General features: G+C 54.9%; 15 protein-coding genes across 15 annotated transcripts in view; 8 read left to right on the top strand and 7 right to left on the bottom strand.

The window, feature by feature from the left end:
* NCLIV_049580 (putative ATPase, AAA family domain-containing protein) overlaps positions 1-4631 on the top strand; it is a gene marked incomplete at both ends in the record, with an annotated part of 8517 nt that extends 3886 nt beyond the window's left edge. Inside the window, one exon of the mRNA XM_003884510.1 lies at positions 499-4631. Within this exon, the coding sequence (XP_003884559.1) occupies positions 499-4631 (4133 nt within the window). The remainder of the gene's footprint in view (positions 1-498) is intronic.
* Positions 4632-8350: 3719 nt separating this feature from the next.
* Positions 8351-14961, top strand: NCLIV_049570 (hypothetical protein; the record flags this gene model as incomplete). The annotated part of the gene is made up of 11 exons (XM_003884509.1): positions 8351-8456; positions 9212-9348; positions 9836-9963; positions 10608-10853; positions 11427-11550; positions 11837-11911; positions 12246-12302; positions 12677-12879; positions 13319-13616; positions 14048-14257; positions 14791-14961. 11 exons carry the CDS (start codon positions 8351-8353, stop codon positions 14959-14961), a joined length of 1755 nt encoding a protein of 584 aa, XP_003884558.1.
* Positions 14962-18046: 3085 nt separating this feature from the next.
* NCLIV_049560 (hypothetical protein) lies at positions 18047-31610 on the bottom strand (the record flags this gene model as incomplete). Its single annotated transcript, XM_003884508.1, has 17 exons — positions 18047-18780; positions 19375-19609; positions 19912-20139; positions 20701-20858; positions 21550-21703; positions 22282-22367; positions 22700-24032; positions 24540-24685; positions 25102-25641; positions 26323-26625; positions 27104-27270; positions 27602-27901; positions 28608-28872; positions 29222-29367; positions 29828-29931; positions 30548-30955; positions 31479-31610. The coding sequence occupies 17 exons, from the start codon at positions 31608-31610 to the stop codon at positions 18047-18049; spliced, it is 5439 nt and encodes a 1812-aa protein (XP_003884557.1).
* Positions 31611-34683: 3073 nt separating this feature from the next.
* On the bottom strand, positions 34684-37797 carry NCLIV_049550 (hypothetical protein; the record flags this gene model as incomplete). The annotated part of the gene is made up of 1 exon (XM_003884507.1): positions 34684-37797. One exon carries the CDS (start codon positions 37795-37797, stop codon positions 34684-34686), a length of 3114 nt encoding a protein of 1037 aa, XP_003884556.1.
* Positions 37798-42563: 4766 nt separating this feature from the next.
* NCLIV_049540 (conserved hypothetical protein) lies at positions 42564-43181 on the top strand (the record flags this gene model as incomplete). Its single annotated transcript, XM_003884506.1, has 1 exon — positions 42564-43181. One exon carries the CDS (start codon positions 42564-42566, stop codon positions 43179-43181), a length of 618 nt encoding a protein of 205 aa, XP_003884555.1.
* Positions 43182-44892: 1711 nt separating this feature from the next.
* Positions 44893-46886, bottom strand: NCLIV_049530 (conserved hypothetical protein; the record flags this gene model as incomplete). The annotated part of the gene is made up of 3 exons (XM_003884505.1): positions 44893-45331; positions 45703-45917; positions 46275-46886. The coding sequence occupies 3 exons, from the start codon at positions 46884-46886 to the stop codon at positions 44893-44895; spliced, it is 1266 nt and encodes a 421-aa protein (XP_003884554.1).
* Positions 46887-49793: 2907 nt separating this feature from the next.
* On the bottom strand, positions 49794-50864 carry NCLIV_049520 (conserved hypothetical protein; the record flags this gene model as incomplete). The annotated part of the gene is made up of 1 exon (XM_003884504.1): positions 49794-50864. One exon carries the CDS (start codon positions 50862-50864, stop codon positions 49794-49796), a length of 1071 nt encoding a protein of 356 aa, XP_003884553.1.
* Positions 50865-53186: 2322 nt separating this feature from the next.
* NCLIV_049510 (SRS domain-containing protein) lies at positions 53187-53714 on the top strand (the record flags this gene model as incomplete). The annotated part of the gene is made up of 1 exon (XM_003884503.1): positions 53187-53714. The coding sequence occupies one exon, from the start codon at positions 53187-53189 to the stop codon at positions 53712-53714; it is 528 nt and encodes a 175-aa protein (XP_003884552.1).
* A 4558-nt stretch (positions 53715-58272) lies between these two features.
* NCLIV_049500 (hypothetical protein) lies at positions 58273-67516 on the bottom strand (the record flags this gene model as incomplete). Its single annotated transcript, XM_003884502.1, has 16 exons — positions 58273-58329; positions 58684-58837; positions 59042-59124; positions 59687-59873; positions 60479-60843; positions 61269-61349; positions 61452-61579; positions 62039-62125; positions 62679-62724; positions 63030-63113; positions 63721-63870; positions 64237-64383; positions 64670-64922; positions 65598-65722; positions 66111-66836; positions 67493-67516. 16 exons carry the CDS (start codon positions 67514-67516, stop codon positions 58273-58275), a joined length of 2697 nt encoding a protein of 898 aa, XP_003884551.1.
* Positions 67517-73051: 5535 nt separating this feature from the next.
* Positions 73052-74656, top strand: NCLIV_049490 (conserved hypothetical protein; the record flags this gene model as incomplete). The annotated part of the gene is made up of 1 exon (XM_003884501.1): positions 73052-74656. One exon carries the CDS (start codon positions 73052-73054, stop codon positions 74654-74656), a length of 1605 nt encoding a protein of 534 aa, XP_003884550.1.
* A 2290-nt stretch (positions 74657-76946) lies between these two features.
* On the bottom strand, positions 76947-79643 carry NCLIV_049480 (conserved hypothetical protein; the record flags this gene model as incomplete). Its single annotated transcript, XM_003884500.1, has 5 exons — positions 76947-77013; positions 77446-77495; positions 77823-77954; positions 78746-78769; positions 79368-79643. 5 exons carry the CDS (start codon positions 79641-79643, stop codon positions 76947-76949), a joined length of 549 nt encoding a protein of 182 aa, XP_003884549.1.
* A 5013-nt stretch (positions 79644-84656) lies between these two features.
* On the top strand, positions 84657-91820 carry NCLIV_049470 (conserved hypothetical protein; the record flags this gene model as incomplete). The annotated part of the gene is made up of 1 exon (XM_003884499.1): positions 84657-91820. One exon carries the CDS (start codon positions 84657-84659, stop codon positions 91818-91820), a length of 7164 nt encoding a protein of 2387 aa, XP_003884548.1.
* A 3078-nt stretch (positions 91821-94898) lies between these two features.
* On the top strand, positions 94899-105312 carry NCLIV_049460 (putative adenosine monophosphate deaminase; the record flags this gene model as incomplete). The annotated part of the gene is made up of 15 exons (XM_003884498.1): positions 94899-95366; positions 95715-95972; positions 96561-96725; positions 97674-97806; positions 98325-98520; positions 99288-99532; positions 99881-100064; positions 100598-100730; positions 101617-101813; positions 102231-102409; positions 102721-102839; positions 103125-103186; positions 103277-103390; positions 103811-104475; positions 104711-105312. 15 exons carry the CDS (start codon positions 94899-94901, stop codon positions 105310-105312), a joined length of 3720 nt encoding a protein of 1239 aa, XP_003884547.1.
* A 2006-nt stretch (positions 105313-107318) lies between these two features.
* NCLIV_049450 (conserved hypothetical protein) lies at positions 107319-118802 on the bottom strand (the record flags this gene model as incomplete). Its single annotated transcript, XM_003884497.1, has 15 exons — positions 107319-107377; positions 108065-108882; positions 109237-109391; positions 109615-109770; positions 110057-110143; positions 110393-110474; positions 111023-111065; positions 111769-113148; positions 113559-113882; positions 114251-114320; positions 114614-115444; positions 115977-116660; positions 116875-117785; positions 118134-118208; positions 118772-118802. 15 exons carry the CDS (start codon positions 118800-118802, stop codon positions 107319-107321), a joined length of 5706 nt encoding a protein of 1901 aa, XP_003884546.1.
* Positions 118803-121802: 3000 nt separating this feature from the next.
* Positions 121803-135466, top strand: NCLIV_049440 (putative neurofilament triplet M protein; the record flags this gene model as incomplete). Its single annotated transcript, XM_003884496.1, has 19 exons — positions 121803-121857; positions 122144-123469; positions 123879-124578; positions 124693-124808; positions 125329-125430; positions 125676-126121; positions 126390-127736; positions 128294-128363; positions 129958-130751; positions 131076-131082; positions 131447-131495; positions 131969-132056; positions 132266-132358; positions 132839-132949; positions 133385-133448; positions 133876-133924; positions 134346-134380; positions 134772-135170; positions 135435-135466. 19 exons carry the CDS (start codon positions 121803-121805, stop codon positions 135464-135466), a joined length of 5883 nt encoding a protein of 1960 aa, XP_003884545.1.
* Between the last annotated feature and the right edge of the window lie 2403 nt (positions 135467-137869).

The raw sequence follows: 137869 nt of genomic DNA, 5'->3' as shown, positions 1-137869 counted from the left end.
TCCAGAACTCGCAAACCCCAATCAACAGAGAACGCCACTCTACAGCGCCTTCATCTGACACTCGATCCTCACTGCAGACTTCCTCTTCCTCTCCTTCCTCTTCCTCTCCTTCCTCTTGCCGTCCCTGTTCTTCATTTTTTTCCCTAGAGTTTCTGTGTGGAGTGTTGAAGCGTTGGATGGGAGGAGCGAAGAGCCCGGACCAACATACGAGGCACGGCGCAACCCGCAGGAAACGCCGAGTGTCTTGTTTTTCTCTTCTTCTTCTTGACTCCTTCACCGATCTGTCGTCTTGCGCAGTCCAGCAGTTTCTTCAACTGGTGGCGCCTTCTCTCTGTCACCTGATTCTGCGATTTCCGCCTTCCCGACCCGTTCCCCTCCTCGTTCCTCGAGAAGATATCTGTCTGCCCTCGTCACCTCTTTCTCCGTCGTCTGTCTCTCCTTCCTCTCCTTCCTCTCCTTCCTCTTCTTCTTTTTCGCGTTGGTCGTCTGCCTGTTTAGCGAGCCGGCAACATGACCTGGGGCAGGGAGAACACACCGTGTGCGCAGAGAGGAGAGGAGAGAAGAGAGGATGCGGGGCGTCTCCTGGGAGCTCGACCGCAGCGCAAAGCGGGAGGAGCGGTGGCCTCGCGAAGCATGCACAGTCGTCTCACTTTGCGTTTATGAGGCTCCGTTCGCTTCAAATCGTCGACTTCAATCCCCTCCTTCACCTGCTTCTCTCGGAGGCCGCGTTTGCGTGGCGAAACGAGATTTCACACGTCCCTTCTCGCTCGCCGTCTTCTCCCTCGCCTCACACGCAGCCTCCTGCTCCGTCCTCACTGGCGTTGAGTCTCGTGTGGGAGGGCGAAGGCGTAGAGGAGTGGAAAGGGGAGGAGGAAGAGGAAAATGAGACAGGAGAGAGCGACCGAGAGGACGATTCTTGTGTGTGGAGTAGCGCCTCGTCCTCTCGTGCATCTGCCTCTCGCGCCCGTGGCCGACTCCCCACAGCCCGCCAAGGAGAGAAAGAAGGCGAGGCGAAGAACTGGGAATACACAGAGGGGTTGCAGGAGTACCTAGATGTGTGTGACACACTGCGAAGACACAGACGGTTCGGTGCAGAGCTTATTCACGCGTTTCTCTCGAAACTGCCTCGCTTCTCTCTCGTTCTCCCGCCCTCGGGAGTACAGGCAGCTCGGACTCTCGCCCTTCTCTTCTCGCCGTCCACGTCTTCTCTGTTCTCCTCCGAGGTCGCTCGACGCCGAGCCATGGGCCTCGTGTTGCCGTTCTTTATGAATCCGGCGCTTTTCCCGCTGGCGGAGAAGCCGGGAAATCCATGTCTTTCCGCCTCCTCCCTGCGAGCTGTGGAAGGAGCTCGAGACTTCCCCGCGTTCGCTTCGAGCCCCAGAGAGCCTCCTCACGAGGCCTGTGCTGTCTCCACTGTCTCCGCTGTCTCCTGCGCCCTCTCGGCTTCTCGGCCTTTGCCGGACCCGGCACCGCGTCTCGGAAGAAAGAGTGAAGAAGGCCTTTCCTTCTCCGTTTCGCCTCCAGAACTGGATCGGTTCGTGGGGATCCTCAAGCTGCTGACGGCCACCGCGTTGCTCGAACACGGCTTCCTCTTTCCTCTAGAGTCTCCCGACTTTTTCCTCGAAAGAGAACGGAGGGTGCGCCTTCGAGGCACGAGAGACGAGAAAGATGGCGGGAAGGCGCCCCGCGAGAAGAGAAGAGGGCTCTGGGACTTCCTCTCTGCTCTCTCAACCTTCCCGTCCTCGTCTTCGATGCCGGCTACACGGGGACTCCGGAAGGACGAGCGAGCCTCAACCCGAGACGCGCCTTGCCCACGCACTCCCGCACGTTCTCTCTCTTCTCCACAGCCACGGAGACAGAGACGGAGCGTCCTGTGGTCTGCTCTCTGGCCTCGGGATCTAGAGGAGCCTACGCCATCTGCGCGGAAGCGCGAACGGAGAGCCTCCGCGAGGCATCGTCTCGGCAGCGCGTCACCCTGCGGAGACGAGACTGCGGGGAAGGAGGGCGCGGAGACGCGAGAGGCGCGCGAGGAGACAGACAGCCAGGACGACTCGTCAAGCTGGACGGAGAGAGAAGATGCGTCTCCGTCGAACTGTGACGCTCCCATTTCCAGATGGCCAGGTGCGCCGTCGCTCCTCTCCAGTGGGGAACACCCGTCTTGTGCGTCGCGGTCGTATGAGCGGGGGGAGAGAAGAAAAGTGTCGGGGTTCAGTGAACCAGAACAGCGGCAGTCAGCTCGTTTGCCTTCTCGGCTTCGATCGAACGTGTCCACTCACGCAGTCCATACCGCGTCTTCTTCAGCGACGTGGGCGCGACGGTTTGTCGTTCCCTTTTGCTTTTCTTCCTCGTCGTCTTCCCCGTTTTCTGGGGGGGTGTATGGAGAGGCGCGGAACGCGCGCAGAGGAGTGAGAACCGGGGACCGTCGAAGACTCGCTCGAGGCCTGTCGCGCGATGTGGAGTGCATGCGGCAGTTCAAGAAGCAAGAAATCGGACTGAAGCCGACGGAAGCCTCGCTCCGCTTTTTGCACCAGCAACTGAACGGGCTGGGCTGGGAGGGCCCGCGGCGCCTCCCTGATCCCGCCGCGGGAGAGACGCGCGGCACACAGGGAGAGAAAAGTGGAGACAAGAGCGGACTGGGACAAAGAGAGAAAGGCGCAGCGCTCGGACCACAGAGCGTCGCTGGCCCCCCAGTGAGGAGAAAGACGCTGCTCGAGCAACGCCTCGAAAAGGCAGAGCTGCTGCTCTGGCGAGAGCAGGGAGAAGAACGCGCGAAAGGAGAAGACGGACGGACAGGAGAAGGAAGAAAAGGAGAAGGAATAACAGGAGAAGGAAGAGAAGAGGAAGGGCGCTCCCGAGGGAAGAAGGGATGTGAACGCCGCACTGTTCAGTCGTATTCTGTGTCTTCTGATGGAAGAATTCCAGTTTTCGCGAAAGGGAGAACGAACCTGCCCCGCCATTTCCGCTACGTGGACCGCGTCGTCTCGTCTCTCTCGGGAGTCTTCTCAGACGTCCGGCGTTCAGCCTCGAGCTTCTTTCGCCAAAGCGAGGCCGGCGAGGGCGATCAGGAACGCGGGCAAAATCCGACAGAAGAGAGAGAAGCCAGTGAAATCCACGATGGGGAACCGCGACCGGATGCTGGTCGGTTCGTGAGCAAGTGGAAGTCCTTCTTTGTTTTCTCTGGAAGAAAAGACGGGGAAGAACGAACTCTTCGAACTCGGGAAACGGTTCGACCGAAGCCTGGAAAGGTGCCTGTGAAGAAACGAGGGCGTTTGCTGAACCATGTGCACCCCTACAGCTGCATCGAGACTCTGGAGCTTCTCTTCATTCCTCCTGCTTCGCGGTCCACTGCCATGCCTTCGAGCTCTGGTTCTTGTCTTTCTTGTTCACTTTCTTCCCTTTCTTGTTTTTCGTGTGTGTCTTGTTCGTGTTGTTCTTCGTCTCGCTCGTCTCTCGCTTCTGACCGGGAAGCGACGCGAGCTCTCTGCCGTCGTTTGTTTGCGTCGCACAGTCCCTATCGGACGGCACTGATTCAAATCTTCCGGTTTACGCTTCCGCGACTTCGGCTGTTTCGCCTCGCGTTCGCTTCCCACCGCCCCCACCCTTCTTCCGTTCCGGTCTTCCTGCCGCAAAAGGTGCGCGCTGGAGACCCAACCTTCAGCAACAGAAGCAGGCTCTTTGTCTCCTGTTCGAGCTCTCGCTCTCCGCCGTGTCTCTGTGGCGAGGAAGAGTCGCGGCGTCTGATGCGCGCTGAGAGAGACAGAACAGACGAGAGCCGCTTTCGGTCCCTGTTTCGGGCGCTGGGATTTGACGACGAAACCGGTGGAAAAAGTCGAGATGAAGCGTGCCTCGAGCTGCCGGCCACCCTTCGGGAGTTTGAGCCGGTGTCCCCTTGTCTCCGAGACGCGCCGGACGGCGCGTTTGGTTCAGCTTGTCTCTTTCTCCTTGACGTTCGCCCAGGCGGGCGAGACGGACGGATTTCCCCTCGCGCTCCAGCGCCTCTTCTCTTCTCCGTCACCTCTCTCGCGTGCTTCGCCCGCATGTCTTCCTCTGCTCTGTGCCGCGCTGCGTCTCTGGAGGAGGCGCCTCCGTCTCCGTCGTCTGTCCCCGAATCAGCTTCTACCCTGCCGACTTCCTCTCCTCGCCTGCTCTCCGCTTCTTCGGAGTCTTCCTGGAGCTCGCCCCGTTCCGCGCACTCCTCTCCGCGCCTCCTGCGTCTCTCTTCTTCGGCGTCTTTCCACCGTCTCGGGCGCCTGCCTGCCTCGGTATCTCTCGCCTACTTGGCGGTTGCCCCCGACCTGATTTCCTCAGCGATCGCGCGCTCCTCGCTGCTGCCTCGCCTCCTTTTCCCTCTCTTGCGGCGCGCGTCGTCCCTCTTCGCCGCATGCCAGCAAATCGAGAGGAACTACGCGCACTTTCTCCCCGCGCCTGTGCAGCTGCCCGAAGCCCCCACCAGGATGGCCGGTGAAGTGAGGACCGCCGTTCTCGCTGCCGTCGACGTTGTGCTCGAGGAGATCGAATTGCTACCCCCGCGAGAAGAAGAGGCGCGCAGGCGTGGGGAGGCAGCCTCTGAGGAGGGAGACCGGAGCGGGGAGACGCACCGCGCGAAAACGGTGGAGAGGACAGGCAGGTGAAAGGTGTGCATGAGGGAAGAAAGAAACGACGAGAAAAAAGAGGGGAAAAATGACGCGGGATTTGCGTTTGGGGTGAAGAGGACAGGAGCATTGGCGGGAGAGGGGGAGAGACAGTGAGAGGCAGGAGAGAAACCGAGCCTTTGGAGGACGATCTCGGGCAATGAAGAAGAACAACAGACGGCTGTGAGGGGCTGTGGAGGGACAAAACGAACAAAGAAGGCTCGACTCACAGGGCAAAGTGTCGATGCGCGGGAATGTGTGCGGGGGCCAGGCTCGCCCCACGTCTACGAGTCCCACAGCCAGGATCTCGACTTTTTCCTCGTGAACAACCACGCAGGTTTTTGGTTCGTCTCGCTCCCGCGGCAGATCCAGAGCTCCCTCGAGGGCGCCGTTGGGTGCGTGTGTGACGAGCTGCCTGTTTTAGGGAATGGCGGAATGCTTTTGTTCAGCCCTGCGCTCTCTTTGACGGGAAGCAGTCTGCGCTGGTGCATGTTTCAAACTGTGCTCTCGTGTCTCTGCTTTTTCCTCTCCCTGGGGAGAAAAGGTGCACGGTTTTTTTCGCCTGCGCCCACAGGCGTTTCTCGAGGGTCTTCGAAGGAAAGAGTTTTCGGCGATATCTCTCACCCGTTTTGCCTCTCTCCACGAACGCGGCTGAGCTTCTGCCCCTCTCGCCAAACTCGGCACGATCCGTTCGTCCTTTTTCTCGAACGGAAGGGATGCTCTCGTGCGCCAGGACACCGAGAGAGAAGCTTCATCGGCCACACCGTCGACGCGGCGACCTTTCGCACCGACTGTGCCTCGGTTTTCCCGCTCGTCCGTGCTTAGGTTTCCTGAAAGCAAGGAGTGCCGAGCCTGTTCTCCAGCTCGCTCTCCAGTGCACATATCTCTCTATCTATGCGTCAAGAGATACACTTGCACGCATGTTCGCGTACATATATATATATATATATATATATATATCTTTATAGATATATAGATATATTTATAGATATGTATTTGTGGGAGAGAGCTAACCTGTGTTTGCATGCAACGCGCCAAGAAAAGGGAAAGTGACAGGCACGTTGATCGGTGTAAGGTTGCTGACCTTGCCGAAGTTCCCGAGCGCAGTGCAGTCCACGGGAGCAACGCGCATTTTGTAACCATCCGCATATGCACACAAAAACTGTAGGCTTGCATATGCAGTAATATATATATATATATATATATATATATATATATATATAGGCAAACAGACAAAATTCGGATACTTACGTATAAGCGCATTTGCTTCCATACATATATATCTGTAGATATGCCTTGGTCATGGGTGTACCGGAGCAGCTGAAAAAGCATGATTTCGGAAACAGGTTGGAGTGTCTTTGTGAGGAGAGACTTTTCGTTTCGGCTTCGCTTCAGCGCAGGCGACGTGGGGATCGTGTCGTTCTCCCTGCGACGCATTCTTCCTCTCAAAAAAGCGCTTTTGCCTGAAAGGGTTCGACTTGTCCGAGAGTTTTATTCGACCGTAAACGGGCGTGGTGCACACGACTGTGGGAACAGGGGAGGCTGGACGGCAGGAAAGTGGCGAGAGACAAGGAAACCTGAAAGTCGACTCCAGCTTCGGCGAGCCTTCTAGGGGGGCGGTTTCTGGTGCATGCGTCGAATAAAATCGAGTGGATTTCGCAGAGCCGCACCGGCAGAGAAGTATTTTCTGCAGGCTCCATATTTGTGAGAGCACTTGCGGGTGTAGATACAGAGGTAGAGCTCACTGGACGTCTGGAGAAAGCTGCAAAAGCATGTGCGACGCCCGGTTGTCGCGTCACTCGACGCGTGTAGATAAGAAAACACAGCGACGAGACTTCGCGTTTGTCTCTGTTCACCGCGTGCTGGAAACGCCAGAGGTCAGTGGACGCGCTGCGAACAACTTCTCGGAGTTAAGTGGGCCCGATCGTGCGACTCGAGAAGCCGAATCTTTATTAAGGGACTTGGCGATCGCCTCTGGGATCTCTCAAGGTATCAACCTATATAGCCACTTTATAACTAGGTGAGGGAAATATATATATATATATATATATATATATATATATATATATATAGATGTGGGAAAGGTATTTTTTCTACCGTATTTGGCGGTGTCAGCAGTACGAGGTAAAGTATGAAACAGTGGAGTCTTTTGTTTGGATGCGAAAGGCGCCTTTTTTACCTACACCGTTGTGTCGGACCGCTAGGAAACGCTGGACACCGTTTTGAAAACGCTTTCAATCTCGACCCCCCGACGCAGAGCAGGAAGGAAAAGCACGGAGCCCAGTTTGCCAAGGAAGTGACTTTTTCGATCGAGAAAGAAGGGAGACGGGGGAAACGCGCGCTTTCGCGTTTTTGTTTTCCTGTCACCGACACAGCCCCCCGGAAAGAAAGAGGCGCCGTCTCGCTTGTGCGGAAGTGGACGAAAAAGAGGGAAGAAGGGGAGAGAAGAGAAACGGGGAGGAAGGACCAGAGAAAGCGAGAGAGAAAGACAGAGAAAGAAATACAAGAGGGCTAGAGAAAAAGAGGAAGAAACGGAGAGAGAGAGAAACGGAGAGAGGAGAGAGACACAGAGAGAAAACAGAGAAAGAGAGGCAAAGATAGAGAGAGAAAGAGAGGCCGACACGAACACGTTGAACGAGAAGACATATGGAGATGGAAAAAATGAGGAAAGAAGAAGAAGATGGTGAAAGAGAGAAAGAGTTCTGTCTGGTTTTTCTTGCCCGCATCGACTCCGTTCCGTTTTCTTGAGTCGCGCGGGCAGGGCTGTGTCACCTCGCTGGGCCTTGTTCTCCCAAAACGTTTTTGTTTCGGCAAAAGAAACCTCGTTTTCCTGAGGGAGATCTGCGTTTCTCTCTGCACGACGAAAAGAGATGAAACCGTTCTCGGTCTCGTGCGTCCCACCTATTTTTCTCTCTACATTCGCCTCTCGGCCGTTTTGTTCGTGTCTCCTAGCCCCACACATACACATTCTTCAGAGCGTTGCGGCGCTTCTCGCGATCGAGCCTCTCCATTTCCAAAGATGAGAAGGCGTCTCTTTCTATCTTTTCTGAGCTTTTCGCTTCTCCTCTCTGAAAACTGCATCTGTACGTTTTCGGCTTTTCACGGCTTCCTCTCGACCCTTCCAAGCGTCGTACCGGCATCTCGACCGCTGAGAGACAGCTTTTTTTCCTGGGGCTGCATGCGCGTCGCCTCCCCAAAGCGATTTTTCTGAGAAACGCGCTCTTCCGACAGCTGACTGCTTAGATCTCTGCGCTCTGTAGGTTTCCTTCTGCTTCGAGCGCGTCACGCTCTTCTCCTCCGCTCTCTCTTTTTATCCTCTCCAGTCTCTCTGTTGGGCCTTGCCGCTGAGACAGCTGTCTCCGGAGGTCGAGAAAGCGACTCTCTCTCTCGTCTTTCACAAGGCTCCTGCGTTTCTTCCTTTTGCTTCCCGTCCTCTCTCTTTTGGAAGAGGCAGTCGACGCTCTCTCCTGTCTTTGTATCACGCTCTTCGTCCTCTGTCTTCCCTTCCGTCTCTCCCCTCCTCTCTCCCCGTTCCGTTTTGCAGTGTTCCTCCGCGACATCTGACCTTTTTCTCTGTCTCCTCCACTTTCGCTTTTCTCTCTTCCTGTGTCTCTCCTCCGCCTTTTCGTCGCGGGGCCGCCTCGGTTGTTTTCCCCCGGCTGTGCCTCCTCCCACCGCCGTCTTTTTCTCCCGCTTTCGTTTCTTTCGGTTTTTCCAAAATGTTCTTCCCCAGCGTCGGGGGATCGAGCACGGGCGGAGCCGCGCCGAACATGGCGTCTCCGAAGCTTAACCTCCCTGGGAAAGATGACGACATCACCGGCAAATGTAAGTTTCTTCGTGTCGAATGCTTCGGTTCCCCTGTCGCCGCCACTGTGTTTTCTCGTCTCTGTGAATCTGTATCCATTTCCTGCTGCTCACTCCCTTTATACGCGTCTTTTCGTCTTTGTCTCCCCTCTTCTTCCTCGCCCATTTTTGCTTCATTTTTTTTCCCTCCCTCTCTCCGACTCGGGGAATCCTTCCTGGGCGTTGTTTCTCTCTCTTCTTTGTTCTGCATCCCTTCCCGCCTCTCTGTTGTCCTTTCACCTCGCTCTGCCAGTCTGTCTTCTTCTTCGATTCCCTTCCTCTCGCGCTCGTAGACGCTCAGTCTGTTCCCCACCTCCGGATTTCTTCTTAACGGTTAATCCTTTGTTTTAAGTGCTTCGCTGCTCACGAGGTCGCTCGTCCAGTGTAAAGGCTCTGAAGGGTTGCAGTGCTTCTTCCTCTCTTTCGGTCTTCTTCTCTTTCTTCCTTTGTTTCCCTGAATGTCTCTGTTTTCTTCTTCTGTCTCTCTGTTTCTTTTTCCCTGTGTCTCTCCGCCCCCCTTTCTATCTCTGTTTATCTCTCTGCCTCTCTCTTCTTCTCCCTTTTCTTTCTATCTCCCCCTTGATCTCTCCATCTCTGGTTTTTTCCCCTCTACTCTTCGCTTTCTCTCTCCCTTTCCCGCTTCCTCGCTTCCTCTCCTCCCGCCGTTCTTGTCCCCGTTTTTTTCAGTCCGTCTGAGCGTTGGTGCTTCGCTTTTTTGACTCTCTGTTTCCTCCCAGTCGACCCTACGGCTCTCGAGCGCGGAGCGAAGGCGCTGAAGGAGTTAGATTCTTCTCCCAACGCGGCCAAGGCCTTCGAGGTGACGAAACTCCAGGAGCAAACGAAGCAGAAACAGCTCCAGAAGGAGATGGAAGAGGTGCGCACACAGCCAGCTGAAAGCGGAAGAGAGAAAAGATTGACACGGGAAGGCAAGCGGAGACGGAGAGAGAGAGAGAGCCAGGCACCGGGAATAGGAACAAGGAAGAGGCAGAAACGAGAAGCTGGTGAACGAGGAAGAGAGTACGTGGCTGTAGCGCGAGAGGGAAGAGGGAGGCAAGGGAAAGCGAGGAAGAGAGAAACACATGTGGGAAGGACGGTCGGAAAGACGAGAGAAAGAGAGAACAAGAGAGACAGAGATGTAGAATAAAAGGGAGAGGGACAGAGAGACGGAGAGGAAGAGAGGACGAGACGAAAGAGTGAACGAACGAGAGGAGGAAAGAAAAGAAGCAAGATACGATAGGAGAGGCGCGAGGTTCTCCACTCGCACTGGAATGTCCAAAGAGAGATGGCAGCCTGGAGGGGCAAAACGTGGCAGCGGTGGAGGGAGGCAAAGCAATCAAGCGTTTTTTGTGTCTGTTGTTCAGCTGGCGACCGTACGCATGCGAGCGCAAGCAGATCACGCCCGCGCCGAGGCTGAAGAGCGGCGAAAGACGATCAACCACGCGCAGGAGCAGGAGCGAGTCACAGCGCAGTACCGCGCTCAGCTCGAGGCGTAAGCGAAGGAGAAGAAAGAGAAAGAAAGGAAAGATCCCCGAAAGGAGAAGGGAAGGCGAGGAGAGAGAGGAGAGGGAGGAGAGAGAAGACGTGCGCGAAAAGAAGACCGAGACCAGACACAGAGAAGAGAGAAGGGAAAGAGGAAGAGGAGAGAGACGAGGCAGGATACGCGCAGCTGTCAAGCGTGTGTTTTCTTCTTTTAGAGGTCTCGAGAACGCGGTGGTGGCGAGAAAGGCAGACGCACACGCTCGCGGGCCGCTTAGCAGTGTTTGCCGTTGGAATGCTCTCGCCCCTTTGGAAGCGTATCCGGGGCTGTTTTCTGGTTTTTTTCGCCTGACTGAGACCGCCAGACGCGCTGAATTTCACCCTCCTGCCAGTCTTCATGTCTGGAGCTGCAGGGATTGAAACTGTAGGTTTCCGTCTCTCGCCGTCTCCCGCCGTTCTGTGTCTAGGATCTGAGTGCACCGGAGAGCACGCCTCTGAACGGACTCGAGGAGCTTCGTGAGGGCGTGGCGCGCACGCGTGGCCGTCTTGATACAAACTGCGAGGCGCGTCTCGATGCTCTTCGACTTGAAGATCGGTGGTTCCGTTCTCTGTTGTCTTTCTTCCCTTTTTGTTCCCTTTCCGCTCGCCTTCTTGCAGCGAAGCGTACCAGAAGAAGCTCCAGGATCAACAGAAGCAAAACGAAGTGTGGCTGGAGCAACAACACCAGCAGTTTCTGCGGCAACAAGAACTGCGGAAGAGGCAAGAGCAGGAACTGTTGGAGATGCGGCGACAACAGATGCGCGAGGAGAAAGCGCTGGAGCGTGAGGTGATGAGGGAAAGGATTCAGGAGGAGACCAAAGGACGGATCAAGCAAGAGAGAGAAAATGTTGATATCCACCTCAGGTGAGGGACGCGCATAAACCGGTACCAGCACAAAGGCAGGGCAGACGGGAAAAGGCACCGGCAGATATTCTGAGGCATGTCCGCGGGCCGGAACCGGGTTCCTCTGCTTTCGGACATGTGCCTTTTCCTCTCTTTCTCTTCTCCCTCTCCTCACTCTTTTGTCGTCCTTTCGACACGTGCGTATACAAGGAGATGGAAACACACAAACAACTGTGTTGTTGCAGGAAACTTTATGTACATACACCTATGAGCGTCCATCTCTCCAATGCTGTATCAATATATATATATATATATATATATATATATATATATATATGGGACTGTAGGTGAGCAACGCTTGACGACACTGGAAGGACGTTTTTCGTGGTGTCAAAGTTTTTTCTCGCTCTGGTTTGTTTTGTCTACTCCGACTTCGTCGTTGTCGCCCTTTTATCTGTCCGTTTTTGCGTTTGTTTCATTTCCGAAACGAGAAGGCGCTGGCGGGCGAGACGGGAGGTTGGCGCGTCTTTCGAGTTTGGCTGGTTTTCCAGTTTCGTGCTTTTGTTTCTGCTTCCGCTCGTCTCTGCGTGTCAGGGAAATGCGTGCAAAGGCAGCTGAGTTCCGGAAAACTCGCATGGAGACTCTCCAGACGGTCTTCTCCGGCGTCGGAAACGCATTCAACGAGCTCATGAGCGATCGCTCTCGCCTCGCGACCCTGGTAAAAGGAAAACGCCGGGGGGCGCGTGCAACCGTTTTTCTGTTTTCTCTCCTCTTGCGAGCGGAGTGCTTGTTCTGCGGCGCTCCTCTCTGAGCGCCAAGCACCTGCCGATTCCGGGACCGTGCCCGCGGCGAACCACAGCCAGAGAGCGCGAGAGAAATCAGAGAGGGAAGGACCAGAGCGAGGCAAGAGAGGGAGAAGAGAAGGAAACGAGAAGGAAGAAGGACCGTAGGGCAATCTAAAGAGAAGGGAGAAAGGCTACCTTTTTCTTTGCTTTTTTCCTCAGGTGGGAAGTCTCACAATGTTGGCGTGCGGCGTCTATGGTGCACGCACAGGCGCGCATCTCGTAGGAAAGTACTGGGTAAGGATCTTTGTTGCGGGGCTGGTGAGAAAAACCATTTCGATTTTTTTTCCGCAGTCGTCTCGTGTTTACTTCGGGTGGTGTTCTCCGTCGCAGTGTCAGGCTTCGCTTTTGTCTCCGCCTCTCGTTTCCCTTCTTCTTTCCTTTTCTCTCCACGTCTTGCTTCTCTGTCTTGGAGAAACGCGCGCGGAGTCTGGTTCCAGGGAGAAATGGTCTGGCGAGGAGTGTGGATGTCTCTTCTACTTCTCTTCTCAAAGACAGTAGACCCGCACCGCAACGCCTGCGGGGCAGAAGGCGAGGGCGATTCCGGTTTTTCTCGGTTTTTTTTACTCAGGAGTCGCGTCTCGGAAAGCCGCCACTTGTGCGCGAAACTTCCCGCTGGGTCTTCTCTGTAAGTCAACTCGCGAGGCCCAGCCGCTCTCTTTCAGTCTCGCGCGAGTTTCAACGCTTTTCCAATCTCGTCTGTTTCCATGGAGAGGCATACTCACAACTCTATACATACCTGTATTTATGTTCTTATGCATATATATATATATATATATACATCTACACGCATTTATTTTTGTATCCCTCTCTGTCGAGTTATATATATATATATATATGCGTACATGCAGATGTGTGTATATTTACGTATCTGTGGGTGTGTGATGCGTCTGTTTTCTTGACGAGGTTCTTGCGATTTGTGGATGCGTCTCTCGGGGTCAAGCGCGCCTGAGCGCCGCCTCACAGCGTCGCTTTGTGCGGCGTCTCCTGCTTTTCGCGCAGAAGTCGTTCTTCAATCCCCTTCGCTTTATTCGGGGCAAACAGAAGAAGGATTTTCAGGAGAAAATTGTCCTCGAGGAGGAGCTCGCAGAGAGGCTTCAGTGGACGACGAATTCTCTCATCTCCAGCAAGGCGAATGGGACGCCTTTCCGCCACATGCTGCTATACGGTGCTCCTGGAACCGGAAAGACGCTCTTCGCCAGAACGTACGAAAACAGGCTCGCAGCGAGGTCGACAACGCCCTCGCCGTCAGACATGCCGTCAATCTGCACACCGCCTATCTCTAGAATCTTTGCCTAACCGTCTGCCTATATCTGCGTGTGTGCATATGTGTATCGCGTGCAATGCACATGCGTATGTGCCTCTCTCGCTATTTATGTCCAGACAGGTGCGTCTACGTCTCTCGTTACACATTTGTAGTCATCTGTACGAATCCTCATCTACATCTGTATACCTATGCATATATATATATATATATATATGTATACATATATACATATATATACATATATATACATAGATATGTACGTCTCTGTAGATATTTGTGTATTTGTCTCAGTGTGTAGGTCTGCTCTTTGAAGGGCGGCTGGAAAGAGAGTGCGTGTGAGAGTGGAGAGTGCGTGTTGGACTGTGTCGCGTTTTCAGTCTTGCTCGTGAATCGGGAATGGACTACGCGATCATGACGGGCGGCGACGTGAGCCCGCTGGGCATCGACGCTCCGAACGAAATCAACAAATTGTTTTCCTGGGCGAACAAGTCGCGCAGAGGTTTGCTTCTCTTCATCGACGAGGCCGACGCTTTCCTTCGCCAGGGTCGAGGAACGGCCAGCGGCATGTCCGAAGACATGCGCAACGCACTCTCCGCCTTCCTCCACCACACCGGCACGGAAAACGACAAATTCTGCGTGATTCTCGCAACCAACTGCCGCGAAATCCTCGACCAAGTAAGCACCGGAACACCGACGCCAAGATGCATCCGGCCGGGGGTTTTTATCTCCTTTCTGTAGATCTCGGTCTCTTCGCTTTCCTTCTCGGCCCTCTCTCCCTCTCCCGCTGTGTCCTGTTCTTCCTCTCGTTTCTCACACTTTTTTTTCTCTCCCTTGTACATCCCCGCGGGACGGTCCGTCCCTGCTTCGCACAAGGGGATAAGAAGGAAGAAGAATGGAGGGGAAGACATGCGAGGTGGTGTTTGCGAGAGACACGCGGCACAGACCGAGGGAGAGAGCGAATCACAAAGACGACGCCTCGCGTGATGGTTTTGCCTTTTAAGCCGAGCCATCGAGCGTCTCTGGCTGCGGAAAAACCTTCTGCGTCTCCTGACTGTTTTCCTTCTCACCGACCCCATCTGTGCTTTGTCGGACTCGTTCCTTTCCAGGCTGTACTCGATCGCGTCGACGAGCAGTTCGAGTTTCCGCTGCCTGCTGTGGAGGAGCGGAAACGCATGCTGAAGCAGTTCCTCGACGAGTACATTTACTGCACCACTCGCACAGGAAAAAAGATCGCAGTTGACGAGAAAATTGACGACGCTTTTGTCCAGGAGATGGCCGAGAAGACAGAAGGCTTCTCTGGACGACAACTGGCCAAGGTAAACGAAACGACGGGAGGCGCCTGTTGGAGAGCGGGAAGCGTTCGGACTTTTGACGCGCGTGTCCATCTCACGCAGGCATTATTCTTCTGGCGCGCGGCCTCGAGTCCTTTCTTCTCATCTGTATCTCTCTTTCTCTCCGTATTGTAAAATCGCCATTTGGAGAAATCAAAATCATAAAAAATTTATTTTGTAGTTAGGTCCATCCCCTCTCGATCCTTTTCTCCATTTGTATCTTTCTCTGTCGGTATCTTTCTCCTTCTGTGTGTACCTCTCTCTTTCTCTCTATCTCTTCATTTTCCTTCTCTCTATCTCCATCTTTCTTTTTCCCTCTTGCTCTATTCTGTTTTCTCCCTTTTGAGCTTTCCTGTGACGTTTTCTTGTCTTTCCTCGCGAGCGCATGCGCGCGCGTTTCTTCTCGCCACTCCCGCCTGCGCGGCTCCAGAGCGGGGTTGTCTGCCGAGATTCGAGGCCGTGTTCGCCCCCTTTCGCATTTGGTTCCTCGCGTCTCGACCTTTCTGTTTCCTTTGCAGCTGGCCATTGCTTTCCAAGCTGCAGTTTTCGGCTCTGGCACCAACACACTGACCCGCGGCATGGCCGAGACGGTCTTAGCCTGGAAGCTTGCGCACTTTGATCAGGACATCGACACAATTGAGCGCCGAGCTCGCGACCAGAAACTTTCTGACGCTCGCGCCGAAGCTTAGATTCATGTCGCCTCGACAAAGCCGAGCCAAACCGAAACATACAGGCATCTGATGCATCCATGTCTATACATGCACATCCATATATACGCGTAGAAACTTGCCCTGGAAACCAGCAAGTGAATGCCGACTTGAATTGTACTTGGTTAAGGGGGTCTACAGCTATAGCTGTATGGGGCTGCGACGGCGGTTGAAAGATGTCAGGTGTATCGATGGCACAGAGAACGAACAGCGCGCTCGCCTTTACAGAATTCACCGGAAGCGGTGGAAAGAAACTGAAACGCCGTGCGTGCATGGAGGTGGTTGTACAGCGACGCATCCTTTTATATATATATATATATATATATATGCACATATGTGTATGTTGTGCCTGGGTTTATACGGACAACACGGGGTGGGGATGCTGAGAGAGTGGGGCGTCTCTTCCACTCTGGCAAGGAGGCAGCCGGATTGAGAGGGAGAGGCGAGAGGGCTCCTCCCGCTTCCTCTTTGTCTCTTTGTGCGAGAGATTTCTTCACGTTGTTTTGCTTCCGTTCGAGGTCGTAAGTGTTTCCAGTTGCCCTTGTTTTGTTGCCTTCCCCGGTGCGTCAGCCCTTTCCGGCGGGGCGCCGCGCCGATGCTCTTCAGTGGTGCGAGCGTCTGCATGCAGCTCCACCGCAAGAGGAAAGATAACGAAAGACAAGAAGATAAGGAAGAGAAAAGACGAGGGACAGAGACTCCACACAGGACGCGAGAGGGGGCATAGGGCGCGTCTTAAAAGGAATTCCCTTCCGTTGTTGCTTGTCACGTCTCGTGGTGGGTTCTCTCTGCTTGGCTGAGCTTTAAGGCCGGCTGTCGTTTTTTGTCTCCTTTCGTTGTGAAGACTTCTGCCACAAGGTGCTTTCTTTGATGAGGTGTCGGGGGACACGGTCCTGTCGCTGGTCTCGCTCCGAGCCTCTCAAAAGAGCTCTTGACTGTCATTGTTTCCTGGATCCAGCTGCGTTCTTTTTCGTTTCTTCTTCCTCCTCCTTGATGGCCTTTTGGGGGGGCCTTTCTCTCGCGCTCTCGCGGCGATTTTCTCTTCCTCGACTCGCTCCCTTTTCTTCCGCACTCGGTTTCGACCTTTTCCTCTCTCCTCAGTGTTCGTCTTTTGCGCTGTTTCCCTTTTTTCCCCTTTTTCCCCTTTTTCCCCTTTTTCCTTCGCGCTTTCTCTGGCCTTCCTGCTCGTTCTCGGCAAAACTGTTGTAATGCTTCTGAGCAGTTTTCTTTTCGTCGCCGTCTTTCCTTTTCCTCAAGATCCACTTCCCCGTCTTTTTGCGTCATCTGGAAAACGCGGAGACGCAGCAGAATCTTCGTGCCTTCCCCTTGGCGTTGAAAACGAAACTGAGGGGGCCGCCTCCCTTCCTTGCCTGTGGATTACCTCCGAATTTCGCTTTTTCAGGGGAGCTAGACTATTGATTGTTATCACGCCGTAAGTAGGTATTGTCTCTGTATACAGGCGCCGCCATCCAGAACTGTTTCTTTGCCTGGCCTCGACGAGGCGTGCCGAGAAATATCTGTCTTCTCAGTCACATGGAATGCTTTATCCCTATGTACACACATACACATAGATATACAGCATTCATCTAAACTTACAAGTAACTGTACGTATGTAAACATTTAGGCGGCCGTTCAAATAACGTTGCGTCTGCTGGAGCTTCAGCGACATAAGTGGACTCAGTGGCTGGCGCCTGAAACAGGAGTCAACACATAGGCCGATTAATGAGCATGCATGCCTCCTGTCGTTTGCCTATCCCAAATGAAGCCCAAAGCAACCTAATTGTCCATATGTACACATGTACATATATATATATATATATATATATATATATATATATATACTTATATACATATATATACATACATATATACTTATATATACATAGATATATGTATGTAGATGTCGCTGAAAGGATGTGTCTATGGATAGTCCCTGAAGCGTCTGCAGCGTGAGAGGATACCCCGACGAGGTCTTTGCGAGCCGAGGGTTTTGCGGTTTTTCTTAGTCCTTTTTGTCAACGGCCTTTCTTTCAAAACTCTGCGAGACTGCAGGAACTGGTTATTTTAGCGCCGGGGACGGGCGTCCGGTCTGTGTCGGAAAATGCGGTATTCCGGTGATACAAAGAATCGGTTTTCCGGGGCCCGCGCGCGCGCGAGGGCCCGGTCCACGAAAACTTCACATGCAGACGGCCAATCCACGTGTATGGAGGCAGTCGATTCAGTGACGCCCGCGACTCTCCCTCACGCAAGAAGCCACCACTCAGAGACGCCCAACTTGCTGTTCGGGAGCAACCAGCACGCACGACCTGGCTCTGCCATCGAGTTTGCATAACAGTCACTCACGCATCGACGCAAAATACACATCTACATACATACATGCATACAGACATACATACATGCATACATCCATATGTACAAGTGTGTGTACAGAGGGACGCACAAACATGGGGCGTCCCCATGAATGGATTGACATACTCTCAGCTATGAACACGTAGGCAGTCACTTGACATGAGCAGGCACTCAGCAGTGCACACGTCACGGTGTGTGCAGTGTACGAACACGGAATGTGGACAAGGCTGTTAACGCATCGACGCTCTCCACCACATGTGTGTGTGTGTGTGTGTGTGTGGAGCACGAAACTCTTCCTTTCTCCGGGCTGGCCTGCACGTCGACAGGGACAACGACGCCCTATGTCGGCGGCAGACGGGGATACACCGCGAAAACCAAACTGGGGCGAAAAGACCCCAAAAAAGTCGCAAGACGCGCGGGTACACATACCGCGAGTCCGTGGTTCCAGCCTTCTCGCTCTCTTCGCTGTACCTGCTTGTTTCTTTCTCGCTGCGACTCGTCCACAAAAAAAGACCAAAACACACAAACGTCGCCCTCTGTATCCATCGCCGGCTGTTTCCTCCCCTGCGGGCGCGCTTCTCGATCCCGGAGCAAGCGGACCCGGCCTGGCGACTGGCCACCACCCTGGGACGTGTGAACAGGACCGTCAGCAGCGGCTTCGGCTCTTCTCCGCGTCTCGCCGTGTCCCTCGCTGTGTGGTCGGGGCGTCGTTTCGTCTGGCTCAAGGTAGGAGAGCTTGTCTCTCCCTTTTCCCCCAACCCAGTCGCGCCGGCGACTGGGAAGACGGCGAAGCAGCGCGAGATTCGCGTCCCTGCATAGGGCGCCTACGTCTCACTGTCTCCTTTTCTCTCGAGCGTCTCCCTCGCTGCAGTCCACTCACGCTCACACGCTGTCTGGAGACCGCAGGCAAGTCTTCGCGGTCTTCAAGGAGGCGGCTTTCTTCCTCGCTCGACGCAGAGCGAAGAGATGTCTCTGCCTTTTGGTCCTCTCGGAAGGTTCTCCTCTCTCTGAGCCGCGTGGATGCGCGTGCAGCCACCCACTTGGAACCCCACCGCCTCACCTCTCTATCGAGCGGGCCAGACTCGCGGCCTCTCTCTCGCCGCGCTCTCTCGCCCCAACTGTCTCCTCCGTCTCCACGGAGCCCAACGCAGCTCGCGGCCCGAGCCGCGGACGCGGTCGCGGAGGCGTAGACGCCCGATGCCAGCTCCCCAGCCCGTTCCCAGAGCCGCTGCCCCTTGCGTCGCGCGGCCTTCGCGTCGCCGCGGCACGGCGCAGGGTCGAGAGGAGAACTGACACGAATGCAGTCGACTCCGGGCCACGCTTCGACGGCAAACGGAGACGAGGAAAAAGGAGACACTTCGGGCTGGAGACAGCCATCACCCCACGCACTCGAGGCCAGGCAAAGCGGCAGTGACTTGCCGTGCGTGGGAGAGGTCTGGAACTGCTGGGTTGCCGCTGAAAAGAGACGCGTAAACGCAGAAGGGAAAAGAAACACGTGGGGAAAACACTCTCGTGTGCAGAGTGGAGCACAAAAGACAAGAGCACGCCCAAAGCTCCACCCTCCAGAGCCAATCCCCAACAGACACGGAAAGGAATCTACTCTCCATGTAGACACACACATATGCATGTATATACATATATACGAATATATATATATATATATATATATATATATATTACACCGTTTTCTCTAATTGCAAAGGAGCCGCTGCCCTACCTATCTATGTAGAGATTTAGGCGTATACATATATATATATATATATATATATAGGATCATAAACACATGTGCATACGAACATTAATATATATATATATATATATATATATGAGCATAATCCGTTCGCTCTGGCCAGCATTGCTGAGGACCTGTCGAAATCTCTGCTCGCGTCATGATCCCCTCTTCACCTACTCCCAAGGGTGTGCATATATCTCTATATGCTGACACACTCATGCATTCGCATCCCCACGACCCTTACATATACGTAAGTGAATCCATGTATGTCTATTTGGGCTATAAGAGAATCGCATCCGTTTGAGAGTGCCGCTTACCACCGGCGCTGACGACTTTTCTTTCCTGCGGTGTGGACGACGGCGCGAGTCGGCCCGGTGGATTTCCGCCCCCCTGGGAGGCGCTGGAGGGGAAGTGGATGGGTTGGAGCGGCAGCTGGAACGATATGTGGAGGCGCGCGAGTTGCTTCAGAAGGTAAAAGTAGACGTCTGTGCGAGTCCGCAAAACCTTCAGGAAGTTCCCCCACCCTTCGACGCACGTCATCCAAAACGCAATCTGCAGGCCGAGAAAGAGCCGAAAAACCAGCAAATGCCAGTAAAACTGAGGGCACTCTCTCTTTCAAGCAGACGTACCACAGGAACGGCTCTACAACGCATGCAGCCTGCCATACTGGCGCCAGGTGGAGGGAAACGCGCATCGACGCAGAGAGACAGCCCCCCACAAACACACGTGTGCTTTTCTTGTATGAAATGTCCCGTGTCTTGACAGAGGCCCGCTGACTCCGGGAAAACGCTGGCGTTCGAGATTGTTCGCGACTGTTTGCTTCGCATGCAAGATCTGGAAAGGATTCTGCGTACATCGATTTGACGGCCTGGCTGCACATTCGTGACGAACATGCGGAAGGTGTCTTTAACAAACTCGAGGCTGCGGCTCTCCATGTATCGCTGCATCGAGGCCTGCAGCTGGCGAATCGAGCTCTCGGGCGTCCGAATGTCGAGGACGAGGGGGATCTCGAAGCACGAGTTCTTCGAACGCGACTCGTTGGTGATGACGCGGTTGAAGAGCACGGCGTTGCTGAAAAACATCTGGAAAGAAGGAGCAGGGAACGCACCCGAAGGAGACTAAGTCATCCGAAAACGAGTGAGGACGAGAGAGAGAAAAGGGGGGAAGCCAGGGCGCCTGAGCAACCTTCGGTGAGAGGCAGCGGCTTTGAGGACGACAGACGAACGCTCAGAGGTGCACGCTGTCCACCGGGGGATCTCCCATGTCGCGTTTCCACAGACGGATCAGAAAGGTGGCCAGGAGACAGGAGACCAATCAGCAGGTCTCGAGAACGCGATAGAAAAACAGACCGATGTGAAGACATATCGGCAGATTTCCATATATATACATACACACACGGATAGATACAGATATACATAGCGATATAGATATACACGGACGTGTAGAGAGAGATCTGGAGACAGATGCAGCGGAGAGATTGATGCACAGATGTGGGTGCATAGATATACAGATCGAGCCAGGTGCGTGGGGTTGCAAATCTATGCAGAGGACACACGAATGTCTACGTGGATGTGTTGCGCGGAGACGCAACTAAGGAATGAGCCTTGCTGCCGATTTTCGACTTGGCAAGGAAATCAACTTACAGGCCGTCCATGAGCAGTTTCGAATTCAGTCGTGTAGGTGCGAATCTTCCGTACGTAAAGGATTTCACCTCCGTCGATCCGAACGCGATCACCAACGTTGAACGGGTTCGACACGGCAATGAAAAGCACGGCTGTCACAAAATTCTGGTAGAAATAACCTGCAAAGACCAAACGCAACACACACAGGAACATTTTTGCGTATCTGTTCATATCTATATACACATGCGGGGTTTTCCTGAGCAGACACACGCGCCAAATACTCTGTCTTCATACGCATCCGCGGGTATGCGTGCACGAGCTTTGTGGGCACATGTGGATAGACACTGTTACAGAGGACACCCATGCACACGCAGAAGTACACTCTGCATCTGAAAGGTGAATTCAGCTGTCCGCGTCCCGTGCACGTCGTCTGTGCTCTGAAACAACTCGTCACTTATTCGCACCTAGGCCGACACGGAACCTAATCTAGAAAGAAATGCAGGCACGAATATCTGGATATTCGCATATATATATATATATATATACATATATATATATATATATACATATATATATATATATATATATACATATATACATATATATTTGCGAGCAGAGGTACGCATTGATCAATACGTATTTGCACCTGGCCTAAGAAAAACGGGCGTGAAGGTGACTGTTGAAAGATCCCATGGTCCTCCACCCGACGGCCAACACGCCTACAGCTCTTGCTCTTCGCGGTGTCGGATCGCATGCAGCGGAAACCGAAACAAAAAAATACCCTTCTCACTCTCTCCTCGTTCCTTCATTCGGTCCCTCCCCCCTCTCTGCCTTGGGTCTCTGCAGAGTGTTCTCTGTGTTTTTTCCTACTCAGGGCGACAATAATGGCGGATAGACAAGCGGCGCCGGAAACAATGACGGTGTTGATGTTCACTCCGAGGACGAGCAGCAAGATGATGAACGAGACGACCCACAGAAGGACGGAAATCATTCGACTGACTGTAGAAGCGATGCTCGCTTGGCTCTACGAAAAACACAAAGCACAAAACAAACTGTAAATCTATACATACATTATGTAGGTCTCAAATATATATATATATATATATATATACTCATATATATATATATATATATACTCAAATATATATATATATATATATATTGTGTAGGTCTCTATTCACAGAAATCTGTGTGTGTGTGTACAGCACAAAATGACAATGAGACTGCATGAATATATGCATGCGTATTCACACAGATACCACGAAGAGAGGAATAAGACGTCGAACAAGGTAGCTCAACGTGGGGGGAGAGGGCGTTTCAACTGAGTTTCAACTGGGGAAAGGGTGCCTCCACGAGCGGCGGGCAAAGGCAAAGCGGTCCGAAGACACTGTGCATGCAGCAAGCAGCCCTGTGCGTGGGCGCACAGTCGCAGCGACACAACAAGGCGGGGAGAAAAAGCAGTTGGGATACAGAAGAAAAGAGCAGCAAACTGGCAATGAGGAAGAACAAGCGGTAAAAGCCTGCAAAGAGGACACGGGTAAGCCAGTCAAGCGTGAACAGGAAAAAGACAGGTGGGAAGCAGCGCTTCGGGCCGCTTCGGACCTTGAGGGATTTGAGTAGTTTTTTTCGCATGGAATAGAGGATGACAACCGCTCGCCTGAACATCGCGTCGTTGAATTTGCCGTGCCCTGCAGCCGCGGAAAGGAGAACAGAAACGGTCGTGTCTCTCCTTCCCGGGTCTCCTTCGACCAAAAACACACGCGTTTGCTCCCCTCCGTATTCTTCCCAACGCACACAAAGCCCTATTCAAATAAACATATATACATATAGGGCGAGTATCTCCAATTCACTGAGTATGGGCACATGTCTCTCTACCTATATAGAAATGTCAGTAGACTTTCGCCAATAAAAAACGATCACTTGTATATGGACATATGAAACGCCCTCTGAAGACTGCATGCATATGACGCGACTGCACCTTTCCTGCCATATTCGGTGGGCCTGTTGTGGTGCGTCTCACCTGCTAGGTCAACGTCTTTCATTAGTTCGTCTGCTTCCTCTGGCTTCAAAAACAAGTCGATGTATTCTCTCGTTACAGCCACTTCTTCCTTCTCCTCCTGTGCAGGGAGATCGAGTCCCGTCGGACAAAACACGGCATTTGACCTCACCCGCGGCTTCAGGAATTCCCCGTCAATCACAGCATTGGGTGACAGGAAGTTCCCCGGATTCGCAGGGGCGACCGTGGGCGTGACGACGGGCGCGGCCGGCGGCAGTGTCTCCGGAGCCCAACGAGCGGTCGCTGCGGCCGCCTCACCGGGGGCCCCCGAGGGGACATCCGCGGCCTCCGCCCCGTCGAGACCCAGTGGAGCCGCGGGACCTGGCTGCGGCCCATTCTTTGCGGGGTCGGCAGCTGCAGGAGCAGCAGAGCCGAAGAGCGCCGGCAGTTCAAATCCGTGCGTCGCCGAGACCCGGTACGCCTGCGGAGAAGAGGCGTTCCTCTTCGGCTGTTGTCTCCTCCGTTCTTCCACCATTCTATTCCGGGGCACCAGCTCTACATCCCCGCGTCTCCGACGCACTGCCGCAAGGTCCTCGTCGCAGGATTCCTGGGGAAGATCGACGGTGCGATGCCGCGCCATGCGGCGCGTCGCGCGTGGTGTGTGAGGGACTTGCGACGGCTCAGTCTCCGCAGAAAGGGCCGCAAGAGGCGCCCCCCTTTGTGTGCTCTGTCGCGCCTGAAAGAGGTACGGTCGAAGCAGCAGCTCTGACGCCTTCTTCTCTTCATTTGATTCTCGGCTGGCTTCACTGTCCTCAGAATGCGAGAATTTGGCGTGGCTGCCGAGAGTCTCCGCCCACGATTTCCGGGTTCTCCAGGAACCCCGCTGCAGCCACATGCGCTCCTGTTTGCTCTCGGCGTCGCTCGACTCGGCCTCTGAGTCAAAGCCCGACAGGCTCGCGTCACTATCCCCTTTGCAGATGACGCGAAGACACTCGACCTCGCTTCTTTCAGGCGAGGTGCTCGTCCGCGGCTGCCTCACTCGCCTGTTCGTGGCCACCCACGAGCGGAGCCCGCAGGGTCTTGCGCCTCTCGCGTCTGCGCCTCGCTTCGCCGGCGGCGAAGACAAGGCCGGGGCACGAGCACCAGAAACGCCCCGCGTCATCCCTCCCGAAGAAGCGTCGCCGTCGAACGCTCGCTGGTGCGAAGGCGAGGAAAAAAACTGAGCGAACGCAGAAAAGGGAGGCCGGCTCTCTGTCACAGGTGTCGGGGGCCCAACTTCCAGCCGTGTTTGCCGACGGTCTCCGTCATGGCCGTCCTTGCCCCGATGTTCCAGGGTAGCCTCAGGAGACTGTGCTGCCTGAAACAAAACAGGCGGATGCGGAACACCCATATCCTTTAACGCCTCCTACCATGTGTGTGCACACTTCACCTATCTACTGATTTACGCAATCAGGCATGTGGACTAGACTGTCAAATACGTACATTTATAGGTATATATGTGGCCGGCATCGCCAGAGGCGGCTCTCGCCGATCGCGAACGGACAGACGGTGTGTTCGACGGGAAACTCCCGCTACAAAACGAAACGGAAGCAGCATCCCATGGACGAATAGACGTACACCCATAGCTGGCATGGACGCACATACAAATCTACACATATACGTATAGGTAAACATGTTGATGTATATAGAAATAGGTGAATGCCTATCTGAAAACGGGCCATCCCGTTTCATTCTGCACAAGGGATAGAATCTTCTCCCTTTCTCGCTCGCTCTACTCGTGAGAATGGCCACTGCAGGCGACAGAGTTGCCGCAGAGGAACGGTCTTCCCGAAAGAGCCCCCGTGTTTACGGCTAGGAAACTCACTGCTTCGCGGCTAAGGTGCTCGGCCACATCGGCTTGGTCGGGGCTAACAGAGATGGAGAACGGCGTGTGGGTTTCAAAGTGTTTGGTGCGCAGGTGCTCCGGGAGACTCGCGGTTTGTTTGTCCAGCACGCGGAAGTCGAAATCACCTGCAAACCCGCCAGAGACACCCCAAAACGGACGCTTTGTAACGCGCTTCGAATGCGCGTCCCTTCCAACCGCGGAGAGACGCTGGAGAACCGGTCGTGTTCGGCGGTTGAGAAAGGCCGTAGAGGGCGTCTGGTTCGATTCCCCAGTATTTCATCGATGGCACGAAAGGGGCCAGCCGTTCCTCCCTCTCTTCGCAATCCCCTCCCGCTGCGGGTCTCGAAACACACGCCTGAAAACGCGAGAAGAAACGCTTGCCCCCAGTTTTCGCGATGACTAGGTCCGCTGTGTGTTTACCAAATTTCACCACATCCTTTGAATTCTTATTTACAGTAAATGGTACGCAGATTCGACCTGAGAATGCAATACGCGGCACTTTGCACCCCTTCCCCGCCCCCTCTCTCTTCGCCTCCGGTACCTTCGAGGGGTTCGAACTCCTCCGAGTCTTGCGCCTGCAAGAGCGACAGGGCCGCAGTCGCGCCTTTCGCGAGGCCACGTTTCCGCGGATCGGCGTCGTTCCCGCCCGGCGTTCTCGGGGCCTCTCTCTGGCAGACGACTGTCGCCGGGGGCGTTAGAGAAGTCGGACCTGGAGGCGCCTGCGCTTTTCCGTCCCCTTCCGACCCAGCTACCGGCGATGAGGCAGGCGCGGGAGCGCGTGCCTCTCCTAGTGCGGAGTGCTCGGTGGATGCTTTCTCCGCAGGCTTCGCCTCCAGATTCGGCGGTTCAGATCCGGAAGGCTGCGGAGAAGACGCTGGTGGAGGGGACGGAGACGGACCTGTCGAGGTCGGAAGCGACTGGAGAGCTGCGTCTTCGCTCTCTGGCTGCAGGTTCCCGCACAAAGCTTGGACCACAGGGGCAACTTCGGGACCAACATTGAGAGACTCCCCAAATCCCGGCGGCAGCGGAGACGCTGCGTACACCAGATCGGGCGGCTGGCCGTTCTGGGGATCCGCGAGGTCTGCAGAGAAAAAAGGAGAGAAGCACCAGACGGCGAGGAGCCGCGGGCAAAGGCCAAGTGCGACAGGAAGGGGGACAAAACGGTGGACCGAAAAAAACGCCAGAGGCAAAAGAGAAGCAGAGAAGCGAAGAGGCAGCCTAGGCGGGTGGGAGAAGATCACAGACACTCGATCCGACCTCAAGTGACTCCCGCACCGCGATGGGTCCCGGTGCTCGAAAAAAAAAGAAAAAAGGCCTGCCGGCGAGAACGCAGTTACCGGAGAAGAAGAAATTCCACAAGGAAAAATCAATAGAACCTCGTGTATGTATATACTTGTCTGCGTTCTAGGTGGAATGAGTCTGCTTCTCGTCTACAGAATGTGAGTATTCTGCCCTTTGTTGCGACCAGCGAGGCTCAGACGGCTTTTTCCCGTGACGACGAGAGACACTCTGTCTCCGGTAGTCTCCTTATCCTCATGTACACACGTATATGCATACAGAAGCACACAGAGATGCATGCCTGCAAAGGTCTCCCAGATACATAACCTATTCACAGACATATATACGCAAATGCGTCACATAACTATATATATTTACATGCATAGGGAGCGAGACATGAAGGCATTGATTTATCTTTACATAGATGGATGTGTAGGTCTGTTTCCTGTCTCGGGGTGTGCACCTGTATGGGTTGGCGTTTTACCTTTGAAGCCTGAGGCGTCAGGGCAGTCAGCATTTGGGTTTTCTGACGCCGCCGTGGGAGGCAGCGGGTTGTAGGGTGCGAGGCTCATCTTGGCCGCCTCGAGCTCGGACTGGTCCCGAATGATCTCTTTGAAGAGAAGATCTGCGACTTGCTTCGCGACAGGCTTGTGGACCAACTCAATGCGCTCGGAGCGAACAAACATGGCCGGCGCGTAGTCGTACACGTAGTGAATCAGCAGCCAGTTTCGAATCTTGGACGTCTTCGATTTCTCTATGTACTTTGGATGCAGCTGCCGAGGAAGGTCTGCGAGGGACGCAGGAAACGAAGACACGTGCACTCGCTCAGAGAAGAAACGCGCACTTCGAACCGAGAAACAAAAAGCCGCAAAGCCGCCCGGCCCCTCGGCCTCGAGCACGGAAACCCCAGCAACTGCCGAACCTCTTGTCTCCTTCTCAGCCCACGAAATGCAGATACAAACAGATACACACCTACGGAAAAGTGTAAATGCCGGATATATGCATGTCTCTATTTCTACAAATCGATATACATATTATGTGTATATAGGCGACCTCGGACTTTGGAACCACACAAAAAGCCTAAACATATATATATATATATATATATATGGAGAAGTGTCCACGGCATGTGGAAAGGAAGATCGGTGGATTTGCGATTCCAAGAGAAGGCCCTCTAGACCCCGGCGCAATGGGAAACTGGGAAACGACGGTTCACCGTTGCCGGGTCTCTCTCGCGTCGCGTTTCGGGTTTCGCGGCGACTCACTGGCGGTGCCGAATTCGTCGCGGAGACGTTTCTCGGTCGCCGCGTGCCGAATGCGGAGGTGCTTCACCCCGTGTTCCTTGCCTTGAGTCGCGGCTCTCAGCAGCGTCTTCCCCTCGCGGAGGGACTCGCCAGAGTGGCGCAGTCCCGACCGTGTCGCAGTAAAGTGACTGGGAAACCCAGAGAAAAGGAGACAGCAGAGACAGGAAAAAGACGGTGAAGACGGACAAGGCCTTGACTCGGCGGGCGTGGGTTCACCTACCTCTCACAACGTCACCGCGGCGTGGAGATACATGTGCAAAAAAAGGCGCAAGAGACGCCCGTGTCCTTTCGCTGTGTTCTTTCTCGAGAATGTAAAAAAATGCACAACCAAGCACACCACTTCACCGTCTCCCCCAGCGGTAGGCGCTGTGCGTTTTCGCCGCGTGCGCGCCAAATTCTCGCTCTGCTCTCGTATGTGCCTTTTTTTCTTTAGCGATGGTCTCCCGGGTAGTCTCTTACTCTTTCGGCCCCTTTCGGGACGCCTCCTGGAGCTGTTTGATTTTCTCAAAGGCGTCTCCCTCAACCGCCTCGCCCGCGAAAGCGTTCCGCTGTATGGGGCGAAAGGCGTCTTGTTCAGGCAAGCTGCCGCCCGGACAACACTGCGGTGGGCCACGCTGAAACGGCCCAGGCGCCTGTGCGGGGACTCCCTGGTCTTGGAGGCCGGAGCCGTAAGCCAGGCTCTCCAGTCTCGACGCAAATTTGCTCGTCTCGCTCCCGCAAGATTCCGTCTCCGCCGCAGCCTGTGCCGCGAAGGTGCACCTGGACGCGCGAACGCAGGGAGCGGCGATTTTGAGCAGTTAAAAGCGAGTTTTCGGAGACTTCCGAGGCAAAGAGCGCGACTGAAAACGAGGTTCGACACCGGCAGCGCAAGACAGAGAAACGTCCGTGGATGCGAGGACGGAGAGGAAGGCGCGTCGAGAGAAGAGAGAAACGTAACCCGAGAGATAGCTCGGAACATCCCCACACAAATACGCATGCAACTATTCAGATCCAGCGAGGCATCATAAGCTAGCAGAGCGGCAGAGTTGTACAAAAATCTTCAGACGGTTCTGCTCGGGCGTGCATAGCGACGCACCTCTCCGCTAGCATACAGAGAGCGACACGCATATCTACGTAAAACCATAAAAAGAGACTTCTCGAGATGAATGTACACCGTATGGATGGGTACCTGCAAACATACGGGTATAGGGAGGTGGATATCAACGAAGTCCGGGACGTGAATTACGGAGTCGACGGGAACGGGGAGATTCGTGCACTCTTTCTCCTGCGCAGTTGTGCACCTCTTTCTCCATATTAAGAGACGCACGAATCGACACCCGGAACAGATACCAGGTATACGCCACGGCACGTCGTTCGCCTGCGCATCCGTCTCCATCTCCGCTGGGGTCTTGGACATCGGCACAGGTCTGCCTGTGTGCGTGGCAGCTGATGTGAAGCAAGCCGGGTAGGTGGCCCACATGCTTACCATTTGATGTTGAACTTTCGCAGGCGAGAATAGCGACTGAGGTACGCGACTGCTTGGTTGTTCATGTTCATCAGGAAGCCGAGCTCAAAGACGAAAATCATGAGAGACAGCAAGAGGCGCCGGCAGCTCAGAATTATCATCACGATGTTGCAGATGTAGATGATCTGGAGCGACGAAGAGGGGAAGCACAGGTCTTTTCCGAAGAAGATAAAAAACATAAGCGGCTGGACGTCCGCCGTGTTCTTCGCCACCAGGACCAGATTCGCTGCGGGAAAAGCACAAGAGAGCCTCCGAACGGTCTTTGTCGCCTCTCCCGCCCTCGCTCCCCGGGGCAGTTGGGGCCTTGGAAATGCAAGCACGCGCCAACCCACGACACTCAGAGACGTTTCGCGCACACACTAACCGAAACCTAGCGCGATCTGGTGAGCGAGGCGCATCTGGAGACACGCGACTTTAGGGATCCCAGCTCTTCAAAAAGCCTGCCCCAGCGGAAGCGAACAGAGATCCGGTGGAGCTCGGGCAAAGGGCGGAGGCCCCGCGAGAGAAAAGTCTTCTCTCTGTGAGCGCGGGAAACCCGCGAGCCGAGGAAAAACGTTCGTTCCTCTCTTTCTCACTTCTGTCCGAGTTGTTCAGCCAGAGGATGTAGCAAAAGACACTCCAGATGACGTAGAAGATGTCCGGATCGACAGTCGCAGTGAACGCAGTCGCGCCTTGCATTTCGTAGCAGACAAAGTTCAACACGCCCAGAATGACCACCAGTCTGCAAAAAAAAGAAAGGGGATGCGCGTTCGGATTTTCGAAGCCCTGCAGAAAAAGCCGGCGGCCACACACTACCCTGGGCCGTTAGCAGCGGCCAGACGCGGTCGCTGCTCGAAGCGGTCGGAGAGAAAAGCGAACGAAAAAATGTGGAGTACGGCGGGAAACGGCGCAGGAGATTCGCACCAAGCGGAGGCGTCAACCCTTGCTCCTTCCACGTCTCCACCTCTGGGTGCTCTGCTCTCAGGTTTCCGCCCTTCTCCCTCGAGTGAAATCGAGTCTCGCGCGCCTGTCTGGGCGTCTCCCACCTGCTGCGTTCGCCCCTCGCTCACCTCTCCCCTTGAATTCTTCGCTCGTCACTGTGTTCTCTCTCGGAGGCAATAATTAGACAAAGCTCGTGACTGCATTAAAAGAGGTGTACTCTGAGAGCATGCCTTCGATCTTCTCTTCCTGGTTTCTCTCACCGCAGGAGCATGAAGCTCAGCCAAAGGGCGATGTTGATGCAAATCACGTAGAAGAACGCGAGGCCGCCTCGCGACAAGAAGGTCGGCATATTCACGTCTTCAATCTGCAAAAGGCCCCGAAAGGTTGCAACAGGCAACAGACAGCGCATGCAGAAGCGAAAGGCGCAAACGAAAAGCATCACCAGCTCATCGGCTTAGCCTCGACAGACCGCGCGCAAGACAGACTTCATGTGCTTTATTTACACACCGGTGGGGGTCACGTGCAGCCGTGCCAGTGTCCGTGGAGTCATCGAAAGGGGGATGGACTTGCAGCTCGGATTCCCTTTCCACAGGCACATGCAAGTGCTCCCCGGCAACGTTCCAGAACCGAGCCTCACCTGAAGTCCCCTTCCTCAGACACACGGTGTGGGCATAAAGACGTACAGATAGGCACAGATACAGACAGCAAGAGAGAGAAACCGATAGATGTATATTTAGAGAAAGAAAATGTGCTTTCGGTTCGACCCAGACACGTCGGGCCCCACCTATCCACAAATCCACCCATACACATATACATATAGACATATAGACATACATATATACATATATGAATGTTTATATGCATATGTGTATGTACATATACATATGGACATATATATATATATATATATATATATATATGCATGCATATAGATGTATATATATATATATATATGTGCACGGAGTGTTTTGTGAGCGTACGATTTCGGGAGGTTTCGTGGTTGCTTCGGCAGTGTCTCCCGGTTTCCATCCAGGGGAAGCAACGCCGAGGCTGTACTGCTGTTGATCTGGACTCGTGCCGTCTCCAAGGCCAATTAAGACGGTGATGAGGCAGGCGATGAGGGCGAAGGCAAACCAGTAGAAAGGGTCGGCGTCGGGGAAAAGCGTTTTGACGCTTTTGAAGCAGAGTCGAATACACGCGGGCGTGTCATCGTCTTCCGCGTCGGAGTCCGGCTCCTCTTTCTCTTCTTCCAGGGCGGGGGGGGGCGCGCCTGCGTGACTGCCCTCAGCCCCGCGAAGCGAAGCCAGGCGAGAGCCTAAGTGCCGAAACGCGGAGGCAGAGGCATGCAAGTTGAAGCTCGCAAGACGGTGGCGCTCGACGCCTTCTTCCTGCGAGAGGCGCAGAAACGAAGACACAGCCTCGGTAACGAGCAACGCGGGAAAGCAGGGACAGCGAGGACGGGGGAAGAAGAGCGTTGGAGGCATAGAGAGACGTAGAGAGGCCAGATGTGGTGGCGTATGGAGGTTGCGAGACGTAGATCAAAAAACGCGGCAAAGAGACACAGGAAACGAGATGTACAAACAGGTATGAAACGACAGGTGTACAAAGGGAAATGAAGAAGGAACAGACGGCCGTAGATCGACGGCAAGAAAGGTACACAAAGGCAGACTTGAACAGGTTCAAGAGGTCGTAGACAGAGAGACTCCTCCAGAGAGAAACGTATTTAGGCCGCGAACCCCGAATCACGTGCCGATGAGCGCGCGCGGCATTTCCTGCCGCCTCTGGGACGGAGGGTGGGGGTGTCCCTCCCCTGTACCGTTTCTTCACATGAAGAGAGCCTGTTTCCCCGCCTTCCACCGTCGCGAATGGCAGAGTCGTGTCCTTTGGTCCCGCATTTGGTGTAGCGCTTACCTGTTCGCGGCGCGCATTCGAGAACTTTGTGCCTTCGGCAGCGGTGGAGGGGAAGGCGCCTTCGTTTTTTGTGGGGCGGGCGGCGGGGCCTTTGTCGCCCGTCCCCGCGGGTTGCGGCGGCATGCGTTCCATCGCGAAAGAACAAAGGAGAACGAGGCGTCCCAGAGTACCCTCTCAGGGACCGAAAAGCAGCCGCATGGAAGTCGTCGCGTTCCGTCGCTGCATTTCCAGATACACCCGAAGGGTGCGAGGGGGTGGTGAGAGGCCTGGGCGAGGCGGAAGAAAGCGAGTAAGCTGCGCCGAGGAGAAAGTGAGACGAAGAAGGGACTCGGCCTCGTATCTGCAGTGTGTGAGGAAACCAAAGAAGGCCGGAACGTGTGGCTACGGCTCATGCTGAGGCGTCCCGACGAAAAACTGGGGGCGATGAAGGGAAAGCGAGAAGTCTGCTTCTCGCGAGATTTCCGTTCCACAAAGAAAACGACGCAGAAAGTCAAAGGAAGAGAGGTTAACGGCTCGGCGCCGCTGCGAGAAAACGCGCGTTAACGCCCCCCCGCGGGAGAGCAAAGGAGAGGGGGAGCGAGGAGGGCGAAGAACCGCACGAGAGACGAGACAGGAGAAGGGAAGCACTCAGACGAAGAAGGGAAAATCAAGGCAAAGAACCTGGATTCGACGAAAAGGAAGCAGAGAGAGGGGAAACGACAGAGTGCAGGCCTACGCACGAAAAACGGGTCAAGGCGGCTCCATCCCGGGGCTGCGGACTGCACGCGGCTGGGGGGACACGAAAGGCGAGGAAAACCATTGCCTTGTTGGGCGTGAAACGGGAAAACGGAGCCCAGTCGGGCAAGTAAAATCGCAACAATTTCCGCCTTCCAGATCGTCGCGCTTGTGTTTTAGACGCACTCGCGTTCCCCAAACTTCCTTTGTCTGTCGATCAGCCAGCTGCAACACACTGCGGGATGCACAGACTTCAGTTCCAAGATCAGACAACCAAGTTATTTATCTCGACCTCCCGGGCCTTTTGAAGGCGCACAAAAAAGCGAGACGGATGGACGCACGTGGAAGAGACCGAATCGCACACAGTCCTCAGAAAGGAAACGCCGGTTGGGAGAAAAAACAGGCAGTTTCGTGGAAAAACTAGCGAGATCCCAAAGACTCACACGCAGCTGGCGGGAGACGCACAGCTGAGCAACTATGCCCACAGCCTCGTGAAGCGAAGAGGCAAGTTGTTTATTTTGGGTTTTCCCCTGTTTCTGCTCCTCTCGGGTTTCGTGTCACTTTTTATGCTCGGCTCTCACCGCCTTTCTCCCCCCTTTCGGTCCTCTTTTTCCTCGCCGTCGGTTCCCCGCCGTTGCGGTTTCCCCGTTCGAGCTCCGGGGGAACTTGTCACACTTCTCGCTGTCACTTTCCTCTGTAACAACCACGCCGACCGTGGGGCGCTCTCTGTCTCGGTTCCGGTCTCGTCCACGTTTTGCTTCCCTTTTCTCTGGTTACCTCGTCGCTTCGCAGGTTTCTCCCTCTTCTCTGTCGACCTCTGCTCTGGCTCCCAGACGGTCGCTTTTTTCTGGCTACCCCGCGCCTATCTTCTCGGCCTGCGTACTGCGTGCGCGACACTCTCTGCACGAAAGCTCCAGCCTGTTGTTCCTCAACGCGCTGCAGCCTCTCTGGCCTCTCCACTGGTCAAAAAGGCCTGAAAAGCAACACCCACACGTGGAAAAAGGCAGGACGGCTCTGTGCGGCCGAAGTCGGCGAGGCAGCCTCAGTGAGAGGAGTGGGCCGAGGCAAAGTTTACACCGGACATACCGAGTCTGTCACGTGCACTCTTGCGTGTTCTTCTCACTGGAAACGCGGCAGAATCCGTTCTCTCTGACAGCGAGCCGAGGGTAACGGGCTCTCTCGCTCCCTACGCTTGGCACGGTCACACCACCCGCTACACACAGCCTCAGCGGCGAGATCAAGATTAGGATGAATCGAGGCAAAAACGTAACGGGGCAGCGAGCTTTGGGTGCTTCAGCGAGGAATGCGTGCCTGAGGGACGCACGATGGTTCACCCGGCTTTCACTTAAAGCCAGAAAGCTAGAGAAAGGTGATCTGGAGCCGTGCTTCGCGCCGCACATATAAGAAGGCTATTCATTGCTCTTCCTAGACGAACACAATTCGTTCTAACCCGCAGTAACACTGGTCCCCTGCTATATATATAGGAGCCAGGCGTATCTCGCGTTTGTTCAGTTACTAAACACGTGCCAGGCCAACACGAATCCGCCCCGTACAGACTACAAATCTCGGGACGGAAGTATATATATAGGGTCTAGGGTTTGTGTGTGCGTGTGTGTGTGTGTGGTGTATATCTAGGTGGATTAGTAAGTTAAGTGAATTCCCGGTGTGCGTATATATATATATATATATATATTTATATGTTTATATGACCGCGCTTGGCGATACTAGACTCAGTTCTTTCGCCAACCGCGTGTACATATAGAATAAGGTTGAAAGCGTCTTCCATGCAATTTCGTACATGCACACACTTATGCATTTACATGCATAAGAGTTTATGTATGGACCCATCAAGTGAACGAGATACCCATTCGACGCAACACAGGCAAGCAGGTTGCTGGCCTGTCTGCACGCTAAAAACGTTTCGCCTGTCGAATGAAGGTTCGTCCTCATCCTTAGTCGCGGGCTGAGCTTCCTGTGCAGAAAAACTCGAATTTCCCTTTCTTCCCTCGAACGTGAGAGAGCCACGGAAATCCCGGTGAGAAGCTCCAACTTGCAAAAAGGCGAGAAAAGCCCAAAGTGGCAGATACACCCTGGAACCTGTCTGCTCCCTCAAAAACGCGGTGCCTTACCCCTCGCAAAAAGCCGCCTCCGCAACTCACGCGCGTTCACAAGACAGACTGTCCACAACCCCACATATCCACGGGTATATAAATTTGCATGTGAGCGTGCGTACGTATTCATGGACATTACACGCGATCTGCACGCGGTCATGTATGTATATATATATACATATATACATAAACACATGTGTCTTTTTACTTAATTAGAGAGAGAATGGAGACAAAAGATGCACCATCCCTTTTCCTCCACAGCGACGAAGGCAGGCGCTCGAGTCCCTTTTCGTCTAGGAAGGCCATATCACCCCGTGTCTCTCCGTGCTTGTCCGGTGTGGCGCGCGTGTCACACACCGGCTGTCCTCCGGGGGTTCTACCTACTTTCTACCGAATTTCGCCGCGCCCCGTGTTCTCTCTTTCTTGGCGAAATGCCGCACCACGACCCTGAGCATATATCTCGTGAGGAGCTGTATCGGGGCGAAGATCGGCAGCCGCCGAAAGAGAGCGTATGGGCCTAAAAGGGACGCGTCGGAACGAGACACCCAGCGGAGAGGGAGCGCGTGCAGCGAGGTGACTATGCACACAGGGAAGAGCATGGACAAGACGCCGTAGTCCACGAAAGAGGAACAGACGAACTGAACCAGACACAGGGGGAGGCCGAACCCCGCGAAGTAGAGCCAGTGCTCTTCAAAGTACTTGACGCGCGACCTCATCTCCCCCACAAACAAAATGCGCCTCTCATGGCAGCCTTCCTCTCTCGTTGCCGTTTTCTCAGTTTCTGTGTCACGAGGACGCGCGGTCGCGTCCTGTCGGAAGAGACCCGGTGCGTTCGGCCCTCGGCTGGCCCACTCAGGACAGGCTGGGGAAAGCGGCGAGGCCGCAGGAGAAGCCTCACGTCCGGGGTGCGCAGCGAGCGGTCGACGAAAACGCGTTTCAGACCCGATACGTGCCATCGTGGCCCGCGGGGCGGCGCCCCCAGCAGGGTCGGTGGCCTTTGAAAGAGGGCGGAGAGAGAAGCCTTTCCCTTTCCCTCTTTCCTTCGTCTCTCGCGCGTTTCCCGCCTCCCTCTTGATCGAAAAAAGTGCAGCCAGACGCTGAATCCGCATTTGCATCTGAGGGGAGATAGCCCTTCCGTCGTGTCTTAATCGTAGAGATTTCTGCTGACTCTCGACCCATGCGTGGACGCGTCTCGCGAAGACTTCCTCGCCTTCTTCTCTTGCGCTCCCTGGGGACCGGGCGTCGGTCTGACCTCGCCCCCTGCACGCCCGCCCCACACTGTGGGCCCCCCTGTCTCCAAGCGTCTCCGTCTCCCCCCATGGCGCCTGTCGGGGGACTGGAGACGCGGGGCGCGAGGCAGACACGTGGGGAGAAAAGGGCGAAAACGAGGAGAAGGACGAAAAGTGCAGAGAGTCGTTCTCGCCAACTCGAAGCCCAAGGAGACGTCTCTCAGGGGTGGAAGAGGCAGAGGAATGTCGGTCCCTTGGACCACCAGGGAAACAGGATCGCTGCGGGTAGAGACGGCCCTGTGGGCCATCTCGCGTAATCCAGCGGTCACAGCCCTCAGGCACGATGTGCAGTCGTTGTCTCCCCCGTTGTTCTTCTCTCATGCTGAAGCACGCCTGGCATCGCCCTCGGTCTCCCTCTTCTTTCCCACTTTGTGGGCCCCGGCAACCTGTGCCTCCGTCGTTCTCGCTCCACAGGTCTACCGAACGCGCAGCCGAGGAAGAGGGGAGGCTGGGAGACGCGCACGACGGCGAGAAAGAAGTGTAGGGGAGATAGTCGTGCCAGTCGAAGCAGTAGAAGGCGAAGAGCCACGAGAGGTTGATCAGGGACAGCGGGGGGCCGATAAAGGGAACCAGCGGCAGAACGACCGACGCGCCAATCCACCAAACGTAGTGGATCAGCAGGCGAAGCACAAACTCGCACGGGGAAACTCCTCCTGAGGAAGGCCCGCCGACAGCTGGAGGACAGGGCGACGAAGAGAAAAAGGACGCCGAGTAGAAAGCAGATGGAGAGACAGGGGGCGCAGTTGAAAGCGCGTGCTTTTCCGAAGGCGAGAACCATTCGCACACGTGCGCGAAGAACGCGAAGAAAAACGGGCCATCGGGTTCCGATTCGTTCCTCACCTCCCAGTGCTTCGGCGAAGAACGCTGCGTTTCTCTGAAAACGGAGGCAAAGGCAACCGGTCCCTGCGCCCCCGCGAAGCGCGCTCGAGCCGTCTTCCCTAGGCGAGACTCCCCGTGATTCCCTGCCTCAGTGTGTCTTCCCCCAGCCGCAACTGCGGCCGCTCGTTCTTGAAAAACCTTCCCGCCCCCGGTCGAACTGGCGTCGAACGGAGACGCCCCTTCTCGTGTCCCGAGGCACGTTTCTGTCTGTTCGGCGCCTCTTGCCCCCGTCCACAACACTCCCCGTAAACGCGCAAAGAGACGCCCTGGCGCACGCTCGCCAACTATCCTGAAAAACGAGGATCCCAACGAAGAAGACGTCTGTTCACGAGTGCTGCGCTTCTGGAGCGCTCTGGAGACAGAACCGGCACGACGGGCGCCAGGGTCTGCCAAAGGTTTGTCCTGGGCCCCGTCAGAGGCCACGGAGCCTGGTCGCGCAACCGCCCGAGAAGACGTGGGCGAGGCGTCGTTCAAATCACATACCGCCGGAAGAGGAGCATTAGACAGGCGCGTTCTTTCCTTCGTCTCACAGGCAAACTCCGTTTTCATCGGCGCACTCCACCTGTTTTCGGCTGCTGCGCCTCCTGAAGAACGAGGTCCGCAATAGGGAACAGCTGGACACGACGCCTTTTCTGCCGCAAAGGAGGCTCGGCAAGGACCGTTCTTCTCTTTGAACTGTTTCGTTCGCTCTCGGCGCAAGGCTTCTTCATCCTGCAGGAGCAGGGCTGCGGCGGTGTCCGCGATGTCTCGGTACCACAGGGAATTGAATAAGCTGTTGCAGCAATAGAGGGGATACAGGACAAGAAATCGAAAGAGACTCCACAGCGTGCACTCGATGAGAGGGACAAGCCAGGCGACAGTGTCGGCCCCGGGAGGGCCAGCGGCGAGCGGGGCGGAAGCAGTCGTCGGCAACGCATGGCGGCCAAACGGAGACGCCGCGCCTGGCGCTGGCCCGCCTGCAGCGAGAGGCACTCTGGCGTCGGGTGAACTTCCGAGAGACGGGAAGAAGGGGAACAACGCAAGGACGAGGGGCGAGAACACATCGAAGGAAAGGAGAGGCGAGAGAGCGGGGAGGTCGCCAGCGTGGGCGGGAGCGGCTGGACTCAGAGACGGGGCAGACGAGGCATGTTTCTCCGTGGCTGTGGAGTCCGAAGAAAATAACGAGACAAGGGTGGCTATGAAGCAGATCAGGAACGACGAAACTGCGGCAATTACGGGCATCAAAATGTGGGTGAAGAACTGGATCAGTCCCAGGAAGAGACCGCCATTGAGGAGGAGACACGAGATCGATTTCTGGCATATGACGGGGCTCCGGAAACAGTACATAAGAAAGCGGTGAACAGAGAGACAGTCGAGCACGCCGCGAAAGTACACTGCGAGGCCTGCGCGGACGATCGAGATACACAGCCACGCACATCCAAAAAAAGAGGACAGCGGGGTTCGGATACACGCGAAGGGCGAGACATGTTCATCGGCACGTGAAACTCGGGAATCACCCGCCACCCGACGGTCCGGTCCCCACGCCCGGTCTGCTCTTTGGGCGCCTGAAGAAAGATACGGAGACGAGGAAGGAGACACAGAACTGGGGTGCAATGAAGAGAAGGCGTCGTACGGTAGAGCCCTGGGCGTACCCATCCCGCCAGGTTCCCACACACAGGAAGCCTCAGAGACGCAGGCGTCAAAGTTTCTCGGATTTCTTTCGATCAAGACGGTGTGGATAGGAGATGAAGGCAGAGACGCGCTGTGCGAGGCGCCAGGACAACGCCCTTGCCCTGCAACACGCGGGTGATTCTGGGCCTCCTGCTGTGTCCCTCCTCTTGTTGCCTCGGGAGCGAATCCGTAGTGTCTCCGTGTTGCCGGCGACTCACGATTTTCCCCACAATACGCTCCTGGAGGAAACGGTGCTGGCGAAAAACAGAGTCGCGTGCACCTTGTGGCACAGACTACCTCGGTGTGCGGCACTCGGGCCCAGGCCTGCTCTGAGTTCCCACCCCCATTTTGAGACGGGGAGAAGAGATGGCCAGGTGTTCGGCACGGGACCGTCTCTTCGGAGCAGGAACAGGAAAAAGACGAGCGGAAATGGCGATCAGTTCCAGGGGACCCCGGGATTCTTGTGTCGCGGAGGTCGAAAGAATGTCCAGTGTATTTTTCTCGCGCGGACGACGGCGCTGAAGCGACACCAGCATGACTCGACGGCTCGACAAAGTGACTGTCACGCAAATTCGCCCCCAAGTCGTGGCTATCCCTCGCCTTGCCATTTCTCCTCACGCCAACTTGCAGGTGTCCAGAAGAGTACGAGTGAGAGAGAGCAAGGGAGGATTCTGGCGGCAGAGCAGACGCCCCAAGAGCTCGCGAGGACTCAAGCCAGGCGGACTCGCGGCGCAGCATCGCACTGGGAAAAACTGGCATGGGGGGGCGATGATCCATGGAAAGGCAAAGCTGAACTTCACGGCGAAAGCGGAGCCCTGTGAACGGCGGAGAAGGAGCGAACGAGCACAGCTCCGCAACAGCCACTGGCAGACGCGCTTCGTGAAATCTCCGGGGCCTGTGGCGGATCAGATTTGACGAATCGAGAAATGCGACAAAGGCGATAAAAAGAACAGAGAACGTGTCCCCCCTGCAACATATCTAAAAACTGCCCTGACGAGACAAACGAATATGGTAGATAAACTTGGACCGGGAAAAAGCTTGAAAACGGGTAACACGATGGTACCGAGGCGCGCCTCATTTCCATGCCGACCGAGCTTGGTATTAGACCCAGGAAGACTCGATCTCTCCGCGTATCAGTTGGGGCCGCAGTGGGAGAGAACGAAGAAACGAAGAGCAAAAACTTGGGGCACGGAGTACGGGAAAACGCGCATAACCACAACACGACTGTATAAAAAGTGACGTCGATCCCTCATCAGGCGAGACAACAGTGAGACACAACCTGATTCCGCAGACAAAGCGTCAGTTGACTACAGCTGCAGAGTAACCGAAAAATCCTGGTGCTCGCTGTCGCTAGCTCAGAACCCAGTTTGATGGCAAGCCTGAAAGCATGCAAAACAAAGGGTGAAAGCGTGGGAAAGGGCTCTCTCCAAAAAAAAGTAGCGACGGAATCAAGAAGAAACTGCGTAGACTCGCATGCAGCCACACCCCGTTGCTCAACGCAACTGCTAGACCACCCGCCAGCCGTTGCAAGAAAAGGCGTCGATTCGCAGAGCTGTAGACTGCATAGCGCCGAATTCGTGCAGAAATTCCTTGCAAAAGGAAATTTTCATGGAAGGGGAAGGGATATCTCCAAGCGAAAACGGCCAAGGCAACGAAAACGGGAGGTTTTCTCGAGGGCCAGCGCCTGGGTAGACACTGCTAGTGTTCTATGCTCGAGCCATGTCGCTGCACCGATACAGCCAGCTGACAGTGGATGTGGATCGCGGAGCAGCTTGGACAGAGACATGAAAGACGTGTTTTTCGGTGGTTGAGCACGGAAGCGGGGGCCCGTGAGGAAACGAGGCCGTTTTGCGACTGGATTTCATGACGTTTCTGAGGAGAAAGGAACTCGTAGGCGCTATAGAGGGCTCCACTGTAGGTGATCATGGAGTGCGTGGTGAGATGAAACAACGCCCCGGCGGACGAGCGTCTGTCTTCATAATACAGAAACAAATATTTCTGGCAGGCGACAACATCTCTGTGAGCTGAGCCAGACGCTAGAGGAAGACGCAGGTGCTCTTTTTTCCCGTACGCGTGTTCCCTGTTTTGCGGGTGTCGTTTTGAACCGAGTCCTCGCACGCCGTACGAGGTAGTACTGAAGTGTGGCGATGAGAGTACCGTTTAACGACTTCACTCTAAAAACTGAGGAGCCAGGTGGGGTGTCTTTCCAGGTAGTGCCGTCTGACAGGGTTTCGATGGGTCAGGCAATTCGTATCAAATTCCAGCGACAGGGGTCCATGGGTCCTCAAAGAGATCGGCACAGTGCAGAAAAACGGCAAGAACCTCTGGTGTCAGTCACACACACAAAGAAGAGAACGAACTGCCATTTGCGGCTACTGGAACGAGTAACAGCAGAGCTCTTGGCTCTCGAAAGAGTCTCTGTGAGATTCCGGAGTACTGTGGTGGACGAGAAGCCTTCCCAAATTCCATCCATCGGAAGTGAATTTGTGAGGTCAACAGTGAAAGACCTTAAATGGACTTGAGAGGTTTACATTATGTCACAGAAACCGAGTAGAAAGCCTGAGATCACCGCACGCAAACGGACGTCCCTCGATCTAGAACGTGATGTAGGGGGACGAAAACAACTGCGTGACAGCAGACGGGTATAGTCTTCCAAACTGTCGCGGCTTCTGGAATCTGGCCTAGACTCCTTTGCGCACCTCCACGCAGAGAGAAAAACGTGTTCACAAGCAATAGCCACTCAGAGGGGTCTGCGCAATGTATCGAGTATTGCATCGTCAATTGATGTTGAGGGTCGACTGTATTATGCCCCGGTGAAAGTCAGTAAAACACTAGAGCAGAAGACTTCCAATGCCTCCAGCCGTGTGGCGCGCACTGGGGAAGACTGATGCCTTTTGACATGCCGGTGGATCTTATTAGGATCGAGACTAATCCAGAGGATCAGTGATGTGTTTCATTGCACACAATATGCTTCAATGGCCAATCCGGTACCTGAGGCAGGAATACCCCGTTTGCGGATGCAAGTTACTCTTTACGAAAACCAACCGTTCATCTCAGATCTGTGCGTTTTTTTTCAGAACAAATAGCTTGCTACCAGAAGCGGTTCGCCTGAGTGTGTGTCTGGACGATCTGTACAGTAGACGCGGCTGAACCTGTCAGTGCAGTTCGATTTGTCTGCTTCCCAAGCGCAAACGTTTGGGCTCACTAAACGCCACCTTCATCCCCCACATCCATATGTTTGTGGACCAGCTAGCAGAAAGAATGTCTTCCTCATCAACCGACGCACCACCTGAATCTACTGCACAGTACCCCCTTCTTGGTACCTCTTCCTTAGCTGCCGTCGCCTAAGGTCTCGGAAGGGAAGAAAATCGCGTCCACAGCAAAACGCTACAGCCTCGCGAGCGTGCTCCCATCAAGCATCGCAGTAACGATTGAAACCTCTGTGACAACACTGCTATCACCATGTTTTTTAATGAACGCCAGTCCTGAAGACCCGCTCAAGGAACTCTATGATCCCAACAACACTGGAACAGATGTTGATCAAGTGAAAACAGCGGTAGGGGAAGAATGTGTTCTGCGCGTAGGCAGAAGAGGTTTTTTTCTCCTCAATACAGATGTGCAAATGGGGAGACCCGAACTGTACAGATGCAGCCGCCGTTTTCGGACGAGTATTCGTGGGTGTCCGGTGCCACTGCACGCCCAGCCGGCAAACTTGTGAAGACCGAGGATGTCACCATTTGGAGGGCGTGGAAGACAACCGATAGAGGCTCCTCTGGTGCGGTACTTCGGCTGTACTGAAATGGCTAGTTTCGTAATTACAGCAAACAACAGAAAGGCCGTGAGTGTGGGTGTGCACTCCGTTTACCTTCCCGGGCAACCAGCGAGCTGGCCAAGCATATCCAAGAAAATTCACGGTGTGCCGATAGGTTGGGAAAGTCTCCTCTTCTAGCTGGCACTGTTTTGACTGCACTACCAGCGTGTCCCCGGTGCATCCTTCGCTCCCCAGCAACGTGTTTCGGCCGATTCAAACGATGACAGGTGATTCTCTGCAACATAATCTAATTCCTGACTCGAAAAAGTGTGGTGGCTAACTCGTTGCGCAAATATGTTAAATCCTGCAGGCTCGCCACTACTTTTTTGCCTTACCTCGTATATATTTAAACTCCACACACAACCTGTCGGTACCCACAGGCTGCCCTTGCGGAAGGAGGGAGGGGGGGGGGCGGTATCCCGGGTGACGGCGGGTACACGCTGTTATTCCCCGGTACCTCCATCGATGCTCAGGGTCCGCTAGCTGCCTGCTAGCTTAGAACTACTTGAAACATTTCTTTCGTCACTTTCTCAAGAGCCTAATTTCACCGATTGGAGTCTTCCATGGGTTATGCGTGTGGGGAGTATTTTTCGCTAAGTCGCCTTATTCCCTGTGAAACAGCAGTGTCACCATGGGTGGTCGAACGGGACGGGGAGACCCCGCGTGTCGATGGGCAACTCTGTTTCTGGTCGTAGCCTTTTTTTGCGAGCCGACTACTTCGTCCTTGTACACCCTCGCCGCGGAGTACAGTGCGGAAGGGTCGTTTTCGTATGAGGGTGATTTATTAGAAGTGAGGTCTACCGATACGTACAAAGTCAGCTTGAATGTAGGTGACGTGCTGTCTGTCTGGTGCAAAAATGCCAAAGGGACGTTTCCAGAAACCTTTCCCCCAGACGTGTGCATGGCCTTTGGAACGAATTGCAGAAGCGACAGCACAGTCAGCTTGGCAGCGCTGCTTGCGAGGAACACACATGCGATCTCGGGGGATACGGTTTCCGGTGATTCACCTCTCACGATAACCATACCAGATCAGATGAACTTGGCTACAGTATTCAGCTTCGCCTGCGTTTCCCCGAACCAGGGATCCCCCAGAATCCAGTTTGACGTCAGAATCAATCCAGGAAACAAGCATGTGACTATGTGGGCAGGTACTGATCCAGGAGCCTATAATGGAGCTTCGACCATGTCTATAGGCCTGTCTTTCGCCGTTGTTGCCCCAATTTCGATATGGTCCATTCTCGGGCATTAGGTAGTGGGAGACTCTGGCAGGCCCCGTAGCAGCTGAGATGCTGTGCGTGCATCTCTCGCTTCTGTTCTCCATACAGTTGTGTGGTTGTTCACTGGTCTCCGAAATGCCGTCTATGGTCCTGCTCTGTAGCTCGGGGATTTTTTAAAACTGGATGAGGGCTCTTCTCACCAGCGGTTCGGATACGGCCTTGAGCGCCCATACCAAGTTTTCCGCTGGAGTTGCCCCGGGCCGTTAGTGCTTTACGCGAAAGTGCGGTTCAAGACCCAAGCGGGCCGTTAGAGGTCTTGCAGCTTGGATCTGCCGAGGATCCCTGACGACCTCTAAGCCCTCGAAAGACCTTTAGCGGGTCAGCTTCAACATTCGGCGCGTCGTCCGCCTCTAGAACTGTTGTAGGCTAAGCTTTCATTTGTAAGAGGCTCCGCCTTTCTGGAAGAGTCGATAATCGTGGATAGTGGTTCTCTGCTGTCAGTTTCGTATACTTGAAATGAAGTTCGATGTGTAATGCAACTTCATCTTGTTCCCCAGAACACGCGAGTGACGAGCCAATCGAGCTGCTGTGTATTTCTGATTGATTTGGAGATTCCCCTGCTGACCCAACCAACTCTGCAGGATTCCCAAGGACGCCGGTGGGGATCTCGTTTTGTCGGTATGCTCATTGATTCTATGCCGGCCTGCGTTGACTGGTGTCAAAGGTCTCTCTCTAATGTATTTGTTTTCATTTTCCGCCATCTTTCCGTTGACTGCTTCCCCACCATCGCGTGCTTTTGAAACATACCCAACGTTTGTGCGGAGGAACACAGGGTCGACGACTCAATTTCGTTCGAAACAGCAGACACAGCGGAATCGGTGCAGCCGGCCATTTTCGCCTGATGTGTTTGCAAACACAGCTGTATCACGCAACCGCGGCAGTCTAAGATTCCCTCGTTCAGTCGGACCTGACAGTCTACCGTACCAAACAGTCTACCGTACAGCTATCAAGAAGCAACTTTTACGTTCGCAGGCCAGTATTGTGGTGGGCTGGAGGATGTCAAGGAGTACATTGAACTCATATTTGACAGTTTTCTTGTAGCTCCGATGTGAATTCCTTAGCGTGACAACACAGCCTGGCTCCTCCTCAGTCAGGCGAGGCTTTCCCGCCCGAGCGACCTGTTTCGGTGCGGGCTCGCGACGCCGTACGTGCCCGGCAGGGATGCGCGGGGGGGAGGGCTGACTCTTGTCATCGAGTCTTTATTCAGGAAACAAGCGGGCCTTCACTCCTGCCATCGTTGCTGTCACGGGGCATTGCTAAACGGAGATTGGCCATTCGCACTCCTGCGAAGGCGTCACATCGAGACAGTGCAGGTGGACATCCATCGTCGTCAGCTAAGAGGCATCCCTGTCGAATGGTTTAAACTGACTGGCTAACATAGGTGAACGAAGCTTCAAGCGCGACAGACGACGCCTTCGCAGGAGTGCGAATGGGCGATCCACCCTTTTGCCTTCGTATTGAATCTTTACACACGCACACTGGATACAGAGCAACCCCCGCGGTGATTGACCGTCCACGGCAACTAGGGAAGCCAGTTGATTGATTCTGGGATAAATTCACGGACAAAAATAAGTACGCCACCTGTAGAGTAGGTGCGACTTCCCGGCTGAATATTTTACTGAAGGTAGTAAAGAAGGACTCGGAACGCTCGAACAAGACAGTTGATAGTTGAAAGGTCAACAGCTAAGCCGTTTGCTTCCTCTTTTTAGCTTTGTTTGGCCGTTGGGAGTTGTTGAGCACTTGCTTCCGTGCTTGCTCATTATTAGGAACTGCTTCACAAGAACCTGCACCCTTCTTCACCTTTTGTCTTCGCTTGCTTGTCTCACGATCCAGATCTTTTGCTTGTTCTTGACTCGTGTCGCCAGCGTCACTCCGCTTGTCAGTATATGTAGGTTCCCGTCTTCGCCGCTTCCCTGACACTGTACTCTGAGCGGAGATCTTCTGCTGCTTCCCTTGTGAACACCTGGATGTAGGAACGCCGTTCGGCGGCAAATCCTCAGTCTGAGAGTTCCGGGTTAGTGTGCCCCGGCTGCGAGATGAGGGCGAGGCACGTGAGCCGAAACACGAGAAGAAAGCATCGAGGGAAGGAGAAGACAGTCTCTCCAAACGCCAGTTAATTTGCCTGTTAGAAACACGAAACAAACGCGCGAACAGCCTCAGTAACGACCTCAGTAATTCCCCCGTCGAAACAAGACAAACTCTAGCGCAGGCTGAGTGAGAGGTGACCTGCCAGGTTCACGAGATCCACATGCACGCCGAAACTGAAAGATTCCTGAGCTTGCTGACGCTGTTGGTGCCACAAGGCGGTAGGGACAGACAGTGTATCGCGTTCATCTTTTGCGCTGGTCAGCGCAAAACAGGCTACGATCCAGTTGCTATATCTGCAGCACGCTCAAGAGGGGCCCATCTTAATGCCGCCCCAAATGTCCTGTGTCTCGCATTTCCCTTTTCCCTGAAATTGTCCAGAGTGGCCACTGAAGCCGTGCTCCGTACTTTTTGAGGAGGGAAACACTGAACGCAAGAGAAATTGCTTGCTGCAGGCGAGCGCCGGCGACCGAGAGAGAAGTGTATCCGTTCACTGTTGCGAAGTGCTCCAGGACATCCGAAAAAACCGAACGAGTGAGGGGCGCAGCAGAAACGACCGAGGCGACAGACACGGCGAGAAGGTGGGGAAGATGGAGTATCCGGAAGCACGCCCCGCAGACTCGCTGCAGGAAACACAGAGACACGCAGTGCGCAAAACAGGAAAATACCAGCAGACATCACAGGGAAAGAAAGCGGCAAGAAATTTGCGCTTCGACACAGTCGCTGTCATCGCATCAGACAGACGAACGAAACGACGCACAGGCTGGCCAATTACGGTTGTGGAGACGTGTGCACAATGGAAACACTACAGATTGAGATATAAAAATAGTGCCGAAAAGTAGTCAAGAGGTAATGGCAGTCGAAAGCGCCTTGAACACACTGGGGACGAACATGATGGCCTCGAATGTCGTGCAACTCGCGTAGCAAGGTCGTTTTTGGTGGTATCTGCTACACCCCATATTGTTCTGTCTACGCCCTACCTGGGGAGGTGTCAAGATGACGCGCCCACGTGCAGGGTCAAGTTGTGGAACAACGCAGATCGCGATATTTTCTCCTCCGGCACCGTCAACGCTTCCACTCTTTTTTACCGTTTCCCCTCCCTTCCTTCGGTCCCTCGACGCTTCAACTCCCTCGTCCGCCCCGTCATCGCCTCGGCTGCAGACGTCGCACGAGCCCCGCTGGAGTGCGGCCTGGGCCTTAGCCGCTAGGTGGGCCACAAAGACGTCGAAACTGACTGGATAGGGTCCGCACGTTCTCCCCCGCAGAGCTTCGAAGAGTGCGTGAGGGAGCGAGGTGGAAAGGCGCGACTGTTTCTTCACCTGAGCAGCGGCGGCTTTGCTTTCGAGAGCTATGACGTCGTCGAAAGAGCCGACGGACGTAGGACAGGAGGACGGAGAAGAGAGGGAAAGCCGAGGAACTCTGCCGCAGGCAGAGAGAGGAAAACAGAGGAGAAGGGGCTGCGGTGACAACCGTGGAGCTGCTGTCTTTAGAAGTTCCAGCTGACCTGCGACATTCAGCTGCATCGCAGTGCAGCCAGGAGACACCGAACGAGTGCCATCGCCACAGTCCGAACTGTCTCGAGGGCTTGCCATCGTGGTGGGGAGAGCGGAGCGCTGTCAGCCGCAGTGTTCCACACGCTGGCCGGTCTGTTTGACGAAGACGCTCGGACCGCGACGAGGAGAGCGTTGGAGGTCGGAGAAAGGGAAGAAAGAAAACTGAGGAAACCCGCGGGAGCCGTCGAACTCAGCCGCTAGCACAGACCGGCACAGGCAGAAGAGAGGGCGCTGTGGCGAAAACGCGGACAGACGCGAGCGGTCCCGCCCTCGCGTCTACAAAAATGACGGCAAAAACCAGCTGATCTGTCCAGTGCAATTCAAAAACATATCACTACGGTGACATTATGTGCCGATCATTCGCCACCAAACACAACAAAGAACGGTAGGGTAACTCCAACGGTCCACGCACCGTGCTACGACGGTGTAGATACACGGGAACGGATTAGAAGAATGAGAATGTTCGTTGTCAACCATTTGCCAGCCTCATTACTTGGAGGCCTCATAGTCTCTCACCAGTCACCTTGCACGTGAGTTGCTTGTTGCACCCGTAGAACAGCTTCCCGTGACCTAGCTTCGAGAAGCATGGCCAGCCGCTCGAGACCAGAGAGCCACGATTCTCACAGATGCACCTTTCACGCGCAATGAAAATTGAGAAGGGATCGCATGTGCCCAAACAGCGCAGGAGACGGAAAAAGCAGTCAACGAAGAAGCCAGGAATGACCAGAGAAGCGAAACGGCTCTAGACATGTAGCAGTTTGAGGGGTATGCGGCCGGTTATCCGCAGACAGACGCGCGTGTACGGTGGAGCGTACCCAGACACGAAAAAACGTGTCTTTCTCTTTGGAAAACCGTCTTCTATCAACGAAAAAATCGCGGGGAAGAAGTCACAAAGACTCCATCCACTGAAGCGCTTCGACGCATGATGTTTCTGTTGAGGGGCCTTCTTGAGAGGGCAAGAATGCAGGCGGGGGGGGGGGGGGGGCGACGGCAGAAGGATGCTTCGCGCAAATCGATTCTTGCAACCTGTGCTAGATCGCCTCATCAGAAAAGAACAATTCACATGAAAAAATACTATCACGTTTAAAACCAGCGCGGTTGATGATCTGAATCGTTGCGTGGCCCTGTGAAACGCCGGCCCGCATGCTTGGGTCCACGACGGAGAGAAAACCAGCCCCTACCGCGCCTGCTCAGCTTGCCACACCTGTGCAGTTCAGAGTCCCCCGTTTCACATCGCCACGAAACACCTACACAGTAATTACCTCGGGACGACAGCAAGACGAGGCGATGGTTTCAATCTAGCACCAATGGCTTTCGTGTGTGTGTCGCCGATTCAGCGATGCTGACTACATCATCTGTACAACCGGTACGCGCGCCTTCATTTCCCCGCCTGGCGTCTAGCAACAACGGGGCATCGTTGTGACCCAGAGGCGAACTGGAACCGTAAGCAGTGGCGTGTTAATTCTCACCTTGATAAAGGTGTACAAATATATACTTTTCTGCTGCACACTACTCGTCTACATGTCCAAGCACGGGCAAGAGCTCAGAAACAGCAGTAGCTTCCCCGTAGTGAATTGGCGTCGACACCTGCTGAGCGAGCCTAGTCGATCTTGTTCACACGCTAACTCTTAGTGAGTATTCGCTTTCAAGACAGAGGACACAAAATAAGTAGGGCAGGGGCGTTGGATGGCGACTCTCATCTGTGGATGCCATTGTTCGACACTTCGACCTGCGAAATCTCTAGGACTGCCCTTAGTCATCAGGATAAAACCACTGCGGGGCGGCATTGAGTCCTGCTGAGGTTCAACAAATCATGGAGTGCGACGTACACACCAAAAACACGCTAGAAGCAAATGTGAAGCGAAGGGGAGACAAAGTGGCAGCTCTTGGCGATCGCTTTCAGGACCACTGCACGAAGAGCAGCGGCTACGTGAGTGCGTTCTGCAGACTTTGTGCGTGTGGCTACTGAGGGCAATAGTGGCGACGTTCCAGGGGATCATCAAACGACACTGCCTACGGCGTTGTCCATCCCACCAACTGCGCTAGATGCAACAGCACTTACGATTCGCATTCCTGTGTTCAGAACTGTTGGGAACGCACAGGGAGATTTAGTGAAAGCCAGTGTACGCTACACGTACTTCACCAGTACGAGACTGAATCTATCCAACCTACTCTGCAGAATTTTTGACACCAAAAGCTACATAACAAGCAACAGACCTGGCCCCGCAGGTATTACAACTATCAGGCCTGTGCCAGGCCAGCTCGCTTTGCCGACGCTACACGCCAATGTCTTCCGATAAATTGCATCCAGCCAAACGAATTGTGAATTGAGTCAGATTGGCACACGAAGCGCCAAGAAAGAGGTAAACTAAGACCCAGTCCATCGAAAATGTTCCCAGGAGCGAGGTGTTCGCGCACTTCGGATCGCTTTGGCGATGACCTATCAGACGGTAACGTAGGAACCCGTAAGGCATTACTGTGTACCTTCCAATCGGAATGCAAGTTGGGCCGAGGGGCTCCTCCGACACAAATGTGGTGTCATGTTACACGTTTGGGTGAACATCCAGCGTGCGACATGGCGCTATCAAACGATTTTTTTACGAGATGTATTTTCTCTAAGTTGCTGCCGACTCAAATGTGAGAGGACACAGGGGCGTCTAACTACGACACCCGCACTCGTCAAAAAGGCTGCAGCATTAGGTCACAGATGAAACAACAGAGACACTGACGCACAGGACCCCTGAACAAATTGTCTTCGTTACGCAACACGAAACATCAAAAAATTCTCGGAGCTCAGCAGTACTACCACTGAGACGCGACGCGTAGAGGGGCTCATCACTCGTCATTCTGCATTGGATCACCACCCGGTCGGCTCAGTCACGACACAGAACGGTCCCGCCCCCCCCCCCCCCCCCAAGGACTTTTGGATAGAAAGTCTTCAGGAACTTAAGCAAAGTTTTTCAGCAGGTTGTCAAGCGTTGTGTCCTTCGTTGCAGAAGCGAGGGCTGCGGCGACCTCCTCCAAACTGGCCGAGTTGCCTGTGAACGCAAAAGTGGCCATGGTGGGGCTGCGCGAGGGGTATGCTGTCAGCCTCACAGTGAGCTTGCTCTTCCTGTCCACTCTGTCAAGATTTTGCCACGTATCGTAGAGTTCGCGCGACTCCGGATTGAGACGGAGGAGCTTGGCAATTTCTTTCAGCTTGTCTGTACCGTTTGCATTGGCGATACGGTTCCATCCGTCCACGAACTTCTCCTTGGTCAAATCCGGTACACGCTCCTGAATCTGCTGGAACGTTTCGTATACGGAAACGGCTTTCTTCGCGACCGCCACGCCCGGCTCCCACCATTGACCGATTGTGTTGTCGATGACCCCCCACGCGTCAATCTGGCCCTTAATCCGGTCAAGGGAATACGCCGCCAGGATAGAGGCTACATCTCCCTGGTATTTAGCGGTGTTCTGCATCTGGATGTAGAGGGGACCAGCACTGCCATCCGAGTGCCATCTGCCATCCTCGCCAAGGGTCTCAGCTAACGCGGAGTAGTCACCAAAGCACACCAACAACTTCAAGATATCATCCATGGTTCCTTGGACCAGCCAGTCGAGCGCACCGACCTTTACAGGTTGACGGAAGCCTCCAATGAACGACAGAGGTGCTTGAGCTTTGAGCACCGAAACACCGGAGTGCGGGTCGAAGTGAGGATAGCCGAATTTTTCCATGGGGGCATCGCCGTCTGCGGCACTCGGGATTCCATTCTTCTTCTTCTTCTCTTCGCATTTGCCATCGAGAATCCCAAGCTGTTGGAGAATCTTCTTCATGGCCTTCTTGACTTTCTTGACCACTACATTTTTTCCTTGCTCCACCTCCGTCATGGCAGGAGCTACGTCGGTCTCCGATGTCACATCATCGAGATGGTCATGGGATGAAATAGATCGAATGCTGCGTTTGGAATTCAATGCGGTCACCTGCTGCAAGCAGGCGAAGCCTGCCAGAAGGCCGAAAGCAATGTGCAACTTCATGTTGTTACCTCAGGGAAAGATGGCGCCCGGTCTGGGAAGCCGATGACGTACGGGAAATTGCCCTGCAAAAAAAAAGCACGGTGGACACACAGTTTGCAGACGCGACTGGGGACTGTAGTAGAAGCTGCGCACGGATACGGATTCACACAAGGATGGCCACTTTCGCGGCGCTTGGCACAACGCTAAATGAGACAAGCGCAGAATTGCCACATGGGTGGTGCCCCGGACAGAAACTCGGCTCTGACAAGGACAGCCCCCTGCCTCGGCCGCTCAGCTCCCCCTAGACCCTACAAGCATCGAGTCGAGTTAGACACGTGCTGGGGTGATTATCCAATGGTCCTTGGCTTACTTGTTGTGAAGAGCGTATGTGAATTGCGTGGAAGGAATAAAACTGATGTGTCGCAACACAGACACAACGCTCCATTCCGGCACCGTGTTCCTTGCATCGGGACACATCGGGGGGGAGGCGAGGAGAAGCTAACCGTAATTCGATGACGCCGGGAAGTGTGGCCCGTACCGCCGATGCGGTTAAGATCGACGCGGAAGACAGCGCTGCGTGAGCGTCGATGAACTGCGTCTCGATGAGGCGTCTAACCCTCGACCACCCGAGAACACCGCCCCCCCCCCCGATGACGCGTCCGTTCCGGCGACCGACGGACAACAAGGCGGGCAGACCTACGAGATAGACAGCGAGTTTGTTTTGTTATTAACTCATACCCTGTCAACACCCTTAGGACTTTTCTGCCGAGTGTCAACGCAGGGGAGCTGTGCCACCGTTATCGCTCTGTTGTTGTTTTATGGACGGCCGGCGTAGACAGGTCTGAGGATTTGGCCGCCCCGACGGGCGACACAGCACAACTTTCGGATATATAGGAATAAGATGTCTTCCTGTCTGGTGTGCACCCGTAAAATAGTGACGCGCTCCAAAGCGCTCCTCTGAATGATTACGTTTAGAGAGTTTCATGTGCGTCCAGAATCTTTCCACTGGCACTGTTGAGATAAGCTGTGAAAGTGCATTACAATCCCAGAGCAACGACCCTCGGTAGCGCCCACCCGCCGATTGGACAGCAGGCGTTTCGAACTCCGTGCTGGGCATCATTTGTCTTACACAGAAAGCGCGAAAACAAAAACACTGTTTGATAATCAAATAGCCGATATCGTACCTTCGAAATTAGCCACCGAAGAGAAAGCGCACGACGCTGGCGACTTGGTACACGGTAGGGACCGTCTTCCTGGTTGCTTCAGGGGGTTCGAGCGCGCACCACCCCAACGCGTGCGCCTGGTTTTTGCGTCGATAACTGCGCCTACTTAATAGAAATGGTTTAGTATGTGTACGTTTATGCCAAGACTTCAAGAACTTCGGTTCGTGTCATTCGTTGTAGGCGTATGTTGATGTGTATATTCTCGAGTGTACCCCGAACCGTTCCGTCCCAGAGAAGACGACTGTGTGACAGTTTCGGTCGACACACAGGCTACCTCTACACTGGATACGAAATCAGTCGCTTGCTTGCATCAGGAAGTAACAGCTTCCGTCCCTTCAGGAACACTGAGTAGCAAGAAACTCGATACTAAGGGTGCCGGTGGAGCGTGGTAGTGCTACATTTTTGAAGAGCTGTTTTGGTGATGCCTACGTCGCATATGGCACACAATTTTCGGCCGAGAGAACAAGCAACACTCAGCTCGAGGCAGAGACAAGCGCTTGGTAGCCTAGTCGGCAATCTGCAGGATATTAGTAATGGTATTTGCTTAATGGTAAAGGCTTCGACAGAAACAAAAGGTGAACCGCCGTGCTGCGACAGTGCGAGCGGTTGCCAGCCTGGACCATCGCGCGTCCCGGGGAGACTGGGGAGTGGAGGGCTAGGCCACGCCGAGGCGGCTAGCCAAGGTGACCAAGAGTGCAGGGACTACACGTACGAGATGGAGTGCCCAGAAGAAAAGAACGGTGTTTGCCGGTTAGTCGACGAGAGCTCCTGTCTCCTGCGTCTTGTTTTCTCATATTCCCTGTTCCTGGCGAGCGGCTGCTCTGAGTTCAACGAAGTGAACTCACAGGAACTTTCATTTTGATTAGCGGATCCACAGTAATTTCCTGTATCACCCACCCCGGTTTCGGCATCACTCTTTTCACGTCGTGTAGGCATCCATGTTGATTCGTGTGTGACTCTCACGGCTGCCAATAAGAAAGTTCCAATAATATTCAACTAGGGGATAGGTGTGCCATCTTTATTGCATATAGTGCTGTGTGTGGAGGTCGTTGTTATTAACGTCGATCGCTTGTGCACAGCCAACCCCATTTTTCAGGCTTTCCTACCTCTGGTCGACAGGATGAAACTTGCTTCGGTTGCAGTGGTGCTTACCATATTTGCCAGTGCCTCTGCAGTTGGAGCGGAGCCAGACGCCGCCGCCCAAAGGTACTACAAGAATGTGCGGAAGGAGTTGCAAGTGCCTTTTGGGAAGTACAATATTGTGTGGTTCAGCTCCATTCGCGGCGAGAGCACTGAGAATATTGCGTACGTTTATCCGGGATGGAAAGTAGCGATTGAATGCAGCAACGCGACAAAATGGGTTCCCAACGAGTTCAAAAAGCAAGTGTGTGAAGGAAGAGAGAGCAATTGTACGAGTCAGAAGACTCTCCAGTCTCTCTTTCCTGGGGTGCCCGAGTCGCACCAGTGGTGGACGGGGGGTGACGGCAAAACGGAACCTGTTGTTCTCAACGTGCCTCACAGTGTCCCTAGTTCAAAGACGTTCTCGTTCAGATGCGAGACGATGGAGCACCCAAAAGCAAAAAGTCAGTCGTACATCGTAACTCTCTTGACAGAGAACGCGCCGGAGTACGTAAACTTCAGGGCTTAGTCGGCGTTTCCAGCACAACTACAGCGTCGGCGGAAGGAGCTCATTCATCGTGGCGAGTGGAGGGCGTAATCTCGAGTGTTCGGAAATGGAGGCCCCGCAAAAAAAAAGCGACATCTTGCTCGATTACAGCCAAGCCTCGGGCCGCTCTGGGTCACAATACCATTCCATTCTGGCAAGGCCCTGATCAGAGAGCGAGGTGAACTCGTCAGCATTCCCGTGGGAGCATACCGCAGTCGTTGTAATGAATCGCATATCAAGTAACAGATACTCTGAATTACCTTACAATGGAGCTGTATCACGTGTTGCGTTCCTGAAAGCTCCGCCTCCGGGAATTCAGCAAACAGGCGGTGCTATTCATTGCGCGGTGGGGTTTTGGGAGGCTGCACTTGTATAGGTGTTCACTGGGGGTTTGTGATGATGAAGCGAACGCAGCAATACCTGTGGCGGTTTTTGTCACACAGTGAAAACGTACCCTTCTGCGCGCGTGGAACTTCCGCTAGGGTGTACGTTGGAACTAGGGCTTCTTTTTCCCGCTGACTCTGTTCTTGCAGAGAAACGAAGTGGACGAGAGTAACTTCGGTCCACGGACGAGAGTTCCAGTGGGATGACTGGACGTTTTTTCGGCAGGCAAAGTGTCTCCACCAGTGTTTTCATGAGTGCCCATTTTTAGTCCGCCTAGGGTAACTAACGGTGCTTGCTCCTCCATGGGACAAGACAGGTGACCCAGGGGAAACCAGTGGCGCAGGGAGAAGCCGTGTTTTAAAGTTGGTTCGTGTCCTGGAATGGCAGAGAGCCCCGCTTCTGTCCGATAGCTGGCGCATACTGTGGAAATGTTTAGTCAACAGCAGGTCAATAGCGATTGTCAAACGTGCGGCTTAATCAGAGCTTGCTACAGGCTGGGCAGTAATGCCAACCTGGTCACAGATTACCCAAACACACCTAAGCATGACATGAGGCATCATGGGATTACCTCTGCACAGCGGCTGGTACCACGGCAAAACTCGCAGGATGCTGCCGTGGGAAATGAATCGCTCCGTCTTTCTCGAAGCTAAGCCCTAGGGCATGCAGAACGCACGGCAAAATGTGCGGGTTGGCAATGCTGCGCAGACAGGTATTGCACCGAGGAAGGGGAGCAGAAGCGTTAAGTTACAGATGAAACTAGGAGGCAGCAACCGTGTACGGAAATGCACGAGGGGAATGTCTCAGAACACGCAGTAACCGATATGTATCTTTCATGGTGGGGTGGGACGGTTTCTTGTAGGAACGGTTCACCTTTCTATTCGTTCATTCTTCTCCATAATTACATGCGATAAAATAACGCTCCCCATAACATAGTCGCCTGCGTTTCGTCGATTCCTTCAAACATCCTCCTTTTTCTCCAGAGGTAGCGCATGACGGCGAGCCTACAGATTATCAGTTCCGTTGATTTTTTTTGTGTGCGGACAGTGAATGTACCCCCACGGAAGAATGGAGGAAATGCCGTCAGATGGCAAACGATCACTAATTCTGGCAGGCGCACGGCCTCACTGTTTGAAAAGACCTACCTCCTCTTTACGTGTCGCGCATGTTATGGGTAGTCTGCATAAGCGATTTGCTCGGCAACCTGAGTACGTGGCGGGGACTAATTGGTGGGCACGACGTTTGCTTCGAAGTTGAACTATCTTGTCCTTCTCAAACCACTTGATCTGTCGGCCACTTTGTTTTTTCGGCAGATCACGGAAAGGTTATGACTATCGTTCTTCCACTAACATGTATCAATGCAGGGTAGCACGAGAAAACCTCCGACAGCAAGCGTGAGCGCCAATTTGGGTCTCACTGTTGCTTTCCCCTCTCGACAGGAAATGAGTCACACGCATGAATTGGCTACGGTCATTAATGCATACATAAGCCTTGCCTCCAGACGTAGCGTCTACTTACCTACCACTCACGTGCGGGGCCGCCATGTGTCTCTCTTGTACGTTTGCGTGATTCCTGTGTTTGCCACACGCTGTTTGTTTCTGCTTGTTTCACGAGGCGGGCTTGTATACAGTAGCTAGACTTTCTCTCGCTCTCTCCCGACTTCCCTTTAGCGCTCTGCTTGGTTGCTCCAACCAGTTCTCTCCGGATGTCAGAGAACTACTCCATTCTCGTTTGGTAGTACGGGGCCGGCTCTGCCTTTTGTTTGCAGTGAAGGGAGGGGGATGGGCATTTCTCAAAAAATGCAAACACTTGTTCCTTCGTCGACGTTCATCGTCCCGGACGGCAAAGATATGGGATTCCTTCTCTTTCCTGTCTAAGTCACCACACAGATTTGCGTTTAGCCTCCTTGATGAAACGCTAACCTCTGCATTTTGATTGTGGGCGGCGGTAAAAGGTCACAAGGCTCAAGGCACGGCAGTTCTCTGCTCTAAAGACTCTCAGAAGAACACACACACCTGAGAACAAAGATGTCTTCTGAATATGTAGCTAGAAAGATTCCCTTCTTGCGAGGTGAGTGACTTTCTCTGTAACTGCCTATAGAGTGACCCCTTCTAACTCTTGTTACTTTGTGAATGATGTGTTTGCGATTACTTTACACGCGCTCATTCTAATATCCACTTGACTTGGACGCTACACTAGAGGTTGTTGCTTTTCACGTTGCTGTCACTACTGAAGTAAGTCACGACAAGCATCATTTCACAACCCTTTACTCCTACTCGTGTGGAGGATATCGCGCGACTCTCTCTTATGGGCAAACAGTATCTCCCTGCGCGTGAATGCGGAATAAATTTTGGAAAATTAAGCGCGTGCAAGTATGTCGATGCAAAAATTCGGAGGATTCAAGGCTGTTAGTTGCCGTTCAAGCAAAAAGTGCCATCTACATGAAATAGTGTTATGTGTGTGAGGGCTCTTCGATACACAGACAGAGAAACAAGGGAGCAGAAAAGAAAGGCCGTCCACATACACTTCCTGTAGAGGAACCAAGATTCACCTCTACGTAAACGCCTTTTTCGCTGCCGCAGGAAAAAGACACGGGGAGGACTTCGCCAGCCATGACCCCTTTTCCTTTTCACGGATGAAAATATACGAAAAAAAAGAAGGGGTAGAGATATTTTTTGGTACTAGCTATCTCTGTCTCCTCTCGAATCCCTCCATCCCCTCGGGGAACCATGACATGCAAGAGAGACAAGGCAAACGAGACAGATTTGTCTCATCCCCGCTACTGGACTGCCACTCAACGTACAAGATGTAGTCCCCGGATATCTCGTGCCCGTACACAAGTGATTACACTGTTATTTGGGTTTTTCTTTTGCCCTAGTTGGTAAAGTCGTTTCATGTCTCAGGTTGACTGTTGGTAAACAGACACCCGCATGCAGACTCGATTCGTTTTCGATACGTTCTTCGCACCTGGCTCTTTCTCCCTCAGTTTCAGCAGCGTCGCCCGCTCACCACTCGTGGGACGAGCAAAGCCTTCCCTGGTAAAACACGTGGTTGCCCAATTCTTGTCTTTCCATCGTGGGCGGTCGATGAAAAAACCTCCGTTTCGACGCCCTGCACAGCTCGTCAGGCGAAGCTAGATACGGAAAATACTTTCTCCAGACACTCACCCACCTACGTGCACCGCAGTAGAAACACCTGCACACTACCGTATATCCACCTCGAAATATCCACACGTACGCCTCTTGATAAAACCACGCAGAAATATCCACACGTACGCCTCTTGATAAACCCCCGCAGAAATTGGTGTCTATCCAGTCTCTGTATACAGAAGGACATAGTGACGGAGCGACAGGGGACTCGTCGGGTAGACAAACAGCCGTACAGGCGAGGGCACCGACACATTTATGCATACGCAAAAAGACATGAAGATGTATATGCATGCTCGTGCCACATCGCCTTCTCCGATCTCAGTTCCTCCCGAGATTGACAGCGGCGCCGTGGCTTGAGGCATCTCGCTATGCCGTTCCAAATCCCACCTACAGACGTGCATATCCCAGTAACCGGTCGTCAATGGAGGGAGGAAACAATAGACACCCGTGAGCATACACACTGCTGCAGAGAGAGGGACACAACTATATTTCCTGCAATCGAAGAGTTACACGTTCTCTTCTCCCGCCCCCTTCATTAACCACTTCCACTCTTTCGCCTTCCTCGATCAGATGCTTCTTTTTGGCCACTTCCGTGTTCCAAAACGACCCCATGCATTGGGAAAGACGCCCAGGAATGTGACAAACACAACGGCAATTCAAAAGACACAAACCAACGCGAAACAACCGAATAAAACTCCGTTACGGTCTACCTCAGACATATACACATTCACGCACCAGATATATAAACATGCATGGATAAATGCATGCATGTACCCGCAGACTACCCTTGCACGTGTTGGCACGTGTATCCCGAGTAACTTGTGTTTGTCTATCAAATATATGTATACATATATCTATGTATATCTATATATATCTATGTATACATATGAGCCCAGTTTTGCGTGCACGCCTGTTGTTTATCGACGCGCAAGAGTGTAAATTCTTTTTGGAAAAACCTTTCCCCGCGCCAGGGAGAAGTGTAGTCGGCGGAAGATCGAAGTGGACATGCTTTAGAACTCGAATGTGGACTTGGCGAACATGGCCCACGGAAACTTGAGGCGCAAACTCTGAACAGCAAAACAAAAACACATTCGAGTCCCGTTCCTTCGCCGCTGTGGCCGCACATGCGTACGAGTACGCATTTGTTTTCTTTGCCTATGCAATGTATACATGCATAGCCCTATATAAACACACTGTCAAAGGATCGATACAGGGTTGCACGCCGTCTCCTCTCTCCCTAAACGTTTACACCTCTCTCTACATATAGGTGTATATACTGGCATTCATGTCGACGCCAGCGGAACACCTGCGCACGGCTAAATATATGCGTGCATGTGCATGCATCGGATTTCGGAACATCATGCCTCAGACTCGTGGCGCCTCGCTCCAGCTTCCGAGACTTCCGGGTGTGGACAACTCACCTTGTTGAACAACTTCTCAATCGGCACCTCATACTTTTTGCAGAAAGCAACCGTGATGCGCGGATCCATGTAATTGATCTTGGATGTTCCCAGGGCGACCGTTTTGTTGTCGTCTTTCAGTTTAATTTTCAAGAGATGGTCTGCTCGGCGTTTCCTGAGCACACATTCACACGATCGTACGCAAGGTCTTGCTGCAGTTCCCTTTCTCACCAAGCGCAGGAAGACCAGGTGTGCACGTGCCCTCTCTTGCATATCAATGTATATACACCCCGTGATGTACAGTTTATTGGAACGTCTGTGTTTTTTACATTTTTTGCCTTTGATTTTGATCTCCGAAATAGGACGCTTTGGGACGTACAGCAGAGCCTGAAGACGACGCGCACACACGTCCTCTTTCATGCCGTCTCTGACGTTCGTTTTCCTCGGATTGCCTTGGAAATCCTGAAAAGAAAAGAAAAACAGCACTTGGCCTCTGCCGCGTCTCTCCACTGCGCACTCTCGCTTCGGTTTTCCCATCCAAATTTTGCCCGCGGGGACTTCAACTTCTCAATGCGGCCTAACCCCCAGGCCCCAGAGGCAGCCCCTTGGCGTGCCTGCTCTCACGGAAAGCAGATTCAGCTACAGACAACATGCATATCTCTATCGATCTCTCCACCTATGCGCATCCATGGGTTTGTCTTTATGCCGCTGTCTTGTTTTCTCTTTCTGTTTCTCTCTCCGTCTTCTGGATCACTCTCTGCTGTCCCTTGGCAGGGGAGTGTAGCAGCTGATCTACGGCCTCCAGGAGCTGGAAAAAGGTCCATCTTCCTATAGCGTTTCCCCTGCGTCTCGTCCTTTTTCCTTTCCGACGATGCGTGTAGGTTAGGTTCAATGCCGAAGGTGGAGCTCCTGCCGCCTTCTTGTCTCCCCGTTTACATAGGCACGTCTCCATCTACATACATCTACATATCTATATACATCTGCATACATATGTGTGTGTGTTTGAATGTTGCTTGTCTCTCACCTTAACATCAGAAATGTAGGTGAAATGCTCTTTTCTCTTTGATGGCGGTTTCTTGAGATATGCCAGATATTCTTCACATTCGCGAATGTCCTCGTCGAGCATCAACTGCTGGTGTTCCATCTTCTGCATGCTGGCCGCATGCTGCTTCGGCACGCTTCTTTGATGGTTGCAGAGAATGGCCACAGCTCTGGAAAAGAACAAGCGGAACCCAAAAAGCGACACAAAAGACATGAGCAGAATCAAAGACGCCCTGCGCACACGGCGAGAAGCACATCTCTCTTCACACACATACGTTCATCTATATCATCACATCCATCTGCATTTTTACGTAACCAAAAGTGTATCGAAGCACGACCAATATCCATGTCTATGTGTGGATGCATACAGCCGTGAATAGGTTCATGCATGCAACGGCGCTAGGGCGCCGCAGCATGTGACCTGTAACCCCGGTTTCCGATCTCCACAAGAGACACCCTTTGTCTCCTTCCCTCTGTTTCGCATCCACCGGAGTCCACACCAGAAGAATCACACTGTGGCACGTGCACTCCAGAGCGTGCCTTCAAAGCCTGCTCTCAGACGGACACAGAGAACGAGAGAGACGAAGCGACAGCTCGACAGCAAGTTGCACACCGAGAGCAGAAAAAGCGAGTCGGAGCAATGTTCCAGAGCACCTCCAGGGACAGAGATCTTTGCAGATGGCTGTTCGTCACACCTGGGAACCGGACTTTTTCAGGCGACTGAGAACGCATCCACTCGTATCGAGTGCATCGATTTCCTCTCCTTGCCTCTCACCGGTTTGCGTCGTTGTAGAACTGGACCAGTTCACCCACGTTGCTGATATCGCATGTGATGTTTCGCAGTTCCTCCTCTCTCTTCTCATCGTTCTCGGGCTTCACGGGACGCGCTTCTTCCTCCACTTTGACTGAAGCTCTCCGGGCGGGAGGCACGTCCTCGCCGGAAGCCGTCTCTTCTTTTGTCTCCGTTTTGTCCTTCTTCGCCTTGTTCCCCGATTTGCCGCCCTGCTCTGCACGCATCGCGAGCGCCTCGTCCAGTTTGCGCAGCTCATTCTGCAAAGTGATCGACGCGTTGTAGGTGCGGAAAACCTTCGCAGATAAGCCGGGCATGAACTGGCGTAGGTGGTTGTTCAGCGCCGCACTCTAAATGCAAAAAAAGACAAAAACGAGGCGGGTCGGGACTCATGCGGCAGCACGCGACGGCCGAAAACGCCAAAGCCGGAAAGAGAATCTCACACATATCCACACTCTACCTGCCTCACACGCACACGCACCAGGACATATCCGCAACTGTACATTGACGGAGAGGGATATATGTCGATTGAAGGACATGCATGGAGACACCTCTATCCACCTGTGGGTCCGGTTCTCTATCGATGCTTCTGTATACGAATAGATGCATGCAGGACACGGCAAAATCGAGAGAGGCATGCAGCAGCCGGGGAGCGGCCGTTAGAGAGACACACCGGCGACTAAGGGAGACGCAAGCAGAAAAACGGAGTAGACTCGGGAGAACAGCGTCACCAGGGGGAGGTGAAAAAGCTGCGCCTGCCTGTCGAAGAACCTACGTTGATTTTGTCGAACACGTCGTCCTCGAGTTTCTTGCCTTTGCAAAAACCGACAATGTTCTTGAAGACTTGCGGATGAACCTGGATCGACACCGAGAGGACGCCGGAAACGCAAATTCGGCCTGCGAGGAAGAGCCTCTGTCTCTGAATCGCAGCAGAAGGGGGGGGGGGGGCTTTTCTTACCTTCACTGTGTTGAAGTAACGAATCGAGTCTTTGCCTAGGAAGTCGAACGTCACTTCTTGCTTCTCTGTATCGAAAGTCAGGTGCTCAACGCGCAACGAGCAGCACCCCACAGTGTCCGCCTCTTCGTCTGCGAAAAAAGGGCGCGGCACGAAACACCGCCGCGCTTTTATGTCTTTGGGAAAGAGCAAACACTGACTCCGCGCGGCTCGCCCCCTCAGAGAACCCCCCCTCTTTTCCGCTGGAAACACAACGCCGAGGAAACCTGCACAGTCTGCGTCCTGCAGTCGAGGCAGAAGAGAGACTTCTCCACTCGCGAGGACAGCCTCCCCGCAAAAGCCGAGAGAAGAAGCCCAGAAGGCGAAACGAGCCTCACACAGGGAGGACGCGAGAAACACACATCGGAGACGACCAAGAGGAATCCGCAGAAAAAGCACTCGAGAGCGAAGAACCGAACGGCGGAAAAGCGATCTGAACTTGAAGTCGAACCGATACACCAGCCAGGCGCGCTCAGGGCCCGTGGCGCACTCTCCGCAGTTGGTAAACCGAGCAGCCGGCTGAAGACGCGGCTTGACAGCGACAAAGTTACCTGTGTCTTTTTCTCCACCGACTCTCAGAGCCAAAACATCGATGAGGTACGTCGCCGTGCCCAGCTGCCGGTCGAGCGAGTTCGTTGCTGAAGTCAGAAGGACCGCATAGAAGGACAGAAATCGGATGCGCCGGCAAAATGCACGTATACCCACGTGAGTTCGACGTTCGGCTACAGTCACCCCGAAGCATGGGAAACGGGCTGAGTGTCTCGCACAGAACAAAGAGACGCTCTGGGATGCATCTCCAAATTCTCCATGCATTCGCGAATGTGAATATGCACGCCCATCCTTCTCTGAGCATGCACCCGCACATAGAAGGGACGCGCAGCCTCCAGCCAGTCCCGGGGCAACGGATTTCGCACCATACGGCTCTCTAACTGCATGCACGAAACATGCGTACGGATGTTCAAATACTAAAGCGACACGGCGACCCGGCGCGAGCCTTCCATTAAACGCAAAAAAGTTCAGACGAAATCGTAACATAAAAATGTACTTGTACAGATATATACGAACATTTACATCATTTACATATCTGCATATATATATATATATATATATATATATACGTATATAGGTCCACATGCAGGTACGACTCGTGTGTTGTGATTGCGCGCATTGAGGAAAGAGAGTTGCCCGTACATTCCAACTTTTTGAAGTAGTCCTGGCGAATCCTGTCGACATGCAGCTGAAAAAAAAACGAAGAGAACAGCGAGATGACTCCTCACCATTCCTTTCCTTCCACGCCGCGAGAAGCCCACTGCGGTTTTTTCCCCTCCTTGTCCAGTCCCTTGATCTCCTCCTTTCTCTTCACATAAATGGATATATATATGTATGTGTGAATTTCTATGGAGAGATATGTGTAAGGATCTAGGGCGTGCATCTTCTCGCTTGACATCTCTGCATCTATGCCAGTATATATATATATATATATATATGCAGCCTCTTTCGGATTCGCCGCCGAACAGCTATCTATCCTTTCTTGTGACTCACCTTGAGTTTTCTGGCCTTTTCGTATTTGAGGAAATCCTGTTGGCCTTTGAACTTGGACTGCGCTGCAAGGTACATGTACTTCACCTGAGAAAAAGGGAACCGCGAGTTGACAATGCGCAGCGGATTCACTCGGCGTTTACATGGCAAAACACAGCACTTGCAAGCGGAGCAAAAGCATATCGCTCTCGACGCGCTTGCTGGTCTAACCTTTACAGAAAACAAAAAAGTGAGAGGGTTTCGACTCCACGCCACAGCTCCCCACGCACTTTCCACGCATGCAGAGAGCCTTTTCAGCGAACGGCGAACTGTCGCCTCAACTTCTTGCCGCCGTTCGAACACGGATCTCTAGCACACACATCTCCCTAAAGATACACACGTCTCTATGTATAGGGTTATCTAAATGCATGTATACAGGTTTTTGCAGGCGTGTAGTTACATATACGGATGTGCTTGCACGGATGTATGGGGACGCGGTATGTTGGTGACACGCGTCTCGCTCCACCGTGAAGTCTTTCTCTGTTCTTCGCGCTGTGTTGACTCTCCGATTCGCTGTGGACAGAGACACTCCGGCGAGATCGACCTGTCAAGAGCAAGATCTCCGGAAGGACTTCGAAAAGCGGGGCAGAGACTGTCTGTTTTCGCCGTCGGCGAGCGGTCTGGGGCGCTTTGCTGCGCTTTCGTCTCCACCTACTTGGTCGTTGATGGAGTCCCGATAGAACGCCAACCAGGTGACGGAATTGTCGTGGAAAACGTCCTTCCACGCGTGCCCGGGAAGCGCCACGCGCGGCACTGGCGCGTCTTCGGCGAGATTCAAAATGACGTCGTAGGAGAAGATGCGCCGCTGAAGGGTACAGGAAAGAGAGGCGCAGAGACGGTCGACGCGAGAAACAAGGTAAGGAGACAGGATAGAGAGGTGAGAGAGGGAGAGACGCGCGAAGAAGAGGGTGGAGCCGACCGAGGCGGCGAGAAGGCAAAGAGACAGGAGAGAAGAAAGCGCCGCCAAAGAGAGAGGCGCAGAACTTGGCGAAGACCGACGTAAGTAGGCAGCCGAGAGAGGCACAGTCGAGCAGAGCTCGAGGCATACGAGTGACTAGGAGAAGGCAGAGTGAGACGAAAACGACACCGGTGGAAACAGTTGGAGGAAAGAGGAGAGAGCAAACGCAAGAGAACACGGAACAGGGCGAAAGCGCGAGGCAATTCTGTTCACCTTCAGCATGCCTTGCTTCGGATGTTCTCCTCGGCCGCGGAAGAGCCCCGGAGGCTCTACCCGAGTGTTGCCAACTTTCTCGCGGATGAAGTCGACAAGAGCGTACGCGTATGGAGCCGCTTCTTGAAGCTTTTGTTGTTTCACAACCTGCAAACAGGACCAAGGAAACTCTCCTGAGAGATGACGGTCCTTCGGCAGCTGACCTTTACGCGGGGTCAAGCACGAAGACATCGGAGGAGAACCTGGTGCAACGGCCTCCGCAGCGCACGGACAACCCCCCGCGCGAAGGACCGATCCTCGTCTGGGTGGATCTGTCCTTTCCCTTAAACGTTTTGAACGGTTCAGGAAACTCGTACGCGTTTGATTCTCTTCTCCCTGCTAGTCCCTGGCTGACCTTCGCCTTCCGAACCGGCTTGCACGCCATACTGCTTACCTCTTTTTCTTCCTTAGTCATTTCCTTCTTCAGCTCCTTCTGCTTGTCCAGATACTCTTTGATGGGCGAGAAGTCGCAAGCAGCGAAGCCTGCCAAACGCTCGCCGCTCTTGTACTCCGTCGCAAGCTTGGCCTCAGCGTGGCCTTCATCGCGAAGGATCGGGTGATCTTTCGGCAGATTCCTCAAAAAGGCTTTCCAGAAATTCTCGATGAAACGAGGCTTCGTCGCGTAGTCGCTCTCCAAAACTCCACACCTGGACACAGCACCAATACCATAACAAAAATATAAAAGTCTATACACAAATACACACGCGTATGTAGATATGCTTAAATACATGCATTGTGGATGGCGTATAACCGAACTTACGCTCCTCTGTCTACATGAATATTTCTGCATCACGTTTACCAGAAAACTATGCTGAGGAGTGCTTCCCTGGCATTTTCTAAAACGCACAGTTTTGCCGCCCAAAGTCGCTCACGACAGCATACAAAGGACAAAGCGACGCGCTCGATCTGTTCACACGTGAGCTGCGCTACCACCGCAACTGACAGTGGACACGACCTTTGCGCATGCATACCTCTCTACACACACACATACAACAGGACACGCTTGAATGTCGGCCAAAGCACAGTGCACACTCCCCAGAAAAAGGCTGTCCCTAGAAACCTGGGAATCTGAGTCCAGCTTCAGGCGTCGTCTCACCGGTATTGCACATATAATTATATATACGTGAATGCATGCACAAACACACACAACTGTGTAGGGATGTGAGTACGCAAAAGAGACGGAGACAAGAACGGCAGGACTGGAAGGAGCTGTCGAACGCGGGTAAATCGAGAAGCTGCAGCGCGTGAACGGCCGCCTCAGGTAGACCCGCCAGAAAAGTGAGAGAGTCGAAACCTTATCGGAACAGAGAAGCGACGCTTACCAGTAATTGGCGACTTCCTCCGCTTCAGGAGGCAAAGACACAGGCTGGCCGTTGTACTTGATTTGTGTGCCATGGGGCTCGTAGGGCGGCGCAAACATCAGACCGTTGTGCTCGAGGTAGGTCCACTAGAAACGAGACACAAGACAGAAGAGACACCTTCGCATCGACTCCACACTGAGGAGACACCCCACGAAAAGCGGCTGGGAAGGCGCAACTGGGGACAGGTCTAGACCTCTCGCGTTCGCGAGATCCCGAGCACGGCGGGCAGGCACCTGCTGCATGCAGAGCGCACAGCATCTCGGAACACCGCACTGGAAAGGGAAAACACACAAGGGAGCGCGAAAAGCCGGGCGAGTTTCGCCCTTGTCCGCGAGTTTCTCGGCAGCCGAGGCCGCCTTCCCCTGCGAAACCGTCGAGCGTTGTCTTCATCTTCTGTCTCCTTTCCTCCGAGAGGGACGACAGCTGGGGTTCTGTCCGCTGGTTCTCTGTCTTTCCTTTGCGGGCGGCCCTCACCTGCTTTTCCTGTTCTCGCTCGATCTCCGCCTCCGTCCGCTCCCACCATCGATTGATCGGTTCGAAGTTCTCCTCCGTCTTCACGTATTTGTTCACGCGCTTTTTGGGCACACTGGCGACGCCTGCGGCGCGGGGCCCCGTCCCCTTTCCATCTCCGCCTCTGTTGGGCGATCCGGGGCTTTCCAGTTTCACCTTTCCCGCGCCTCCGTCGATGTCTCTCTTGGTCTGACGCTCCGCTCCGTCGGCCTTCGGCGTCTCCTTGTTCTCTTGCGGGCCTTGCCCGTGCCCCGCGGCTCCAGCTGTCTTTTCCGCCTTCACGCGCGGCGCGGCAGAGCCCGCGCCCGTATCGCCTCCGACCGCGGTCGCGCCGGCGGCAGACGCTGCCTCGGCCCCAGGCGGAGGCAGCGGACTGTTTGCGTCCCGTTCCTCGTTTGTCTTTCCATTCAAAAGTGAGGGCGAGTTGCTGGCAGACGAAACAGACGCGCAAGAGCGGCCGATGGCGACAGTCTTCTTCTCGGCCCCTGCGCCGGGAGAGGCGGGAGAGGAAGCGTCTGTTTTGACGTTCGGGGACAGCGCAGCCCCTGGAGATAGCTTGATTAGCGAGGGAGATTCACTGCTACTGAGAGGCGCCGGAGACGCGAGTGAAGCCTCTGAAGAGCGACGAGACCGCTTCACCTTCTGTGAGAGCGGAACATCTTCTTCTGACGAATCGTCGTCCGTCAAGAGCTGCAAACAGAACGCGGGTGAGCGTGAACAGACCACGGAAACAGAACAAAAGACGAGGTGAAGATCAAGGACAAAAAGAAGCACGAGGATAGAGCGAGGAGGAGGAAGAGACGAAGACGAGCGAAGAAGAGAAAAGAAGAACGGAACAAGAACAAGAAAGGAGACGAGAACAAGAAAGGAGGAGGCGAGAAGGACATGAAAAAAGAAGAGAACAAGAGAAGAGGAGTCGATGAGACCAAGCAGAGAACACGAAGAAAAATGAGGGAATATGGACCGACGAGAAAAGATGGAAAGGAAAATAGAGGAGCCACCAAGAGGCGAGCCGCAGGGACAAGGTCCGAGTTATCAGTTTCAGCTCCTTGGCGGCTATGCGGTGCGATGCACGAGAGGGGGCGAGCACGGGGCAAGACAGTCACGCGAAAAATACGCGCGCTAAGGTGAGCGCACTACGAGAAAAGACTGAGAAAGAGTCAGGAGCGGGAAGAGACTCTAGCGCTCCACAGCACGGATCCTCAACTTGACGAGAGAGCGGAACGACACTGAAGAGAGTGCGACAGCCTGAAGAGCGAGGATCGAGCACGATACACGCATGCACACAGGCCGAGAAATAGAGACAGAGACACTTTAGGGAGCACAACTACGCAGCGCGAACTTACCACGCGGCGCTTCCCAGGAGTCATCGTGGGAGAGGAAGGGACCAAAACGAAGGAGAGAACGTGAAAGAACGGTCTTCAGAACAGGCTTGACGGTCGCGAATAAAACAAACGACAGGGATGGAGAGAGGGAAGAAGTGAAAGAGAGGGAAACAGAAAGAGGGAGGGCGAGAGGACGGCTGGCGCCGCCACGAACGATGAATCGGCAATGGAGAGAAGAGGCGATGGACGCGGGAAGGGACCCTTTGGATGGGTAAAAAAAGGAGATGTGGGGAGGGTAAAGCCAGGGCTGAACGACGAAAAACGAGAGAAACGGAAGATGCAATACGTGGCCCGAAGACGAGAGGAAACGGTGTGTTCTTCTCGACGCGCCGCAAAAGATGAACCGACGCGGGAGCGTGTGAAGGGTGGCATCGACAAGAGGGGAAACGAGGCGGACTCGGACGTGTTCCGTTTCAGAAGACACGGATTTTCTACTAAAGAGTGCCGGAGGGGTGATGCGTAACGACGCCGAAAACGAATCATCCGACTGCGTCTTGGACGATCCAACGAGAGGAAAAGTTGCGGTTGCAGACGAAGGGAAAGGCAGGGCGGAAGACGAGTGGAAGAAGATCCAGTTGTCTGTGGAGAGAGATTTTCTGTGGAGAAACAAAAACTGCGTAGAAAAAAGAGGAGAAACAACGGTTCGAGAAAATGCGCGTGGCAAACAGACCTGCCCGACGGGACGTGGAAACAGAAGACGGAGCTTGCGCCTTCGCAGCCAAATTGCCAGCAAAGAAAAGCGACAAAGATCTGCTTCCAAAGGAACAGGAGAGACTGTGTGGACGGAAAAGGAGAGAGAAGGAAATTGAGCGAGTCTGCAAGTGAGAAGGAGGGCTGAGAAAAGAGGGAAAAAGAGCATGCAAGCAGGCGCCGATCTCGCTCTACATACGTATCTCGACAGGCCAGCGTGAACAGACCGGCTCGAGTGGATCTTTTGAGGGGGCGACGCTGGCGCGATCGGAAGGTTCGGACCGAAGGCATTCGCCACAGACAAGGGGGAAACGCCTACGCTTCGAAAAAACAGAGGGATCCTGCACGCCAAAACCTGGAAAGCCATCCCGAAGCTGTCAGGAACTCGCCAGTGTCCCCGGTTCCTGTGACAGGGGGGGGGGGGCAAATGAACGGGACGAAACTGCAGGGAAATTGAGATTTCAGAGAACGCAGGAGACTCGCAACTTGCTCCAGAAAAAACGAGAATCCAGGCGAGTCAAGTGGTTGGGGATCGCCGCCGATCCATTCGTGCCGTACGGACATGCCAGCGCGACACGCAGCCTTCCTGACGAACGGCGAACAGGGAAATGATGAACAAACTCCCGGCAAACAGCGCTCAGCCACAAACAGATAAGCGGAAATGCGTGAGACACAAGGAATCTGAAAGAAGGGAGGGTCAAGCATGTCTCGCCGCAGGACGCCCAACGCGTCTCGTTCGATGTAGAAGGGCAAGTACAGCTGCCGTACTGTTTTAGGGTGCGCACCACAGGTCAGGGAAGGGCGAAAAACCGAGTGCGGCACTCCAGCGATTTCGACACAGCAAAGGCATAGGAGCTTAGCTCCAGCAGTTCTGTAAGAAATGGTCCACGGCCAAAGAAGGAGAGCTACGCATGCCCGAGCGCAGAGAAACGTGAATGCGGCCGTGGGCGGAAACGGGAGGTTCAGACCACGAAGAGAACTGAGAGCGCAGCTTGGCATCTTTTTCAGCCGCCGATTCGGAACTCATCTAGATGTTTGGACCTGGCGGATACACACCGGAGGCGCAGTTGCCTTGTCCACGCTTCGGTCTTGCGATTGTCGTGCTGTGCCGAAGGGAGCAAACCGACCTGTTGGGAGCGCCAAGTGTGTCTGGGATCGTTTTCCTTCATGGCACCGAGCGCCACGTTATGGACGTCTGCCTGTAAACGCATCGTGTCGTATGACACAGGAGCCTGTGAGGCAGAGAGGATGTCTTTTGAGCGGATTGGAACTGCTGCTGGACGAACGCTGTTTACGCCGCACTGGCGTCTGCGGAAGTTCCACAGCGGAGAGAGAGAGAAGGAAGGCCAGGTGATGCCAATCAACCGCTCAATGCAACGGTACAGACTGTGCACAACTCCTTCAGTTGAACTGAGGGGGGGAGTCACGTAGAGACAACCCGGATGAATTGAGTATGTCTGTGCATCTAAGTTGGTCGGTTTCGTTTGGGCTCCGGAGCTTCGAACCTGCCTACGTTTTCACCGTTGTCGTTCCAGGCGGCCCAAAAACGCCGTTTCCCCCGTGCTTTCACCCCCCTTGTGCTGTGTCCCCTGTGTCGGCATCGAAAAACGCGTGCTTGGTGTATCGTTTGGACACGGCCGCTTCCAGTGCTGTGTCTCCAACGAGGGTTTTTACCGCATGTCAAAGATCCCCGTTCTTCTTTTGTCGGGCGTTCAAACAGAAGGAAGCAAACGCGGCTTTCGCGCGCGTTATCAGAGACAAGGTGAATCAAACGGGGCAGTCCGACGACGCGGTGCCTTCCCCATTTTGCTGTTTGTGTCATGTGGCAGCGGAACCGAAGAGTACCCCGACCTTCCCTGAATTCGGTGCGCTACAAAACACGAGCGGGATACATGGTATGCCTGGACCCCTGCCAGGTGTACACTTTGCTTTTTATCTGAGTTTCCATGCAAATACAAGCACAGTGGGAATACCGTGCGTGACCACAGACGGAACACGACATGACCAATGAGACGCCTTCATCCGAGGAAGCAAGAGCTTGGCCCTATTTCTCGCTTTCTTCTGTCAATCAGCTAGTGGTACGAAAGGACACTAGGCTTTTGTAAACACCACAGATGGACTGGTCGAGGCGGCTCTTCCTCGCGTGTTCGCTGAGGGTCCTGTTAACTGCTCCGATAACGACTGGGCACTGTCTCGTGGCTTTCACGGAGAGCTGTTTTTTAGCTGGATTCTTGGGAGGGTTTTAACACCTGCTGCTCGACGCACGCCTTCGTTGCCAAGGAGGTTGACTCTCTTGCAACGCAACCAGAGAGGCTAGAGCGGAACACCGCCTCTCTTTTCCGACAGCGCCCTCCAGCGACGCTTCGTTTTCCTCTAGACGCTTCTCCCCTCACATGCACCTGCATTCTCAGACCTCGAAGCAACAGCCGCCGATTTCTTCTTCTGGATTCACCGTTCTCGCAGATTCTATAGTTTAACCGCTACTCCGGGGACTGTATATTATGTACTTACGGTAGTCCTATCACGCCTCTTCTTCCAAATCCCACATATAAGATCATCGAATACAACGGTATGCTCCTGAATGTTGCCGTTCAAGGTGTAAACAAAGGACTCCTTACCTTAAACTGAGGTCAAGTAGGTACAAATCGTACGATTAAGTATACCCATCTGTGCACCAAAGTTGATACTCGGTCATATATTTGACACGCTAACTTCCCGGCGAAACATCCCTTTTGTTTGAAACACACTTCCCTCGAAACCCTGCGAACAGGATAGAACTTGCATCCAATGAACAGAGATTATAGCCCTCGCGAGCGGCGCAAACTTGCCTGGCTGTGCCTTTTTGAGCTCAAACGGCCTCCAGAGGTGGGGAGGTTTTCGTTGCCTTGAGAACCGGTGGAGGCGCGAGGGGGCAAGCACAGACGCAGAGACCAAGTACCTTTTCTCCCACGTGCTAGCGTAAAAATCTAGAGAGACGCCGCGAGAGCACCACGTCAATTGCTTTTTCCTTCTGTTTCTGCACATCAGCGACACAAAGGGGGGGGGGGGGGCGTCTCGCGCGCTGTTTTTCACTGTTCCTCGCCAGGCCTTCTGCGATGGCAGATTCCCTTCATGTGTGTTCCTGCTTTCGTCAGATGAAAAACCATTCCTCCGTTTTCCCATTCTTCATGCGACGCGCAAAGAACCCTGTCTGCCTCGCATGCCCTTCACACGGATGCCTTCTTTCAAAAAGAGACAACGCCAACAAACACGTCTACACCCTTGGGTTAGTGTAGGTCCTACAGCGTTATAATTAAATATGGCCCAAGAAAAATACATCTGATCTATCTGGAAAACCGATTCTTTTCCGGAAGTGTGTTCCAACACGCGGCCTGACGCCGTCCGGCGTGTCTCCCCGCCCAGAGAGCGTCTCTGTCGAGATCCTTACTGTGTCGCTCTCTCGACACACGCAGCCAGGTAGTCTAGCGCGAATTCCTATCTTCTTCTTAGGGCGGGCCCTCTCCGTTTCTCCTTTCGCTCACTTTCTTCGTTTCCTTTGCCGCTAACCTCGGTTTTCGCTCTCTCTCTCCCAAACCGAAGTCACGAGTCCGGTGCTGTCTCCTACCCCCGGGCGCCTCGTTTGAGGAACCCGAGTACAACGCGTCGGCCGACACTCAAGCAAGACACACATATCGATACCTCTATCTGTATGCGTGTATATCTTCTGTTTAGATCCAGCGATATGTGCATTTTTTAGGGTGGATCTCGCGGCATCCTGGGATCGTTATTCCACTTTCGTTCTCTGTTATCCTCTGTTTTGGTCCAGAACGCCTCTCTTTGTGGACATTGAGACTCTTGTTGCTCCGCACGGCTCCCTCTTGCACGCGCTTCCCTTCTCAGGGGATTTCCAGACTTTTCCCCCGGTCTTTTTCTCCGGCGTGTGGACTCGCCGATCCCGTTAGGTCTCCCCGACACCGTTAGGTCTCCCCGACACCGTTAGGTCTCCCCGACACCGTTAGGTCCCCTCGTTAGGCCTGTTGGTGCAATCTACCAGCGTCAGCGCCGAGCTGCTGTCTTTCTGGCGCCGTCCACCTGCTCGGACCCGGAGACTTCGCTTCGTCCTTTGTCCATGTCCCCTCGTTTTCTGTTTTCCTTCTCGACGCATTCTTCTTCTCGCGCGACCCCGCAAGCGCGTGTTGGCTGCTTCAGGTCTCCGTTTCGTGGCGTCTTCGTCCGTTCTTGATTTCACCTTTCCGCTTCTCCATTTCCGCGTTCTGCCCCTCCACTGCGCATACCCTTCAGGCTCCGCTCCCGTTTTTGATTAGGCCGGAAGGTTCTCTTCACGCAGCGCTCTGGGAGCAGACCGCGCATCCAAATTACAACCACCTTCCCTCGCTTTTCTCTTCTCGGCTCTCGTCTCTGCCGGAAAAAAACGCCCTTTATGCTTGTCTAATGGTTTTCCTCTTTGCTCTCTCACTTCTTTTTGAACGCCGGCGAGACTGTGTCTCCCAGACACACAACCCCTGGTCTTCGCGCCCGCCTCCTGCGCTTTTTGTGCGCCCACGCGCCGAAGCGCCTTCCCTCGATACTGCCAAGCTCCGCTCGTTGCCCCTTTTTCTCTCTGCGCCGCTCTCACCTTCGCTTCATCCGCTGCCAATCTCCGCTTCCTCTACGGCTGGCAGCGTCTGCCTCGGCCCGCCCCCTCAGGGGGTTCGAAGCACGACACCCCACACAAAAGGGCCTTCAGGCTCGTCAAAGTGTCTCTTCAGCAGGCGACGGCGCGGCGGCGCTTCCGCATCCACGTCGTAGTCCCCGTGCCGCCTCTCAGTGTGTCCAACAGGCCAGGAGGCCATGTGGGGTTCCACAGTCGGCGCGGACCCGCAGGCACCACGGGCCGCATGCCCAGCGGCGGTCGCCTTCCCCTCGATCCACGCAGCAGGGCACGCCTCTGACAAGCCTGCCTGTCGCGAGACACCTGTCTCCACGAGCGCTCGCGACGCGTCTCGGAGTGGGATGAATTCTTCTCGTTCGGCCTTTAATTCGCCTTCTTTCCTCTCTCGAGCCGTCCACCTCGCGTACCAAGAAGTGATTCCTCGCCGCCCTGCCGGTGGCGACAGGCGCGCCTCTCTGGTTGTCGTTTTGCACGGCATGTTTCGCAACAGAGACGACATGCTCGATCTCTGCGCGCGTCTCCACGCCGAGCGCGTCCTCGCCGTCGACCTGCGCAACCACGGCGCGTCGCCTTTCACCTCTTCCATGTTTCTCGAAGACATGGCCGCCGACGTCATCGCCCTCATTCAGCGCGAAACCGCCAAGATGGAAGCAGACTCTATTATGCCGCAAAGAGGAAAACGAGGAGTGGGAGAAGAAAGAGAGGGCGAAGAAGGACTCGAGGGCGATGTGTGCCGCCGTTCCGACCGAGAAGAGGTCTCTTCCTCAGACGCAAGGTGCTGCTGCCTGGTAGGGCACAGCCTCGGCGGCCAGGTGGCGATGGCGGCGGCGCTACGGGCTCCAAGGGGACTGATTCAGAGCATCGTTGCTCTCGACATCTGTCCTGTGAATTATTACGACTGGCCCTTGCCGCGCTCAGGCTCTTTCGACGTACGCGAACTGGTCGAACTCGCGGCCGCGCTTCCCACAGAAGTGCCCGGGGGCAAGAGCGGAGTGATTCGAAAACTTGAAACGGAGATGCCGCTGCTGGCCGGCGGCATCGACTCTCTCCTCGTTCTCCTGGAAAAAGCAGAAGGAGAGGGCCAGGCTGAGGGAAAAGGACAGGAAAAAGAAGAGACAACTGGTAGCGACGACGCAGCGACCGAAGGGCCCAAGGGGAGCGCGCCAGGAGAGGAGGCAGACGGCCTGCGACCTCTGAGGCAAGCAGACAGCCGCGGAGATAAAGCGGAGATGAAAGAGGGGAAGAAGGAGAGACGCGGGAAAGGAGAAGACGGGGAGAAAGAAGAGGATGAAGCGGATCGGTGCGGAGGTCATGCAAGGGAGTCAGGAAAAGGGACGCGAGACCTGGGCCAAGCGCCGCCCGCGACAACGTTAAGATGGAAAATGAACATCCAGGTGATTCGAGACAGCTTCCGCAACGAGACGCTAAAGTGGGATTTGCCTCCCGCTCTTCCCGCCTCTTCTGCCACGACTCCTTCTCTTCCTCCTTCCGCTCCTCCTGAAGTGTCTTCGGCGACTTCCCGTGCAGCGCATGCAGCGGTGGCGAGCTTCCATGAACCGCCTGCGCCGTTTCTCGGTCCCGTTCTGGTCCTTCGCGGGCTCGCATCTCCGTGGGTGAACCCTGAGAGACACTGGGAGGCAGTGAAAAGGTACTTCCCAGCTGCGCGGGGCCTCGCCCTCGAGGCCGCAGGGCACGCAGTCCACATCGACCAGCCTGCGGGAACCGCGGCAGCGATCAACGAGCTTCTGGAGGAAGTAATGGAGACGCCTCCGCGGGTTAGTTGAGAAGCGGAGCGTTGAGAGCGAGGCGAGAGTGCCACGCACAAGGAAGAGAAGCTGCTGAAGGACAGGCCACGTTGCTCGATTACTGCCCACACGACAGGCACGGCCGCGTCCCGGTGCGACTGCGCGGATCCTACTCGCATCTTTTTCTTTCTCACGCTGAACCGTCATGGTGCCTCCTCGGCGCGAAATCTCAGAAGCCTACACAGAGAGCCGCTGCAGGCTCCGACTTGTCTCCGCAGCGACAAAGGACGTCGGAGAGAGCGCGGCGCCTTGCCTCCCCCCGTACACATCGCGCGGCCTTTCTACTGGCCTATCTGCGCCGATAGGACTGGCCTATCTGCGCCGATAGGACTGACGTGGGAGATTCCATTTGCCTTCTTTGCAAACACGGAGAGGTGACAGCCTTCAGCTCTACGGCCCAGAAGACGTGCGTGCACAAGATTGGACACGCGTGTATCTAGTCCGTGGTATTTAAACGCATGCTATAGGCATAACCATATACAGTTGTATTTGTATTTACACATTTTTGTGCGTAGCGGCGTTAAAAGTATCGCCTTCCGGATATACAGACCTCTCCTAGTGACGCTGACGGGGCAGTCTGCGCGAGCAGGGAGGCCGTCTTGCGTATCTTTGTGTGTTTGTGTGACTTTATGTGAAATTTTCGCTCAGGTGCGTTTCGTGCTTCAGTGCATTCATGAAAGGAGAAAAGGCACACAAAAGATACATGGTAAAAGGGACCTGAAAAGGGGTTTCATGAGAAGAGAAAAACGGCGAAACGTGACTTGTGCGACTCAGCAGAATCCCTGGCGGGCGCTCCAGCCCGACACTATCACCGGTTCCGAATGACACACATGCCGAGTCTCTCCCCTCTCCCCTCTGTTTTCCTTCCCTTCTCGCTCTGGCCTCTGTCTTTTTCCTTCTTTTTCCTCTTTGTTTTCTCTCTCTTTGCTCTTCCGAAATGCTACTGGACCCCGCGTGTGATCTCGCATCTTATATGTCCGGCTCTGGGTTTTTTCTTTTTTCTCTCTGCGCTTGTTTCTCGCAAAGGCCAGGCTGTAAAGCTTCTTCTCGTCCGCATCGTAGCTACAACCCGTCGCCTCTCTCTCCCCGTGCGCGTTTGCTGGGCTTTTCTGCTCTCTAACTTTGTCTCCGAAAGTGAGTTGATCCGGAAAACTCCATAAACCAAGAAACGTCGAAACGCCTGCTATAGGCACCTCACATCGCTTGAAGGCAGAAGAAAGAGAAGCGCGCGATCAGAGACGAGCAGGCGCCTTTCTCTTCTGCCCTTTCCGTCTCTCTCTCCTGGTCTTTCCGTCTCTCTTTTCTGGTCTTCCCGCCCCTTTGCGTTTGCGCCGGTAAACGCGGCAGGCGACCAAACGCGCAGGGCGGCAATTCGGAAACGCCGTCCGCCCGAGCACGCCTGCCCTCCCAGATTTCCACAACGTCTCCAATAGGGTGCATGTACACATCTCTCCATCTTGTATCAACCAAAGAAGAGAAAGTTCGACGAAAAAATGAACGCAAAAGTCTACCGCGACTTCTAGCCGCCTCTCAACGACACTACTACCCTACACATTCATAAAAATATACATACACTTACATATGCATACACACAGAGATAGCCAGATGGACGTGTATATATAATGCACATGTACGTATCTATATAGATGTATAAAATTGTACGTGTGGATAGTCGCATCCAGAGACAAAAGGTTACCTCCTCAAAATACGAACACGTATATATCTAGAAGTATAGGTGTCTGTACAGACACCGTCTTGACAGCTCTTTCAGCTTTTTAGCTGCAACGTCTGAGGCAAACCTGTACCTCGTCACACGCCGTGGAAAAAACCTCTAAAACGGCGACAGCGGGAGGCACAAGGTACTCAACAGGTGAGGGGCAAGAAAAAATACGAAATGAGGGCTGCTTTAACGCGAATATTTCTTTGACGGCGAAGACGTCTCCTCGCTCTACATCGTGGTACGCGACAATGCTCATTTCTCGCTACAGTGAACGCACACACACGGGAGGAAAGTCGAGCCCTCAACCGCGCGCGCGAACGGAAAAAAAAAGAGGATCAGGCGGAAGACAAAACAATGCTAAGAGCGCGCGAGACTTGAACGAAAAGGCAAAGAGACACAACAGATGGCGACAGAAAGCAGAGAGACGGAAAAGGAGAGAAAGAGAGAGCGCGTACCCCTCTGCGACCTGTTCGCTGAAGCACTTCAAACGGAATTCTGGTCTGTTGTTTCTTCTGTTTTTTCTTCTTTCTCTCCTCTTTTGCTTCTCGCCTACCCGCCTCCGTTCTGTGCCCGCAATCTAGCTGCTTCTTCGCGCCGCCGTCGGACCTCCGCCAACCTGAAAAAATCAAAAAGACCGAGGCGGTTAAATTCCCGTGGAAAGAGAGACAGAATAACGCGGCTCTTATTTATCCATCTATCGATATCATACATATATATTTTATATATATACTACTGTATAAAGATATATTTATTAAGTAGACGGCAGTAGCTTTCGACAGAGCTAGCTCTCTCCGAAGATTTCACTGTGTATATACTTTTTGTGTACTATGCACAAAGATACACACATATACAAGTACATACACGTATAGATATACATCTATATGTATCACTGTATATATATGATGGTCTGTGCATGTATGTGTGCATGTAGAGAGATGGAGATGAGTCGCATGGATTTCGGTTCGTTTTTTTGGAAGAGTAACAAGTGTTTTCGTTTTTTAACTTTGAACTTAATAATTTATCAGTTTGAGAGTCTGTAAGTTCTTACCGAGCGAGATCTGCCTTGGCTTCTGCCGTCTTGCCTTCCGCATGCAGTTTCTGAGCGCAAACGCCCAACGAAGATTTGCTCGCCTCCGATAATATATATATATATATGTATACATATATATGTGTATGTATGTACAAGGCCACGTAGAGAGATATGCATGTTCTTGTTGCACTTGGACGCATGGGGATGATTTTGCGTATATGAGAAGCTGGTGGCTAGTTATGATTCCATTAGATTTACATGTAAATACAGGATTATAACGGGTATAGGCATGCATCGAGATGCACAGGAAAGCAGATCCTTTCGCATATACGCATCTGTCGTTCTTTGTGTAGCTTGCGTTCTGCTTCTGAGTCCCCGTTCCCTACAAAATTTACCTGGTAGATGCGCTGTCGCCTTTGCCTCTCTAATTCTTCTCTCTCGCGTCTGCTTAGCTCCACGACGCCTGTCTTCTCCACAGCCTTCCGGTCGCGATTGGGATTTGCCATCGACAAGCGCATGTTGCCCAGCTGAGGGAGAGGAGAATCCGAGGAAGAAGAAAGGAGTCGCAAAAAGGAGCAAGACGAGACAGAAGAGCGCGAGAGAGGAGAGGACGACCGCGAAGACGGTGGGAAGGCAAACCACCCCACAAGAGGGAATGGAAAAGAGCCATCGAAAGGGAGGAAGAAAGGTTGCACACCAGTTTGATTTATCACTGGCCCGTCAGGAAAGGACACCTTGAACGGAAAAGCTGCCTCTATACATATAGCGCATATATATATATATATATATATATATATATATGCATATGTATATAGCGTATATATATATATATATATATATATAGCGTACATATAGCGTATATATACATATATAGCGTACATATATATATATATATATACGTACAGGCGTGCAGAGTTGTGGCGCACACTTCCAGATTGTCTACATCAGTTCAGCATCATCTCGAAACACACCCGGAATGCAAGAGAGCGAACTAATATGCTTCATATATGGAATGAATACATGTCTATATATGAACACATGTATAAATATATGAAGAAGTTGAGTGTGGAAAGATGTATATCTCACCCAAGTGTCCTGTTAGGTTCCACGATGGAAGTGAAGAAGATCTGCACCTACAGCGCGGAAAGGGACTCAAAATGACATCCATACATAAGGTATTATATATGTGTACATCCATATGAGTTCCTTCATAAATATTATTGGAACAGACGTATATGAAGCCTCTTTGTTGAGGTAGGAAGGGTTGTTTACTGCATGTTCCCGTCGGTTGCTGACGGGAAGGCGAAGCGAATCTTACATTTATCGACAAGTCCTCTTCCTCCTGCAAACACAATGCACACAAGACAGAGGGGTGAGAAAGTCACCTTATGTGTGCATGCAGATCCATATATATTTGTATATATGTATGAATATGTATTTACGGACACCCCCTGGAGTATCACAAAAAAAATCGTGGCTATGCACGTAAACGTCCTTCATCTATTCGAATATACACACGCAATAGAGAAGCCATGTTGTCATACGAGAGCGTGATTGTGTGTGTTCAGACGGACTGTTTCGGGCAAGATAAAAGAAGGTGAGGAGCCACGAATGATGTAAGAACGCATAGCATGCGCCAACCAACATTTGCACGCAATTCCTGAAGTGTCGCTATCGTTTCAGACTCGTCCCCCATTTGACAGATATAAGTATACGCATGTATGCAGCGGTATATACACAAAGGTGCATAGCAATAGCCGGCGGATTTTGTGCATCATCGCAAGGAGATAGACACGTCTGTTACTGCGTCACAACCAGGTGGATATGTACACGACCTATGGCCGGAGCAGAGGACCGCCCCCGTCCCCGCGTGGTTGGCATTTACCACTTTCGTCTGTGTGGCTTTTCCTGTATTTCTGTCGCCGGTGTGGTGTACTTACGTCTTCGCTGTCGTCCTCGCCCAGTTCTTTTTTCTTTTGTTGCCTGAGGAAATCGAGGGGTCTCTTGAACTTGGTGGCCGCCGTCTCTTCTTCTTCTTCCTCTTCTTCTTCCTCCTCCTCTTCTTCGCTCGACTCTTCTTCGCCCCGCTCTCTGCGTTCGAGAGCCGCGTTTCGCTCCATGACTTCTTCGAAAGTGGCGACGCGCCGCGATCCTCGGCCGCCGCGCGGTTTCCCTCGCCCTCGCGAACCGCCTCGTCCGCGGCCCCGTCCACTCATGTTGCCGGGGAGGAAAAGCAAAGAAGCGGATTCGCAAAAGAAAGCAGCGGCGGGCGTATGAACAGCGTGCAAGGTGTGTCGAATGGACGACGAAATGGACGGGTCAGACGCGAGTGGAATCGGGAAAAGTTCGGCGGGCAGAACGGAGGAAAGATCGGGGAAAAGAAGAAGAACCAGCGTCTGAAGAAACGAAAAGTAAAAAGGGGAGACGAGTGAAAAGGTGGACACTGCCGCAAGGGAAACTCGTTGGCGGTTAGGATCGGAGGAAAGGGAGACGGTCAGTCGGGACTCGCGGGGGTGACGGCGCGAATTTGTTTGCATCTGAGGGAAAAAACGCGAAACGCTGTCAAAAAGCGACGCATGCAAAGAAAAGAACGATTCCCCAGGGGCGGCCTCGTACGAAAAGCACCGATCTGCAACTGCAGCGGACACACGGAACAGCGACGGCCGCGGCGATCTCTGCGTGTGTAGGACCAGTTTTTCTTCAGATTGCGCCACTCTTTCGTGGGAGGAGACTCGAGGTTTTTGCGTGGGAGACAAACGCGGGAGGACGCGCGCGCAAAAGGACCGGGAGGAACGAAAAATGCACAGCCCTTGCCGGTGTGCAGCTCGCGCGTGCAGAAAGGAAGGCAACCCTTGCGCGGAGGACACACATTCTAAAATCACGGAAGTGCAGAAATTATGGAGCCTCACGTGCCGGTTTCGCGCGCGGTTCTCTCTACCACGACTGGCCGCCTGCCCTGCGCTGTTCTGGCAGAAACAGAAACCGTTTGATACGAACCAAAGCAAGTGGGAAACTCAGAACCCTGGGAAACCAGTTCCCCCCCGGGAATCTCGATAGGTAAGCTGTAAGCCGTCCACAGGCTTTGGATGGGCTTACTTTTAACACCACACAATACGCGAGAAGAAACCGCTCAGGCACGATATGAAGCGGTGTTACGAACCAGGTTGACCGATACGGAGTTATTTGGGTGTGAAAGGTCCATCAATCGAAGAGCCGCGCGAAGACGAGAAAGTGTGGCCCGCATTTCGCATTCGTCCTCAACGCTTCGCCTCCTCGCTCTGCGGCGCTTTTGCTTCTTCTCTCTGTCGGCTCCTGCCTGGCCGCTCCGCTCTGCGTGCTGCCGCGAGTGAACGTTTGACAGAAACATCAGGAAGACGGCGGGTCTTCCACGCCTCTCGTGGCAATTTGCAAGGCAGAAAGGCCCCGCGAGTGGCCACGCAGACGCGCAAGTTGGAGCTGGCTGTTCCAGCTGAAGCTGTTCCGTGTTTCACGTGGACATGCAGACCGTTTGGGCTGGCACGAAACCGCCTTGCGAGCGCGTGACGACTTCCGTGCCGTGGGACACTGCAGAGGTCCGTGTGTGAGATGCAGGAACTACGAAACACCATACGGAATGGGCTGACGCGCGCGACCCACAACTATACGATGCGCTTGAAGAAGTCTGTTTAGACCGCCTGTTTGTACGAAAAGGCTGATCGAGCTCCTGGTTCTGTCCCCCCGCCTTACGCGCCCGGAAAACGCGCAAATCACTCAAACAGTCGATTACGCGCGTCCAGTGTATAGACAGCTGGAGAACTTGTTCCTTTTCCCGAGAAAACGACAGACCCTGAAAGGACCTGTCGGGAGCTTTCCGCGTCCTAAGGCAACAGAAAACGCAATCTCACTCCCACGCAGACACAAAGCACACCAGACAGCACAACTTGGGAGGTTCGGGATGCGATGTTGTGAACAGGGGTTCTCTCTCGAACTCGAAAGCTCGTCACGGTGGACACAGCACCCGACGGATGGCGTACTGAAGGTGTTTGGTTTGTGGACTGTGCGTTTTGTCCAAGGGGGGACAACTACGCGACTCCTGTGTCTGCGATAAGGAGCTGCCAGAAAATTCGTGGGCCGCTTTCGGTTCGCTTGTTCTGCACTCCAGTTCGGGGGGAAATCGGTTGCTTCAAGAAGGGAAGACATTACCGGTTGACACCCTTCTAATTTCCAACTCTATGACTCCACGGCCACCCCCGGTGTGGATCTCTCCTCGCCGGTCGAATGACGCGACAAGGAAACAATGAACCCCCAGAAGGTGGGTTAGAGAAAGGATTCGCGAACGGATTGAAGATGAAGTGAAAACAGGAAAACGAAAACAGTTTATCAAAGCTGGTGTGTGACGCTTGGAGGCACCACAGCCTCTTGTGCCGTATATCTGCAATACACTGTGTCCAATAACTAACAATCAACCGGTATCGACTGCTATTAACCTATTCATATATTTGTATCTATCGGCGTCTGAAGAAGCGTATGTAGCGATTGACGTATGCCACGCCTGTGTGTCTCCCAGACAGCACATCGGACCGACGTCTGTTTGCTAACCTCTAAAATATATATATATATATTATACCTTAGCCGGTGGAACCGTGTTTTGGTATCATTGCACGTCGCATGTGTAAGCCGGCAGGGGTCGTGACCGTACCGAAGTTGTAAAGGGAGCGATGCAACGGGGGAAACCGTAGCGGATGACTCCGAGGAAGGGTGAGGCACGCATTCCAGCAACACCCTACGAGTGTTGTCCAAGAGGCACTTAAAAGGAATCTCATCTTTCCAGGCCAAGGGAAACTCAAGAAAGACATGGAAAATCTCCAACTGCCCCCTGTCTCTCCTTCCCTCAGAGTCTCTCTGCACAGCGTTGTGTCGCCTGTCTCCCCCGCGTTGCGCGCCTCCTCCGCTGTATACTGGCAAGAGTTTTCCAGAGTGGCCGCCGATGATGTCAGCCTTGCCTGTCTCATTCTTTCCACCGGGCTCAGCGAAAAAAACAAACACGCGTCCCCCTGGCCGTCCCCTTTGCCTCCCTTCTTTCTTCTTCATCTGACGTGCCGTAGCTTTTTTCCCCGGAGCAGCAGCAGCGTGGTCTACGGTTCACACCACCGAGTCTCTCCGTGGCAGACACATGGCAAAAACCGCCGTTCTGCCGTGTTTTGCGTGTTTGTCGTAGAGGCGAAGCCTAACCACCACAAGACCATCCAAGCCACTTTTCGTGTCTCTTCTCCATTTCTACATCTCATTAGGGGGGGAGCAAAGCCGGGGAAAATGCTCCCACCACGCCGCGGGGGGCCCGCGCCGCTCACCTTCCGGTGAAAATGCGGTCAAAAGAGCGCGTAGGCTCGCCCGCCGGATTCTCGACGCCACACGTCCAAAGCCGCAACTTTTTCCCGTTTGTTGAGTGATCTCACACGCGAAAGAATTTGTGTGGAAGAAGGAACCGCCGAATAACGGTGAGCAAAAAGCGGAGGGAAATTAAGACCGCGGCGGGGTGCTCGGAGAGTGACCTGCGTGCGGCGTTCGATGGCTGTTTTTCCGGTGTATGCACACCTGCCACTCGCCTCTTTCAAAAGGGGGGAAACACCGAGGCAAGCGAGGCGGGGAAAGGGCCACATTAAAAATCTTTTCCCAGCTCTCCCCTTGCCCACTCACTGTCCGTCTTCCCCTTTCTCTAACAGCGTTGGGCAGGCGGGGGACCTGACATATTGCCAAACGGATCATTTCTCCTGGACTGTTTGTTTGCTTTGTTGACATGGTGCACGGAAGAGGAAGCGGCGAGAACGGCGGAACCAAAAAGAAGCCGTTGTGCAACGAGCAGCCTCAGGAAGAAGTACGCATTCCAGTCTGGACTCGCGTCATGTCATGTTTGTCACTTCGACATCGCAGCTGTTCTCGCTTCGACGGTCACGGCCTGAAGCTTGCTGCTGAATAATGCTTCATGTGCCGTTGCCGCTGGACGAACACAGACTTTTTGACGTGGCCATACAGATATCTACTTGTACATCTCTATCTCCATTATATATATATATGTACTTGAATGGAAACTGACCTTTGATGAATGAGATTTGTGCATCTGGTTGTGTGTCATTGGTGAGAGTGAATGTACCCTTGACAGTCGATGGTTCCCTGGCCCGTGCCCAGGAGGAATTTCCGGGTATGGCCGACAGCACGTGAAGTTTTGAGGTGCAGGCATGCCGCAGGCGGTCTGAGACTCGCGACAGAAAGATCAAACGGGCACTGGCAAATCTGGTGTCTGGTGCCGCTTGCGGGGATTTTCACCACAGTGCTTGGAAGCGACGGAGGCGAAAAAGTTCTCTGTGCACCCGTGTTCTATGCTCAGCAAGCGTAAGGGAATGAGAAAGCAGGTTGTATCTGTAGGTGTGGGAAGAGCAGGTGTCTCGCGAAATGCATCTCCCAGTGTCCTGGTGTTTACACTGCGTTGAGCCTTCCTCTCTGAGGCCACCACTCCGTTTCCCGGCTTTCCTGCTTCGCGTTTTCCCCTGCGCTTTCGTCCACTTTCTGAACGTGTGCATCTGTTCTGCTGCGTCTGTTTCTGCGGCCACGGCGGCCGAGAGGGCGTCTCCCCCTGTTATGAACAAACATATTCCGCCGTCTTCCCCGCCGCAGTAACAGCGGCCACTGGGACGAGATAACAGAGAGGAGTGGGAGACGACTGATTATCTGCGACCTCGTGCGGACTCCCGGTGAACAGTCCCCGCCTTCACTCCTCGTCTGGCGAGGAGAGATGTGTAGGATGGGCACTTGCTGCACTTCTCATCTTTTTACGGCTGCTGTGTCTCGTCATCTGACTGCCTCGCAGTTTCTCAGACTCTTTTCTCTCATTCCGTCCTTGATCTCTCCCTCGAGAGCTGTCGCGCTGCCAAGTGAGGAACATGACTCGAGACGACCGACCCCGGCCGGGCCCCGAGGCCCGATGCGGCGGCCTCTCCCGTCGCCTCGTTTCTCCTGACAACTGGAGAAATCAGCTACCGCCGCGCAGGCGAGACGGAGAAGAGATGAACGCATACGCCAGGGATGCGCTAGAGAGATATGGACCGGCAGTTTCTTCGCCGCCGCCGTGCACCTCTGCTCTCTCTCCGGCCCTTTCTCCTCGTTTTCCTCCCCTGTCTCCCCTTTCTCCGGTCCGGTCCCCCTCTCCACCGCTTGCCTCTCCACCGCATGTCTCTCCATCGCATGCATCTTCTATGCCTTCATATGCGGCTGATCGGTCTTCGTGGCCCGTCGCTGTGCCTCCGCCCGCCGTCGCTTCGTCTTCTTCTGTCTCCTCTTCGCTATCTCCGCCCCGGTCCGGGTCTTCGCTTCCTCCGCTGTCTTCGCAGCGCCCCAGTGTGTTTTCCTTCGCCTCCTTCATGGACGGTCTCCTCGCGAATTTGGATTCCACGGGCAACTCCAGCTCACGCGAGTGCGACGAGAGGGAAACAGTCACCTCTTGCGTCACGCGTCTCTCGCGGCCGAGTCGCTGGCGCGCGTCCGTGACAGGCACAGACACCGCGCTCCAACCCAGCCTCGCTTCCATATCTTCGACTGCATGCGCAACAGCGCCCGGCGCACGGAGAGAAAGAAACGCTTCTCTTTCACCGCCGAGATCTGCTCTAGCTCCTCACTCCGCTCGCCTTGCTTCGCGTCCCTCCCAGTCCACCAACCCGTCGTCTCGACACCGGCGCAGTGTATCTCCGACTGTGCCTCCGGAAGATCTGCGGATCGAGAGCGGCTCTGCGTCTCCGCTGGAGTCTCCGTTTCGTGCTCTGTCCCGGCCTCGGCTGGAAGCGCCGTTTGATTTCTTTCGGGGATCTCGCGCTTCTCGCCGGGCGTCTCCTCCACACAGGGCGTTCTCCCCGCGAGCTTCGCTGTCGCCCCACGGACTGTCTTCGCCGCGGGCGTCTCGCGCGTCTTCTCTCGCTTCGCCTTCCGGATACGCGTCTGCACGTCTCCTTTCCTTCTCGGCGCCGCACTCTCCCCCACGGCTCCGACGCCTTCGCTCGTCTTCTTCGGCACCTGCGTCTCTGGGCTGGCCTCAGAGATCCGACCCCGGCACTGTGAGAAGCGCCGCATTCATCTCAGCTTGCCGGGTGTTCTCGGAAGAGCAGCTGCGGGGGTCGAGCGCCCCGTTGTTGCCTGCGGAGACAAGACGGAGCACGCGTTCTCTCCATTCCAGCTTTGGGAGGCGCCTCTCGCCCTACTCGCCGCGTCCTGTCCCCTCTGCGTCTGCGCCGAGTGTCTCCTTGCCCGCGGAAAGAGGGGTCAACTCGTTCCACGTCGCCCCACGCAGCGCACCGCGGGAAGAACGGAGACGCATCCACATCGAAGACACGGACTTTGACGAGGACGCGAGCATGGAGTCTCTCTCGGATTCCCAGTACGCGCTGCGCCTCTTCATTCCCGTCGACTATCCTCGGCTCGTGAATCTCGCTCGCCTCTTCCGCGGCGCGTTTCGCGGGGCCCGCACCCCGTCCACCGCGTGCTCCTCGCGCTCGGCACAGGCGTCTCCTGGAGACAGCCACGGAGACAGGCCTGAATCGCGGAGAGGCCGCGGAGACAGCGGGGGGTATGCGTGGGGAGTGGCCCGCGGCCCTCTCGGAGACGAGCAGAACTACGCGCTGACCTTCGCAGACCCCACAGGGGCGAGTGCGAGAGGAGACAGCGACGATGACGTTGGGGACGATGGAGACAGCAGCGAGAGCGAGAGGAGAAGGGTAAGAGGAGGCGGGGAAGAGACGCTCGACACAGACGTCTCGTTCTCTGGACGCTGGGGCCGCGAGGAATGTCTTTTCGAGCGAGGAAGAGAGGCCAGGACGCCGTCGTTCGCCGCTTCGCCGGCGCCTTCGAGCCCGGGAGCCCACGACACGGTCTCTGCTGTCTCTGCTGCGATTGCGCGCCTTTCGTGGAGGGGGGTTGGGAGAGGTCCGTGTGGAGAGTTCGAGGGAAACAGGCGGCAAAGACAGGCGGAAGACAGCGCCACGCAAGAGGTTCCTCGAGAGCCGGTCGCAGGGAGACAGGCAGAGCCGGAGGGGAGGTTTACCCCACGCACGCAGATGAGCGTCTCGGGCCCGGTCGGAGACAGCGGAGGCACCTGTCGCCTCTTGGGGAGGGGATCGGAGGAGGAGGGCGACGGAGAGGGCATTCGCGCAGGGCGAGAGGAAGGCAAGGACGCAGAGGGATTGAGGAGACAAGATCTGGAGAACAGCAGAGACAGGGGAGACTGCCACGCAGAGACAGCGACAGCCCTCGATGTTCCGTCTCCTCTCTCTGCGTTTTCTTCGCGCGACTCGCTGATGGATCCGCGTCTCAGCGGCGTTCCGCCCCGCCTGTTTCGACGAGAGAACGAGACCCGGGAAGGAGAGCGTGAGGCAGGGAGGGAAGGAAATCTGTCGAAGGGTGTTCTGTGTGGAGAAACGGTGTCGACGCTGGATTCCGGGGACGTGGACCCCGACCACAGGAGCGAGAGAAATGCCCTTGCGTCTCCACTTTCCCGGCCACATTCGTCTTGGGAAGAACGCAGGATGAGCACTGAGTTTGCGTCGTCACACCTAGAGAGCAGGGAACCCACGTCCTCCGAACCGGAGCCCCCGCCCCAAATAGATGGCCCTCCGAATGCGGCCCAGAACTGGACTCCGCCGTCTCGTCCGTGGTGGAGTGTCCCTCCGGCTGTCTCGGAGGAGTCTCATGATGCGCGGTACTTCTGGCTGCTTCCGCGTCCGTCTGTCGCGCTTCCTGTGTATCCGCTTTCTCCCGTTTCTTCACCGTCTTCGCACCACCCTCTCCCTGTGCCGTGTCCGGGTGCATCTCTCCCTCCAAATTCGAACGACGCTCCCGAGACGCGGCCGTCTTTCGCTTCCTCCGATTCGTTTTCTGTTCAAGCGCATGCGCAAATGCCCTCTCAGGCGCGTGCCTCCAGGTCGCCTTCCTCCTTCGCTGCCGCCTCGGCTCAGCCGGTCCTTCCTGCATTGCCGTCTTCTCTCCCGGCCTCGTCATCATCTTCTTCGTCTGCCCATGCCCCCGCTGCGGCTTCTCTGCCTCGAATTTACGCCGATGCACCCTCCGCTTATTCCCAAGCGGTTCCGCTCCCTTACTACTACGTCCCTTATTCTCCTCTGTACGTCTCCTCTGTCATTCCTGAACCGGTCCTGTCTCCTCTCCCGGACGAGAACACACATCTCGTTCCACCTGCTCATTCTCGTCTTTCTGCCGACCTGTCGCTCCCTTCTTTTTCTCACCCTTCTGCCTCTTTGTTCTCTTCTTCCTCTTCTTCACCTTCCTCTTCTTCTTGTCTCCGTCCCCTGCTCTTTCAGAGCACTTTACCTGTTCCGTCCTCTCCTCCCGTTTCCGGCGGTCTCTCGTTGGTTTCGTTCCCCTCTTCCGTGACTCTCTTTCACGCGGGCCGCGAGCGCGTTTTCTTGGATGAGCTCGAGTCGGCTTTCTCCCGCGACTCTTCGGGCGCGAATCCGTGTCTCCTCGCCCTGGAGCGGTCGGTCTCGGCCCCTGCGCAGCAGACGGGGTTGAATGACGGGGACCAGCCCCAGTCGCCGCGGAGCTGCCGTGGCGAACGCGAGCACGGAGCGCGAGAGGAGAGAGAGAGAGAACGCGAGGCACGTCGGCGATGGGTTCTCTCGACGCCGTCCTTCTTCACGCCTGTGCTCCATTCGCGTCATCTCGCTTCGGGCTGCTTCTCCGAAGAAGCCGAAACGGGCGGCAACGACGCGGCGTCGAGGCTGGCGCCGGGTCTCCCCGCGAGCGGACGTGAGAAGGAAGACGCAGGAGCAAGAGGCGCGCGAAGCGGAGACACAGGAGACGACCGCCACACGCCAGCAGACAGGGGTTGTCTACCTCACACAGGCGGGGCGCGCCTTCCGTCGCTCGGAACAGGCGAACCTTCGCTTCTGGCGAGCCGTGAACAAGTCGGAGCTCGAGGGGAAGACCAGTGTCACGAACGCGGAGGGATTAGGGGTTACCGCCCGTGTCGTGCCCTCACCTCCCCGTGGTCGTGCGCTTCTCCGTCGCCGACTCCTAGGCGACCGCCGACGCCCGCGTTTCCTTCTTCCCCCGCTTCGACGTCTGTACACCCGGACGGGAGGCGCGGCAGTCCGGTTGCGACTGCGTTCAGAGCTGAGAGAGTGAATGCCGACTCGCGTCTACGGCGAGAAGACAGGCGGGGGATGCCGAGCGCGAGATGTCCAGAAGGAAGAGGCGTCGCTATCAGAGGGAGCGAGGTGGGCGAGAAGGATGGAGAGGATGGACTGCGCACAGAAGCCGAACGGGGGGGAGAAACGGAACGGCGAGAAGACGATGTCGCGTCGGTGGTCCAAGGCGCCGATGAGACCCAGAACGGAACGGAAAGAACTTCTACAGGTGACTCTTTCGCCGCCAGCAAGGCATCGGCGAACACCGTCGCCATGTTTCCCTTTATTCTCCCTGTGTCTCCTCACTCTCTTCCACCTTGTGCCCGTCCGTTCCCTTCCTCAGTTGTCGCGCGCCCTTCTGCTTCGGTTCCTCCTTTCTCGCCCTCGTCTTCCTCGTCTGTGCCGTCACTGTCTTCCCTTTCTCCATTTCCTGCACGTCGTCCCAGTGACGAGGACGGGCTGAGAGGCGACCAGCCTTTGTTGCGGCCAGTCGAGACGCTCGCGGGCGCTGCAGCCTCAGGGGACCCTTCGGGCGCATCCGTGGAGCCCAGCAACGGCTGCGGCGAGGCGAGAGGCGAATGGCGGGAAGACGGCGGCGGAACCGGCGTCCGAAGAAGCTACGGCAGGAGCGGAGACAGGAGAGGCGAGGGACGCGTGTCAGGGATCGGCAACGAAGGCTGTGAGGGGTTGTGGAGCGGCGGAGAAGAGAGCGAAGACGCGTGTGACGAGTCGCATACGGGAAACGAAGACGGACGCGAAGCGGATCTCGAGGAGGAAAGCGCGGGAGACAACCATCGCAGCGGGAGTCGCGACGAGTTACGCGAGGGTGAACAAGGACACGAAGAGCAAGAGGAAGAAGAGAGGCCTCGCGACCGAGGAGAAGGCAGGGCGAGGCGAGTCGCTGAGGAAGACGGAAGGCTCAGCAGCCGCGAAGGCCGCGCGACTGGCCAAGTGGCAGCAGGCAGAGGCGCAAGGCCGCCGAGCGGGACGCGAGAGGACCGGCGAATTGCAGCCTTCGAGGCAGGGCCGAGCGGCGTTCTGATCTGCACCACGCGCGAACTCGACCGGCGAGTCAGCGACATCTTGAGAGCCGCGGGAGTCGGCCAGCCCGACAGATCAGAGGTCATCGGCCCGTGTCACGCGTCTTCTCGCGAGGCCTGCCGTGAGGCGAGTTGGCGTAGTCCCAGTGGTCTCCCTCTGCGCTTCACGAGGCAGGATCTCTCGCCGCTGTCGCTCCGTGAGGGCGAGCGCGACGAAGAGCAGCCTCGGGGCGTGGAGACTTTCTGCGTCGCCGGGCCGGACGGGGCGTCGCGTGGGAGCCTTTCGCCTCCGCGGCTGCTCTTTGTGGGGCCGAATTTGAATTTCGAAGACTCGGAGGACGCATGCGCCTCGATGTCGGACGGCCGCGGAGACACCGCGGCGCTCTGGCCGCCGCGCGCGCCGCCAGTGGACGCCGTCGCCCTCGGGCGCTTCCTGGCTTCGCGCGGAGACCGGGGACCCGCGGGACGCGAGTCCCCGCGGGCCCTAGGCGAGCGCCTGTTCCGGAGACAAGGTCGCTCCGCCTCGCCCTTTCCGCGGGACGACCTCCGTGGCGGGCCAGGCGCGCGGAGACTCGCGAGCGACAGCGAAGAGACGAGCCAGAGAGAGAGGGAGACGAGTTCAAGCGGCGACGCCTCGGCGACTTCCGCGTTCAGTTCGAGTGACGAAGAACACCTGGTCGTGTCGGTGGCTGCCAGCCCCCATCCGTTTCCTTCGCGGCGTGCGCGGAGGCTGCGACGGCGCAGGCTGTCCGAATCTTCGCTGGCGACTTCGCGGTCGGACGAGTCGCGGCCCTCGAGTACGCGAGACGTCGGGCCGTACGCGACTTCGCACGGCTGGGGAGCCCCAGCGGATCCGGAGGCGGGAGACGGCCGCGGAGACGTCGGTGCTTTGGTCGCCGTTCTGCGCAACGGGATTGGAGGCGCGTGGACGTCTCGTGCGTCGCACTTTGCTTCTCGTGAAGTGCGCGGAGCGAGTTTGGGAGACGAGGACGAAGACGGCTTGAACGGCTTCTCTTTCTTCGCTTCGGAGAGACTTCCGGCCGATCCGCCTGAGCGCGTGCCGCCTTCTGAGCTCCCGACGGAAGCGACGCCTGGAGACGCACGTAGGGCCTCCTCCAGGGCGCCAGACCCCACCATTCAACGGAGACGCTTGTCGCCGCGTCTGCTCGCTGCGCTCGCGCCCTCTTTCGCCGTCTTCCCGGAATGCGAAGCGCATGCACATCCCCTCTCGGCGCTGGAAAGGCAGCCGGAAAGGCAGCCGGAACGGCCGGAGGTTCCCCGGACGGGGCGGAGCAGATCGTACGCAGAAGTCGCTGCAGGCGTGCCGCCGGGCCCCGCGTCTGCCGTGTCGCAACTCGAGCGACTTTTCGGGAGACAAGGTTTGAGGAGAGGGCGAGCAGGAAGACAGCGGACACTTGTGCTGACTGGTCCAATGGCGTCCACGGCGCGGCAATTGCATCTGCAAAGTGAGGAAGGGCAAGGCGCCGAGCGCGAGACGGGGGCGCTCCACGCGACCTTCTCCTCGTCCTCGCGATCCGCGTGCCAAATGGTGGTCTGCCTCCGGCAGCTCGCGACTGCGCTCGCGCATTTGGATTCGGCTTATACACAAAGAGGCAGGTCGCAAAGAAGGGGCGCGGAAAGCGGAAAAGAGAGCGGAGAAGAGGCTGGGTTCGCCTTCTCTGGAGAGTCGGGGCGTCGCGTGTCCCGGCGATCCCGGACGGCCTCGTCGGATTCGGCGTTTAGTGTTTCGTCTGCTTCGCATTCCTCGTCGCGTTCAGCTGCCTCGAGCGTCTCGCGAGAGGAGGGGGGCGAGACCCCGAGAGGTGTCCGCGCAGGCCTTTGCGGCTTGGGACTGTCGGCTGAAGAGAGAGAGAGAGAAGAACGGGCGATTGAAGCGCTGAGGGCGTACACACGGAAGTTGCTGTTCCGGTGGCGATGCTTGCTGGCTCTGAAGCAGGCGCAGGCGCGCGAGAAGCTGGTCGTCGAGGAGCGCGAACGAGAGGAGAAGACGGGCGAGCCTTCGGCGGTTTTGCGGGACTTCGTGGCCGACGAGGGGTTCAGCCGACTCGACGTGGAAGACGCGAAGCGACGGTGGCAACGAAAGGAAAGTCGGTACGCGAGAGCGGAAGGGAAACTAGCGGAGAAGAGCCTCGAACTCCTCCATCTTTGGGGGTGGCCAGAAGCACAGTGAAGACGCTCTTTCCGCGGACCCCGGAATGCGAACGACGAAACAGGCGACCTCAAGAGCAGACAAGGGACAGGAGACGGGACTGACAGGAGGCGAATCGGTTTGCGAAGCATTGCTTTCCGCGAGGAAGACGGGCAGCGCAGGAGACGCATCCACAAGAGAGGAGACGAGAATGGCGGAGACCGTGTGTGAACGACAGAGACACCGTGTGAGAAAAACAGAGAATGCTGATCTCTCGCTGGCGACCGTGTAGGTACAGTGTGTAGGTTTCGCTGTTTCCTGCCGTGGGGGTGTCTATCTTCAGTGGCGGTGTGGGATTTTCCTGGAGTACCCTGCATTTGTTTTCCGGTAAGCGCTTATGAGTCACTGAGTAATTTCGAGCGACAGATTTGACGGGGGGAGAATTTAGGCCCCTGATGCATGCAGAGAAGCAGAAAGAAAAGGGAATAGAGACGGAAACGTGACGGAAAGAAACAGAGGGCCGAAAGAGCCGCAAAGCGAAAGAGAGAGCAAAAGAAAGAGGTTTGGTGACTGGTACGAAGCAAAGCGTCTTATGCATGAGAATGCAGCATGAAGAACTGTGAACGGACACCCGCGTTCCGGTGTATAGACATCTCATGTTGGGGTTGGTCGGCTCCTCGAGCGCCGCCCCGTGCTTTCCAGAACTTCAAGTGCAACGTGCTGTCTGCTTTTCCGTTTCTTAAGATGGACGGCACATCGCCGCAATGCCAACTCCGCCCGATTCGCCTCTTGTCAAAGATTTTTGTATAATCAGGGCTAAGCGTACACATAAACCCATATATTTATGTCGTATATCTATACCGAATTTGTTAGATTTTTCTCTGACCCACCCATACCACATACAAACATCCAGGTATACACACACCCATATATGTACGTATGTATGTATACATATATATATATATATATATATATATCTGATGGGATTCCTGCTTCGATTCAGAACTCGCAGGTGGAGGTCGGCTCCTCGCGTTTGCCTCTTTGGAGTGCGATTCTCGTTTTTTTCGTGCCAACGTGAAGAGGGAGATGTGAACTTGGCGACAGTCACGCGAACCCATGTCTTGTTCCAGCGACGCATCATCAAGAAACAACGTGAGCGCCTTTTCTGGAACTGGAAGGCAGAGCACGCGTTCACTCGTTTCCTTCTTTCTCCGACCTTGGCCAAGGAAAGGAAAATCACCGTTGAGGATGCTAAAGCGCCAGACAGTCGTCGACTAACGCTGAGTTGCAATCTCCGCACACGCCTTCCTTCTGCGAGGAGCGGTTGTGCTCTTCACTCTTCTCTTCCTTGTTCTTGTCTTTTGCTCACTTTTAGACACACTGACGGGATAGATCGTTGTTTCAGGTGTCCCTCTATGCGCATCAACGGTGAAACACGATAATTTTTTTCGACGTTAACTTCTCGCACCACCCACCAGGCTCTTTCGTTCTCGATATGGTGTAGGGTTCTCACGGATTCGTAGGGCGGATGTGGATGATTCGCGGTGCTGTCTTCCCTAAATTATATATGAAACAGTCGTGCGGAACGCCGGGGATGACAGGTTTTCTTTGGCGTGCCTCTCTGAGGTCCACGCACCACACTCTGGGTCGCACCGCGAGAGTCACAGAACGCGAGTCGAGCTTTTTGAGACCTTTGAAACCATCTATTACTAAGTGTAATACCTCCTTTCCACCGAGGCTCCAGGTTTAATTTTCAGGCTTCTGCTTAAAGACCAAAACTCGTCGGTTGCTTCAACAGGCCAGCGGTTGGGTGGAGAAACGGAACTGATCACGTTGCCTCCGGTGTGCATCTGTCGGGTTCGAAACCGAGCGACAACGCGGCGCAGGGGCCCAAGGCAGCTTCGCTCCTTGTGTGCCTGCGGATTCTCCAGAGCGCTCTTCCACACTTTAGCAAGGTGGTGCGCCGAAAAGCTTTTCGGGGGATCGAGGCTCTTCTTCGGTGAAAAGCTTGTGATACGAGATCATCCCCTGACGGCGAGAAGGGAAGTGTGCTGCAAAGAAAAGGGATGAGTAGCCGGAAAGATAGCGTCTAGCCTGTATATCGTCGACTTCTGTGTCTCACAACAGAAGCCATCTTCAGTGCCTCGTGTGCTCTCGATCTAAGAACATCAAGCACTTTGGGGCTGTTCAGTTGCAAAAGCGTCGACTACCCAAACAAAAAAGTGGACGGGTGCCTCTCATGCACATAGAAGAACGCGCTTCCGGAAAAGGAGGCGACCTAAAAAGCCGAAAACCTACTCAACAAGGAGTGTACATACAGAGCGTTTGGATTGCTCGAGGCTCACCAGCATCCAGCGGCATGGGCGCCGGGGAGCGTAGAAAAGTCGAACTAGCGCAAAGCTCCCGTCTCGGCTCAGCTCGGGGGCGTCTCCTGTTCTCTCTGCACGTCTTCCTGTTCTTTTTCCTTTCTGGGCTCGTTCCCTTTCCTTCCCGCCGTTTGACGAAGTCAAGTATTCACTGCGTGTGTGGCAAGCAGCAAAGAAAGGGAAAGAACGGGCGGAGACTGTGCGGCAGGAAGGTGAGAAGGTGAGGAGACATCGCGCAGGACGCAAGAAGGGAGAACCTGGAAAGACGGTCTTTGTTTTTCCCATCTCCTCGCAGAAAGCTTCCCCGTTCTTGCCGAAGAGGCGTCGCCTTCTCCTCTCCTCGCTTTTCCCTCTCGCCTTCTCTACGATCCTGCAAGTCCCCCGCACAGTGTCTGTCTGTCCTCGCTCTCGGCCGGCCAGGCTTTCCACCAGTTCTCCTCCCGCTCCATCTTTCCTTTTCCCGTCTCCCCTTTTCAAAACTCACCTCTTCTTCCCTCTCGTCTGCGTCACTGCGCGCCGCTCTCCCCTTCGTTTCTTCACCCTCTCCTCTCTTCTATCTCCTTTCTCTCTCATTTGTCGAAACTGTGCGTTTGCGCCTTCTTTTTGTCGCTTCTCCCTCGCTTGCTTGGCTCTTTCTCTCCCTTCCCTCTCTTCTGCGAGGCGCCACGTCTTTACTGAAGCACTTAGCTTCGCTCGGCTCTTTCTCGCACGGAAACCCCTGTTAGTTCTTCTCTTTCTCGCCTGTTCTTTCTCGATGTCCCGCACGGAGGTGCCGACAGCAGCCGTTGCTGGCTGTCCCTCCTCGTCGACGTCTTCGGGCCTTGCCGCCGAGACAGAGAGAAAAGCGGCGTCAGCCGCAGACTCCAGTCTTTCTCTGCTTTCTGCCGATGGAGAGACGAACGCCTCATGCCTCTCACGACCCTCCTCCGCACATTTGGATCCTGGGAAGTCTCGTCTCGTCCTCAGAGGAGGCGCGCACGCCCCCGGAATCGACGAGGCTGAGGGCGTGCTGTCTCCCTCGGCCTTCTCAGCTGCAGCCTCAACAGCCTCGGCGGGCTTTGAAGAAGATCGGCGAAACGCACGAACTCAGGCAGACGCGAGAGACGACGGCGAAGACGCCGCGGAGTTCCTCAGGAAGAGACAAGGCAACAGTCTGGCCTTGCCCAACCAAGCCGGCGATGAGGACGAAGAACAAGTCGGATGGAGCTACATGTACAAACGGGTAAACACAAGAAACCTGTCTCTTCCTCTCGCCCTACTCACTCCTGCTTCTCTTCCTTCTCTCCGTCCGTCTTTTCTTCAACCGTAGTCTCGTCTCCGTCCCTCTTTTCTCTCTCCTGGTTTCAGGCGCCTCTTCTCAAGGCCTCTGGGACAGGGATGCCCCATCGACTCGACTGTATCTGCCTCGCTTTTTCTCTACCTGTCTCTGTCTCTTTTCGTCGCGTCTTCGTCTCTCAGTTTCGCCGTCGGGACGCGCTGCTTCTCTTCTCCGTTGCCCATGTCTTACGCTTCGTTCCCACCTCCTTCCTTCCTCTTTCCTCTTTCCTTCCCTTTTTTTCTCCTCTTGCAGCTGCTCAGCCTCAACCACAAGGACGCAGGCGCTGTGACGTACATGGACAAGTTGCCGTCGGTCCCCGCAAAGGCAGGAAGCGCGGCGGCGGTTCCTCACCTGACCGCCGCGCATGCGCAGCCTGCGGGCCTCGCCCCTCCCGGCGCTCTTCCCTTCTCCCCCGCGACAGCAACCGCCGTCGGCTACGTGCGGATGGTGCCGAGTAAAGACCTCGCCGTGGCCAGCAGCGTCTGCGATGAAAGCGTCGAGGCTGTTCGGGTACAGAAACCTAGCCAAAAACAAAACTCGTGGACTCATATATACAGCTCCGACAAACACACATTCACATATACATATACATATATACATATATACATATACGTATGTACAGGTATAGATTTCTGCAACAAGAAATTATGTCTAGGAAAAGCTTGGAAGGACCTCGCAGGTGTTTGGAGGAAACACCGGCTGGACGGTTGAAAGCGCGGCGCGTTTCTCCGGCCGCGGTTCCCCGCGTGCTGCGTCGTTGCATCTTGGGGCGGATATATAATTATATATAAATGTGACTACAAATATATATACATGTAACTATATTTTACTATAAAAATATATGAAGATGTGTATATGCGCTTCAGGTTGCAAAAGCTGTCACCTTTGTCGTCTTTCGGTTTTTTTAGCGTGTGTTCGGCCCGGCGCATGCCGGCGTCTTCGAGGCTGAGAGGCTTCGCGGTCTGCTCTGTTGAAGGCTCTTTCTCGCAGTTATCTTGTCGATTTGCCGCCGTTCTCGTCTTTGATGTCCGACTCGTGTGTCGTGCGTGTCGTTTTGCACTGCCAAAGTTTCTAGCTCACCTTCTCCAACTTCGACAGTTCTGGTCGACTGTGCACGAGGAGCCGCCGTCGCCGGGTGTCCGCGCGCTCTCCGAAGAAGAAAAAGTCAAATTCAGAACAAAGGAACCCATGTATGACCCTCTCAACATCCCCCTGAAAGACACATGCCATGCCGTCTACAAAATGCACCACGGCGTCTACCAGGTGAGACAACAACAGGCAAAACGTGTACTTACAACTCTCCAAGTCTAGACGCTTAAACATCTCCCAACAAAAACACACCTATATGTCTATCTAGCGATCTGTATATATATATATATGTATATATATATATATATATGTATATATATGTATATATATGTATATATATGTATATATATATATGTATGTATTTCTCGGTGTATTTAGGTGCAGCGACACAGGAGCATTTGTGGGAAAATGTGTCTCTGTTGCTGCGTTTCCGTTTTTTCCTCGCATGAGCCCATGCAGATTGTTTCGAGCAGATATGCGCCTTATCTCTTGCGGAGGAGGGACGTGGAATGCTAAACAAGGGAACAACGTGTGCTGTCTTCGCCACACTCCACACGGGGCATGCAGTTTTTCAGATTAACTCGTTTGCATTTCTTGATGTGCGCCCACGTATTGAGACCCAGCGCCCGCTGCGTAGGTGGTTTCGCTTCTTCTCGCTCCTCCGCGGGGCCAGGCGCGCGCGCAAGTCGTGCAAAGGCGCTCGTGCCGGGTGGGGCCTTTCCCGCCGCGTTTTTTCTCTTCGTTTCTCCCTCCGAAGAAACGCCGGTTCTTGCGAGGCACAAGCCGCCCGTTTCCAAGCTCCTGCGCCCTCCCAATCCCGACCTCGGTCCTTCGTCCCTTCACTCATCTATATCTCTATATGTGTGTGTCTCCATGTGCGTATGTACCTCTCCATCTACGTAGAGATATACATGCATGTGTGGCGATGTCGATAGCGCGATCTGTGGCTACAGATACATATGTGTATATGCGTACATATGTGCGCATTTATATGTACACATGTGTGAATATATCTAGCTACGCAATGATGTATAGATGTGTGCAGATATCCGAAGATTTCTATCTTCTGTGTGAGTTTGTGGACTACGGCCGTTCCGGGTGTTTTCACTGGATTGCGTTTAGGTTTTCTGGGACCCAGCGAACGACGCGCCCTCGAAGGAAACGCCTCCTCTTCTCTGGAAGGAACATCCGATTCCGGATGTTTTGCAATTCTTGCGAGCTTTGAAAGACGTCATGACTGCTGTGCAAAATCCAGGTCGGCACAAAAAACAGTCGAATGAATGTGCAGGGCAATCGACGGGAACAACTAAATGCATATGAAATAATGCTTTTTCTGGAAACAGAGTCTAGAGATGTGAAGGCAACGCGTCAAAATGTGTTTATCTCCATACATAGCTGCGTCGCGAACTCGCCATCTCTCTCCGTCGCCATATCTATATCTATCTATCTATCTATCTATCTATCTATCTATCTATCTATCTATCTATCTATATATATATATATATATATGCATGTGCATAAGTATGTAAACATGTATAAGTTTCTACATGCAAATATGTGCATGCATATTTATTCATGTATATACATGTGTATAGACAGGAGTGGCGCGTGTCAGAGTGTCTACCACCCTGCCGCTGTGTACACGTATCCGACCCTGGGCTAATTCTCTCAAAGTGTTTATATACATATTTATATATATATATATATATATATATATATGAAACGGAGGACGGCAGTTTTGCGGACGCTCTACATGCATGTGCTTGTTTTCAGCATGCAAGAGCTTTTGCTATAAGCGTCTGAAGTACTTGGAGGAGAAGTTTAATATGCATTTGATGTTCAACTCCCCTGCGGAGGTGACGGAAACGAAATGCAACTTCCATCGCGACTTCTACAACGTTCGAAAAGTGGACACGCACATCCATCATTCTGCATGCATGCAACAAAAACATCTACTGCGCTTCATCAGGTGGGTTTGAAAAAACGGAGTTTGCACCGCCGCCACACAGCCTGCGGGACTCGCGCCCGTCGTCCTTTCGTTTCTCCTTTTCCGCACATTGAACCTCGAGAAAAAAGGAAAGACGCAAAAGCTTCTGTGTTTCCCTTAACAGTTCTTCATCGCGCTTCTCGTAATCTTCCCCCTTTTCGAGACCTAATATGCCTGTCTCTGGGAGTGTCCGCACACTTATATGCTTACATTCTTGTATCTATTTGCAAGAGTATCTCTATGGACAGAGATATGTATTACGCACATACGAATGTCTACAGGAGTGAGTGTATATGGACAGAAATATGCATCTACAAATATATGTATATATATGCATGTGGATACCGGGGAAGTCTGCGGTAACATCCATGTAGGAACGGCACAGAGTATAAAGGCGTGTGTGTGTCGGCATCTGTTTTGCCTCGAGGCCCCTGTACATTCACATGCATGCGCATTTCTTCACCTATATATATATATATATATATCGATATAAAGGGGCTTGTCGTCACCTATCGATCTATACATCTACATACACGTATGTGTATGTATATATATGTATATGGATAGATATGTTGATATATTATCCGTATCTAAATACGCGTTTGGTGCACATGTGGACTTTTTGCAGCTATCGCGGGGGTTTTTATCGTTGGTCGTGGGGGAAGCCGCCGATGCAGAGCCTCTCGCGTTTTTGTTTTTCGCACTTTGTCGTCGCGTTGTTCTCTGCTGTCTTCTTGCGCGTTTCCCAGAAAGAAGTATCGCACAGAACCGGACACGATTGTGGCGAAGACGCGAGACGGCGGCGAACAATCCCTGATGGAGTTGTTTCACACCGAAGTCGGCATCGGCGCCCACGACGCGAGCATTGACCACCTCAACGTGCATGCACTGGGAAGCTGTTTCCAGCGATTCGATCTCTTCAATCAAAAATATAATCCTTTTGGACAAAAGACTCTCCGCGACGTCTTCTTGAAAACCGACAACTACATCGAAGGTAGCCACGCCCAAAGTTTCTTACCTTAAGACCTAGACAGTACCCAATCGTAGACAGTTCTCCACTTTTTTTCGACGTATACACACACAATTATATACACGGTAAGCATATGCATGTACGAACGCGTGCATGCACACACATGCATGCATATATATATATATATATATATATATATGCCTGCATTTGTATATATGTCGAAGTATAAATGCGTCCCTGCATTTCTACGGACGCAATATATGCACAACTGCAGATGCATGCATTCGTGTTGATTTATATATGCATGTGCAGAGAGGCATACGCGTTTGAGCGGTTTTGCCGGTGGGTGCTGGGTCTCTGTCGCCGCTGCAGGTCGGTTTCTTGCGGAGATAACTCGCGAGGTCATTTCCGACTTGGAAGAAAGAAAGTACCAACATGTCGAGTGGCGCCTGTCGATTTACGGCCGGTCGCGCGACGAGTGGACAAAACTCGCCAAGTGGGTTGTGACGAATCAGCTGTACTCGAAGAGGGTTCGCTGGATGGTCCAGGTTCCCCGGTAAGAAATCGCGAAGAATCTTTTGAAACAAACAAACACGGTGAAACAGACCATTCGAGCTAAAGAAAGAGAGATAGAGGACTACGGAAAGGCCCAGACCGGGGAAAGAGGAGACCAGAGAGCTGTTAGCAACGAAGATAGATTCAGGCACGTCGGAAGCACGGTTGGTGCTGCCGTTTGGGAGTGTTTGAAAGTTGTTTTGCGCATGCGTTTTCCCCGTCGGCCTGTCTTCCTCGTTCCAGGGACTCCCACTTTTGTATGGAGAAAAACTCGCGTATTCTTCAAAAGCGCAAATGCCAGTGGTGGTCGGGTTCGGCGCGTCGTAGCAGAATGCGGAGTCATCAGTCTTTTTTCCTGGATGTGACGGCTTATACATACGGGTGCAAAGATCGTAGACGAACGGAGTGGATACAAACAGCACCTTCCTTTCCCTTCATCGCGTCAGCGCTTCCATTCTGTCTTCCTGTGTTTGCTTCGTTCTCGGTCCTGCCTTTCTTTTCATGTAGTTATTTCTCTCTTTTTCTCTGTGTTAGACTGTATCACGTGTACCGCCGTCTCGGCATGATCAACAATTTCGGGGAGCTCTTGGCAAACATTTTCGAGCCGCTCTACGACGCCGTTCGAAACCCGAAAGAGCATCCTGAAGTTTTCATTTTCCTTCACATGGTGAGTGGTTCTTTCTCTTTCTCTCGGCTTTCTCTTCCTTCTCTCCTTTCTCTTTTTCTCTGTTCTCTGTCTCTCCTCTCTCTCTTTCTGGATCTGAGCGCAGTTTCCAAGAGAATGTTTCTGACCCTGGTGGTGTTCAGTGTGCGTCGTTCGGTGTATTTTCCGCACGACAGTGCACAAAAATTCGTGACCTTGAGATGCCATTCCCAGCTCGCATTCATCGGGTCGTCCGAATTTTTGCCTGTTCATATCCATAAGAGGAGCAGCCGCAGACTGTATCGATTTGTTAATCCGCGCGCTTGTGGCTCGGCAGGCGTCTGTGCGCCTGTCCACCGTCTCCGATGCATCTACGCCTTTTCCCCTGTACGTTCGTCAAGCTATGTATACACATCCCTCTCTATCTCTCTCCATCTGTCTCTCTATCTCTCTTCATCTGTGTCTGCCTTCTCTCTGTTCGTTTCGCCCACAACGTCTGTCCTCGGTGTCTCTCTTTCCGTGCTGACGCCCGCCGGCTTGGTCATGCTCGTCGAGACATGTTCCATCGTCTCTCTCGCTCTCTACTTCCTCACAGAGCGCAACGAGTGGCTCGAAAAGCGAGCGAGAAAAAGGCGTTTTCGTCTCTGCTCCTGGTTTCCCCTCCAAGTATACGCCAGGGGGACCGTGGGGAGATATCAACCGTCGGCGTGTCGACGTTGGAAAGGAACTTCTTCTTTTTTACTGCTGTCGCGCGCGCGTCTCGTCGCGCAGCGTGACGCCTCAAACCGTCGGAGTCCGCTGCCTCCATCGCCTGCAGGCGTTGTGTTTGGTTTAATGTTGACCAGAGAGCGAGATGTTTGCACCTCGTGCATGCGCGGATAGTCTGATCTGTGCGGCTTTCTTTCTGTAGCTCGTGGGATGGGACAGCGTTGACGACGAGTCCTACGCCTCCAAGTACACGATGGAAGGCGGCGAGTTGCCGAAACCGGAAGACTGGACGAGCGAGAACAATCCGCCCTACAGCTACTGGGGCTACTACATGTACGCCAACATTCGGGCGCTGAACCAGTTCATGGCTGCGCGCGGATTGCGGGCCTTGGCGTTCAGGTGAGCTGACGCAGGAAGAAAAGGCAGAGAGGAGGAGAGAAAGTGGAGAAGAACGGAAGGCAGGAAGGCCGCGGGGGAGGAACAGAAAGACGCGGATGCAGCGAGGGCCGTTTAAAGCAGAAACGAGGGACGGAGTGCGCTGTGCCGTCTCCGCTGGCAGGAGAGAGCACCCTGCCCCACTCTCGACGTTGGGAGAGGGATTCGCCGGCGCAGAGAGCAGCACGCGTCTCTTCTCTCTGTGTCGGAAGAGACGCGTTCATGTGTTTTTCTTCGCGGGAATGGCGTTTCGGCCAGACTCGCGCCAAAACAACTCCACTCGCGGCTGCGCGCATTCGGACCGCGGCGTCGCCGGAGGTGAGTTTTCGAACCCGGACCTTGCCTGGAAGCGCATGAGAGTCGAGTATCCTGCGTTCCCAGGCCGCACTGTGGAGAAGCCGGAAGCGTTAGTCACCTCGCCACGATGTTTTTGCTCGCCGACGCGATCAACCACGGCATCATGTTGAAGAAGTGCCCAGTTCTACAGTACCTCTTCTACCTCGCGCAAATCGGTCTCGCCGTCTCGCCTCTCAGCAACAACGCTCTCTTCATGGACATTGGTGAGGCCACGAGAGAAGCTAGAGAAAAAAAGAGAAGCACCCGCGAGCGGAGAAGCGCTGAACTCCGGGGAAGAAGAAGAACCAAAGGCCTCGAGACGAAGCTAGGCTTCGGAAGTTGTGGCTTTCTGTAGGGCTTCTCCAGCGATACCTTTCGTGCTCCTGAGTGCGTTTGCAAGACGCGTCTCACCTGTCACCCTTGGCGGCTTCAGAGTCCACAGCGTGGTTTTCGCCCGCGCCACTGGCCGCGCACCGCACCGCCGTCTGTCTCGCGCGTTAGTCCCTGTCGCTTTCGGTCTCTGTCTGTTTTCCAGCGAAAAATCCGCTCTACAGTTTCTTTAAAGTCGGGCTGAACGTCTCCATTTCGACAGACGATCCACTGATGTTCCACTTCACCGATGAACCGCTCCTGGAGGAATACTCGGTCGCTGCTGTAAGCCCCTCCGGCTCTCGCTCGGCGGAGTGTTCGCTTTGCCTCTGGACATTCTCAGAGACATGTTTTTAAGCGCTTTGCTGCTCCAGAAACCGAAGCGCTTCGGTCGCGTCTTCAAGTTCTCTGAGCCTCTTTCCGTGGTTGCACAGGGTTTTGCGTTTTTACCGATGCCCCAGTTCTCAGTGTGTTCTTCCTGACGCGCTCCGCTTCGGCGTCTTGTTCTTCGCGTGCGCTGTGTGCCGGAAAAACGCGCCTCCGTCTCGGCTGTTTGCGTCTGCTTCGCAGCACACTTGGAAGCTCTCGCCGGTGGATCTCTGCGAGTTGGCTCGCAATTCCGTTCTTCAAAGGTGAGTGCAGCCACTCTCTCCGACGCTCTGGGTCGGCGCATGTGGGGCTCTAACCGTCGGCCGTCCCCTTTCTCTGACTTTCCTTCTCAGCGGGTACGAGGACGAATTCAAGCGCCACTGGCTAGGCCCGAAATACAAACTCGGAGGGCGCCGAGGAAACTGCATGCGGCAGACAAACGTCAGCAACATTCGGCTCCAGTACAGGTGTGGAGACAGCCCACCAATGAAGCAAACAACCTTTCCCATCTGTCCTGGTTCTCGCGCTGCAACCTCGTTCCCTTTCTTTTCCCGTTCTCTCCTTTTTTCGTTCGGCGCTTCCTTTTCCTCGGGTCTCTGACTTTCTTGTTTCTCTCTTCCTTCCTTCTCTCTCCCTTCTCTCTTTCTTCTTCCGTTTCTTCTTCCTCTCTTCCTTTCTTTCTTCTTCCTCTCTTCCTTCTTCCTCTCTGTCGTCGTCTATTTCTTTGTCTGTCGTCTCCTCCATCTACGTCTTTTCCGTCCCCGTTTCTTTACGTCCGGATCTTCTCAACCCCGAGCTTGTTGGCTCGGCCTTTGCCGTTCCCTGCGTCTCGCGGCGCCGCCCTTCGCGCCTTCTCAGTGTCGATCCGTCCCTCCGGCTGCCTGCAGGGAAGACGCACTCAGTGAGGAACTGAGTTACATGCACGACGTGCTGGCGCTGCGCATCGCTCTCTCGCGGCCGTTTTCGCCCGCCATGATGCCTGCGCCGAGCACGATGTCTGTGTCGCCTCGGGCGCCTCTTCTGCCTGCAACTGGTTCGGCTGCGACTTTCGAAGAAATCCTGCAGCCTCTCGAGAAGGCCGAGGCCAGGCCGGGGCTCGGCAGGAGCTCAGAGCTCGCGCCGCCTGCCGTGGACGGCGGCGAGAAGGGGACCCGACAGGACGCCGAGAAACTCAGACTGGGCGAGAAGAGAGCGAAGGAGGGGGAGAACAAGAGAGAGCACGGAGCGGGCAAGGAAGGACAGGGCGATCTAGAGGCTGGTGCCGACGTGGAGTCGAGACAAGGCTCGACGTTCTCGGCGGCCGAGCGAGAGGAACTGCATGTTTCGCACAGCATCACGATTTCGCCGCCGGGGGCTTCCGGAGTGGAAAGGGAGGGCGACGAGAAGGGGCGAAGCGGCCCGAGGAGCCCGCATTCCGCCGACGGCGCAGGCTCGCCAGTCTCCCAGGGCGCGTCCCCGCGCATGCGACCGCTGCTGATGCGCGACGCGGCGATGAAGAAGCTCCTTGAAGTCGCCGAGGAAAGTGCCGTGATGGATCTCGGCGAACTCTCAGGTGAGAGCCACGCGCTCCGTGTCTGCGTTCTGCCAAAACAGGCTTCGCCTCTGGGAAACACACTCTCGCCCTCGCTCGTCGGCAGCAGTTCCTGTGTGTTTCCGACGCGCGGGAGTGCTTTCCTGAGGAGCTCGTCTGCCTTTCCGTTTCTCTTCCCCTTCGTTCTCGCGCGCGTCGCCCGTTTTCACCTTTCCTCTCCTTCTGTTTGCGACTTTCCCGCTGCACGTTGGCGCAGGCGGGGGTGTTTCTTCGTCAGTGCCGCGGTCGGAGGCCTTCGAGGTTTTGGACGGGCCGTGTCGGGAGGCTCTTCAGACGCTGGATGCATGCACGCACTTGGAGCGACGCGAAGAGAGCGTGGACGTGGATCTCTTGAAGAAAGTCGCGTTGACGACGCAGCGGAGTCCGTCTTTGTTGTCGGGTCCGTTTCCAACGGGTGTGCTGGGCGCGCCCTTCCTCCCGGCGTCGCCTGTGTCTCGGCAGCGAGCCGCGTCGTTCAACGCAGGGCATGCGCCTCCCAACGCGTTGGCCGCCTACGCGGCGCCTGCCGCCTCTTTGCGTCTCCCCGCAGGGTCGGGCTGTGGACGACCGCTCCGGGGAAGCAGTATCGACGCTGACGAAGAGCGCAGCCGGGCGGGGAACGTCGGTCTGCTGCATTTCCTCGCCTCGCCGCTGCTGCAGCAGCAACTGTCGCACGCGAGTAGCGTGATTGTCGGCGAGTACGCAAGCAGCACGGCTGAGGGCGAAGACGCGCGAGACGTCGAAGGCTGCGGAGCGGATCAAGAACCCGCGCAGAACAAGCCCGACGACGGGGAGAAAGCGCAAGAGGAGCGAACGTAGGGCAGCGCACCGGGCGACTCGACCGGCGGAGACAGATGCAGAGGAAAGACGAATAACAGCACACAGTGGGGAACCGCGGTGGAGACGTGCAGGTATCTCATGGGGAGGTCGAGCGAGAAGGCGGGGAGAAGAAGGATGGGAGAGAATACAGACCGCCCAACAGGAAAAACTGGCGCTTGAAACTGCTCGCGACTTCCGTCCCTATCTGGAGATTCGTGCGGATTCACACGTATGGAGCCTCTGGTGGCACTGCGCGAGATGAAACGGTCACAAATTCCTGGAGCAGAAAAGACAAACGCCCTTTGCCTCGTGCCAACTTTTGACAGTCTGCGGTATGTCGGATTGAATGCATGCGTTTCACGCAGCCGAGCTTTGCTTTTTGACGCCGTCCCCTTTTTAACAGTGAGCAGGACCCGGGACAGTTCGAAAGGTTTTACCGCTCCATAAATATGTGTTGGCAGGCGTTTACACGTATCTTTGTCTGCAGGCATGTACACATGCACGTCTGTATATGGTGTGTGCATGCATGCGTTTTATATCCTCGTGTCCTGCAACGGCCTCCACGCTTACCGCGTTGCAACAGATATCCGCATGCAGGTACAGACACAGATGGCTATGCATGTGAGTGAACGTATACGTTTAGGGATGTCTACGCATGCAGTCGGGTCTAGCCGTATTGTAAATGTGCGTGGCAGTGCTCTTGTGCTTTTGAAAGATGGAGCGACAAAGCGGGGAGTTTTGCCGCGCAGTTTGTCCTCCCGTTGTGCATTCTGCGCAGCGCAAGGGTTTGTGTGCCTCGCATTTTGATTTTTCACATGCAAAAAGCAGTCGCGTCACGGCGGGCGCTGTACTCTGGCCTAACAACAGAGTTTCCTCGCTGTCGTCTTCTGCCTAGTTCTGCACAGCTGCGGCTATGCAGGTCTGCTTGGCTTTGGCGATGTGTTCTGCGGTGTTGCACAGGAAACACTTTCCTTTGCCTTCAGGTATATCCTTTATACGTACGTATTTCATCGCATATATATATATATATATATATGCATGTATATAAATCCGTATTCCAAAAGGCATGTTTGTGAATATGTATATACGTGGTTTTTGGATACGTGGGTTCATAGAGATGCTTTATGTCTTTTGCCGACATTCGCTTGTCTGTTGTGAAGGGGCGTGTACTTTGGACGGTCCCTAGCGATACAGCAATCCTCTTCATAAGAGTCCAAATGCATTCATGTACGCATGTATTTATCTGGTTCTCCATGTAACTTGTTTGTGCCTCGGAATCCCCAACCACACGTGTGGATGCTTGTGAGGCTGACACTGTGGCAGCACGCTATTTTCCTTAGGGTTGTGCGTGCAAAGAGCACGGCTTCGCTTCTCTCGACAGCCACGCTAGATTCTTTTGCAGAGCAAATGGGACATATATATATATATATATATATATACATATATATATATATATATATACATATACATATATAAATGTATGGAACCCCTAGGTGTGTTTATCGCTTCTCTTCCAGTCGAGATCTGTTCTCCTGTGTCAGTCGCGTGTATGCCTTCTTCGCACTACCTTCCGTTTCGTATCCGTGGAAGGAGCGAGAGGAGACAGTTGAGACTCAAAGAATCAGAGAAAAGCTAGGGAGAGACGAGACACGACGGCAGTCACCGAGAGCGAAATGTAGGGAGAACTGTACAGAGGGGCAAAAGGAGCAAACACAGGGGAATGCGAGAGAAGCGGCTGCATCCCCCCACATGTAGCCTAAAATGCTTATCCCAAACCTGCGCAGGTGGATGTTTATCTCGTTCTGGCTTTTACAAAAGTGTGTCGTTCGCTCTACAAAGAGGTGTCTCCGATTTTGGAAATGACTTGTCTCCTTCCCGTCTGAGCAGAGGCTCTGAGAGCGCGGAACTCAAACAGTCATTTTAACCACGGAGGACTGTCGCTGTATCAGCGCTTTCGGCGCAAACCACGCAAATGAGAATCCCCGAGCACAAAGTACGTATTTCGTCTAAATGCCGTGGTTCCCGAGTACATGCACGTCCTCCGCATTCGGACTTGGCATGGAGACTGAGGAATTTCAGGCAGACGATTTGCAACCAAAACCGATTACCTATGCGCAGCACGGGACAGTTCGAGAACCTCTACTTGGCGGGACGGTAACACAAACGTATCCCGTCAGGAATTCGAAAACCAACGTTCTCCCCTTTTCCTCTCCCATGTTGTGCGTTTCTTTCTCGCGCTTGCCACTGCTGACGCGCGCAGCGCCCTTCTGTCCATGCTTCTGCCCGGCCTCGTCCACTCACGGGAGTCTCAAAGGTTGTAGCCACGCTGCGCTTCCATAACTCTGCAAATCTCATCTCGTCGAAGGGAGAATCTGTTTCGTTTCCTCGCTTCTGGTTTCCATCTCTTCTTCTGCTCTCTGTGCGAGGCTTCGCACTCAAGAAATCGCACCGAACTTTGTTTTCCCGTCTCCGCGGCCGCCGACACGCGCTTGGTGGGCGGACAGCCGCCTTTCCACAGATATGTTTTCACAGATTTCCTCGTGCCGACCGTGATCCGACTCGTTTTTCGTCTCTCCCCGTCGGCGCTGCTTTCCCTTTCTCCCCACAACTTCCTTTCGAATGCAGCGACCGTGGAAGCGCTCTTTTCTTGCACCCTTCTCGCTGTCTCGGGTTCTTCGGCACCCCTCTTATTCTTGTGCCTTATCTTCTGTCTCCGCTTACTATTTCTCTTCCTTCGGGGTACCCTCCGTACCTTCATTTCTGACTTTCCCTTCTACCTTTTGACTCGTCTCTACTTTTGCGCTTTTGTCTAATCGTGGACTCTTCTCCACGCCGCTGCTGTCTAATCTTGCGCTCTTCTCCACGCCACTGCTGTCTAATCTTGCGCTCTTCTCCACGCGACTTCTGTCTAATCTTGGGCTCTTCTCCACGCCACTGCTGTCTAAGCTTGCGCTCTTCTCCACGCCGCTGCTGTCTAATCTTGCGCTCTTCTCCACGCGACTTCTGTCTAATCTTGGGCTCTTCTCCACGCCACTGCTGTCTAAGCTTGCGCTCTTCTCCACGCCGCTGCTGTCTAATCTTGCGCTCTTCTCCACGCCGCTGCTGTCTAAACTTGCGCTCTTCTCCACGCGACTTCTGTCTAATCTTGCGCTCTTCTCCACGCGACTTCTGTCTAATCGTGGACTCTTCTCCACGCGACTTCTGTCTAATCTTGGGCTCTTCACGCCACTGCTGTCTAATCGTGCGCTCTCCTCCACGCGACTTCTGTCTAATCTTGGGGTTTTTTCGGCCCCTTCGCTTTTCTTGGCCTTCTCCTCCTTGCTTTTCCGATGCTGTTTCTCTGCCTTCTCTTTGTCCTTGCTGGTCGTGTCGTCTTCTTGGGGCTTCTCTTTGTCTTCATTCTTGGTTGTGCCATCTTGTTTTTCAATTTCTATGTTTTCCGCTTTCTCGTTGTGGTCGTCCGTGGGCCGCGGAGAGGCATGGTTGGTCTCGGCCTTCTCTTCCCCGACAGGCGAGGGCGGTCCGGGGAGTTGCACGCCCGTTGCCTGTGCCTCCTGCTGGGTGTCCAGACTGAAAAGAGACACAGCGAAAACTTCCGATGGTCTTCTCCCCAGTCCCCAGAAAGAGATCTTTTGCAGAAACCTACGAATACCCATTCTTATCCTGTGTAACAGGGAGTTCAGCTTCAGTTGTTATCCGATTCGTTTTGCTCGCCTGCTGACTTTTACGAGGAAGTGTTTAGGGGAGCACACCTGCCTGGGTATCCAGTCCAAGGCTTGGCCTCAGCCATTGAAACGAACCCTCCGTTCACCCGGATGCATGTCGACACGGTCCTACAGACACCTTGCCGGCACTCGACCGTCCCAAATTCCCCGGTTTTTTCGCGCGTTTCAGATTTCCTTCGTTTTTTGTGGAAACACTCACTGGATTGCGGATGCAGAGGAAGGCCGCGCGGGGCCGTTGACGGCGACCGTTTGTTCTCCCTTTGCTTGTTTACTGACGCTGACGGACAACTCGCCCGTGGAAGCCCCGGGATCGGCTGTGTTCAACAGCGACCAAAACGTCTTCTCTCCGTCCGGCTACGAGACACGCAGACGCAGAAAAAAGCTGTTCGTGCATGCGCATATCAAGTGCATGCATATCTCCATGGAAGAAGTGGTGTTGAATCGATGCAGAGTTCTCCCAGGGCCAGCAGATTCGCGCGCGCGATAAAAACTCTCCAGGGGAGGCTCGAGGCAGAAGATAAACCTTTCTGGGGTTGGAAAAGGAAAGGCGACAAAGCGTTCGCACGTTCGTCCGTACTTTCGAGGAATTGTAGAGCAGAAGAGGCGTCGTTCCGAGAGGCGTGTATTGGAAGTCTTCCAGCGCCGGCAAAGACTGGAGGAGATCGTCGTCCAGGTTCAACTGCATCACTGTAACACGCACACCCGCTTGCTGCGCCTGGAAGGGTAGGACGACCTGCGAAGGGGAGAAAAAATATATGAAACGGCGAAAAGGATTGAGGAAAGGCAGATGGAGAAAGTGTGAAATTCAACGACCGCCCTTGGAAAGGAAACACGGCGAGGAAAACTGCCCAGGTTGGAGACGGAAGCCTCGTGAAGCGCATGGGCATCCGGAGAGAGAGAAGACTCCGGGGATACCGCCGCGACGGAGAGATCAAGCCAAGATTGAGGGTTCTGTGTGTTCAGTGGATGAACCGAAAACGCGCAAAAGCAAACCGTCCCAGACACCGAGAGAGACGCACCCGCTGCTGAATGTCACTGCCGTAGACGTGCTCCGCCAGTTCCTTGACAATGCAGGTTTTCGTTCTTTGCCGCCTCGCCCGCAGGAGCTGCCAAGATGAAAGCCACAGCGAAGCAAACGCGTGAGGGACGGCTCCACTCGAACCTCACGGAGACGGACAGTCTCGGCTTTAAACCTCATCTTGCAGCTGGCAAGGCTGTGTAGACAGAAGAGCACTGATGCACGTGCATGTCTGAAAACGTCTAAAGCTCTCGAGCCACGCCTTGGCTTGGCTTTCCCTACATCTTGTTCTCGACACAGTGACCGTTCTCCTCGTTCTTATCCGGAAAAAACGAACCTCTTTAGCATTCTCGCTCTGGTAGTGAACAACGCAGAAAACTTTCTTGGGGACCTTGTCGTCGGCGAACGCGAGCACGTTTCTGAGACAGACGCGGTTGAAAAACAACAGGATGAAGCGAGAAGGGAGCACACAAGCAACCCTCGCGCGCCTCTCGACTTTCTTCACCGAGAGAAGTGCACGAACGCCTATATATTTCAGAGACACACGTACAACACTGCGCATACCCACAGATAGATATCCACATGTCTACCTGTCTAAACATACACACATACGTGTTTTCACCTTTTGCAGATGTGACCATTTTCCTAAAAAAAGCGTGAGGGATCCTAACTGCGATACACTAGATTGACAAGGATATATACATGTATATATATATATATATATATATATATATATATGTTTATGTATATGTGTATGTGGATGGATGGATGGATGTCTATAGGCTGGGTATCTGCTGACCTTCTCCTGTCGCATATCGCAAGAATCAAAAAGAACGAAAATGGACGTGGAAGCGCCGCAGAGAGAAGAGAATGGAGTACATGCCAAAAAGCTGCATCGAGACTTCGAAACAAAAGGCTCCATCTCAGTGATGGCGCAAAGGCGGTTGGTTTCAACGCAAAGGCTTACCTGAGCTCTCCGATAGACACAACCAGATCGTACGTGGCGTCCTCTGCACGCAGTCGAGCGAGGGCGCACGCATGCACGGGAGGATGGCTAGCCACGTGGGAGAGGCAAACGCAGGGGTGATCGCGATTGCGCCGTGGTGTACGCCATCTCATGAGATAGATGGAAAAAGATGGGACATGTGTACAGAGAGGGAGAGTTGCAGGCCCCGGACCGGCTACGAACAGTCCACGCATGCATGTCAACACGTACCGACCCGCAGCGCTACAGATGGAGTACCTCTATAGCGAACCATTCACGTAGATAGATATATATATATATATATATATATATATCGATTCAGATATCCATATGTATTTATATATATATATATGTATATAGATCGATTCGTATATCTGTTTCTAAGTGAACAGACGGCTAGAACGAGACGACCTAAAGAGAGCGAGATTGCAGCGAGTGGGCGTGATGGGCAGACAGAGGCCGGTGTGGAATCGACTGGGGTGAGACCGGGAAACGCAAGAGAGGAAAGGCGAACGCAGAACCTCCATTTAGAATCGCCCCACACACCCAACGTTTTAAAAAGGCGCAGGCTCCGCATAGAAGCCCCACAAAAGACGTTCCTCGGGTAAGTCTGCGACACGTGTCTCGCAGCCACTTTCCTCTCTCGGCTGTCCAAACGCTGTCAACGATGTCTCCGACCTGCTAACACCTTTCTGTCACTTCGCTGTAAGTTCTACCAGACAGCTTACCTGCGAAGGCCGCGCCGCCTCTGAAGGCATTCACGATTTGCGCGGCTGCCATCTGAACCATTTTTTTCGCGCCTTGAAAAAGCGTGGTTGGCTGCTGCGGCGCGGCGCTCTCGGGAAACGAGGCCGGCGCCTGCGGAGGCCCTCTGCTGTCCAGTCGACTCGTCTTCGCATCGAGACCGGATAGCCCTTCGGGTGGAGACACCTGATGTGACGCATGCACGTCTTGGCCCGCCTGGCCATCGGCGGCAGGTAAGGGCGCCGTGGCAGCGTGCGACGCTTTGAAGGCTTCGCGGAGCGAACGACTGGTGTGAAACGAGCGAGACAGGCTGCTGTCCCCGAGCGTCTTGACTTTCCGCGGAGGCACGGTGAGACCAAGCGACAGCCGTTCCGCAGGCGGCGTCGGCGCAGATTTCGCTGCTCCCAAGTGGACAGCCCCCGCGTCAGGTTTCGACTCCAACGCGGGAACAGAAAGCCCGTCGGGGACCCGCGTCGAAGGCACTGCCTCTCCAGCTTCGTCTTCCTTAGGAGGGGCGACGTCTTCAGGGAGGTTCTCTGGGACGAGGGTGTTCTCTGGGACGAGGGTGTTCTCTGGGACGAGGGTGTTCTCTGGGACAGGGAGGTTCTCTGGGACAGGGAGGTTCTCTGGGACAGCGGCGACCGCAGTGGAGCTGGCGACGCCTCCTCCTCCACTGGTCTCCGTGAGCAACGGGGCCGCAGGTTCGACGCCCGGCGAAGCAAAGGAGACACAGCGCATTGATTCGCTGGGGGCACTCCCTGGCACACGCAACGACTTGTATAGGATTGTGGACGTTTCTCTGCTGGGTCCCGCAGGTTGCGGAAGAAATGCAACGCTTTTCCCGGCCAGGGAGCTGCCGCCGCCGGCTCGTCCGACGTCCCGCGACAGAGACGGCGCGACGGAGATGCTGACGGCGGGTTCTGTTGGCTTCGCCCACGAGGACGGAGACACCGGCTCGGAGAGGTCCAGCTTCTTGCTGCGGGAGGCAGAGAGAGACACACTACTCTTCAGGGACGGCGGGGGCCCGGGCACTGCTTCTGAGGCGAGTCGCGAGGCAGCGAAGGCCACGGAGGACTCGCCAGAGCATCTGGAGGACGACGGGGTCGAGGACACGGGAGACAGCGGCGCGAGTGCGTCCCGCTCGCGACGGAAACTGTTGTCCATGAGGCGGAGAAAAGAGCGTGCGCGGTTCAAGGGCGATTGTGGAGCCTTGTCCCCCGGAAGAAGACACATGGAGGCCGCACTGGGCGACGCGTCAGGCGTGGCAGCGCGCGTAGAGTTGGGGAGAAGTTCCGAGAGCGGAGGAAAGGGTGGCGAAGACGACGTCCCAGGCAAGTCTTTCCCCGGCCGGTCAAGCTCCAGGTCTGCGAAAAAGATGCATAGCAAAGGAGAAAAAACACGGACGCTGGGAGGGAACGACCGACCGTTCGCGGCGGCGCAGGGGAATGGACACATAGGGCGAGACAAACCCGAAAGCGAGGAGCCGAAAGGAAAAAGAGCTGAACCAAAGAGAGTCAAAAGGCGTGACTTGTTCTGCGCGACGCGGTTTTGGGAGAAGCCCCGCGTCTTCCTAGAGAGAGTCTGGTTCGAGGGTACTACTTCTTGGTTGGTGCCCTCCCCCTTAACCCCCCCCCCCCCTACGGCCGGCTGTGCCGCCCTTGCATTCTCTCTCGTTGCTGGCTCGAGCCACAGAGTGGTGGCGTTTCCGGCCAGGGAAGGAACTCGCTTTTTTCGAATCTCTTTTTCTCCTCTTTTTGTTCGCTTCAATTCTCACTGTCGATCTCACCGCCGGCCCCGAGTCTCCTCGCCTCTGCCTGAGACCTCTCGCTCAAAAGAAGCCCCTTGAGGAACTGGAGATCTTGAATGTCGAGGTCCGCCTCTGTTTGCTTCTCTCTCCTCGCAGCGCCATTCGTGCTGACCGTCGCTTTCTCGCCAGGCGCCTCTTCCGCCTCCTTTGCGCGGAGGCCGTCGAGATTCTCGAGAGCCCGGCGGAGCGGCCGGAACGCGCCGAGCCGCGAGCGAGGCACTGTGCCGGCGGCCGGACAGGACTGCAGGTAGGCCTCGAGCACATGCAGGCGCTCGAGAGCCTCCGATAAGTCTGAAGGCGAAGAGAAGTCGGAAGACGAAACGCAAGGACTGGATGCAAACGGCAGGATAGGCCGGGGTGGGGGGAGGGGTTGCGATCGTGAAGCGACAAAGAGGGTTTCGGCAGAGGCGAACACCGAGAAAAGGGGACAAACGTCGAGCGAGAAGGAAAGAAAGGCACGAAGCGCAAGAGAAAAAACGCTTGGAGGATCCGGGGGCATCTCCACGAAAGCAGAGAAAACGGGGATGTGGTGCCACAAAGAGAGAAGGAAGGAAATGCACAAGAAGGACGAGGACGGAGGAGGAACGCGAACGCGTTGGTTGACCCGCAGGAGACAAGAACCCGTCGAAGAAAAGTGGTTCGAGAGAAAAGACGTTTACCTTCATCCTCGCGCAAGGCGCTTTGCTGCTCAGGACTCAGCTCTTCTGCAGTCGCCACCAACGGGAGGCCCTGAACGCATTCACGCAACGTTACCACGCGAAAAACGGATGAACGGAAACCACCGGAGGGGGGAGAAAAAGGAATATCGGGGAGAAAGGCATGGAACCCCCGGCGCGGTAAAAAGACGCAGAACGCGAAAGGGCAAGCGTTTTCGCGCGAAGAAGGGGACACAGGAAGGGGCCGGACCAAAGCGACCCTGAGAAGGAAACGAAGAGGGAGGACTTGAACGAGCAGTCAGGGTTTACGCGAGACGCAACGGAGACACAGGAGGCGGAAGACTTCGATGGAGAGGCAAGACGGACCATAAAGTGCAGGGTTTTTTCGCAGGAAAGAGCCTCTGGGAGGCGCGCGTTGACCACATGTTTGTCGTCGTCTGCAGGCAGAATCAAGTCGCAGGCGTGGCTGCCGGCGCCGAGTTTGTCGCCGATGCACCGTCTCGCCGGTCCTTGTGTCGCCTCCTTTCCTCCGCTGTCGGGGCGCGCGGCGCAACTCCCGCCTTGTCGCTTCTTGGTGCTGGGCGAATCGTCCTCGTCGTCAGATCGCAAGCAAACGCCCCACATGACGGGCGACGGCAGGGCCCTGTCCCCGCGTTCGAGACGTCCGTCTCCGTTTTCCATCGAGGCCTTTGCCTTTCCAAGGCCTTTTGGCGTCCGTGCCCGGCCTCCCATCTGGCCACAGTGCCGTTCCTCGACGGCGCTCGCCTCCTCTCCCGCTTCGCACAGCTTCTCGTTCCTAGCCTGAACGCTTCTAATCAGCGGCGGCGAAGACAGTCGAAGGCAACCCTCCGCTCCGTCCACCTCCCAGTCTCCCTCTGGCGGCCGCAGGCGAAACCGCGACGGCGCAGGGGCCGAAAGGCCTTTGGGGCGTGTGTCGCCCGTCGGGCTCGCGGAGACACTGAGAGGAGACGGACACGGTGAGGGTCGCGGCGAAGGCCTCGTGAGGACGCACAGGGGCGAGCACACAGGCTGGGAAAGAGGACTGCAACTGCGCGAGACTTTCTGGTTGCCGATGTGGCGATAGCCGTCGGTGCAGGCGGCAGTTAACGGAGACCGCTCCTCCACTTTCTCGAGGTCGAGAACATCCTCGATCGAAGTCTCCACCTTCGTCAACAAGTCCTCATACGCCTCGTCTCTCTGCCGGCGGAACAAAAACCGTAATCGGGCAAGCAGGGCGCGTAAACAGATCAAAGGACACTCGACGAAAGACATGCACATGTCCACCGCAAGCATACTGATATATATACATATATACATGTACGTATTTATTTGTACATATACATATGTAGGCGACAACTATATGTATATAGGCAGGTGGAGATCGGGATATCGGCAGAGAGGAAAGACATGCCTCTGGGTATAACCAGAGGTGAGGAGACGGCCAGAGAACCGAGTCGCGCGTCGGTGAGCGTCGGCTTGGGTACATGAATAGACCCAACCACGAGCATAGGACGATGCGTCTGTCGAAAGAAAGAAACGGACACTGGGGCAGGAAAAAGAAGCGGACCTCTTCAAAGACGGAAACAAAGCAGAGACGTGCATCGATACAGAAAATTGCAGTGTGCAGTGCTCGAGACACATGTCCCTCGACAGCCGACACATCGCAGAGCGTTCCTTTCAGGAAGCGAGTGCGTTGCTCGGATCCCGTTGGATTCGTGTTGTGCCCCACCTTTCGGTTTCTCGAGATCCGTTCGCGCGTCTCGCGTCCGTCGCCGAGGTCTTGAAGCAGCGTGCCGAGGTCGTCGCACATTCGGCTGATGGCCGGGTCCATATCGCGAACGTATTTCAGTTCCCCGAGGACCAGGTGGCCAAAGGCGACGGCCGCTCGCTCGTCTTCGTCTGGTTCACTCGCGTCAGTTCCCCACACGCTTTCACCGCGAAGCGCCCCTTCGAGGGGGTTGGCGCCTCCGAGGCGCTTCGCGAGGCCCTCTGTCGCTCGTCGCCGCAGCGCCTTTCCCATCTCGACCCGCGCCGCGTTCGCCAGGTTGAGGAGCGACGCAGTGGCTGTCTGTGCTTCCGACGCTTCGTTCTCGCGAAGGAACCGGACGAAACCGCCCTCGGGGCCGCGGGGCCTTCCGCGGACGCTCGCGCCTGCGGACCTACCCCACGCGTCGGCCTGCGGCTCGCCCCACGGGTCGACTCCCGCCTCGCTTTCGTCCCCAGTTTCCGATTCCCAGCAAATGTCGGGAGGCGAAGAAGTCAGCGACGAGTCCGAGGAATCTGCATCCCTCGAGGGAACCCGCGTGGGATGCATGCTCTTTGCGCGAAGGTCCAGCGCTCGGCTAGTCGCGAAACTTTGAAGGCGAGCTTGAGAGTGGAAACGCGTGTCACGCGAAAGGCAGGTCGAACGAGACTGCAAACCAAAAAAGTAGGGCATCCAATCAGATAGCGATCCTCCACAAAACCCCCTACAAATAGATATATATAAACGTGTAGGTGCTATGTATATAACGATTCGCATGCAGGTATATATATTCATACTTTTACGTGCAAGCGTACGTATAGAGTGAAACAATACGGAGGGCTACGTCCTTCTAGTCTTTCTTGGCTTTGCGTTTTGGGCTCACGCGTTTCAGCTCGTCACGGAGGCTCTCTGAGTCGCTGGTCGGAATTTGTTTTCCCGCGGCCCTCTCTCCTTTTGCTTCGTGTCCCTTGAGCGTCTTCATGGTCCTCAGAGTCGCGAGAGACTGGAGCTGCGTCGGCAGCCGTTTCGCGGGTTCCCTGCCGTCTGCCTCTGGAGGGTGCGTGGCCGTCGCTTGGCCTGCATGCATTGTGGAGGCGCGCGACAAGAGGCGTCGCGACAAACCCCGCGAGGGCTGTTCCTCTGCGTCCTCCGCGGCGAGGGTGTCTCCTTTTCGGGCTTCGCTCCTGGGCGAAGGGGTCTGCGAGGCGAATCGCAGGATTTGTCTCCCCTTCTCTGCGCGACTGGACCAAGTCGCGAGTCGCTGACTCTGTGAGGGGAGAGCGCGGAGACCGGCACCCGGCTCCTTTTTTTCAGCCCGCGTCTTCTGTCGATACAGCGATGGACCTCGGACAGGGTGCGCGGCAGCCGAATACACCCGGTCAGGTCCGCCTTCTTCACCCTCCGACTGTGTCGATGGGTCTCTTTCCAGAGGCGCCTCCAGGACTCTCGCCGTCCCCGCGAGAAAAGTCGGAACGTGCGCACTCGCCCCGTCCGGTCTCTCGTAGGCTCTGCTCTTCGCGCGGCCTACCTCGCCAGCGTCTCTCTCGAGCCAGTCGTCCTCGCAGAAGGTTCGCAGCTTTCTCGCTGATCGCAACCGGCCGAAAGGCACCACCGAGGCAGGCGCCTGAGCCGAAGCCGCCAAAGACGTGGGAAAAAGAGAAACCGCGGGGGTCGCCGATCTCGGGGGACGCGCCTGCGTTTCCAGCGGCGTTTTTGGACGGCCGCAGAGCGTCCCTTCGAAGCGAGAAGGACAGGCAAACTCCTCGGAGGGATCTGCGACGTCGTAGTAAGCCACTAACAAAGAGACAGAAGGAAAAGGAAGGGAATGGGCAAATCCAAGGCAGAAGGAAAGACGAAATCAGGGGGGAAGGAAAGGGGAAACCAGGGGGGAAGGAAAGGGGAAACCTGGGGGGAAGGAAAGGGGAAACCAGGGGGGAAGGAGGAAAGGAGGCGGACCACTCGCGCTCGAGGCGGAAGAAGAGCAAAGGACACACACGAGCGGCGACGGTAAACGAGAAAGGGGAAGACACGGCTGAGAGAACACTAGTGAAAGTGACGTGAGGCAGAGCGAAGGGAGAACACCCAAAGGGAGAGGAGAAATCAGAACATCCGCACGTGGCGATTTAAAGGCTCAAAACTTACAAGATTCCGGCACCTGCGTCCTCATCAACGCTTTTGGAGCTGAAGGGAATGGGACGAGTCGCCCTCCGCTGGGAGCTGAGAAAAGAACCGCAGTAAGAAAAGAGCACATTGCACGGTAACTGAGACAACGACTCTTCGCTTTGATTGATTATATATATATATATATACATACATATACATACAGTTATTCACAGATACCTTTCTATCAACAGTCAGGCACATAAGTGAAACGCGTGCGGAAACTTCGCAGAAACTCAGACTCATTTCCAGAGGCACGCAGTTGCGCATCGACGTAACCTTTTGCATATACTGGCCCGCGTGATACAAACATATACTTATGCACATACATGTATGCACATACATTTATATACGCATATATACACAAAAGTATAGGCATTACCAAGTATTTGTACGAGTACATGAATCGGGTTACGCATGTACGCCAGTGTAAATGTGTGGCAACTTTGAAGGCCTGTTTGGCTATCAGTAATCCTGCAGATATTCGTGAATGGCTGATCGCGAGCAGCCGTCCCTCGCCGCTGGAATGGGACGAGCGTCGTGGAAAAGCGAACGCATCCGCAGAAAAAACAGGAAAAGGAATTACGTACGGGTGCACTTGAGGAGGGAGCGGCCGTTACCAACTTTGACGGAAAGATGAGAACGCCCCATGACGCGCTCCCGCCGGGGAAAAACTCCAGGAATTCTGGAAGCGCATACGCACGAGACAGTGCTTCTTCGGACCCATGGATACACACAAGTATACATCGACGCTTCGCGGAGGAAGGAAACGAGACTTGCACGCATCGGTAGTTAAAGCGAGAGCCAAGAGGACGATACATCTTTCTGCTACCTCCACGGCGGGCCAACACAGATATATGTCCAGACGTAGTCTAGCGCATCTTCATGCATATCTCTGTGCATATCTATCTTCGACAAAAGCAAAAAAGAGGAACGGCTACATATATATATGTAGAGAGAGAGAGACATGCCCGCAATCTCCTATTCCGGGGGCACAGAAGGTTGTTGGGTTTGTACATTTCTCTTTGAATGCTGGGAGGTCCCGAAAGAAACTGCTTTCAGAGCATCAGCATGTACGAATCTATATCCCTACTCACGAGCCCCACTGCCAAACGAGGCCCTCAGCATACAGCAGACTGCCCCCCTGATCCACCGCTCTCTCTCTCTCCATATATATATATATATATATATATATATATATATTTGTATATATTCATATACTGACATATATATATATATATATATATTCATAGACGGGCCTCTCTTTGAGTATGTAGAGTGTTGTTTTTTCCGGTGTTTTGTCCGAAGTTACCCAGGGAGGAGAGGGCGTGGGCCAGCTCTGCCCAGATCTTTTAGGGAGAAGAGACTGTAGGGCATGCATTGCCTTTCTCCCGCGGCGGCTTCGTCCTCTGGCGCGACGGTTCTCTGTAGCAGCAGCGTTCGTTTCTCTTCCAAGGCGCGGCTGTCACTTGCTAGAGCGCGTGCAAGACGAAGGGGCGAGGCCGAAAAAGAAGGATGCCGGTCGACAGGACGCATGCGGCTGCCGCACGATTGGTGACGCCGTTGTGCAGAGGGTGCGAAGGGAGCGGACGGGCATGCAGTCTGATCAGCGGAGTCGATAAAGGGAGGAAAGAAAACGGAAGGCGCCATCGTGAAGAGAGGGAACAGAGGGCGGGGACAGGAGCGGGGAGAGAGAGAAGAAATAGCGTCAGAGCTAACAAGAGGAGCCGCACTCGCTGGCGCGGTGGACCAGGAGGGAAAAGAACAGCGGAAGAGACCAGAGGGGACTTCGCAGGCGAACGCAAACACGACAAAGGGCGAAGAAACGGGATGGGAAAAAAGAAAGGAATGAAAAAGAGAGGCGGGGGAGAAGAATTGAAGGAAGGCAAACGAAACTCAGACAAGAATACCGAAGAGCCGGCGGGGCGAGGCTTCGTCGCTTGTCGGGCCGCGGGAACGCGAGAGGCCTGGACAGCGAAGCCGGACTCTTCAGCGTCTTTCCTCCCGTTCTCTCCCCCCTGTCTTCGTTCTTTCTTGTCTTTGACAGAAAGGAAAGAAAGAAAAGAACTCTTCTTTCTGTCGGCGACAGGGTCACCGCCGACGGGAGGCAAGACAGTAGACGCGGCGGCGCGAATTTCAGAGACTTTGACGCTCGCGGATCCACAGGAACAAGGGAAAAAAAACAGACTCTAAAGGGAAGGGCTTGAAACGAAAGACTAATTCCGTGTTTGCTGCCTTCGCACTTGCTCCTTCGTTTCCCCGGACGTTTTGTGTTCGATTTTGTCAAGTCTATCGCAACGGCACGGAGTGGCTTCGCTCTTTTTGCCGCAACTCGGCGCGCGGTTTGGATGCGCGCGCAGCCCCGCGCGCGATTTAGCGGGTCCTCCGCGCAGGCGAAAGAGAAAACGAAGAAAGCCGAAACCCCTACCAACAGATCGGCAAAGCGAGGAAGGTATTTGAAAAAGCAGACACGCAGAGAAAAAAGAAGATACGGACGAGAGAAAGTGGCGATTTCCCCTCGGGCGGCGTCGAGAGCGCCCGCAGCAGCGCAAAGACTGGAGGGCGCGCGCGATCATCGGCCGGCTCCGGGACGGGGCTCTTGAGTCTGTGCGCACGCCAGGCAGATTTTCCCCAGGCGGCAGGTGACGGGACGGGGTCTTTTCGCGCGGAAGACGAGGCGAAGACGCGCCAGCAACGAGCGGATCTGTGGACGGAAGGTTTGCGGGCAAGAGGCAGAAAAGCGAAAAATGTGTGAAATTGGCGCGAAACGGTGTCCAGGACGACAGTGAGCTGCGCCAAGCCCCGGTGTACAAACGCGTGTCTGGGGTGTAAATACACCTGAATGACGGCGACACTAGCGAGGCACCGAGCGGCAGATGCAGTCCAGAGCACGACAGCATGCGCGTGGTTTCGCAAAAAGAGAAGAGAGCCTTGCATGAGGTCATGGTCGGGAGAGATTGTGTCCCATTTGAGTGAAAAATTGCGGGATATCGCTGTGTACCTGGACGACCGTCCGCGATTCGAGAAAGCCAACGGTGAGAAATGTGCCTCCCTGGGCTGCTCTCTGCAACGGCTCGCGTTCAACACAGATGGAGAGGGAACCGACGGGACACCTGCTGAGTTTTCTTTTCGCGCCTCCTGATTCTTCTTCTTTTACGTCGACAGGGGCCTTTTGCATCGCTCCGTCGTTCCGTGCGAGCTTTTTGGCTGGCTGCCGCTCTGTGACCTGTCGCCGCCAAAGCCGTAGCAGTCGGGTGCTTCGGGATCTGCTCTGAAGTTTGACGTCTACACACCGTCTGCCTGCTTGATTGAGCCGGCCGTTCTCATTTAGTGCTTGTTTTTGTCACGTGCTGTCTTCCTTTGCCTTTGCCGTTTCGCGCGCTTGCCCCTACGTTTCGTCGTCTCGCCCGCAATCGGCCCGGTCTGCTCGTCCTCTCTGTCACGCCTCTCTCTGGTCGGTTCCTCTGCGTAAGCTGCAGCGGAGAACTGGGCAGCAAGAATCGAGGAACGAAGGGAAAATCCTAGGACGCAGAAGGGTGCCAAAGTCGAGAGAAGAAGGGAAAGTGCTGGGAGGAAAGGGGGTCGAGCCGAGGAGGCAACAGCATAAGGCAAGGAGACAGAGGACGCCGAGGGGCAAAGCGAAAGGCGAAAATGGCCAGTCTCAGCCAGCGCCGGTTCCAGCCGGGGAAGGCTTTGCCCGGAACGCGTAAGTCCTCACATCCAAACGAGGTGCCGAAAAAAAAGCTCGGGTGTCTCTTTCCCCGAGATCCTTGTCTCTCTCCACTCGCGTCACGCACACTCCTGCGTAGGAGTCAATTTCGTTCCCTCCTCATTTATATAACTACATGTATACCTCTGTAGATTTGGAAGATTGTGTGTGCCTCTGCCGCTAGAAATGTGTGGGATTAAAAGGCGAATGCGCGGAGGAGGGTGTAGGTGTCTCCGCCTCACGCAGACGCGACTCACTCTGGCTTTTCTCCGCGCTTTTTCAGGCTTGGTCGGCACAGGTTCTCGCGACGAGTCTGGGCTCCGTGCGGCCGGTAAATCTGGCGATTTCCTCCCATCGTTTTCGACTCCAGATCGGCGGTTCCCGGAGAGCGCGCACGACGCGTCTCGACCGAGTTCCAAGGCGCAGCTTCCTTCTTCTGAGTTTCGTGCACAGTCGCTGCTTGGCTCACGGTTTCATCTTCGGCCTTCCGTTTCCTCTCGAAGCGCCTTGGCGCCTGTAGAGGCGAGACAAAAACAGACGCAGCTGCAACGCACGACTTCTTCCGCTTCCCTCTCCCAGGTTTCGTCCGCGTCTTTTTTCCCCGTCCCCTCTCAGCCGGAGACAGCCGCTGGCGACAGATGTGCAGCCCCTCAGCGTGGGAGACAGAGGGCCTTCTCGACCGGTCAAGACGCGGAGACCGAATACGGCGGGAATTTGAACAAGAGGGAAGACGAAGAGCGAAGAAGCGAAACTCGAAAGGTTTCCCTCGCGCAGCCACAGTCTCGGTGTCCTCTCTCTGGGGAGGAGAAAAGGCGGAGCGTCGCGGGGGAAAGAAAGCAGACCGGAGACACATGCGTTTCCCTGGATGAGGAAGATGGACCTGCCGACTTTCCGGCGTTTCCCTCTCCCTGGGCAGACGGAGGCGACGACGAGAAGCGCGGAGGCCCTTCCGCCACGGACACCACCGTGAAGGGAGCACGGCGAGAAAGAAAGACATCGAGCGGTGCATGCAATCTGCCTCTGCCTCCGAGTGTATGGGCGATCGAGTCCGCTCGCGACGCGTACCGGAAAGAGCTGCGCATCCGGGCGCATGCAGCGAGGCAGCGTGTGGAAAACGAGGATGCGTCACGGCAGTTTGTGCGCAATCCTCCGTCTCGTCCTCCGTCTGCAGGCCTCTACGGCTGTCTCCAGGAAGGCCGCGTCTACGGATGCCCTTTCCGCGCCTTCGCGCATGCTGCGTCGCGGCGGGACGACGCGAGCGACACGAGTGACTCCGAAGACGAGGTGAGCACTCCGGGAGAAGAGGCGATCGAAGGAAGACGGCACATCATCGCTCTTCAGAGGCCTGACGGCGCCGCTGTCTCCGCCCAGCCAGTCTCTGGCGGGCGAAGGCAAGCCTGCGAAGAGTCGCCCAGGATGCGATCAGAGACAAGAAGCGCGTTTCGAGAGGCGAAGGCGTCGCGCCCAGGTGATGTCTGTGGCCCAGAGAAACCAGCGACGAACAAAGAAGCCACTTCGAAGAAGGAAGACGCGAATCTCAAGCCGCGCTACACCACGCTCTTCCCAGCTTCTCATTTGAGTAGCAGACCTCGTCGAGGGAAGCAACCAGGTAAAGAGGGACGGGATTCCGGCCACGGGTCGCCAGGGCAGGCAGTCGAGACGCAAAACGTCAAGCGAGTGGAGAAGCCCGACACGGATCTCCCTCGTGTTGGGTTGACAGGGTTGTCGTCTCAGGTCTCCTTTTCCGTTCCTTGCTCTGGGGAAAACGTCCTGCGCGCCTCGGCCGTCTGGTCTCTGGGGAGTCGTGTCGATCTCTTTGAGGATCGCGCCTCTGGTTCCCTTTTTTGGCTTCCCTGTGTCCCAGTGGTTTTTCGACTGCTACTGCCTTTTTCCCAAGGTCCCTTATCTCTCTTCTCGTCGGCTTTTCGTTTCCCGTCGTTACCCCCGGGACTCGCGCTCTCTCGTCGCTGACGTCTTCCCGTTGGCGTCGCGTTTTTCTGTCTTGTTGCCTGTCTCAGCCCCCCGCGACGCGCCTCTCTCTCCTCGTCCAGTGTCCCTGGAGCCTCTCTTCCCTCACCGGCACCAGGCGTTCCTGAAGCCGCTCATCGATCCGCGAGCGCGCTGGTCGGCAAAAAGTTGCGCTGTCGCCGTCTCGGAACAGACTGCTGACGCACGGCCTTTGCTGCTGGAGACGCAAACTGCGTTTTCCTCGCCGTTTCGTCCCGCAGTCAGAGACGTCAGCCCCAAGTTCGGGCCGGAGACCGGGGCGCGAGGAAGCGAGCCCAAACGCGAAAAGGCAACTCTCTCTCGCGGCGCGAGGTATTTCTCGCCGCAACGGGAAAGGGGACTCTTTGCGGTCTCCGGCGCGTTCTCCTCTCCGGGCGGATCGCCGAACAGGCTCGCCCCGAGCAGCCCAGGAAGGCATGATCGCCGTTCCACGACTGCAGCTGCGAGGTTGGCCTCCCCGCAGGCTCTTCCCGTCTCGGCCTGCCAGGCCGTTCCTCTGCGTGGGGCCTTGGGATCATCCGCCTCCCCGCCGCCGCTGGGTTTGGCGTCGTTCTCTGCAGTCCGACTCTCGGCCGCAAACCGAGAAGCGCAGCGAGAAGAGAGAGAAAGATCGAGGTCGCCCAGCCTCGCGACCTCGATTTTCGGCGGGCTGGCATTCGCGAGTCGGGGCGTGAGCGAGGCGCAGATCGGCAGCTGGAGAGACGAAGAACGGTGAGAGAGAAGGGAAGAACGGTTTCTTCATAAAAGTCGGGAAGAAGGGAACGCTGGTGTGCAAGCACGACACACGCAAAACGCGCGCGCCTTGCCCTTTCGTGTGCCGTGCAGGAAAAGGATCGACTGCCTAAAAGAATTCCGACTGGAAGAAGAGGCCGAGAAACTCCGAGCGAAACACGCCCGCCTGTCACAGGAGGCTCTGAAGGCCGCTCAACTGAAGAGCCTCGGTACGGAAGCAATGCAGCATTTTGGAAACCCCACAGGTTTCTGGATGCCCCCAGCTGTCGAGGAGGGTGCGCCAGCAACGGGGAGGTCTGCACAGGGGGTGTCCTCAAAATCACTTGCGAAAGTCATCTCGGGGCAAATGTGTAGATGAAGAAAGACCCAAAACGCTAGGCAGGCGGGCTGCATGCAAGATGGGATGTGGACATGTCTGGCTGGAGCCGTGTGTGTGTGTGTGTTGGGCGGCAGTCGCGTTTTTATCTGCGCATGACCCTTCGAATAGCGTGCCGCGATCGCTTTAGGGATTGCGAGTCGCATGCAGCGGAGACGTCTGTTTTTGCCCGAGGAAACGTGTGCAGTCCAAAGCGTGCCTGATGGACACAGGTCGGGATCGGCAGGATGGAGGGCGTCAATGGGGAAGGCATGGGTCGGAACACGCGGGAACTTGCGAAAGCAAAGAGCCAAGAGGCAAGGAGACCCGTCTCGCGCCAGAGGCAGCCTTTTGCCTTTCCTTTGTCTTCTCAGCTCACAAAGAGCGAACTCGCGCAGAAAATTTCACTCTCTTGTATCAAACCGAGCAGAAGAAGGCTGCTGTGCTTCATGACCGCGTACGGGCAATGGCGGAAGGTGCGTTCTCCAGTGTTTGCTTTTTCCCGAAATGTGTGGACTTCTCTCCAACTGTGTCTTCGTCATGCGACCCTCGACGAAGCGCATGTGCGCTTCTCTCCACACCTGCCCTTGCCGTGATGGTACTTAAAACGTATACTCCGATGTACATGGCTCTCCGTCGACGTCCCGCGTGGTCTGTTTCTTCCAAAGGTGCGCCTGACTCGATCTCCATGTCTGCCTCCTTTGTCTCGCCGCGTTCTCAGAGCTCCAAGCTGCCCGGTCAGATCTGATAACGGCTCGACAGGCTCTGAACGAGGAGAGGAAGGCCGCACGCAGACGCCACGAGAAAGAGGCCGAGCCGTCCCCCGACAAGCCTGACAAGCAAAGCGAGAGCGCCAAGGGCCCGGCGACAGCCACCACTCGACTGGTGCCCCGCAGAACCTCTTCCCCGGACCGTGTGTTCACTGACCGCAGAATCGAACGCAACGCGCTGCATTACGCGAAGCGGAGCTCGAGTCCACCGCCTGCGCACGAAGATGACGGCAGCCCAAGGCATGCCCACGAGGCGTGTGCTCGGCGGGTCTCGACGGCGAGTTCGCAGCGAGGCCGCAGCTCTCGCTCTCTTCGCCCTTCGCAAGACACAGACAGCGACGTAGGTGAACAAGAGACGGCAAGAAGGACGTACCGAGCAAACGACGGCGCCACTCAGGTGAGCATGCGTTTCGAGCGCGGAGTTTTGCGGAGACCGACAGACTACAGAGGCTACGAGACGGCCAGAGACCCAACAGCGAGGTGGTCAAGTGCATGTTCTTCCCGTGGAAAGAGTCCATGTTTGCCGGTGTGTACACTCACGGGTTTTTCGTGGCCAACATATGGCGGTGCGACCGGTTTCTCCTTTCATGCGGGGGGCGACTGGTGTCTCTCGGCGCAGATCTCCAAACGACTGGAATGGCGTTTTTCTCGCCTGGTGCCTTCAGGACTTCGCATTCGATGGCAGCAGCCCGGCAGCAACTTTCGCGCTTCGGCCAGCCTCGGCTTCTCTCCTTGGACTCCATCGCAGCGAGTCGCCTCCTAACGATTCGCGCCGCACGTCCGCGGCCCCGTCTCCGCCCTCGACTTTGACGAGGCGCGTCGTCCAGCTACGCCCGCCCCGGTTGCCCACCGGTGTCTCTCCCGCCCGCCTGGGAGCTCCACAGCGAGGCTGTCGAGAAGCTTACCCCAGAAACGAAGAGAGCCTTGGCGTGAACTCGAGCGCTCGCTTTTCTGCCGACTCGATGAGTGTCTCTCCGCTGGGCTCGACCTCGTCGCCCGCTGATGGCCCGTCTGTGGAGCGGCGTGCGAGTGTCTCCCCGAGGTCCCTGTACTTTGCCAAGACGGGAGAAGATTCCAGTTCGCCTTTCTGGGCAAGTTCGCTGGTCGAATCCCCGCGTTCTCGGCCCTCTTTGGAGCTTTCCAGAGGCCGGTTTGGGCGCGAGGTGCCCGAGGAAGGCGGCGGCCGCCCGAGGGAGCGTGGCGAGTTTCGCTCGGAAGACAGAGAGGCGGAGGCGCAGTTGCGGCGCGACTGGGACGAGGCAAAGTCCCAAGGCCTTTCTTCCGAGCAGTTCGAAGACCTCCTTCACGCGTTGACGGGAGTTGGCGAGCTACTGAAGCCTCTCGCGCATGCAGCGGGGAAGCACCAGCCTGTGGGGGCGCTTCACTTGGACGTGCCGGCGATCCTCGAGAGGCTCCGAGCAGCTGCGCACGTCCATCCGGAACTCAGGCGCCTGTACCAGGATCTCGTCCGACTGTATGCGTCGCCTTCGCGGGGCCCTGTCGAGGAAGATCCCGTTCCACTGGCGCCGCTAGGGAGAGAAGATCGGTCGGCAGACGAGCCTCAGCGGCGCACGGCCTCGTTCCTTGCGCCCCTGGGCGAGCGCGATCGCGACGCGGAGCGCGAGCGCAGGTCTCGGAAAGCCGAGAAGAGAGAGACAGAAGACGTGCGGTGGTTGAAGCAGGGAAACGAAACCCATTTGGCGCGGCGTCTGCGAAAGAGCTACGAAGAACTGTGGCTCCAGCCGTACCTGCGAGAAGACCTCGCAGCAGACGAAGAAGAACGACGAAGACGCGAGCGCCGCCGCCAGCGCCGAAGGAAGGAGAGAGAAAAGAGGGGTCACGGCCTCAAGATCGGTGTCGCGTTTTCTGAGGAGCCCAAAAAGGCGAAAGGAAGAAGCCACAACGATGACGCCTGTTCTGGTCTCTTTGCGGATTTGCCTGCCAAGCGAAAATCCAGGAAAACGTGGAAAACTGCCCCAGTCATCAGCGACTCCGAAGTCCTCGTTTTTGGGGTAAGCCACTGCGGCACGTCCCGCATGCAGGCTCGCAGCCTTTCTCCATGGCCGTTTTCGCGTTCCGTCCGAGACCTCTCGCCACCAGCCGGCCTGCTTCAGGGCGAAGGGCCCTTCTCGGAGCCGCCTCTTCAGTCTACGCTTTTCCGAAAACGCCTTTCTCGTGCTGCGCTGGCTAGGCAGAACCTGTGAAGGAGAGCGCACTCTTCCGAGCGTGTCTCTTGTACGGGGCTCGGCGTCGGCACTGCCCGCTCCAAGTGTGGACAGAACCGCCTCTGCGGTGCCACGTTTTCCTCGGTGTACATACACTGGAAACTAGGAAAGCAGGGACGATGCGTGTGCGACGCATGCCACGGCCACCAAAGGCGAACAAAAATATATGGGCGGGATCCGTGGACTCGAGGGACGCACGCGTCCGGCTCGATTACAAGAAGCGTGGACGCCGAGTGGTTTTACGCGTGCGACTGTCCCTGACGGTAGTGGTGTAGTCCTTCTCGAATCCTCTTCGAATCTCTTTCCGGCTACTCGTGCCTGGTCTCTGTCTGTGGCCATTCCAGGCGCCTCCTCTCCTTCTTCCTACGGAGAAACGTGGGAAACGGCGCAACTCATCCGAGGAGTCCGACTCAGGTGAGCGCACTAGAGTGCAAGAACGGATGTTTACGTTTCGCGTGGACTGAAGATTTCCAACGCCGTCTCCACCAGTCTGGCAGGGCCGTTCCACATTGGGGCAAGCTCGTTCTGTGTTTTCTCTTGTAAACTTGCGCAGGCTGTTCGTCCCTATCGGATGCTTCGCGGGGGTGTCGCTCGGCGAGCAGGGACCCGCGGTTCTCTTCCCGTCCAGGAGGTTCTTCTCACCTTTCGTCGGGAAAAGATCGGCGTGCGTTTCTCGCCTCGGCCTCTCCAGTGTCCCTGGGCGTTTCCTCGTGCCGAGCCCCGGCGCAGAATGGTCCCTTTTCCTTCGCAGACCCAGACCGCTTTCAGCGAACCCTGAGGGCAGTCTCCCGCGAGAGGCGCAGACACGAGGCGCGGGCCGGGACCCAAAAACTCAGAGACTGCCTGGCGGAGACACCCTCCCCGACCGCTCGTTTGGCTCCACTGCGAGCGGCCCCGACAGCTCCGCCCCTCACGCTCCCGAGGCAGTCGCTCTTGAAGGACATGGAAGAGTTTAGCGACTTCACCTCCTCCGATTCTTCGCTGATGCTGGAAAGAAGGCGGCGCAGAAGGGAACGCGAAGCACGCGAAGCCCGAGAGCGCCGGAGACGAATAGAGCGAGACGAGTCGGACGACGAGCGACGACGGAGAGACCGAAGTGGAGAGCGCTCGAAAGACAGAGAGAAAGAAAAAGGAGCGGAGAAGCGCCACAGTGTATATCGAGCGTCCGGTTCAAAGCGCGAGAAGGAAAGAAGAAACTCGAGAGACGCTTCGTGCAACAGACGACGCAGTTCCGCGGATCGTGACACTGCCCACCGGCGACGAGGATCCGCGGGTAAGTCGTTCAAAGCCTAAATGTGTGGACGGCAAATGCGTGCAGGACGCGCAAATACAAGGGCCGACGCGGCGCAGAAAACTGGGAAGCCGCGCGAAACGATGCATAGGCGTCCGTCTCACGTCTTACGGTGGTTCTCCTCGATCAGGGGGGATTTCTGGGGTCGGAGCTCTCACCGCTCTAGCACTTTCTGGGGGATTCTTCACAGCGTTGTCGCTTGTCCTCTTCTTTTCTCTTCCGCTGACCATTTATGTAAGGGCAGCTATGTTTTTGCAACGCATCCACATCCTGCATCCGCCCTCGACATGAACGACCTCGTGCAACTCGTCTGTCTGTTTTTAGACCCAAGTATAGAAACACACGTAGAAAGCGAGCTGCACACTGAGACAAAATGGCCTTTTTGCACTGTCCCGCTAACCCTACATTTATAATTCTTAGGAGCGATGATAGGCATGTACCAGCCTGTAGCCGCAAACAGCTACCATCCGGTGACATCAAGTTAGTACATTCTAGGGGGACAAAGGCGAGTCAGGGCGGAGGACTTGTGTAGACGAAAGCGAGAGAAAGGGTTCTCGCCGGGGTTTTGTCTCGAGGAAGAGGCAACGGAGAATGTCACCGCGCCGCCATGTAACACGAGCGCATCGCTGCAGGCTTTTCCGCAGTCTTCTGCATTCCCTCTCTCTCGCTTCCCCTCATTCAGCATTCTTTCCTTCCTCTCTCCTCTGTTCCCATCAGGCCTCGGCGATGCTGCCGAAAGTCATCGAAGACGGTCAGAAGAAGGGAGTACAAAAAAGACGGATAGCGCCACGAAAACTGTCCGGCCGGCACAAGCTGACAGCGCGCCGAAGCCGGCGGCCGAGGCCTCGCCACAGCTCTCCACCGTCGCTGTGGGGAAGAGTGCGCCGCAGGCTGAACAAAAGAAACCAGAGGCGCCTAAATCAAATTCCAGCTTCCAACCCCCAAAGGAAGAAGCGTCTCCAAAGAAACAGGCATCGCCAAAAAAAGAAGAAGCGTCTCCAAAGAAAGAGGCATCGCCAACGAAAGAAGATGCGTCTCCAAAGAAAGAAGCATCGCCAAAGAAAGAAGAAGCTTGTCCACGGAAGAAAGAGGTTGCGTCCTCCGTGGCGAAGCGAGGTCCTTCCGAAGATGGAAAGAAGAGTGAGGTGTCTCCATCTGGTCCGGAAGCGAAGAATGCGGGCGCGGGAGAGAAGAAAGAAGAAGGGAAGGCGAAAGAAGGCGGCAAGTCACCGCCGGGGACAGCCGGCGCCACGGGCGCCGCGGCAGAAAAGAGTCCTTCCCAAGCACCTGTTTCGGGCAAACAGGCAGTTCGCGCCAAGGAAGAAGGCGAGCCTGCGCCGAAGAAAGTGGACGCAGAAGGAAAGAACGAAGGGACGGCAAAAGCGCCACCGAAGAAAACGGAATCCGACGGCAAGGCCTCTCCCGCGAAGAAGGAAGAGGGGAACCAGGAACCCAGCAAAGCACACACCACGTCCAAGCAAAGCGCTTCGGCGGGACCTGAGACGGCGAAGGTGAGCACAAAGGGAAACGGGGAAGAAAGAGGAAGAAGCAAGGACAAAAAAGCGAGAAGGGGAGCAAACCCTGCGGGTGTTGGTTTTAGAAACCTCTGTTTTCTCGGTGGAGACTCGCCTGTCGTTTTCCAATTTCTCCCCCTTCAGCCTCTGTTTTTTCTCAGTGCTTTGTTTTTGCCACCCGCAGGGATGATATGTGCTTTTCTCTCCGTGATGCGTTCCTTCTTCAAGCAAGTGTCGGGTTGTCCCTGGATCGTTCCCCTTTCGTTGCTTCCCTTGCTTTCACCTTCGATATCGGCGTCTGGTGTGTTTGTCTGCCTGCAGGCTTCCGGTAGGTGCGACTCGGCCCCCAAACAAGAGGCATGCTCTGACCCAATTCCGCGTGCCCACTTCTCTTTGTCACCTCTTGTTTCAGGATCTTGTAGCTCCACCTTGTGGCTGTCTTCTCCCGTTCTCTGCCTACTTCTCCGCGCCACCATACGTGTAGATGGAAGTTTCTCTTCGTGTTCTCGCGGTTTTTTGTTCTTTTTTTTCTCTTGCATCGCTACCTTTTCCTTCTCGCTTCTTCGCCGTTGCGCACGTGAGGGTCGCCCGCTCGCGTTGCAAGCGTCTTCCTGGGCGACTGCCCTCGGCGACAGAAATTTTTAGCGCGGGTTTCTCGCTCCTTTTCGGTGCCTGGTTTTACCCCTCCGTAGGTGACGCTCAGAAGCAGGCGGCTCCAACGATGCACATCGCGTGTCTCGAGTGAGTGGTGCAGCCTTTCAGCGCGCACGAGAGATTCCCTTTTCTCGCGTCACCTTTCTTGGCACTCAGTTCGCCCAATTCCTGTCGTGGTCTCGGCACAAGCCCTCTGCGAGGATCCTTGATCTCGGGCCTTCGCTGTGTCTTTTCGGGTCCACAAGTCCATGCCTACCTCGAGGAGCTCATCCTGAACATGCAACTTCTGATCCAACACGTCTTCTCTCTGGTCCGCCGAATGTCTTTTTTCGCTTCCTTTCTCCAGCAACCCGGGACTGCGATCTCAGGGGACTGTTCGTTTTGTCGCATCCCCACCTTGCCTATCCCGTCAATCTTTTCAACTGTTCTGCCGGTTCGGCTCTCGCAGTGCCGAGGGAAGGCGGAACGACAGAAGACGCGACTCTTGCGACCAGAAAAAACGTGGCAGGAAGCGGGAAGTGCTGCGCCTGTGTTTGTGCGTGTGTGTCGATTCTTGTCAGGGGGTTGATTCCCCTCGACGGAAAACAGCAGGCAGACCGCAAATTCGTCATCGTCATCCACAATGAGGAAGCACAAGCTCTGGAGTTGGTGAGATAGGCAAACACGCATATGAAAGTGCATGCACATCTAGGTGCCTACCCATATTTTGAATCATACACACTTGCGCGAGCTTCCGCCAATCTTCCACATCTCTGAGGATGAGACGGGTTCCCCGTGTGCTCGATGGTTATCTTTGCTTCTTGCTTTCCTTTCACCTTTTCTCCTCACATTGAGTCTCTCGCCTTTCTACGCTGCAGATGAAAGCCAAGAAAGGCATCATCACGGAGGAGCATCCCACGCGACTGGAGCCCGACCCCAAGTCCCTCCAGCTCGCCAACATAGAGGAACAGGTTAGTGTCACTGTTTTGTCGAACTCTTTGCTTTTCGGTAGTACTTTTACCGCCGTCTCTCTCCCGCCTTGACCCTCTTCTCGCTCTGGAGAAGCAAGCTGGGCTGCTCTGTCGAAAAACTGTTTCCTTCCTCTTCATCTTGTTTGTGCGGCTCTCGCTAGAGTGGCCTTATCTCCTGCTCGCTTGCCTCTCTCTCCGTTCCTGCGGGGGATTCCTCTGCTGGATTGTCCGTACTTCCCGGCTTTTTCTCCCTCGAAGATCCCAGGCCTCGTTGCCGTTTCGTCACCGCCTCGTTCCGCTCTGTGTCCCTCTTCGTGCCCACTTGACCGCCTCTACGCTTCCTGTGAGCAGACGCCGCGTGTGCTCTTCTCTTTTCCCGGGGCGAAAGTCGTCGTTTCGTTGGCATCTTGATCTTTCGCGTTCCACCCCGTGCTGTGCTTTGCTGTATTCTCACTTTTGCGGGTTTGTCTGTGTGTGTAGCTAACCCTCGAAAACCTCGATCTCGCGAAGCCAGTTGTCGTGACGGCGATCGAGCTGACTGCAGAAGGCCCCACAGTCTTTGCAGCGAGCAAACCAGTAGCCATCGATAAAGTAAGGAAGGAAACGCTGGATTTCGAGCGCCTCCTTGTACCAAGGCGTCCCCCGTCCACGCGATCCCTCTCTCACCAAGTCAGACGCCTCCAAGGCACCAGAAAGAACCCCGGTGGACGGAACGACTCTCGGGGCAGGGATGCGCGTGTCGCGGCTTTCTGGTCCCTCCGAATGTTAGGGATTTCCTCATATTCTTTTCTCCACAGTCTTCTGCCGTTGGTCCGTTTCGTGTGTTATGCACCTGCTTTTCGTCTCCGCGCTCCTTCGTGCTCTCGTGCTCCCCTTCTCGCCTGCTTTCCTTCACTCGCCGTTTGTGTTTCTGTGGGCGTTTCCTCGTCCACGTGCTTCCTGGCTGCTGCCTCTGTTCCACCTACGTCGCTGCGGTTCTCTTCCCAATGTTCCCATTTGGCCTTTCTTCGCCTTTTTCTGTGTCAGCTGCGCGAGGAGTCAACACTTCAACTAGACACTGTGGATAAGGAGTCGCAGAAGCCTGTCAAAGGTAAGGTCTTACCTGAGACGATGCCGCGTTTCTAGCCAATATCCCCCCTCACTTTTATCGGTATGGCCGTCCCGGTCAGATGCCAAGGTGCCCTAGTGTGTTTTTCCGAAGTGGAAAAAAACATTTCCCAGGATTTCGAGCTCGCTGGTTGGAGCTGCAGCGTCTCCAAAGGTGCACCACCGACTGCGTGCAGGCTTAAATGGAGACATACGCAGATGTCTGTTCACTGTGTGTCGACTCATTGATGCAGAGACATGCACACACATGCACTTGCCTTCGTAAGCGTGTGGTTACATCTGCGTGTGTTCCATAGATCTCTCTGTGGGATTTGCCTGTCCTTAAATAGTTGCATGCTTTGCTGTGCGACTCCTAAAAGACGCAGATTTCTGAGCGTTTGTCTCTGTCTCTGCATCCTGCTTCTGTGCAGCCGGAGCCATGCGCTTCAGTATGGGAACGGAGAAGGGCGGCTCGAAAGCGTAAGGGTGGAACGCATGTCCCCCGAAAAAGAGTCTTTGGGGGAAGTGTGTTCTATTTTTCACGGCAAGGCTGTGCATTTTTGTCGTCAGTTTAGTTCTTTTGGCCACACACAGTCTAGTACGTTTCGCCCTAACCACGGATACGATCTGCCGAAGCACAAGGGACACGAGGAGACCTCAGGCATCCTTTTTTCAAGAGAAAGGGCGCCATGCCCCCGCTTCTCTTCTTTTTGTGAAACAGCGTTTTCTTTGCTTCGTTTTCCACGTACACACACAGACAGGCGGCAGACCGCAGTGAGGGAAGCCCCCCTGCCCTCGCGCGAAGCCTTCGGGTGAAGACCAAACACGAAGCGAAAAGTCTTGTGTTTTTTCTTCATCCTCCGCCCGCTCTTCATGTCCATTCCCCTTTCTGTTTTGCCAGATCTGGGAACGGTGCTGTAGCGAAGAAAGAGAATGGTAAGGGACTGTTCAGCGGGGTCTCTCCGACAGATGAAGCACAGAGGGTGCCATGTGTTTGGTCGAACGCGAAAACGCCGGCAGCTGCCATGCCACGGGGGAAAGACCAAAGGGGGCAGAATCAGCCAAGGTTGCAACCTCCCGAGAACGCCAGAGCTCGCCTTGAAGAGGTAGAGGCTGCCGGCCTGTTGGATCCCGACGATGCGGACTATTTTGTTGTAGAATCCCCTGGAGAAGGAAGGTGAAACCAGAGGAGGAAAGAAATAACAAGAGTAGCCCATCCTTTTGTGATCGCCTCTGAGGGCCATTCTCGCGTGTGGAGCCGACAACTCCGGTTGAGCTAAACTCCGAGGCTATGGCGGCATCTGTTTCGTCTGTCTTCCTGTCTCAGGCAAGAGCCCCGAAGGGGGGAAAGGTGGTCCACTGCAGAAGGCTTCTGAAGCGAACGAGAAAAAGGCAAACCCTCCGGGTTCGACTCCTGCCTCCAAGACTGGTTCCGAGACGAAGGACAGCGGCGATCTTCCGGCAGATAAGAAGCAGGGGAGCGCTGGGTCTGAAACGAAAAATGGGAACGGAAGGAAGACACTGGCAGAAGGAAGGAAGGAAGGGGAGGCACATAAAGCCGGTCCCCCACCTGCAGGGAAGGGAAAAGGTGGACCAAAGCAAGCAGCACGAGCGGCAAAAACAGCGACAGCACCAGCGGCAAAGCAAGTGACCGGAGGCGTGAAGAAAGCCTCTCCTGGCGTACCGCAACGCAGAAAGCTCATGCCTAGGCAACCCCCTCCACCAGGTACCAGCTGATTGTTTTCGTACCACTGGCCATCCGCTTTTAGACTTTCTCTCTTTTTCTGCGGCGCAGAAATTGTAGGTGCGGCGCTCAAGCATGCCAAGTGTTACACAGGTCCTGTAGTTCTGTTTCGTCCCACTCCTCTTGTGGAATTATCATAGAATAAAACTGAATCAAGCCCTGAAGCACGTGAGCGTGCGGACAGGATCGTTGCTCATTTTCTCTGAACCCCCTAAACGATTTTTTCTGTTTGACTGTCTGATGCAGTGGCAAAGGTGTCGACGGCTCCGAAGAACTAATAGAAAAATTGAGAAGGAAGCGAAATGGAAGAGGCTGCCATTAAGTCCTCGTGGAACTGTCTATTGTTGAATGAGTTGAAGTCGCTTCTGGCGGAAGACGGCAAGCGCGACCTAACGGAATTGTCGGTTGTCAGCGAGCTCTAGACACATTTGCACTCACGGGAAGGTTGGGGGGTCGTAGTGCGGCGGACTCATTACGAGCGTTGTAACAGTCTGTGAAGTTCGCGTTCCGTTCTCAGCATTCTTCCGAAACACGAAGCGTTTCTGTATCAAGTTGTGGACATATGTTTTGTAACCTTGAACATGAGCCACACTCATTCTGATACTACAAACAGTCTGTCACGGCTATAGTAAATTCGTGGTTTCTACGGTCTCTCCAACAGAGGCAACTGGCATGGTGCCTGTAGAAGGGAGGAAGAGCATCAGTCATGTATTCTCTTCGGTCCGTGAAAGAACACGAGTGCCGTGGCGGAACCATTCGATCGTGGTGAGCCTGCGGCTGCATCTTCGTCGGCATGAAGGCCGCACCGAAATGCACTATTTTGCTACTCGTGCGTAGCGCCAGGGGAGGAAACGGGACAGAAGGCTTTCGCGTTGCACGTGTGTCAGCCACAGTAAATCGGTATGTTTGCGCAGTGAGGGCAATGTGCAGGGGAGGCTGTCGCCCAGCACCTAGTCAGAAGCGAAGGCTTCAGGACCGGGCGTAAAAGGCTGGATCAACAGGAAGCCTTTCTCTCAATGGGCAGCTTGTCGCCAGACACCAGGGAAAGTTGTGTAGAATTCAACGGGAAATCGTGGGTTGGAAGCATTCACGAATGGTTAGTGCGTTGCGCCCTTCAAGAAATGGCCTCGAATCGACTGCAGAAAAAACTCACGGTGTCCGAATACAGTGGTTCGTGGCAATGAGCTTGGTTTCTGGCTCCACACTAAGGACGCGTATCATAGCGAGTCCGAAAATGTTCACTCAAGTGCTTGCACGAAAAGGTATCCGACCAGCTGGATCTGCTACAGTGTGTGGTTGCAGTGGGCCACACACATCTGGGGTGTGCCAACAACAAACACATACTGCTCGATTCATCGGGAACGAGCGAATGACTCTTGCCCGGCGCTAATGCCTACCCGTACATTGGGCTGGACACGTTTTCGCTGCTTTGAGTCGAGTCTCTTTGTGGGTTCCTCGGAGAGGAGGACTGCCGTCGACTATTTCATATATTCCATAATGCTTTATAACCGTAAACTCAACTCTGTTGATTGATGCGTTTCAAGGTGTTAAATTCCAGTTTTCGATGTGATTTCGGCCGTGTCGAGTTTAGTCTGCGTCCAAGTGGTCACTCTTAGGTGTCAACCAGAATCAGAGAAGCAAACGTCGAGGCGCGCCGCCGCATACCTCCGTTGGCGTTGTCGTGCGCTATCGTGCAAGCTCCTCTTGGGCTGGACGGAATGGACGCCGCCGCGAATGTCCTGTGTCAATGAAGTTCTGTTGCGATGGTTCCTGCGGAAATCTCAATTGCCCTGAGCAGGTGTGCTCTTCAACTATAGTTGAGCTCTCACAGTCCACCCTATCTGAGCTCTGGGCTGTTGCGATGGAGACGCCGGTTGCAGTACGCACGCAATCGATGGCACCCCCTCTTGGGGCTAGGTTCATTCCTCTGGAAGTCCTAATTTACGTCGTAGTTGTTCCATCGAACCCACCAACCACAACAACTAAATGTCAACGGAAGAGACTGGTTCGATCACACGGTTCACCCCTAGTGTACAACACTCGGTTGGCCGCGCGTCTGTGGCGCTTTCTGCGGAAGTCTGAGCCATGGGAGTGCAGACATCACACGTGCCTGTAGTAGGAATCGGAGACCGCTGCAGCATCAGAAGGCCAGATGGCCTTGAGAAAGGATGCAAATAACGAAATTCTACCAGTGTCAAACTCGTCGAATCCGTGTCTGTTCTCCTTTCGTGCGCCACTGGTGGAACTGTTCAGTGGTTCGAAAAAACGGCCTTTTTCAGAGCGATGTTCAAAGGCGGTGGGCCAAAGTCCTGCTCTTTGAGGTCTCCGCCAGCCCACAAAATACAGCAATGATCTGCTCCTAGTACCACTTGCAGCGCAAGTTGCAGCCTCCCACCACCTCTCTCCACCGTGCTACAGTTGGTGTAGGCAGATCTGTGATATCTTCGTGCTATACTCAGTATCAACGAGTGATGCAGAATTCCTCCTACTCAGCCGCGTCCCGCGGTTCTATCGTTCTTCATCCCCGCTCTTCCGGTCAGAAGGGGTTCGTTAACGCCTGGGATATGTCACATTGATGACTCCTCTCCAGCTCCATTCATCCGTAACCGCAACGTTGCTGCGGCCCTGCGGTGGGTGTCTTGTCTGTGCTTTCTCGCGGACTCAGGTAATTCATCCCACGT

This window comes from Neospora caninum, chromosome X (assembly GCF_000208865.1).
Source record: "Neospora caninum Liverpool complete genome, chromosome X".
Classification (NCBI taxonomy): domain Eukaryota; phylum Apicomplexa; class Conoidasida; order Eucoccidiorida; family Sarcocystidae; genus Neospora; species Neospora caninum.
Note: the sequence above shows the minus strand (reverse complement) of the source record. Positions and strands in the feature narration are given on the sequence as shown.